General features: G+C 35.5%; 1 protein-coding gene across 1 annotated transcript; it reads left to right on the top strand.

The window, feature by feature from the left end:
- Positions 1-73,827: 73,827 nt before the first annotated feature.
- On the top strand, positions 73,828-115,871 carry golga7bb (golgin A7 family, member Bb). The gene is made up of 5 exons (XM_056471128.1): positions 73,828-74,007; positions 90,962-91,087; positions 95,533-95,685; positions 106,189-106,290; positions 115,235-115,871. Exons 1-5 carry the CDS (start codon positions 73,828-73,830, stop codon positions 115,316-115,318), a joined length of 645 nt encoding a protein of 214 aa, XP_056327103.1. The 3' UTR covers positions 115,319-115,871.
- Positions 115,872-144,179: the final 28,308 nt, after the last annotated feature.

Genomic DNA, 144,179 nt, shown 5'->3' with positions numbered 1-144,179 from the left:
ATATTTATTGTATTATTATTGTTATTATTATTTTCATTATTATTATTATTATTATTATCATCATCATCATTATTATAAACAATTAATTTACTGATACTTGAGACATGTTATTTTTTTGCCATTTTCTAAATAATAAATATATTATTATTATTATTATTGTTAATAATAATAATAATAATAATAATAATAATAATAATAATAATAATAATAATAATAATAAATCATATATTTATAATATAAACATATATTATATCTTATATGTATTTTATTATTAATATTTTGACAATTTTCTAATTAATAAATCATGACGATGATGATAATGATGTCTCATTAATATTATTATTATTATTATTATTATTATTATTATTATTATTATTATTATTATTATTATTATTTGCAATTCAATTATGTAAGGAAACAACTTACAATAATATTTCATTTGCTCACAATATTTGACTAACATGAGAAAACAATGCGAAGATTCTTCTAAAATATTCTTTAATCTTAGTTCATGCTAGTTTCAACAATTAGTTCATTTGTTTTCTCAATATTCAAATCAAAATACGTATAAACTATATTAATAATATTTAAAGCACCTGCTCTAACTGGTTTGACCTAAAAAAAATTACAACATAAAAACAACAGCTGAGTTAAACACAAGATGAATAAAGACATTTTAAAATATCAGCACATTTATTGCTAACTAAAGTGTTAGTTTTACCATTTGTCTGTTTATTTATGCAATTGCTTTCTTAAACGTTTTAAACCTTATGGGGTCGACACAACTTTTAGAAAAAGGCTAATAGAACTTATTGTTTCCAGTATGTACTCTAAAATACTATAATAAGTTTTCCTGTTAGATGGAAAAAGTGCTGTGTGAGCAGTTTCTCATTAGCCGGACATGCTTTCTATTGTAGTTCAGTGAAAGGCGAGCTCTTCATCAGCATGCAGGACTGTGTTAATTGGCTATTCAACTCTACACTTCAACTTTCTCCAGCTTTGTGATTGGCTCTGCGTTTAGAGATTAAGTTCAAGCCCTGCTGGAAGTGCACTTTGCAGCCAAGCGCTTAAAAAGAAAGCATTTGAAGTGCCTATTAAAAAGGGTTGGTTTCGGGGTGCTGGAGAAGTGGCCCGGTGCCCAGATATGCTCGCTAAACTCTTGATGAACGCTCTGGTCAAATGAGGGCACGGGATGTTTGTTTCTTCATAGCAAATGTTATTTTTAAAAGAAAATGTAAACGTTAACACAGCACACAATGGAAATATGGGTGCAAACGGGGCCACGTTTGATTAGGATGGGAACAATAATATCCGTTGAGATTGTTTGAGATGTATTGTGCTTCGGGGCAGTTTTTTATTTATTTATTTAATTGATATGTGCAAATCTTGGCAGGATGGGTGTTAATTTGTTAAAAACTCCATTCGTATTCAACTCACAACTATACGAGAGACTTTATAGTTTGCTTTTTGCCTGATGCAATAAAGTGAAATGTCACAGAAAAGACGCAATGTGTTTTGAGTATTCGGGGAACATTTTCAGACGCAGATAATAAGCATAAAATGTTTATACATCTGAAAACTATTGGAGTTTCTGGATTTGACGGATTTTAGGGTCCACGTTGGAAATTTGGGATTCAGGAACTAATTTGAAGCGTGGCGATAAACAGTTTTGTTCTGTGCTTTAGACAAATTTAAAACAAAAGGGCATTGTGTCATAAAATGAATTCGAAAAATGACTATCTGGGTCACTAATCTAATAAGGAGAGTTTGTGTTTATGTGAACTCCTTTGCACTGCAAGAAAAAGGGATTTTATTACTTGGTATTTTTGTCGTTTTATAAAAATATCACAACTCTTTTATATATAAAGATGTACTGCATAAGTTGATCATTAAATATTATTCAAGAATAATATCCATGTATTATTGCAGTATTGTTTTATAAGAGAATACTCAAATGTTTTATTAAATAATACTCTTTCAGGTTTCTTTTTTACAATTGCGGGTTTAATTCAGTGTGCTACTTGCTGATTCAGTGTTCTTACCTGTTTCTTAAATTTACTAGCATTTTGTGAAAATAATGTCTAAAAATTGCTTTTTTTCCTCGCATACGTCCACTTGAGAAGCCAAACTTTGTTTGAATTTTTTGCTTGCTTGCTTTCTAAAATAATCAGAATTGTTTTTATTTATTTTGATTGTCTGTTTACACTTAGAAAAATGTATCTGTCTGTAGGATAGGAAAAATATGATCTCTCCTCCAGAATTAAAGGTTATTTTTCTTATCACTGAATTTTGAGAATAAAAAAAAACAAGATGTACTATCAGAAGTAATTTTACGTTTTAAGTAAATTTATTTATTTATTTATTAAGTATTTTTAAATTTTTTTTAAGAATTTGAGTGGAGTGTGTACAACACCGCTTTCTCATCCACGAAAGATAGAAAGCGAAAGAGAAAGTAAAGAGGCCAAATAGAGGAGCTCATTCTTTATCCTCACGCTGCAGATGCTCGGTTTAACTGTTTTCTCGCTAGTGAAGCGTTCAGTTTTTCCACTTACAAAGTCTGCCCTGTAAATAGCAAATGCGCCATGGCATGACGCAACTGAAAGGGAATGTGAGATGAGACTCTGATTGGTTTATTTTCAAAACACACCCATAACTTATTAAGTGAATAAGTACAACCCTGTTAGATCAAGCGCCACTGCGCAAGCCATATTTTTTCATCCTTAAAATAGCAAAAGTGGATTCAAACACATCCTTAATGCTTTTGCGCCATGCGCTTTAGACTTTGCACCTAGATCATTAAAATAGAGCCCTTAATGTTTAGGAAATATTTTTGGTACATCAAAACGTGTGGTTATGAAGACCATCTGACAAGCAAATCCAGCTAAAAATAGTGTTTAAAATGTCACTAAAATGCAATATTTAAACATAATAATTAAATAGAAAATGAAGCGAATGACTCCAAAAAGTCCAAAAAACACCTCTCTCACCAGGCTGGCCTGTTATAAACTACATTTATTATTTACATCATAAAGTCAGAGCATGATATAAAATAGTAATGATGCCTTTGCTTTTCTATACAGCTTCTAATGATTTTCAGCATCCATTTGCATTCAGAGCATTGAATCAAGACATGCGTTTGCCGCAGTATCAATAGTGAAGATTGTTATAAAAATCACCAAGTCGCTGAAATGTGACGAAACACAGAGGTGCATTTCTCACCACAGATTGGACTCGGGATAGACCCCAAAATAAGTACTTTGACTGGCAAGCGACTTTCACGGAAACCGCTTGGACAAACCGCACTGTGAGACAATTTATTTGTTATTGCTGGAAATGCGAGATCACATTTTGACTGTATTGGCATGACTGAAGGGACGCCACACTTGTGAGTCCGCCGTGCTTGAGGGAAACGCACTTCAGCTTGGATTGTGCTTCCCCCAATCATCGGCGGCTCTTTAAGAGACCCTTGAAAAGATTGTGGTCATGGAGCAGAATTCAAAGGGACAGACGAGAGAATAAAGGGCCCTCAAAGCCAGGTTGTGCTGAGGAGCGAGGGGTCCTGGCGTCCTGGGGGTCCGTATGTGTATGCAGTCGATGATGTGAAACTTCCACCGACGTCCCACATGAGACTTTTGAAAAAGAGAGTAAAATGGAAAGTATGTGTGTTCAAGAAATTGATAATGATAAAATATTTATTAGGTAACACTCTATTAGAAGGTTGTATTAATTAATGCCAGGCAATGTGTTTACTAACATGAACAAACAATGATCAATACATTTGTTACAGTATTTGTTCATGTTAGTTAACGTTAGTTAGTGAAAATACAGTTGTTCATTCTAAGTTCATGTTAACTCACGGTTCATGCATGAATTTGGATCTTAATAATGCATTAATATATGCTGAACTATGATTATTACATGCTGTACAAGCATTGTTCATTATTAGTTGACGTTAATAAATAACTTACATTAACTAATGACACCTTATTGTAAAGTGTGACCATTTATTATAAGGTATAATGGTTTTCTGCTAAAACTTTCTGTAAAGGTTGTTTGGAAGCCTAGGTTGTTTGCCATAGAATTAGGAAATGTTCATTAAAAAATACAAATTATTTAACTTTTTTTTAATTTAAACAGCAAAAGTAAGTCCAAGGCACTTGAAAAAAATGTAGGAAAAATATTCAAAAGCCTTTATTGACATGGCTATTCCTTAAAACTGAGCCTACACGTTTCGGCAAATACTTGCCTTCATCAGGGTTTGAACAGTCATGGCAAAAAGGCTTTTTAATATTGGACTTACTTTTGATGTTTATTCTTATAAATCCCTTACCCAAAGAGCACCAACACATTAATTAAGCTACCCCTGAGCATTTTTGTTTTGGATTTTGGATTTTTATTTATTTATTTTTATTTTTTTGTTTATTGGAATTCAGAGTTTATATCACAGTTTTGACATTTTTTTCTAAGAATTATGTGTATTTGTTATTATTTCCTCAGTTTTACTCAGAATTGAAGAGTTTTTTTCACAATTTTGAGATCGTTTAGAATTTAGAGTTTATATCTCACAAGTTTGATCTTTTCTCCAAATTTCGAAATATTTTTTTCTCAGAATTTATATTGCAATTTTGTCTTTCCTATATCTCACAATTTTGACCTTTTATTCAAATGTTTAAGTTTTTTTCTTCAGAATTTACATATTGCAATTGTGTCTTTCCTCTTAAAATTCAGTTTATTAAAAATTGAGAAAATGTCAAATTTGTATTTATTTATTCATTTATTTACTTTTTTATTACTGTTAAACACTTTGTGCCGTCTTGTAGTGGTGGGCAAAGTGAGGCTTCATGAAACATTAAAAGCTTTCGAAGCTTCGACTTCATTTTTTTTTATTACCGTTAAACACTTTGTGCTATCTTGCAGTGGTGGGCAAAGTGAGGCTTCATGAAACATACAGTCGAAGCTTCGAAACGTTTTGAAACCAGTCTCTATATTGACACCTAGTGGTCATTTTTTTATTTATTGCTCTGGAACAGCTTCATCAAAGAAAAAGTTAAGCAAATTAAAGTGTAAAACCCCATGTTGTAGAGTTAAGGTTGCAAGTGATTTAGTGAAGTAGTGAGCATTTCAGATTAGCATGCCGAGATAATGGGTTCGAATCCAGGGAGATGCAGCTATCGATGTTAGTTTTTAAATGCTCTGTTCTTGTGGCGTGTTTTGTTTTAACATTCATCTGACATCTGAACAAACACTTTGTAAATAAAAATGTCTTGTTTTGATCATAAAAATAATTTACATTATTAAAATAGATCCAGTCATAACCCAGCAAACAAATTTATGTCAGACGTTTAATAGACATCTAAGCGTAGACAGCTTGGCTAAAACAAGGCTAAACTTGGGCTGTCGGTGAAAATCTAGTAGACATCTAAGAATAGGCCAAAACTAGACTAGTCATCAAATAGACAGATTAGACAGACTTTATAAGTGTAGTCATTCATTTCTGTTGATTTGATGACTTTAGTTTTGGCCTATTCTTAGATGTCTATTAGATTTTCACTGACAGCCCAAATGTAGCCTTGTTTTAGCTAAGATGATATGTTTTGACATCTATTAGACATCTTTAAAAAGAAAAAAAATGTTTCAGGGTATTTGTACAAGTCGGAATTCGAAACCGGGCTATTTGCAGCACAATTACTCTGTGCACGGTCCACCAGGCTACATGAGATAGAAGTATATTTCTGACCCTGTCAGTCAAACAGATTTTGCAGGTGCTGAAATGCTTCTGAAATGACCGATGCTTTGAATTGCTTTAGTCACATGACCTAGTGTTTCTAAACACTTTAGTCACATGACCTGGTGTTTCTAAACATTTTAGTCACGTGACCTGGGTGTTACGGATCATGCTTCGGTGCAGTTTCGAATCACTTGCGCTTCAGGATCTCGACACCGTGTTGAAATGTCAGTTTCATGTCACCCATCCCTACCTTCTTGTCTGACAAAAGTGCTATATAAATAAATGTTTCTCACAATTTTAACTTCTCAGAGGTTACATCTCATAATTATCATTAATCGTTTTTCCTTTAAGGTTCTGAGGTTTAAATTGTAGAAAAACAATTTTTCTTTGAATTTAGAGTGTACCTCTCTATATTTTATATAACATTTATTAAATATACAATATTCTGTATACTGCGGCAGAAACAAACTTCCATAGACTTGGCATGTGTCTTACTGTATCAGCACTTGTATAGTGTAAGAATTACAGTACTGTACTAAATCACAATTCTTCCATTTTCTGTGCACATTCCGCATTTATGCAATATTATCATAACAAACCAGGGTTTCCAAATGACATGCCTTTGTAATCTGAAGATATTCAGGAAATACACACAAAGTCCCAACGGATCAATCCTTCACTCTTTTATGCTATAGTTAGCATGTTGCCTCTGCTTATAATAGCAAACTAACGTAGCAAACAAATGACAGTTTATGTTGGCCAAAATCTCTGATACCTAATAGTCTAGCATGTGTCAAATGATTAATGCCAAACCATGAATAATTATGAACGTCTCAGCCTTCTCTTCACATGGCAAGTGTCAGAGTGTTGAAACAAAACGGGTATTCAGACAATTCCAGACTTTCCTCAACTGTCTCGCTGGCAAACCCTTTCTGGAGAATGAACACGCTGACTCGAATTTCCTCCAGAGGATTTTCTTAATCATCTTATATGCCCTACAACGATGCCTGTGGCTCAGCTGCCATAACAGTCTATTACTGCAAGGGGGTACGGAGAGGGCTTAAAAGGTGCTGTTAGAGATGTTAGCTATTCAGAAACTCCACCAAAAGACTTTAACACTAGTCTTAGTACTTCCTTCGCTTCCATTCATAGGCATACTGTGGGAGAGAAGAAAAGCAAACGTATGCCAAAAAGGTTTCGACTTGTGCTTGCATACCAATGTTTGGTGAACTCTGACTTGCAAACGCGCACAATGAAAAGACATAGGATGCGTATGTCACAGACTGACCTCTGAGCTCTATAGATGCCGCAGGAGTGAGTTTTTGTCAAACTTCTGAACTGAAAAGATCAGCTTGTTTAGCACTTACTTACATCATATTTACCATATTCATTCTTAATTATAATCGGAATCATATTCAAGAAGGATATATCGATACAAAACATGCCCAGCTAGCAAAATTCATGTGGCTCAGAAAACACCAGACACTTACATCTGGCCCACATACCGCATGGAATGATGGCACTTAGGTAGCCACAGCAATATCACATTTCAGCCAGAATTCTACCAAATGAATCAGAATTGACCCTACTCTGGGTCATAGTTTGCTTTTATTCTGGCCCAGATCTGGCCCACACCAGACACATCTGGACCACATACTGAATGGAATGATGGCTCTAGGGCGGTCTGCTCCTGTTTGTCAGATCTGGGCCATCCGGGCCTGTTGAGGTTCATACACTGATGATTGATGATTGATGACTTCTGTGAGCAGAAGTTGAACCATAGAATTTTTTTAGCTTATAAACCTTCATAATTCTGTGGCTTGTGCAAGCATGTTATCACGATACTTCTAAATGGATTAAACATTGGTTAACACCACAGGTTGTGCCTCATTTAATTTTAGTGTTTTTTTTTTTTTACTTAGCTCGTTTGCTGTAATGAATAAACTTTTCAAGCAAAGTTCTTAAAAGTTACAGCAGCCCAAAAGAAAATTTATTTTAAGAGGTTCAGGGCTAAGAGCCCAACTAAAGCAAACACTTTTCTCCATGATGGTGACTTTAGTCTATATGGTCCACATATGTTTTAAGATAGACTGGGCCACATTTGCCATATCTTCTCTGGGCCGCTTTAGGCTCACAGCCACATTAGCCAGAGCTTACTGTGTCGAATATTTGCCAAAAGTGGCCCACATATGTTTTAAGACAACTGGGCCACATTTTCCATATCTTCTCTGGGCCACTTTAGGCTAATGCAATAGACAGAGCTTACTGTGCCAAATATTTGCCAAAAGTGGCACACAAATCTATTATGATAACTGGGCCACATTCACACTAACACGTGTAAGCCACTTTAGGTTTAGACCCAGATTACCCTTAAATGACTATGCCACATTTTTTGCCAACTGTGACCCACATTTGTCTTCAATCATTTGGGCCAAATTTACCATTTTCCACATGGGTCACATTAGGCTTACATTCAGATTACATTTTGCCATAAGTGCCAAATCTTTGCCTTAAATGGCCCATATATGAATTTGAATCTTTGGCCTCCCTTCGCCATTGTACAGGTGGGCCACTCCAGGCTCACATTCATTTTTTCTGGGCTGAAGGAATACCACCAGTGCTGCATACCTGTCTAAAGTGGCCCACATTCGCATGCAATCTGGGTGGTGATAATGACACAATTAAAGAGCCTCTATTATGCATTAAAAAGGCCATATTTTGGTTTTGGGGGTCTCCAACAATAGTCTGATATGCATGCAAGTTCAAAAAACACATTTCGTTGTCTTATAATTTGCGTTTATTTTTACCTAATTATCCCAACGACTCCCATATGATTCGTTCAGTGATTCATTTGTTCCCAAACCCCTCCTTAGCACGAGGCTAATCTGCGCTGATTGGTCCAATGACCCAGTCAGTTGTGATTGGTCGACTGTGTTCAGAGTGAGACAGAGAGAAATGTCCACCACGGCTTATTAACAAGTAGTCAGAGTGCAGAGTGTATGTGTGAGCCCAATGCAGGAGTGAATTAAAGCAATGCAGTTAAACAGCAGCATATTACTCTATTGGTAACCATAAGTAAAAACAGTGACACACATTTAGTATGAATTCACACAGTGGCAAAAGGTGAACTATTTTGAAACTTGACCGGTGCACATGTGTAGGAACAGCTGACGGTGGCCATTGAAATAACAAACAGCAGTCGATCACGGGCTCACAAACGAATTTAAATCCGTAAAGAAAGCAGCACGCGCCGCGTTTTAAACGTGGCTTTAGACGCGATATGAGAATAGAAAGAGTTAACCAGATACAGTACAAGCCGGAGTGGTTACAAGTAAATAAACACAATTAAAAACATAATTTGCAAGCTAGAGAAAAAAGAGGCAACCATTTTAATCTCATTTAAGTTACTTACACTTGTGAAATGGAGGAAGGAACTGATCCATAGACTGTGTACTGTAAAGTTCCTGTAAAGCTCTAACAAAGTCCCATACATCAATAGTCTTTTCTGATCCTTCCTTTAACAATCGGCCAACGAATCCCCTGTTGTAAGTGTGTGGATTGCTGAAGCACTCGTCAGAAAAATGACGGGAACAAAGCTCAAGGCCGGGGCTATAATGCTTAGGTATCTTCTCAATAATAAACTTCAACCTCTGGCTCTTCACAGCCTCATCTTTGGGTTGGGAAAATAACACTATCTTTTCCTCACACTTCAGAGCACAGCGTATTCGCGACATGATTCAACCGAGATCTGCTACAGTGTTTGTCTTCCTTTTTTCTACAGTGTTTGTGGGCTGCTAATTTTAAAGGTGCAGTATGTAAGTTTGACATCCAGTGGTCGAACTAGGTATTGCACTCCTAGATAAAAACAAACGCAAGCGCATGTTTCCAGATTGAGGACAGGAGCGAGTGTTCTGAATAAAAGCAATATTTTCCACATTAAAAGGAGTTTTTGTCCTAACCAACACCTCAGATTAATATGTTAGGAATGGCTTTTATTTCTCACAGGTGAACAACAGAAAACTGACAATGATCACCTCATGTACACCTCATATGCTTTAGTCAGTGTTAAATGCTAATAGACAAAGCAGTGGCGCAGTAAATAGTGCTGTCGCCCCACAGCAAGAAGGTCGATGGTTCAAGCATTGGCTAGGTCAGTTGGTGTTTCTGTGTGGAGTTTGCATGTTCTCCCTGTGTTCACGTGGGTTTCCTCCGGGTGCTCTGGTTTCCCCCACAGTCCAAAGACATGCAGTACAGGTGAATTGGGAAGGCTAAATTGTCCGTAGTGTATGTATGTGTGCGAATAAGTGTGTATGGGTTTCCCAGTGATGGGTTGCAGCTGAAAGGGCATCCGCTGCGTAAAACATGTGCTGGATAAGTTGGCGGTTCATTCCGCTGTGGAGACCCCGGATTAATAAAGGGACTAAGCCGAAAAGAAAATGAATAAATGTATGAATGCTAATAATGTGAGTTTGAATGCCATTTTACTGCCATACTACTGAAAGCAGCAGCAGATAGTTCACCTCAGATCTTGAAAATAAAATAAACCGTTTGAAATTGAACTTTAGAACTGTGACTCAGTGCAAGCCAGTACATATCAGTGATTCAGCATCTACATTTAATAATGTTAAAGAGGTTTAATATGTATTAAATGTAAATATTATAAATCTTTCCACGAAAACCATTTCGTGAGTGAGTGCATATTCTGTGCTTCTGAATGGCTGTATTTAAATTTCTGTCGTGTTTCGTCTGATGCAAACAGCCAAATTGCTTATCACTGCGTATCTTATCATGAAGCGTGTTGTTAGGACAGGTGGTTACAACTTGCTCACCTACTGTTTACAGTCATAATATTTATATAATTTGCTAATTAATCACCTCATGTGGAACTCTGAATCTGTGTCTCATTTCAGAGGCTGCTACTGTCCACCAGAGGTCGCATTTTGGTGCTGAAATATAATTGGCTAAACTGGTCTTGGGCAGGATAAAATGACCAAAAACAAAAAGAGCGTTCCGGCACGGAAAACACACTTTCAAAGCAGAAAATCTGACTTTATCCTTGTTTTTCAGATGAACAGGTATGTTCACTTGGCATGTTTCTTAAATACCTGCAAACATATTTTGGTATTTTTATGCTTTAGAAGAGTCAAAAACTTACATACAGCACATTTAATGGCTATAAATCTTTAAATAGATATCACCAAATAAGATTTCATATTGATAATACAGGCGTTGGGCATGAAAGGCAGTGTATGAACTATATATAATAAAATATGGACTTAATTTCAACTTTGTAATGCCTGATTACTTTTTCATAATCCCTGTAGGCTACAGCATACAGTTGAAGTCAGAATTATTAGCCCCCCTGTTTATTTTTTCCCAATTTCTGTTTAATGGAGAGAAAAATTTTTTTCAACACATTTCTAAACATAATAGTTTTAATAACTCATTTCTAATAACTGATTTATTTTATCTTTGCCATGATGACAGTAAACAATATTTTACTAGATATTTTTCAAGACACTTCTAAACAGCTTAAAGTGACATTTAAAGGCTTAACTAGGTTAATTAGGTTAACTAGGCAGGTTAGGGTAATTAGGCAAGTGATTGTATTATGATGGTTTGTTCTGTAGACAGTCGAAAAAAGATATACCTTAAAGGGGCTAATAATATTTACCTTAATAATTAAAAACTGCTTTTATTCTGGTCGAAATAAAAGAAATAAGACATTCTCCAGAAGAAAAAATATTATCAGACATTCTGTGAAAATGTCCTTGCTCTGTTAAACATATTTTGGAAATATTAAAAAAAAAAGTTCAAAGGGGGGCTAATAATTCTGACTTTAACTGTATATAAATGAATGCAAGTATTCAATGTTTTTTTACAGACCTCTAAATTATTTATATTTGTGTCGAATATTTGTGTGCGTGTGTGTATTATTATTATTATTATTATTATTTTTACTCAAAAAAAAATACAGAACCTACAACTTTGAAGTGTTTTGTTTTTCATTTTTCAACAGCTGTATATGAAAATGAAAAGCAGACACAGGGAAAGAGAGTCAATTGCAATATTTGGATGTTGGTTGTAGTCTTGTTTTGGCATTTGGCTTCTCAGCTCTTGCTTCATTCATTTGTTTTTCTTCACTGTTCTTCTCCTCTTTCCTCATGCAGTCTCGGTCTGACCTTAAACAGCATTCAGTTTCTTCTGATGGGCAGATAGCTTCTGCTGTGTTTGCGTTTGCTCAGTATGTGGTGTTACCCATGTGGAGAAACGACTCCACGAGGTGTTAAGAAACTTGGCGACTCGTCTTCATGAATCTCTTCAAGATTCTTCTCATATGACTCATAGTTTTCCTAAGAGTATGCCAGCACACTAGAGTGCAAACCATGTGAATTATTGACTCTGTGTGTAACCCATGTGCCCCGTATCCATACTGATCCTCGCTCACCGCTTTCACACATTCCTCTCTTCTAGCAGGCAAAATGACATTTGGGAGGGGTGAACGTTTCCGACATGATTTTTATATATGAGAGAAATCGTTTTGTTTTTTTAAATAAACTGTTTTACCTTATAAATATAAAATTAAATTAGATTAGATTAGATTTAACTGTATTGTCATTACACATGTGCATGTACAAGGCAATGAAATGCAGTTTAGGTTTAACCAGGAGTGCAACAGAAGCAAGTGCAGGAAGCAAGTGTAAGCTATAAAGTGCAGTTGGTGCAAAACTATGGTGATATTTACAAATAGCTGTCCTATGAACATGATTTAAGTGACTTTGAATATGGCATGGTTGTTGCAGCCAGATGGGCTGGTCTGAGTATTTCAGAAACTGCTGATCTACTGGGATTTTCACGCACAACCATTTCTAGGGACATTTTACAAAGAATGGTCCGATAAAGAGAAAATATCCAGTGAGCGGCAGTTCTGTGGGTGCAAATGCCTTGTTGATGCCAGAAGTCAGAGGAGAATGGCCAGACTGGTTTGAGCTGATAAAAAAAATTGTACCCATGATTCACATCATGGGTGTGCAGCCAAAAAAATCTGCAGCAACTGCGGGATGCTATCATGACAATATGGACCAAAATCTCTGAGGAATATTTCCAGTACCTTGTTGAATATATGCCATGAATGATTAAGCCAGTTCTGAAGGAAAAAGAGGGTCCAACCCGGTACTAGTAGTAAGGTGTACCTAACAAAGTGGCCGGTTAGTGTATATCTCATGAGAATCACTGGGAACACTTCCTATAGGAATTCACTGTGATAATTATTTTTATTGATGCTACATCTTTACTTTATGATTAATCTCCTATATATCCTCCTGCACCCTGGCTCTCTGATGTTCTCCGTGAGCATCGCTCAAAACTTCGGGCTGCTGAGAGAAGCTGGCGAAAAACAAAAAATCCTGAACAGCTCATAACATACCAAACTCTTCTGTCTTCTTTCTCGACTGAGGTTACTTCTGCAAAGCAGACATACTTCCGTCAGAAAGTCAACAGTGCCACCAATCCTCGCTTGCTTTTTAAAACATTTTCCTCCCTCCTTCACCCTCCTCCTCCACCCGCATCCTCCACACTCACTACTGATGACTTTGCTACATTCTTTTGCACCAAAACTGCAAAAATCAGTGCTCAATTTGCTGCACCTACAACAAACACGCAAGATACACCACCAACACCACACACACTCACCTCTTTCTCCCAGCTCTCTGAGTCTGAGGTGTCCAATCTCATGCTATCAAGCCATGCAACCACCTGTCCGCTAGATCCCATTCCCTCTCATCTCCTGCAAGCCATTTCTCCTGCAGTCATACCAACACTGACTCACATAATTAACACATCTCTTGACTCTGGTCTATTCCCTACTTCATTTAAGCAGGCTAGGGTAACCCCTCTGCTAAAGAAACCCAACCTGGATCAAACGCTACTTGAAAACTACCGACCGGTATCCCTGCTTCCATTCATGGCCAAGATTTTGGAGAAAGTAGTGTTCAATCAAGTCCTAGACTTTCTTACTCAAAACAACCTCATGGACAACAAGCAATCTGGCTTTAAGAAAGGCCACTCAACTGAGACTGCCCTGCTCTCGGTCGTGGAGGACCTCAGACTGGCTAAAGCAGACTCTAAATCATCTGTCCTCATCTTGCTGGATTTATCAGCTGCTTTTGACACTGTAAACCACCAGATCCTGCTATCTACGCTTGAGTCACTGGGCGTCGCAGGCACTGTTATTCAATGGTTCAGTTCCTACCTCTCGGACAGGTCATTCAGGGTGTCGTGGAGGGGAGAGGTGTCCAACCTACAGCATCTATACACTGGGGTACCTCAGGGCTCTGTGCTTGGACCACTTCTCTTCTCTATCTACACGGCATCTTTAGGAACAGTCATCCAGAAACATGGTTTTTCCTACCACTGCTATGCTGATGATACCCAGCTATACCTCTCTTTTCACGCTGACGATCCCTCGGTTCCAGCTCGCATTTCAGCCTGCCTGTCAGACATTTCACTCTGGATGAAAGATCATCATCTCCAACTTAACCTCATGAAAACGGAAATGCTTGAAGTTTCTGCCAACCCGACTCTTCACCATAACTTTTCAATCCAGATGGATGGAGCAACCATCACTGCATCCAAAATGGTAAAAAGCCTTGGAGTTACGATTGATGACCAACTGAACTTCTCTGACCACATTTCTAGAACTGCCCGATCTTGCAGATTCGCACTCTACAACATCAGAAAGGTCCGACCCTTCCTATCTGAACATACAGCTCAACTCATTGTTCAAGCTCTTGTCCTCTCCAAACTGGACTATTGCAACTCTCTGCTAGCCGGGCTACCAGCTAGTTCTATCAAACCTCTTCAGCTGCTTCAGAACGCAGCAGCACGAGTGGTCTTTGATGAACCCAAAAGAGCACATGTCACCCCGCTACTCACCCGTTTGCACTGGCTTCCAGTTGCTGCCCGCATCAAATTCAAAGCTCTGATGTTTGCTTACAAAGTGACCTCTAGCTGTGCTCCTTCGTATCTGCTCTCACTTCTGCAGATATATGTGCCCTCCAGAAACTTGCGTTCTGTGAATGAACGTCGCCTCGTTGTTCCATCCCAAAGAGGGAAGAAATCACTTTCCCGAACTCTCACATTCAATCTGCCCAGTTGGTGGAATGAACTCCCTAACTACATCAGAACAGCCGAGTCACTTGCTGTCTTCAAGAAACGACTAAAAACTGTTTAGTCTCCACTTTTCCTCCTAATCTGCAATTGCCTCTCCGGCTATACCACTAACTGCGCCCTCTTTCTCTCTCTCTAAAAAAAAAACAAAAAAAAAAAAAAAAAAAATTTCTACTAATGTTTTGCTTCTTAGACTTTTACACGCCTGAAACTTGTCTATAGCGCTTGTTCACTGCTGCTCTTATAGTTGTGTAAATTGCTTCCTTGTCCTCATTTGTAAGTCGCTTTGGACAAAAGCGTCTGCTAAATGACTAAATGTAAATGTAAATGTAAATATATAGATTAATATAATATTATAAATATACAAATATTAATGCATTGCACTCAAACTACTATCAAACTAGTTTTTTTTATAGTCAATACACTATTCCTCTTTTTAAACAACAGTTTGATCTTACACTTGATTATTTTATCAAAGTAAGTTCATTAAATGTCATATAATTACATTATTGTTTATTTTGGACTGTTTTTACCTGTAATTATATATTTTTTTATAGGATTCATACTTTTAATGATCTCTTATGCAATATGTTTTTGTTCTGTCCTTGCATATCTTTATTTAAAAAACATATAAAGATGTGTGTAAAAATAAATAATTTTTGAAGATGCTCTTTGCATTTAGCATGCTTTTTAAAATCAGTTTTGTTCATTAGGATTAATGCAAAAACCAAAATAACAAGCCTTTGACCCATGTATGGGTTTTCCCTCTCTCTCTCTCTTCCTTTCTCTTGATTTATTTTTAGTTGTTTACATTTTAATACTTCGCCTGCAGAATCCATATGTCCTTCTTAAAAGGTGTTGAGCATTTAAAGCATTTGTTTGAGGCTGAAATCCTTATTCTACACTTGGTTGTCATATTCTGTTATGAGCTGTAATGCAATTAAACCTCCCTGTTTGTTGAACAATTACAGATGCCCAGAGGTCTGCCAGATCTCATCTGTTTTCTTTCAGCAGACACAGTCACCCTCATTCTATTGTATTACTAATGTCAATCTTTTTCTTTCTTTTCTTTTTTGTTTCTTGCAGTGGTTCAGGTTCCTGTATCTGCCAGGTGAAAGAAGACCACGAGGTCGTCTGTGGTGCAGAGCCAGAGAGCAACTGGCCAGTACAGTATACATTCAGATATAGGCAGATGCAATGTGATTGGCTGCAATTTCTGGCTACTGGGGTTTAGTCGGCTGGCAAAGCAGCGTTTACAAGGTACAAGTTTTATACAATGAGTGCTTCATGATAAGTTTGCCAAATTAGAGGCATACAATTTTGGGCTGATACTTTCTGTTTTATTTGAGGCGCTTAAAAGAAATTAGCTCATGTCCACAACAGAACTATAAATCTTTTTTAGCTTGTGAAAAAAATTGTGCTTTTCAAGAGACACAAAGTTAAACCAGATTTTTGCTCATTCATTCATTTATTAATGTATTCATTCATAAATCAATAAATCTATTCATTCATTAAAGGCAAGGCAGTTCATTCATCCATCCATCAATAAATCTATCCGTTCATTCAATCATTCATTCATCCAACCATTCATCCATCCATCAATAAATCTATTCATTCATTCATTCATTCATTGTCCATCCGTCAGTCCATCAATAAATATATTCATTTATTCAAGACAAGGCAAGGCAAGGCAAAGCAATTAATTCATCCCTCCATCCTTCCATCAATACATTTATTCATCCATTCATCCATTCATTCATTCATTCATTCATTCATTCATCAATAAATCTATTCATTTATTCGATCGTTCATTCATTCAGTCATTTATCCATCCATCAATACATCTATTCATTCATTTATTCATACATTCAATCATCCATTCATTCATCAGTATGTCAATAAATCTATTAATTTATTCATTTGTCTATCCGTCAATCCATCAATAAATCTATTCATTCATTCAAGGCAATTCATTCATCCATCCAGCAATCCATCAATAAATCTATTCATTCATTCAATCATTCACGTATTCATCCATCCATCAACAAATCTATTCATTCATCTATTCATTCATTCATTTATTCATTCATCAATCCATAAATAAATCTGTTCATTCATTCAATCATCCATTCAGTCATTCATCCATCCATCAATACATCTATTCATTCATTAATCTATCAATTCATTCATTCATTTATTCATTAAATCATTCATGTATTCATCCATCCATCAATCCATAAACAAATCTATTCATTCATTTATTCATTCATCGATTCAATCATTCATTCATTCTTCCATCCATAAATAAATCTGTTAATTCATTCAATAGTCCATTCAGTCATTCATCCATTCATTAATCCATCAACACATCTATTCATTCATTTATCCATCCATTCATTCATTCATTCATTCATCCATTCATCCATCCATCCATCCATCAATAAGTATATTCATCCATCCATTCAATCATTCATTGATTCATTTATCCATCCATCAATACATTTATTCATTTATTTACTCATTCATTCAAGGCAATTCATTCATCCATCCATCAATTCATCAATAAATATATTCATTCATTCATTCATTCATCTTTTGTCCAATCAGTTAGCAAATCAATTTCTGTGATAAACTTTAAATAAATAATTGATTTCTGCATTATTATTTTGTGTTGGTCAACTCATAATGAAATTTCCTTTATAAATACATAAACTAAGCTTTAGCAAAGCTTCATTTGGGTTGCAGTTCATGCCATAGCTGTCAAGAATGCCGTCTTATATCTTTGTCTCATGTCTGCTTTTTGTATGCTACTTTGCTTCAAATCAAATCAAATTAATGTTTATTATGATGGGATTCTCCTCGTAGCTGTTCGGATTGGTTGTCTTGCAAAGACTTTTAAATCCCTATGAGAAAAATATTTCTTCAGCCAGCACTCTTGGATAAAAACTGACAGCCACAAATCCACTCTATTGTGGTGTTAACCGTTTTTTGCTCATATAGACTTGGCTCAGCGTCGTGTCATAGCTGCAAAACAATGATTCCCCCTTCACTGCAAATGAATAACAGTAAAATTGTGGGGTTTTATCATTGAAAAGGACACCCCTGCCAAATTAACCATCCCTTCCTTGAAATCGCTACCTGACTGCCTAATCCAAGCCATTTCTCATCCAAATAGTAACCCTACCACAAAATAATCCACCTTAAAATCATTATACTAATGAATGTGTTGAAGCATAATCTGACAGATTTTTTAGGCAGTACAGCAACTAGCATGACTATCACCTAATTAAATCTGGAACATTACCAACTGTAAAACATAACCTGAAACTTAAACCTAACCTGTAACATAACATAACCTGTAAAATAAATTTATTGAACCCTTCCAGAAAATACAATTAAAACACATTGCAACATAATGTCTTTATTTTACATGTACTTTAAATTAAGGGAACAGGAAATCGCCAGCTCCACATTTTAGACAGCTGTCACCATTGCTTAATCTGCTGAATACTGTCGAATATTAGTATAATATAAGAATAATAGACTCACAAAAAAGACAAATGAATTCATGCATCTTCTCAATACAAAAAAACTGAAGAAAACAGGATATTTTCACAGTATGTGACGAGTGGGACAAAATATTGTGCTTTACTATGCAAAGCGGAGCGGGTGGTCATCCTACTGGCTTCCATATGTTCATTTGGCAGTATATAAAACTTAAGATTTGTATTTTAAAACATAGCAGAGGTGAAAAACGTTACACAGCAACTTTTCTATAATAAATCAAGCTAAAATATTGCCACAGCCATATCACCCTGCAGCCTAAGACTGGTTACACACTGAAGCTAAGCAGGGCTGAGCTTAGTCAGTATATGGATAGAAGACCACATGGGAAAACTAGGTTGCTGTTGGAAGTGGTGTCAGGAGGGGCTCAGCCTGCGGTCTGTGTGAGACCTAATGACCCAGTATAATGAAGGGGACGGTATACTGTCAGTGAGCACCGTTGTTCGGATAAGATTAATTGTCTTTTTTTTTTTTAATTGCAGATAAATTACCTAATAAGGTCCTGTTAGGGCTGTGTTTCCCAACCACGTTCCTGAAGAGCCACCAGCACTACATGTTTTGGATGTCTCCTTTGTCTGTTACACCTATTACAGGTCTTTCAGTCTCTGCTAACGAGCTGATGATCTGAATTAGATGTGTTTGGTTTAGGAGACAAGGTAATTGTGCAGAGCTGGTGGTCCTCCAGGAACGTGGTTGAGAAACACTGCTTTAGGGTAGATTCATTGTAATGAGTTGTTTTTCCCCATGGCTAAACGGTTGTGACATTTATGTGAGCGTTCCTGGTTATGCCGACCAGGTCTACACATAAGTCAAGCATAACTTGCATTTGACCACAAGTCAGTGATTAGAGTTTATAATTTCAACATTTTAAATAATTCTGTTACAAAAACACACCGATCCATTTCATAAGACGTGTTATAAGGCGGTTTATGGGTTAATTATACTGTATGATACTGTATAAATGCTCTTCAAAATAAATATCCAACACCATTACACAGCATAGATGGGTCAGAATAAAATATACACGTACTCCAACTGTGTTTGACAGAAAATATGCATTGAGGATGGCTTGAGGGTGAGTAGATTATAGGGTAATATTCATTTTAGGTGACCTGTTCCTTTAAATTGTACATAAATGTGGAGTCAATTTTGATTAGCTTTTTCACATATTGCTCATTCTTATGTAAGTAGACTTTTCTTGGCCAGAATTTGGCCAAAATGTTGCACCATAGTCACAAGTAGCTATTTGAGATTACCGAATACATGACCTGACCACAGGAGGGGGTCAGCAGGATGAATGGAAACGGGAGAGATATTGCAGACCTTTTTGTGACATTACTAAGGGACAGCTAGTACTTATGGCAAAGTTCATATGCTGGACATATCTTTGCATAAGCTGAGATTGACATTTTTCAGGCTCTAAAGCAGGTTACTGCACATGAAGTCATACACTTATATTAAATCTATTATGTGACTAAAGCCAGTTTGACATAATCCAGGGGTGCGCAATAGGATCTGTCCCCTTGAACATCAATATAGGAACTCTGACGTATAATTACTGAATATGCTTTCATACAGCATTTGATCAGTCACAGCTGCTGTGTAATCACGAGTTGGAGAGCCAGCGCTGGGTGTAGTTTTTCTTCACCACCAGCAGGAATCTGGACCCAAACCAAACCAGACAGTTCTGATGGCTGCTCGGAGCTCTATCCTGACAGCTTATATTCAGAAGACACAAGGACTTATTGATGAAAATCTGCACGTTCCTTTTAATTTTTCCCTTTGCTTTGCTAAACTGGCCACCATCGGGACGATGTTTTTGTCTTCAGGATGTGTGGCCTTGTGTTTCGTTGTGTTTCAGTGATCAATTTCCTTTTCAAAATGCAGCTCTTTCCAAAAGCAGCAAAGGCAGGAGTTGATGTATGGACTTTTAGAGAAGAATACTCTGAGCAATATTTTAAGCAAATGCGCAGGCAGGTTTTATGATCCGTAAAAATGTAAAATCAAGTGCTTTCAGTGGACTTTATCCAAAGAATGATGCTTTTAAGCTATTTCTTATTTTCAAGCATTCTACTTAAAATACCACAGCTAACTGCTCGACAAAGCAATGTGCTTCATTTTACATTGATTTTAGATTTCCTTTAAAAATTCCAGTTCATGTCTGGAATCTGAATTTTGGTACTATTTTAAAAGTGATGTGGAATGAAAAAAAAAACAGATTTAGAAGAGGTTTTTGGGGGTGTTTTCATGTATTGTTTTAAGGTTGTTATAACATTTATTCTCAAAAATGGTTTGCTCATTATTCATCCCAAACTATGTTTCCATCCAAAATTGTGAATTTACTTGCAAAATTAAAACAGTCCATACATCACTGGCCAATAAAGCAGTTACTCACTATGTTTACAAAGGGATAAAGCCAAACAATGACTTCCTGGATGATATACAGTTGAAGTCAGAATTATTAAACCCCCTTAATTATTAGCCCCTCTGTTTATTTTTTCCTCAATTTCTGTTTAACGGAGAGTATACGTTTTAAACACATTTCTAAACATAATAGTTTTAATAACTCATTTCTAATAACTGATTTATTTTATCTTTGTCATGTTGTCAGTAAATAATATTTTACTAGATATTTTTCAAGACACTTCTACACAGCTTAAAGTGACATTTAAAGGCTTAACTAGGTTAATTAGGTTAACTACGCAGGTTAGGGTAATTAGGCAAGTTATTGTATAATGATGGTTTGTTCTGTATACAGTCGAAAAATATATACAGCTTAAATGAGCTAATAATTTTGACTTAAAATGGTGGTTAAAAAATTAAAAACTGCTTTTATTCTAGCCGAAATAAAACAAATAAGACTTTCTTCAGAAGAAAAAATATTATCAGACATACTGTGGAAATTTCCTTGCTCTGTTAAACATCATTTTTGAAATATTTAAAATAAAAGGCAAAGGGGGTGAATAATTCTGACTTCAACCGTATAAATAATGAAAATCAAATCGAAAGCTGAGAAACCACTTTAGTTCTTTTTCCTTCATAGAAATTAAGTCCGATGACAAACAACATTTAGTAATAACCTCTGCCATGTTATCTTCCATTTAGAGGTGAATCACTTTTTTTGATGACCATTAAAGAATTTATTTGGTAAATGGATTTCTGTCATAGTTTAAGCACACATTATTTAAGGATTTAAACATGTTTGTACTCAATTGATTACATGTGTTTTTAGACACATTTTTAGATTTTAAGTGCATATGGATCTTTCAATTTAAGTATTTTTCTTAGCAATGTTTGTTTATTGCACATAAAAATAAGTTGGTAAAAAATATCTACTGGCAACCAAAGTTTGTTGATTTGGTGTTTACTATATCATTATCATCAAAACCCTCCTCATTCACTTGGACTCAAAAAATGACTTTTGCTGCTTGTTCAAACAACACAATTCTTAAGTTTGTTTTTTTTTGGACAAAATTGTTTTATGTTCAGTCCACTGACAGTTGTAAAAACAATTAAGTTAACCTAATCGATTTGTGTCGTGTAATAACATGAAGGAATTGCGTGTAATCCAGCGTTTGTTACTGTGTGGATTCTTGAAAATGACTAAAAAGTTTTATGCATGCCTGGCCAAATATAGGCAATGTCAGTTATGACCCTGGACCACTAAACCAGTCAAAAATTTTAAAATGAGCTGAAACAACACAAATATTGAGTTTTTTGAGGGGACAACTGATTTGTTTTATGTTTAACTAATTTAGATTTGTTGATTTATTAAATTAAATTTAATTAGTTAATTCAATTTAATCAATAAAATGTATTTAATTCAATTTATGTTGGGACAACATGAATAAATTGTGTGGAACCCTGTACTTGTTTACAGTGTGGGTGAAAATTATACATTTTTATTTTATGCCAAAAATCATGTTCTATTTAAGATGTTTTGTAAATTTCCTACTGTAACTATATTGAAACTTATTTTTTTTATAGTATGATTAATTGTGAAGCAATTCATTTGGACAAATTTAAAGATACATTTCTCAGTGTTTAGATTTTTTTAAATAACAGATTTCAAATATTTTATCTCAGTCAAATATTGAACTACCAAATGAATCAATGAAAAGCTGATTTATTCAGCTTCTAGATCATGTATACATATAAATTTACACATATCCACCCTCATGACGTGTTCTATATGCAAACACAGTCCATGTTATTGTTTTGGTCATCAAATTGTCAATCAAACCCATAGACTAAACATGTAAAGTAATTCACATATATAAGACATCCCTTTTACAAAAGTGCATTTTTTAAGTTTTCACAGAAACAATAATGGAATTATGTAATTCCAAAACATAATTTTTTAAACCTTTGTTTAGGCCTTTGGATTTTCAGGCCCTAAAAACACTTGTGTAAATGAACAGCCAAATGGCTAAACCGTTTTCAATTTACAGTGTTTCCTAAGATTTTTTCCAGCTGTGGTGGCAGGCCTTTTACACAGATCTTCCACAGATCTTGCGTTTTTTCAATGACAAATGTCATGTGCGTAGTATTACAAGTCGAGATCACATTCATGTAATACAAGCATGCATCTTTTTGCTTGTGCTCCGATTTCCTCTATTCATGTACACTTTTTGCATGCCCTCAAATATACACTGCTCAAGTGCAGATTTTCTTGTGCGCGCTCAAATAAACTCTGCTAAAGTACGATTTAGTGCACTTATGTACGTAGTGAGTCTCCAACATTTATTAGATTTGCTAGGAATATTTATAAAAGTCTCCAATAGACCTACAGAACAGCATTGATGTGTCCTAAGGTAAAGTGAAATGGCCATAAACTCCAACAAGATAAATAATATAAATAATTCTCATTATTCTCGTGTAGAAGACCCCTACTGGCCCATATCTGACAGTTGATAACCACTGATAACGCCCATTCAATAGAACGATAACATTCGAATCGGCTGCATGCATCGCGCAGCCCTGTCAGCCAGTCAGTCAGCATGTAACCTTAAAGGGTTAAACAAAAAACACACAGCCCTACTACAATTACAGAAACGTTTGCTCTGTAATAATTCACTTACATTTTAATATGTTTTGGCGCGATTATAACCTGCTATAATAAAAAAACAGCAACAACTGAAGTTTTTCAATGAGAAGCTGTAATGTAGCTGTGGCAGGAATGCATTTTGGTATGACACCCCATCATAGAAGAATGAATGTATTGCGGAAAAAAATATATATAAACCTCTTTAAATAATTAGCTAATTCCAAATATTTTTAATAAAAGCCTATATGAACAAATTATTAAAAACTGCAAACAACAGAACTACAAAGATTCAGAAAAAACAAAAAACACACATTATAACCTGGAAATGCAGTTAAACTAATAGAATCACCATCAGAAGCAATGCTACTTCCCTTCCCTGTTCCTATTTAAATTATGAATTCTGAATATAAGTATTTAGTTGACAGATTGTTAAATCAAATTGTGTATAGGTTGAAATTCTAGCCTAAACTAGTCTCCGCGCTGAGGCCTTGTACTGCTGTCACAATAACACGACTATTCCATACTGCACGGTCTGAGGTCTTTCTTATCTGATGAAATTTCGAAAATATTCCCTGCAGAAAGGAGCATTTCTGGGATCTGAGGCTGTAATGTAATCTCTTATTGTGGAGTGAGAGCATCAGTCAATGTCTCGTATCTCAGCAGGACCATGACTGAAACGCAGTCCTAATTTAGAGCTCTTCATGAAAAAAGTGATTTGAGCAATGCTATATAACCCAAACACACCTCCCCACATCAGAGCTGGATCTGTGCCCTACATTGTAATCATCTTGAAGTTCATGTTTGGGAAGTATCCTTATCTTATCATTGATCTGTCTTGGACCTATGGGAATGGACACATGCATAGTCTATAAAATGTCTTTCCTGTAGCCACCGAAGGCCATGAGACATATCCAGAGATGAAGAATTAACCCGTATCCTGCTTGACACTCACAAAAAAACGTTAATGAACATTTAAAGTCAAAATTATTAGAATGTTTTTTTTGTTTATATATTTTCCGAAGTATGTTTAACAGAGCAAAAAAAATTTCATAGTATGTCTGACAATATTTTTTCTTCTGGAGAAAGTCTTATTTCAGCTCATCCGGAGTTCTGCACCATAGACGGGGCTCACACCAAAGGACTTTTTGAGAGGACAGAAACTGAACTTACATTTATCTAAACAATTCACAATAAATGTTAAAACATTTACCTGCCTCCTCCTAAGTCTTCCTGGTGGAAATAAGGATATAATCATAGTTTAACTTTTTAGAGTACTAATTTTAATAAACTACATGGAAGGATAAGAGTAGTGGACAAAGAAGGCCTTGGGTTGGCATGCTTTGTGTTGCTCCATTCAAAACAACATTTTGAAGGCTGAGTTCTGAAATGAATCACTTGTTTGAATACAAAATGCCTTGAAGTAATCAGGTATAATACACAGAAAATGTCCAACGGCAATAATTTTCTTAAGCATTTCAATAATCTTTTTGGAAAGCAAAAACCACACTTTTTCACTCTAGAAGGCGAACGTTGATTAAATCTGATGGTGCTGCATTCTGTCAGTCTTCTAAAATGTCCCAAGGGGTATTATATAATCCTTCTGTTTGATAGAAAGACTCTCTCATTAAGTAGGAAATCTAGCATAAGAGTCTGTGTTCATGCAGTCTCTATCATAATATCCATGCTTTACCTCAGTTTATACCGTACCTCATGGCTGCCTCTGCACTTAATTTGCAATTCTGTTTAATAATTTTTCTAAAAAGCAGGATTTAAGGATGTCATCCAAAGACTGTCAGACAGTGAAACTTAATGACATGTTTTGTTGCCATGGCAAAATCTCTTCAAGATGAATTCCAGTGTGCTTTATGCATTTTGAAAAGGAAAAGTGTTCAAGTCTATTATAAAGAAAAGCGGATTTTGATGTCACCATGACATTATGCAGTCACAGGAGAAAGAAATGAGGGGAGCTGAGTGACACAGGACATTACAGGTGCTGTGTGCAAGTTTTTGACTCTTCTAAAGCATAAAAATATGCTTTATAAAAATAAAAATTATGACCGAAATATGACCTCTGGTGGACAGTAGCAGCCTCCGAAATGAGATGCAGATTTAGAGTTCCACATGAGATGGTAAGTAATTAGAAAATAAAATAAATATTATGAACGTAAACATTAGGTGAGCAGGGTACATTGTAACCCCCGTGTCCTAACAACAAGCTACGTGACGAGATTTGCAGTGATAAGCAATTTGGCTGTTTGTACCATAAAAACAGGATAGAAATGTAAATATAGCCATTCAGAAGCACATAATAGTGCACTTACTGCACTTCAACAAAATGGTAAGGTTTATAATCGAATTAATACATGTTAAACCTCTTTAAAATTATTAAATGTACATGCTGAATCACTGATATGTGTTGGCTTGCACTGAGTCACAGTTCTAAAGATCAATTTCAAATGGTCAAGTTCTGAGGTGAACTATCTGCTGCTGCTTTCAGTATATGGCAATAAATGTCATGTAAAATGGCATTCAAACTCACATTATTCACATTTCACACTGAATAAAGCACATGAGGTGTACCTGAGGTGATCATTGTCAGTTTATCCTGTTGTTCAGCTGCAAGAATTAAAAGCCGTTTTTAAAATATTTTTAGATTTTAGGTGTTGGTTAGGACAAAAACTCCTTTAAATATGGAAAATATTCCTCCAATCCCACGCCGTTGCTTTTATTTAGAACGCTACTTAAATCGGCTTTTAGACTCGTAAGTTAGGCACACTTCTGTTGATGTCGTCAATCTGGCAACCTGCGATGCATGTGTTTTAAACCAGGCATGGTTAAAATACCTTGTTCAACCACTGGGTGTCAAACTTACATACTGCACCTTTAAGTCATGCTGTAAACAAGACAGATTTTGTGTGTTTCACTAGAGCTTTGACTTTTGTGTTCATTTTATTTTTATTAGCACTTCTAACACATTGATCTGTCTCTAATGCAAGCTGAATAAAACTTTGTTTTGATGGCGTTATAGTAAGTAAGGGACAAAGCACAACCAGGAGGTTGTTATTGCAGATTAAAGCCTAACAGGCTTATTGCCAGACTGATGTGAAGTGGAGGAGTCAAAACTCAAAGCTGACAGAAACTAAATGAGTTTAATGGAGAATAGGCTAAAACAGTCAAAAACTGTGGCATTTCAGACAAGCCTACATATGAATGTGGATGTATGTACATGGATGTGAATGTATTCACTGATGGTAAAAAGTAATCGGATGAACCTGTGTTATTTAGCGGTTGTTTTCTTGGAAAAACAAACCTTGGAATGTCATGACTTGCCAATCAGAATTAGGTACAGCGTAATAAGTAAGGGATGAAGTAAATCCAGGTTTTTTTTTTTTTTTTTTTTTGCAGCCCGACATGCTTATTGTCTGTTGTAAAAACTGAAGGTCTTTTTTTCTGTCAAAAAACAACCACCGGGATGTACTTTGTCCCACTTATTACACACAAAACATTGTTCTGAGCCTTAGTTAATAATAGTTTATCTATTATTTAATTAAAGGCAAACAAAAATAGCTGAATACAGCAACAATGTTTATGACAGACAAGCATATACAGTATATGGATGTGAACATACTCACTGATTTTCAAGATGATTCAAAGTATCCGGATGAGCCGGTGTTATTAGTTTCAGTGGTTGTTTTGTGGCAATGACATACCTTGGAATGTAGCGACTAACCAATCTGATTCAAGAGTTCCAAACAGCCTTGTAAGAAATTTAATCCAATGAGCATTTACACACTGATGGAAGGAAACATACAATATATCTGTGAACAAATTGCTAAAAAAACATGTTCTGTATTCTCACTATTTTGGAGAGTTTTGGTTGTACAACTTTTTTATTAATTAGTGTTTTTATACATTTGAGTTTCCAGTGCTTTTACTGGCCATATACTTGAGGACTTTAGCCCCATTTTGGCCTTAATAGTCAGGGCATGATTTGAGACATTTTGTACAACTATGGAAAATGTAGTTTTGTTGTTCGTTTTTTGCTGTGAAACTAAACACATGCCCGAAGTTGAAAATGTTGCCTGTCCTCCATATTTGTTTTTCTTCTGTGAGATTTTCTGTATAAGGAACTCATTCCTTCGGCTAAGTCTCTATTTCAGAGGTCACCACAGCGTAATAGATGACATATGTTTTACGCAGTGCAGCTGCCAGCTTCCAGCTGCAACCCAGTACTGGGAGACACGCATGCACACTCATTCGCACACACAAACACTCATACACTACGGCCAATTTAGTTTATCAACTTCACTTATAACGCATGTCTTTGGACTGTGGGGGAAACCGGAGCACCCATCCATGCCGCCCTGTATAAGGAACTGCCAGTGTAAAATTGTTGCTAGAGGTTTGTGGTCTCTCATTTGGCTAAATCATGCAGTGTGCGCGTTTAAATAAATATTTAGTTAAAAACTGGTTGAATATTGTGGCAAAATTATTTGAGAAATCGATTCTGCATCAGTTCTGAGATTTTCAAAATGCTTCGCTATTCCCTCTCGAATCGATTCTGAACTGAGCATATGGTGCTCTAGGCTAGTTTTTAACCATACAATCAAATGCTCATGAGCAAGAGCAATTGTGTGATCAGCTGAGTCATGTAAGTTGGCTTTTATATCATCAGATTATTGTAAAAACAGCTGACTATATTTTTGTAATTTTTTGTTACAATTTTCCCAACTTTATTTGTGATTATTTCAGGTTTAAGTGGTATTTGTTAGGAAGTGGATGCAGGCAGAGTATGACTGTGTTGGAAAGCATGCAACACCATCTGCTGTTAAAAAATGAATCTCAGAACTGATTCAAGAGAACAGCAACACATTTTGAAAATCTCACACTCGATTTCTTGAATTGAGTTCTTATGGATTTAAAATAAAGGATCACTCCCATTGCTATATTTTTGGCACTAGGTGTCGCTGTGAAAATATTGATATAGAGAGTTTGTAGGAAGTGAAGAAGCGTATGGTGGTGACAGTTGCAAATGAATTAAAAAGACTTCACTTGAGTTACTATGTCTGCCTCGTGTTGATTTATTCAGTTAGCGGACAAAACAAATTGGCGACGAGGATGCTGAACGTCTGGACACAGTATTGATGAAGTATGGCTACAATTAATGCTCCAAACCCTTTCCTTCCTTGCTCGGGAGAGCCAGCCATATGGGAGAAAATGTTCCGCAACTATTTACTAGTGATTAAGGTGTCCGGTGATGAGTGCCTGGAGGCAAGAAAACAGCTCTTTTACTTCACTGCCCTGGAACTGAGGGGCAACGGATTTTCTACACTCTCCCTGACACAGGTGACACTCTGGACTCTGCGATTGTCGCATTACAGACTCATTTTAACCCTAAAATCAGTCAACAAGCGGAGAGACATCGCTCATGTGCGTACGCCAGTGTACCATCCAGCTGCCAACGAGGCAATTGAACACTTTAATAGAGTGCTGAAAGGTTGTGTACAGTCTGCAATACTCCAGTCACTATTATGGAAACTCACTGTAACGGAATTCCTCCATGTCTATAAAGCAATGCCACATTTGACCACGGGCATGTTGCCTTTTGAATTATTGCAAGGGAGGAAATAGTGGATAGTTTCTTGAATGTGTTGTCCTCTTTGACGTCGGAAGGATTTAAGGAGGTGGTGTGCGAGCGAGTGCCAGCCCAACAAGCAAAGATGAAATGCTGGTATGATGCAAAGCACAGAGCATGCACTACTGTTCTAAAACATGGGGACAGGGTGCGTGTTAAGCTTCCATGGCATGTACCAAAAGGACATCCAAGATTCTCAGAACCAAAAGAAATTAGGAAACAGTTTGGGAAGAATACATTTATTCTTTCAGATGGAAAGAAGTGGCATGCTTCACAACTGGCACTGTCTTCTGCAGAATCTAAAGAGTCTATTTGGCTGATTGGCTAATGCCGCTTCCTCATGAACAAATGATTGGAAGTTCTTCCAACATTCTTCACGTTATGTTACTGTATATACAAGGTGAATGAGGGTTACTTATTTATATTGCATTCTGTTAAACAAATAATGAAGGGAATTAAGGGAGAAGTGTTCTTAACCAGTTAAACTCTAGTGCTATTTTGGGATTTCCGTCTGGATTTTGCCTACCCAAATTTAAAAGCTTCCCAAATCCACATGCAGAGGTGTAAATGCAAAAAAGTGGTATAATTTTAAAGAAAACCCTTTGAATTTTCATAAAACACTATTGAAAGTGTTTAAAATAACTATATGTTGTCTGTGTTATAATAAACACCTAAAAAAAGAGGCACTTTTTGTATTTTTTTAATAAACTCATATTTGAAAGTGTACCTTTTAGGTTATGTGTGGTCTAGCTTGCTGTAATTAATTTTGGTGGTTCCTGCACATGTCTGTAATCATAGGAAAAAACGGTACCGGGTCCGCAGAGTTTACCTGGTTAACTACAAGGGGAATATGTTATAGTGTTGGCACTTGGAGTCACTGAGAAAATATTGATATACAAAGTTTGTTGGAAGTGAAGAGGCGTATGGTGGTGACAGTTGCACGTGGATTAAAAGACTTCCCTTGAGTTACTACGTCTGCCTCGTGTTGATTTATTCAGTTAGCGGACATAACACCCATGGTTTTAAATTGACTTTTGCTTCAATTATTTGTGTTTCATTGTGTCAGCTAGCCAGTGTTTTCATGTTCAAAGTGCTTGCAGTTTTATTTTTTAATGCAGAATTTTGACATTTCCGATTCCTTGCAGTGTTTCAGTCATTTTATGCATTTCTGTTTCAAGTGTTTCCCTGTTTTTAGGTCCACAGGTTTTATGTTTTTTTTTTCCAATATCCGTTCCATAAACATGCTCTCAGTTTTTCAGTGCTCAAATGCCACAGTAGTCCATCTTTCCATGTCCCACTTTTCCAGTATTTCCAGTGATTCTCACACCCGCTCCACACAGAAGCCTGTTGCTTCAATCCTGTGTAACTGGCCAGAGGTTTGCCTCTGTTACAGTAAATCACAAAATCAGTGAGCAAAAGAAACCCTTTATAAAGGTGCTCAGGTAGTCCTGCAGCTATGGAATCTTGGCAGTGATGTTTTAATACGAAACAGCCTGATAACATTTCTTTTTCACGTTTTATTATGCTTTCTCATCCAAAAATTTGGTTATTTCCTGCAAAAGGCTAATATGCTGTGCTGGAGCAGATGTTTAACAGATATTTAAAAAAATAAAAAGGATGTTCCCCTCATTTTACAATATGGAGAGTCTTAGTCCATTGACATTAGTGAGCACTCCTGATATTGATTTCTGTGTGGCCTTCAAATGGAAAGAGGTTGGCAAAGAGAATAGTCTTGTCAGAGAATACATTTGAGATGAATAACATCATACTTTTATCTATCTTTTTGGGTATTTTAGCTGGTCAGATTCACTTTGAGTCAAGTCATGACATCCAACTTCAGGGTTTCTTTGGTGTTATTTTCCTGCTTTGCACATTGCTGTGATTATCAGCCATTTAACCATAATGAGGCCCCACAGATTCTGGCCAGTTGTGTGCAGACCAGGGCCAGAGCAGGGTGGGATGTGCTTTAACAGTTTGGAAAACAGACATCAAAGCATCAAGAGGTTGGCAGATCCTTCATAAGATGGAGAGAGGGAGAAGGAAAGAGAATGTCTGACAAGTTAATCCAGAGCAGGGGGGAGTTATTATTATTTTGGCTGTTTCTGCTCCATTCCATCCTCCCCCATCATTCATATACTGTAGCATTGAAGCTCCTATTCGATTTTTTGAAAGTATAATACACTCAAAAAATTATGTTTGCTGTTTGTTCTTATTTAAATGAAGTGAAACAACACAATTCTTGATTTTTTTTTTTTTTTTTTTGTGGGGGGACAACTTAATTGTTTTATGTTCAATCCACTTAAATTTGTAAAAACTAATAAGTTACCACACATACACTTTATTAGGTACACCTGTCCAGCTGCTTGTTAAGCAAATTTCTAATCAGCCAATCACATGGAAGCAACTCAGTGCCTTTAGGCATGTAGACATGGTCAAGACGATCTACTGCTGAAGTTCAAACTGAGCATCAGAATGGGGAAGAAAGGTGATTTAAGTGACTTTGGGTTGGGGTTAAGCATGGTTGTTGGTGTCAGACTGGCTAGTCTGAGTATTTCAGAAACTGCTGATCTACTGGGATTTTCATGCAAAACCATCTCTAGGGTTTACAGAGAATGGACTGATAAAGAGAAAATATGCAGTGAGCGGCAGTTCTGTGGGCGCAAATGCTTTGTTAATGCCAGAGGTCAGAGGAGAATGGCCAGACTGGTTCGAGCTGATGGAAAAGCAACAGTAACTCAAATAACCACTCGTTACAACTGAAGTATGCAGAAGAGCATCTCTGAAAACACAACACGTTGAACCTACAGCAGCAGAAGAACACACCAGGTGTCACTCCTGTCAGCTAAGAACAGGAAACTGAGGCTTCAATTCGCACAGGCTTACCAACACTGGACAATAGAAGATTGGAAAACCGTTGCCTGGTCTGATGAGTCTCAATTTCTACTGCGACATTCGGATGGTAGGGTCACAATTTGGCATCAACAACATGAAAGCATGGATCCATCCTGCTTTGTATTAACTGTTCAGGCTGGTGCTGATGGTGTAATGGCCGGGGGATATTTTCCTGGCACACTTTGGGCCTATTAGTACCAACTGAGAATCGTGTTACTGTAAGTGGCCGGTGAGTGTAGTTCCTTCATGTTGTCCCAACATAAATCGATTTTGTGGAACCCAGCATATTTACAGTGTTAAAAATGCAGGGTTCCACACACTCAAAAAATATTATATTTACTGTTTGTTCAAACTACTTATTTAAAATGAGCTGAAACAACACAATTATTGAAGTTTTTTTGTGACAACTTAATTGTTTAAAATTCAATCCACTTAAATTTGTAAAAACTAATAAGTTAACTTAATTCTTTCATGTTGTCCCAATCCAAATCGATTGTGTGGAACCCATAATTTTTTTCTTACTCATATTGTCCCAACACAAATTAATTTATTTAACAATACATTTAATTGGATTGAACATAAAACAATTAAATTGTCCCAGAAAGATCTCAAGAATTGTGTTTTTTTAGCTCATTAAAAAAAATTGAGTGCAGTGAAAGGAGAAAGAATGGAGTTCAAAAGAAGTGTGCAAAACATATTTGGCATTTGATTAGGTTAAACAAAAGAGAAAAAAATGGTGCTTCCGAGAACAGGGAGGGGATTTGGCTCTTGTTTAACTCTCGCAAGGATCCTGTGTTTAGAATCCATGATGTGAAGTCCAGATTTGGGTTAATGAACCATGACTTACACCTTTTCGTATGAAATGGATATGACATCTGAATCAAGAGCAAAAGAACAAAGTTCTCTTGGTACCTCATTACCGAAAATTTCAACTCACAATTGTCTCATCTGGTTTGGAGCTAAAGCAGTGTCATTTTTTGTTTGATGTAAGTGCTCCAATGGCGTATTTGCCGTATGTTTTCAATAATAGTATTCAGGCCTGGTTGGATCTTTTTTGTTTGGATGCATCAGTCAGTGGAACAAATGTCATTTGGATATTTTAAAAGGGAAACAAAGCATCCCGCTCTTTTAATGCACATGACCTCAAAATTGTGCCTACAGTATGTTGTTATTTACTTTGAGAGGGTTGTATTCCAACTCTTACAATTCACTGAATTTGATTTGCATAATGACCAAAAAACCATATGGGACAATGCAACATACCAGCCTTTCTGCATTCCATTGGTACAGTAAAAATAACAGACACTGTTTAAACAGCATTAATACATGCTACTTATTAGGGCTGAACGATATTGGAAAAATCTGACATCGCGTGGTTTCGTATTTTTGCAGTTTCTGTGATGTCAGAATCAGTTTGAAGGATATGGTTGTCCCTCAGATGGGAAGTAGTGCCAGTGTTTGGAGTAGATCAGAAATAGACAGGGGCATCACCGCACAAGTTGCAACCAGACATATTCCTGTGCCATGAACAACAAGCCTCTGGATGCCAGTTCATCTGGTACAGTGGAATCCTGCTTGTAGACAGCTGGAAATTGAAATCCATGACTCAGTGAAGATATTACTTATTTTAAAAGTAGAATGAAAGCTTTATAATCACAAATCGCTGCTAGTTAAAATACATGGCTATGAACTAAATTTGTTATTTAACATACTAGAAAACTGCAGAGTCCTAATTAACGAATTACTAGCATTCATATATATTTTTTATTTATTAAAAAGGCCCTAATATGGGTTTTTGAAAATGACCTTCCATGCAGTGTGTAACACAGCTCTAAGTGAAGTGAAATATCCAGGTAAGGCTTAAATCTAAAAGTACACCGTGTTTAAAACTATTGATTCATCTATAAAAGAGTCGACTCATAGTGGTTCCAATGAATCGCCGATTGAATCAAGTCGCGTATACGCTGTGCTCTGAAGTGTGAGGGAAAGTTAGTGTTATTTCCCTATCCAAAGATGAGGCTGTGAAGAGTCAGTGGCTGAAGTTTATTTTGCAAAAATACCTCAGCATTTTTCTGACGAGTGCTTCAGCAATCCACACACTTACAACAGGGGGTTCATCAGCTGTTTGTTAAAGGAAGGATCAGAAAAGACTATTGATGTATGGCACTTTGTCAGAGCTTGACAGGAGCTTGCCAGCCCAGTCACCAGACATGAACATTATTGAGTATGTCTAGGGTAAGATGAAGGAGGAGGTATTGAAGATGAATCCAAAAAATCTTGATGAACTCTGGGAGTCCTGCGAGAATGCTTTCTTTTCCATTCTTTTCCAAAACCTATGTTATCTCTCGCTCTAATCACCATATATAGACCCCCAGGACCCTATGTCAATTTTCTAAAAGAGTTTTCTGATTTTATCTCTGACTTACTAGTTAAAACTGATAAAATACTAATTGTAGGAGACTTTAACATCCACATAGATGACGCTAACGACACATTAAGGCTCGCGTTTATGGACTTGCTGGTCTCACTAGGAATAAAGCAAAATGTTATTGGTCCAACCCATCGCCTAAAGCATACACTAGATCTAATTCTGTCTTATGGAATTGAGGTCATTGATGTAGACATTATACCACAAAGTGATGATATTACAGACCACTACCTCTTACTATATAAGCTGTGTTTACCTGAAATTAGCAGATCCACTCCGATATATCTCCCTAGTAGAACTATTGTTCCATCCACTAAAGATGAATTTATAAATAACTTACCTGATCTTTCTCTACTTCGAAATGCACCCGCAAACGCAAATGACCTTGATGTAGTAACCAGCAGTATGGATGCCATCTTTACTAGCACTTTTAATACTGTGGCACCCATCAAACTAAAAAAGGCTAGAGAGAATAAAACTACACCGTGGTATAATAGTCATACCCGCGCTCTCAAAACAGCAACCCGTGCCCTGGAACGTAAATGGAAAAAAACTAATTAAGAAGTTTTTAGAATTGCATACAAAGACAGTATGTTCAGCTATAGGAGGGCTTTAAAATCTGCCAGGGCTGAGCACCTCCGCAAACTGATAGAAAATAATCATACCAATCCTAGATTCTTATTTAACACCATTGCTAAATTAACAAATAATCGGTCATCTATGGAACAAAACGTTCCACCGCAAATTAGTAGTGATGACTTCATGAATTTTTTTCAGTGATAAAATAGAAGGCTTTAGACAGAAAATAGGAGATATTAAACTTTCTGCACCGCCTTATACTTCAGATCCAGTAAACACGCCTCTGAATCTAAATAACCTACAGTGCTTTAAAATCATAGAACAGGAAGAGCTAGACAAAATTATAAATAGCTCTAAATCAGCTACGTGTATATTGGACCCAATTCCAACAAAGTTACTGAAAGAGTTGCTACCTGTTATAGGAGAACCTCTTCTTAACATTATCAACTCTTCTTTATCTTTAGGCCATGTGCCAAATCCTTACAAGTTAACTGTTATTAAACCTATTATTAAGAAACCACAACTGGAACCCAGCAACTTAGCTAATTATAGGCCTATTTCAAATCTTCCATTTATGTCTAAAATACTAGAAAAAGTTGTTTCTGCTCAATTATGCTCCTTTCTGCAGACCAACAACGTTTTTGAAGTGTTTCAGTCAGGTTTCAGAGCTCATCACAGTACAGAAACTGCATTAGTGAAAATAACCAACGATTTACTCTTAGCTGCTGACCAAGGGTGCATCTCGCTATTAGTTCTACTCGATCTTAGTGCGGCATTTGACACCATTGACCATGGTATCCTTATTAATCGCTTAAAGTCTACAGGTGTCCAGGGACAGGCCCTACAATGGTTTAAGTCATACTTATCTGACCGTTACCAGTTTGTGAATATTAATGGACAGCCTTCACAAATCAGCCCAGTAAAATACGGGGTGCCTCAAGGATCAGTTTTAGGCCCTTTACTGTTTACAATATACATGCTACCCCTGGGAGACATTATTAGAAGACATGGGATCAGCTTTCACTGCTATGCAGATGATACTCAATTATATATTTCAACTAAACCTGACGAGACGTCTAATCTGTCCAAGCTAACTGAGTGTATTAAAGATGTTAAAGACTGGATGACCAACAATTATCTTCTCTTAAACTCAGACAAAACAGAATTATTACTCATTGGGCCTAAATCCTGTACACAGCAGATCTCACAACTCGACCTACAATTAGAGGGATTCAAAGTTAGCGTTAGCTCTACTATAAAAGATCTGGGTGTCATATTAGACAGCAATTTAACTTTTAAAAATCATATATCCCATGTCACAAAAACTGCTTTCTTTCATCTGAGAAATATCGCTAAGTTACGAAGTATTCTATCCATCTCAGATGCAGAAAAGCTAGTCCATGCTTTTATGACTTCTAGGCTGGACTACTGTAATGCTCTGTTTGCTGGCTGCCCAGCATCCTCTATTAACAAACTTCAATTAGTACAAAATGCAGCTGCCAGAGTTCTTACCAGGTCTAGAAAATTTGATCACATCACCCCAATTTTATCCTCCTTACACTGGCTGCCTGTTAAGTTTCGTATTGAATTTAAAATATTGCTTCTTACATATAAAGCTTTAAATAATCTAGCTCCTGTTTATCTAACCAATCTTCTGTCTCGCTACAATCCAACTCGCTCTTTAAGGTCTCAAAACTCAGGGCTTCTGGTAGTACCTAGAATAGCAAAGTCGAGTAAAGGAGGTCGAGCCTTCTCATTTATAGCTCCTAAACTCTGGAATAGCCTTCCTGATAACGTCCGAGGCTCAGACACACTCTCCCAATTCAAAACTAGATTAAAGACCTATCTGTTCAGTAAAGCATACACTTAGTGCACCACTTAGGGGGCTTCCACACAGGTTATGCATCTTGCTGATATACACTGTGAACATCAGCTACGCTAATTATTTTCTTTATTCTCCATTTCCACCTGGGGATACTCTTCCCGAGGCCCTCAGACTATGCAGCGTCACTGATTCGATCCAAGACCAACGACAAGATGATCCCAAGGTTTCCATATCCTGGACCTGGCCGAATCCTGAGCAGCTACTGCGATGGTCATGGAAGAGTGGAGAACATGAGACTGATTCCTGTGACGCTCCAGAGACAGACGAGTCTTCGCTGAGGCCAGCTTCCAGCCTCCGCCGCTGAGACTGCAGCTCTGCACAAGACGTTTGGCCAGCGGAGAAATTAAAATGGTCGTGCCCAACTGAGTCTGGTTTCTCTCAAGGTTTTTTTTTCTTCACTTCCGCCTTTAGTGAAGTTTTTTTTCCCTCTCCGCTGTCGCCACTGGCTTGCATGGTTCGGGATCTGTAGAGGTTGGCATCGTTGGATTTGCTCTTCAGTATTGGACTCTCTGTAGTGATTATTAAACCACACTGAACTGAGCTCAACTGAACTGAACTTAAACACTACAAACTGAACTACACTGTTCCTATTTACTGTGACCTTTTATGTGAAGCTGCTTTGACACAATCTACATTGTATAAGCGCTATACAAATAAAGGTGAATTCCAGATGACTTTGACAAAGTTATTTGAGTCATTGCAGAGATGTATGGATGCAGTCCTCCAAGCTCATGGGAGTCATACACAATATTCATTATTTTTTCCGCTGCACCATGACTTTATTTTCAATACTGTACATTATTTCAGTTAAGAGACAGGACTTTAGTCTAAGCAAAGTCAGACCTTACTGTCCTAATTAAATCATTAAAAATCAAGGCATGATCATATTTTATTTTGGTAAAATAATAATCTAGAGGCCTTTGCCTTTCATATAAGCCACTTCTGGAAGTCAAGTTATTATTTTCTGTTCATAAAACTTGGATAGGCGACAAGACTTTTGTCAGGTACTGTATGTTGATGTAACTTTACCCCATTGGTGTGGGTATATTAACGTGTTACTTTTAGATTATACTTGAACAGTATGTGCCTCCCCCGCCCAGCCGGAATGAGATTAATATAAGCCTGTCTGTTAGTCGCCCCCCGGGTAAGCAGGGCACTTTGGATGTTTTCCAGGGCAAAATATTGTGTTTACTGCTACATGAAGACATCAATTCATAGTCTGGCCACTCTAGACATTAGCACTGCTAAAGATTAGCATTTGTTACTTTGCAGCTTGTCTCAAACTGCCTTGAGTTTCTCTCAGAGGCAAGACCAGATTACCATCTAATAGTTTAAAGTGTACTGTTTTCATGTTATCAACAATATATCAGGTTATTTTCCCTCCCATTGAAATGATATCTTTATTCACTGTAATTAAAAGCAGACATGGTAATACTGTTCAGTGTTCACTGTTTTCATTTTATTTTGAGATTGTAAAATGCGATTATTTTATGAACTCTAAATTCATTGTAAGGGCAACGCCATGGCGCAGTGGGTAGCACATTCGCATCACAGCAAGAAGATCGCTGGTTTGAGCCTCGGCTGGGTCAGTTGGTGTTTCTGTGTTGGGTTTCCTCCAGGTGCTCCGGATTCCCCCACAAGTCCAAAGACAAGCACTATGGGTGAATTGGGTAAGCTAAATTGTCCATTGTGTATATGTGTGAATAAGTGTATGTGGATGTTTCCCAGTGATGGGTTGCAGCTGGAAGGGCATCCGCTGCATAAAACATGTGCTGGATAAGTTGGCAGTTCATTCCACTGTGGCGACCCCGGATTAATAAAGGGACTAAGCCGAAAAGAGAATGAATGAATTCATTGCATTGTCACTCATCCCATGTAGTCATATATTTAAATAATTACACTTTTCAGGAGTGTTCATGTATCTTGTGTTATCATACATCTTTTCATGTTTTTTTTTTTTTTTGTTTTGTTTAACATTGTGTGTAATTATTTAATTTAACATCTATTTACTGGAATTCTATCTGTCGCTCTGTCTTTCTGTCTGTTTGTCTCTATTTGTTTGTCTGACTTGATCTATCAAGTCTTTCTTTTTATGTACATTTATACATTTTTTTCCAACCACTTTATCCTCTCCAGTGCTGTATTTTATTTTATTTTATATTGTTTTTGTTTCATTTGACATATTTAATTGATTAATATGAAATGTACTCAGTTCTCTTTATTTTTTTATTTAAATTCTTGTGCTTGGTTGTTTGCAAAGTTGCATTTGTATTTTTGTAGACTTTGTTTCTTATTGTTTTATTTTATATCCATTTGTTTCTGAATCACTTTATCCTCTGTAGGGTTGGATTGTTGTATTTGTCTCTATCTGTCTGTCTGATTCATTCATTCGTTCATTTTCTTTTCGGCTTAGTCCCTTTATTAATCAGGGGTTGCCACAGCGGAATGATCCACCAACTTATCCAGCATATGTTTTACGCAGCGGATGCCCTTCCAGCTGCAAACCAACACTGGGAAACATCCAAAACAATTTAGCATTCACACACATACAATACGGTCAATTTAGCTTATTCAATTAACCTATATTGCATGTCTTTGGACTGTGGGGCAAACCGGAGCACCCGGAGGAGATGAGAGAACATGCAAACTCCACACAGAAATGCCAAATGACCCAGCGGGGCTCAAACCAGTGACCTTCTTGCTGTGAGGTGATCGTGCTACTCACTGCACCACCGTGATGCCCTACCTGTCTATTTGTCCGTCTTGATTAATAAGATTTACATATCTTTATATATATATATATAATTTTTTAAATTTATTATATTCATCTATTCCTCCACTTTATCTTTTGCAAAGTTGCATTTTTATTTTTGTAGATTTTGCTTCTTATTGTTTTATTATTACATGTATCTACTTTCTGACCCACTTTATCCTTTGTAGGGTCATTTAGACCAGTGTTTCCCATCCCTGTTCCTGGAGGCACACCAGCAGTACATATTTTGGATGTCTCCGTTATCTGACCCATTAACTTCAGGTTTTGGAGTCTCTTCTGATGTTATGATAAGATGATTCAGGTGTGTTTGATTAGGGAGAGGTTGAAAATGTGGACTGTTGGTGTGCCTTCAGGAACAGGGTTGGGAAACACTGATATAGACGATATACCAACCTACGTCACATGAGTTCCCGGCTGCAATAGCAAACATGTCGTGTTGTGAGGTACACTCTCAGAAATAAAGGTATGCAATCGGTCACTGGGGTGGTACCTTTTCGAAAGTTACAGATTTGTACCTAAAAGGTCAATATTAATTCCTCAAGGGTACACATTAGTACCTAAAAAGTACAAAAGTGTCCCTCTTAAAATCTTTAGGTACTAATATGTACCCTTAAGGTATTAAAATGAACATTTTAGGTACAAATCTGTACCTTTTGAAAAGGTGCCACCCCAGTGACAGATCGCGTACCTTTATTTCTGAGAGTGTAGGATGCCAAATTCGAAAAAAATAGAAAATCTAACTTTTCACATACGCCACACTGCTATTAATGCCAACCGCAGACATCTTTGGCTAAAAGGGAGCTGAATGAAGTAAGGACCTAATTAAAAATGCTTGACTCTGCAGTTCTCATATTACATCAGGTAAGTTCACACTATGCTGAATCATACACATTACTCATTTTTGATTGCAGCAATGATTTCAGCAAAAACAGTTACATAAGGTTAATTAGACTACGGACACTGAATGCTAAGAATGAAATGTGAAAGTGTAACTTCACATACCCTTCCATACAGGTGCAGTTCACTGTCAGAATGCAGTTGTTTTGCTTGTTGATGATTAATTACCCAGACCTTGTACCGTTCCGTCATCTTTCCTTGTCTTTGGCTAGGCAGAACCTTGGTTTTTAGCTCTACATAGTTTTGAATCTGGTAATTATGGAACATTATTTCTTGCACATGACCACACAGAACAACATTGTTGGCATCCACAGACTCGTGGGCCTTTAACTTCTCTGTTGTTAAATCACTTGGAGTTTCATGAAAGATGTATATTTGGGGCTGGATGCTTGGCCATTTCGTCTTATCCTATATCCATTGGGAGGGTGCTATCGCAAATGGATCTGTCAGACGAATGCCCCTCACTTTAATGTAAATTTCGCCGAATCACTGTGCTTATCACAGAGTGACAAGCTGTTATAATACGCTGAAAGCATTATGGAAATGATATATACAATATGTAATCAATATAACATTACTAAGACAACAACGAACTCTGTACTGCATTGGATGTCATACCCTCGCTGTAGATGCTAGCACTTTTTTTTCTTTTTTCTGCAACCTCCCTGCAAGTGCATCCTGAATGTTTACAAACATGGTAATTCATCTATTCTATTTTAGTATATCTTTTATTTACTACACATGAAATGTCCCACCTTTCTGACAGCTATAACTGAAGTACTAGTCATTCCAGCTTGTCATGCCAGCCCTCTGTAAATGGCAAAAAAAAACTGTTGTGTAGTCATGGATGCTATTCTTCCAGCTCAGCATTGTCCCTGCCTGTCAAGTCATTTTACAAATTCAGATTAGCTGTGATTTCTAAACAGGGCAGTCTTTGATCTTAGTGGTACAGAAGAAACATAACTTTGCTAAAATAATCATGGTCCACTTGAGGGCGCTGTTTTCACTACCTGATCTGCAGTTCTCCCTGTCCTATATTTAGTCACTGTGGATTCTGTCATACTGTCCTTATGTCACTGCTGGCGTAAATTCAGTGCCCTTCACTAATATTAGCTACCTTGGTAAATAGAAGGATGTGAAAAAATTCTTTGTTGTTTTTCCTTTTGAACTTTTACTCAAAATTTGAATTGCTCATATATTATATACAGTTATTGGCCCCTCTGTTGTTTTATATAAGCAAAATAATTAAGATATCCACCTTATTTTTAATGCAGAATAAAGCACTTTTCTGTGAATGCATTAAGATTTCAGATTCATTTGCTTGTAAAGAACAAGGAATAATAAATGGCAAACCGCGTGTGCTATAAACCAGTGTTTATGACAATGCATTACAATAATATAAGAAAAAAATAGACAGTTTAAACATTGAAAAGCATAATGAACGCTTCTGTATGGCTAAAAATCAATGGAAGTGAATGAGAGTGGAAGTCTTGACACATTTAAGTTAACAATAGCTATGTTTACATTTAAAGATGCGAACTCGACCTGTGTGAATATTAGGAATATCCAGCCTAAACTTACAAGGAATTTTACATTTCGTCAGTTTAGTGGCTAGTTCATACAAATTCATAGTTCAGTCGTACTATTATGTATGATTTAAAAAGGGAGGCGTGGCACCAAACCCCACCTCTAAACCCAACCGTCATTGCGGGATGAGCAAATCATACTAAATTGTACGAATGAGATTGTACAAATCCATACGAATTAGCCACTAAATCAAAAAGGTATGAATTGCTGTAATATTGTGTTGGAATATCGCATAAAAGGTTTGTGAATAAAGCACTGATTCCATCCAATCAGTCAAAAAAAAAAGTCACTTATAAATAAAGTGAAAATAAAGTGGATATTATGTATTATTTTTTACATTATTTAATGCACCTAGAAAGAGGAAACTGTATAACCGCTATACCTCCTTTTTCACAAGGCTCAGTCATTCATCACAATGGATAAAACTAAAAAACAGGTTTGATTGGCTGCAAAAGGTTGATGAGATTCAACAAATGTGGCTGTAGGAGAATAGAAAAACACTTTATATGCCCATTTCTGCATTAAGGACAACAACAACAGCTTGAGAATTGCAGAACGTAGTTAATTTGGCCAGAAAGTCTCCAGAACTACAATTCTACTTCACCACAAACTGATTAAAAACCTATCCAGTTGAAGTCAGAATTATTAGCCCCCCTGTTTATTTTTTCTCCCAATTTCTGTTTAACGGAGAGATTTTTTTCAACACATTTCTAAACATAATAGTTTTAATAACTCATTTCTAATAACTGATTTATTTTATCTTTGTCATGATGACAGTAAATAATATTTGACTAGATATTTTTCAAGACACTTCTACTTAAAGTGACATTTAAAGCTTAATTAGGTTAATCAGGCAGGTTAGAGTAATTAGGCAAGTTACTGTATAATGATGGATTGTTCTGTAGACTATCGAAAAAAAAATCTAGCTTAAGGGGGCTAATAATTTTGACCTTAAAATGGTGTTCAAAAAATTAAAAACTGATGTTATTCTAGTCAAAATAAAACAAATAAGACTTTCTCCAGAAGAAAAAATATTATCAGACATACTGTGAAAATTTCCTTGCTCTGTTAAACATCATTTGAGAAATATTTTAAAAAGAAAAAAAAAATCAAAGGGGGGCTAATAATTCTGACTTCAACTGTATATTTTTTTTTAAGAATTTAGGCTTTCATCCAAAAACAATCTCAAGCATCTTCAGTTTTTGTGTTAATATTTGAGCAAAAGTTCATAAGGTTAAACAACAGCTTCCTTTGTTAAAGGGCACCTAGGGTGAAAAATCAACCTTTTAAGTTGTTTGGACAGACATATGTGCATGTATGGCGTATCGACCATCATATTGGGGTGATAAAAGCACACCCAGTCCTTTTTTTTTTCAAATTTAACAACACAAAAACGGTGGACCAATTGAAGCGGTTTTCAGATCGAACGCAACTTGACGTAGGAGTGCGGTCCCCCTGCCCACCGAATTGATTGACAGCTGTTCTTAGTATAGTATTTCTCACAAACGTTACGTGAGATCTGCTTCCTGAGGCAGCAGAGGGCGGCGATTGAGGCATGTTGCTGACAGGCACTTGGGAACAGTGGGCGGGGAGGACTAGCCTTAAAGGCCTAGTGCAAAAAAACAGCAACAACCTTTTACCAGCTACAATACAGATACTTCAAACAGCTATAATGAATAATCTGATGGGTGTTTTGAGCTGAAACTTTACAGACACATTCTGGGGACACAAAAAACTTATATTAAATATGAAAAGGAAGGGGTAACCTATGTGCCCTTTAATATTGACCAAGGATGGAAGTGTTAATGCAGGGTACTCTACTGTACATGGAGTGGACAATCTGTAGCTCTGACACACTGCAATGTGGAGCAGGATTAGTGGCTCATGCTGGAGTGGTCATGCAGGATGGTGGAAAGCAGCCATTGTTGTGTCAGGATGAGCACAGTCTGCCTGAGGGCATGTCCATCTGCCCTGCCATATGATGACAGGAAATGAACGATGCTGTTGTTCATGCACTGTGTTCAGTTTCACATTTTGTGCAGGTTTTATTTTAGAAACATGCAACAGTAACTGTGAAATCCGTATTATTATTGGCTACCTGAGACCTGTGGACAATACTTTTGAAAGCATAAAAATATCAATAGTACTGTAAATAATGAGGTGTGCTGATGAAACACTATTTATTTATTTAGCAGCCAAAAAGGTAGAAAAAATATATTTGTCAAAATAATTTAATAGATAATTAAGCTGATTATTATAAGATATATAATAAGATTATAAGTTGATTACTTACTCCCAGGGCCATTTATATCAAAGTTGATATTTTGCCGCACCATGTTGGTGTTTCATAACATCTACTGTATTTTTTTATGAGGTGAGTTGTTAGCCCAATGCTCAACTCACAACCAGGAGGACCAGGGCATACACACACACACACACGCACACGCACACGCACACGCACACGCACACACACACACACACACACACACACACACACACACACACACAACAAACAATTTGGCTTACTTAATTCATCTACAGCACATGTCTTTTGACTGTGGGGGAAATGAAAACCCACACAAACACAGGGAGAACATGCAAACTCCACACAGAAATGCCAACTGACCCAGCCGGGGCTCGAACCAGCGTCTTTCTTGCTGTGAGTCAACATCGCTACCCACTGCCCCACATGTTCATAATGTTGCATGAATTGTTTCTGACAGTATCAAAAATTATATGGAAAATCGATATTTATCAAGGTATCGTATCGAAGTTGGAAATTACAGCATTGTGATAATACTACATTGAACACTAATTGATTAAATAGTAATTTTGAGATTATGATTTGGGTAATGAAGTGCAGATAAATAATCCAAATGATTATCATGAATTGTCAAATTATAATATATAATATCTTATTATATTTATCTATTCGTTGAGCTTAAACTTTAATGTCCGTTCTGCATGGCAAAGAAAGGAAATTTGTCTGCATACATACAACCATACAACAATCAACACTCATCAAGACAACAATTTAAGTTAAAAATCTAAAAACTAAATTAACCCCATATTACAGCAGATCATTCTTGACAACCACCCTATTCACATCAAACAGTGATCCAATTTAATACAACAACTGCAATTGCGATAAATGACTTTTTATAAGCATTTCTTCAGGCTTTAAGAATTTTAACCTGTTAGCCATCTCTCAACTTTGGGGATTTACACCTGTGTCCTGATGGTAACACTTCAAAAGCTGAGTTAAGAGGATGTGTATTATCTTTAAAAATCGCAATTGCTGTTTTTTCCATAAAGCAGTCAAATAGAATCTGCAGTGAATGTTGTTTGTGACCAGATATCTTATTTGTCTGATTGAAATTTTTTGATAATTTCTTCTTCTATTTAAGTGTTGTATTACCAAACCATGAAACAATATTAAATGTGAGAACACTCTTTATTTATGATCTATATGCCATGTTTAAAGTCTGTGAACTAGCATTAAATGTCTAAAGTCCAGCGATAGTTATGTGCCTAGGTCTAGATGCTTAATACACACAGGATGTACAGCAATATACAAATATCTTTATGTATGGAAAGAAATGAAGGATTAAAATGTTACAAAACTATTATTTACTATATAGATACAAAAAAAAAAACACTACCTCCATGCCTTCTTCATGTTGGGGGCTTTTTTCAGTTCATTCATGACTATTTGACTTTGTATAATGTGATTATTATTTGCAGTTTATTTATTATATGCATATTTATATTTGTTTCAATAAAAACAAGTTTAGATTTGTCCACCTGTCGGGTTTTGGAGACGTTTGCATCACCATATGGAGCATAAGAATAGGATGTGTGTTTGGATATAACTCTGTATATTTATTATTATTCATTTAGTCGTTTGCTGAAAATTAAAACTGAATTTATAAACAGTTTTGAAACAAATCTTTGCGCTTAACAAATGAAATGGAATATATAGGATGATGGATGTCTTCAGTAGAGTGCGTACAACACAGTTTCCTCCACGAAAGTAAAGGAGTAAATTAAAGAGTAAAAGTAAAGTAAAGAGAAAGCAAAGAGATCTAATGGAGTAGGCTCATTCTTTATCCTCACGCTGCAGATGACCTGTTTTACTTTTTTCTTATTTATTTATAGTTTTTTGTAAACAGGAAAAGACAAAAAAAAATAATCAGGCCTGACTCAGCATGAATGCTGTTTTTCAGCAGGTTCCTGCTCTGCAGAACATAAAAAACAGACAGACATCTCATCTATCAACACAGTGCAAACAATCACCAAACTTATAAAATAGAGAAAAGCAGGCTACTATCTCTGTGGCTACAGCAATTGTTGAACATCAGATGACGAGCGTGTTTTTTTTTTTTTAAGTTTCAGTGTTGGAATTGTTTTTAGATGTTGTGGGATCTCATTCCAGGCTTTTGTGAATACATAAAAGAAAGATCTCTGTCCATAATAGTTTTTAAAGGCCGGTAATGGCAAACATCCATCCGTCGCAGATCTGGTGGAACGATCAGTCCTTGTGTTACGTTTTGGTACCAAAGCACAAAGGGCTGCTGAGGTAGCGCTGTTTAAAATGTTATAGTACAATTTAATCCCTGTGTTCATAATGTAGTTTTGAAATGTTAAAGCATTATAGAGTGATAGAGCAAAACAGTGATGTGTCCATTCAGAAAGTCTGTTGTGGACCTTATAGGCCCTTTTGAACAGTCTGGCTATTGGATCCAACATATCATTTGTTGTGAGATACCAACAGACAAACAGTAAGACAAGGTAGACAAAATTATGGCATGAAGATAAGTTTCTGAAACATAAAAAGACAATTTTTTCCTAATTTTCTCATGAACAAATAGGTTTTATTTCAGCTTTTTATAAACATTTTGAACATGGTTACAATAAGTGAGCTGAGAGTCCAGACTGATTCCCAAGTATTGATATGTGGATACAATAGAAAGTTTTTGATTCGAGAAAGTGATGGGATAGGATATGGATAATTTTCACCTAGGTGAATAAAAGTACATACATTCCGTTTTCTTAACGTTAATAGTCTTCTAGTTCTTCTAGTCGTCTAGTTCTTGCTAGTGAAGTGTCAGTTTTTCCACTAACAAAGTCCACCACTTAAAAAGCAAATGCACCATGGAGCAACACAACTGTCTCTTAAAGGGAATGTGAGATGAGACTCTGATTGGTTTAATGCATGTTATGCTCAAAACACACCCATAACATATTAAGAGAATAAGCACAACCCTGTTAGACCATATGCTAGGGTGCAAAGTGCATTTTTCTGTCCCTAAAATAGCAAAAGGGGATTTGGTCATGCCCTTTATGCTTTTGCGCCATGTGCTTTAGACTTTGCGCCTAGATCATTAAAATAGAGCCCTTGCATTTAATTACCTTTTATATATTCAACCAAATATGTTTTGTACATTTAAGTTGATGGAGACCCCAAAATGGGTCATTTTTGACATATATTTAGCCTATAGTGTCTTGTCATTGTCATTGCATGGAAAAGTGCAGCATGAGCATCAAACACTTTTGATTTTTTTATTCATTTTAGTACCTATGATTCTGTTCCATTAAAAACCACATTGGCCAACATGAGCATCAAGCACATTTTGACATTTCATTCATATTAGTAGCTTTGATTCCGTTGCATTAAAACCCTCTCATTATCCAGCACAAACACACACAATTGTGCTGTTCATCATGTTGGCGGTGATGCTTCAGTGAAGATTCTCCAGCTCTGACTGATTTATGAATGTTCTACTCTAAGTTTTTTTTTTTCTCAATGGGGTTACATTGTGAACTGCATCTGGCACAGTGACCTCCTGATGAAATAATGATTTCTTCATCTAAAGGAGCCTGGCTTGCCCTGGCTTTAAGAAGATCACGGTGAGCCAATTTACAGATCATAATAATGAAAGTTTGGCCAGATTTCTGTACCAGAGGTGTCTGTCCGCCAAACTGAAGAATCAATGCATTAAAGGATAGTTATGATGATCGAGAGAGCTTAACATATTGCAACGTGTGCAAAACACATGCAAATAACTAGCACATTAAGAAAACATCTTCATCGATTTGACAGCACATGTGTTGCAAATCCTCACAATGCAAACACAAATAGAAAACTTGCTGCAAATCCTCAGAACACATGAACATTTTGATCTGAAAATCAAAAAACTTGTTGTTGTATTACAGTTATTTTGTCCTTTCCATCATCAGGAATTTTCTCAATTATCCTTATCTGTAATTAATTTTGACCTCATTTTAACAATTAATGAAGCATTGCGAATTTATTTTCATAATATTTAGTTGAATATAATACTTTGTCATGATCAAGTGCAGGAAAATTAGGGGTTTTAACTATAACATAAAAAGAAAAAAGAGAACAAAGCAACCCAGGCTCATTCTGATTACGTACCCCTATATACATTTCTGGTGAGCGCCAAATACATCCCAAGAGCTACGTTTATCTCAAATTTCTCTCGCGAATGCCATTCGCGCCTGCTGTTCTCACATAATCCACCAGAGGCCGCTGTCGACTGACTGAATGACTGACTGATCAATCGACTGACCCACCCTCCTCCTTCCCTAAACCCATCCGCAGAGTTTTAAAAAGCAATCCAGAAAAAGAAAAGACCTCACCTGATTTTATACTATGTTTTTAGATTTTAATACATTCTCACCCAGTTATTTACTAGTTTATTTTATTTTTTGGCTTTTGTTTTTGTCTTACCCGCTTTCTGGAACCGTTCTTCACCGGACTTGAACCCCATTGTCACGGTCAACTCCACTCTGCATCTCAAGTTTACCGATATACACATCGAGCTACTGAACAAACTGGTAACTGTGGAAAAGCCGTCCATATGGAGGTAAGCGGTCAGATGCTAAGTGAGAAAAGGAACGGCGCCATACCGCAGGGCTGGAAAATGCAAGACAAGATGATATACGATGACGAAATGGCTCCGGACACAGCAAGCAAGAGAGAGCAATAAAGAAGCACAAATTAACAAACAAACAGGTGAACAAGATGAACTAATAATGGGTTAACAAGGAGGGAGGGACTAGACAATAGACAGGAGAGCACATGGTGCAATGACACAACAAGCCATGTGCTCACGTAAAGCAGGACTAGAACATGCAGCCAACCAGAGAACCCATTAACCGCGTGTTCAAATAAAACACAACAGCACATTGCCATACAACGGCAACACAGACAGAATGCAAGACATGAATACAGGATAAATAAAACACTTCACACACATGACATGCATGTTCCGATCTCAGCACCAACCAAAAACAAATAGACTGGAGCAATGAGAACGAAACACAATGCTGCGAACAAAACAACAAACACAAGGACAAGAGACCATCTGCGAACCAAGCTACAAAAACAAGAACAACGTCAAGAGACACAAAAACTGACAAGACATGACCAGTGCCCGGCCTCTGCCACAGAAACGAGAATTAACAAGACTGAAGTTGCAGAATCCTGAAAAACTTATATAATAACATTTCACAGTTAATCGTCAGTTTATTTAGGCTATTAATATGCAAAGACAAAAGGAAGTATTTAATTAGGGTGTTAATTTAAACCAAAAAACTTCCCTTTCAGGTAACATATACCTTTATTGAACAATATCACTGCACAATAAACAAATCCTATCCAGCTCCGGCACTTTTTTCAGTTCATCCCCTTGAAATATTTCCATTGTGGTCCATGCTGTTTGCATGTGTTGTGAAGATTTGTAGTGTGTTTCTTAATGAATATGCGTTGAAGTGTGTTTTCTATTTGAGTTTGCATTGTGAGGATTTGCAACACGTGTTTTGTCAAACCGATCAAGATGTTTTCCTAACATGCTGGTGTTTGGTGTTTTGTTTGTTTGTGCATGTTGAGCTCTCATCGTACAGAGTTCACCCAAACACAAAATAAGATATTTTAAAGAAAGCTGAATACCATCCATTAATTTCCTTCGGCTTAGTCCCTTATTTATCAGGGGTTGCCTCAGCGGAATGAACCGCCAAATATTCCAGCATATGTTTTACGCAGCGGATGCCCTTCCGGGCGCAACCCAGTACTGGGAAACACCCATACACTCTCACATTCACACATGCCCTCATACACTACGGCCATTTAGTTTATCCAATTCACTTATAGCAAATATCTTCGGACTGTGGAGGAAACCAGAGCACCTGGAGGAATCCCACGCGAACACACGGAGAACATGCAAACTCTCACAGAAATGCCAATTGGCCAAGCTATGACTCGAACTAGTGACCTCATTGCTGTTAGGCGACAGTGCTAACCCCTGAGCCACCATGCCACCCCTACTATAGACAATCATAGTAGGAAAAACAAATACTATGGAAATCAATGGTTGCCAGCTTCTTTACACTCTCTTCTTTTGTTTCATAGAAGAGAACATCAACAAGGTTTGGAACAAGTAAAGGAAGAGTAAATGATGACAGAATTGTTTTTATTTTTGGGTGAAAGATCCCTTTAAGACACATGAAAGATAAACCGAGCACTGAATAGAGCTTTTCTTCTTTTAAAGTCTTATCATTTATCTTTCGTGTAGTGTGTAATGCAGATGTTTGTTAATGTAAAAGCTCTGCAATGTTTTAAAGATCAAAGTGCATGATAAATGAAATTATTGTCTTTTGAAGAAGGAATGAACTCTGAAGAGCCTGAAATGGGTCAGTTCAGTTATTCCAGATTTACTCTTGGCAAAAACTTGTTTGCTATAACTGAATAATGCTAACTTAGAGTCTCTGCTGGCTGCCCACATATAACGTCTTTCAATCAATGAAGAAAATTGTTCTTGTTTTGGGTAACACTTTATTTTGATGGTCCATTTGAGTATTAGTAGACTGTCTGCTTAACATCTGCTGATACTGCTCCTTCAACAGACATAACTGACTATAAGAAACTTTGCAAGTACATGTCAACTTACACTAACCCCAACCCTAAATCCAACCTAACAGTCTACTTATAATCTAATGAGAATTAGTTGGCATGTAGATGCGACGTAACTTGATTCAACAAACGGACCACTAAGACTTTGTTTTGTCCCAAAATTATAAACTCGGGCTCACTCTGATTGTTTTAGCGAATCTGCCAGAAGCCACTGTGTACGCTTTTTGAGGTCTCAAGTTTCTTTTGTGAATTTCCATTCGCGCCTCCTCTTCTCGCATAAATCCACGAGAGGCCACTGTCGACTGACTGACTTACCGACCGATCCACCCACCCACTTTTCTAAACCCAACCGACAGTGTTTGGAAAATCAATCCAGAACCAGGTAAGCCCTCGCAGCAGCCTGATTTTTACCACATTTTCAGATTTGACCATATTCTCACCCTGTTATTTACTTGTTTGTTTTATTTTTTGGGTTTTTTGTGCCACCACGTCATCCATATTCCTCACAAACTCTGTAAATGTCTACGTTTTCCGTCATCACTGTTGAGTATTTCATCAATGTTTAATCAGAAGGCAACACTCGTTTTTGACTAAAGCAAAGGCTGAAATGTGTACAGTCTTTATAAAAATAGAAAATGAACAAAAGTCATGAAACTTTCTTTGTTTTGTTTTTTTCTTTCTGCTTTTAAAATGGTTCCCGGGTCATTTTTGACCCATAGATCAACAGGAGAGTTAAAGAACTTGTCAAGGAACCAAAAAAGCTTTTTCTTCTGCATTGCTGCAAAAAAAACTTATTTTAGAACCTATTTTGAAGGGTGTAGAACTCAAAATCTAAAGTCAGGTCTAAATCTAAAGTCAACTTTAAAGGAAAAATCAGTATTAACTGACATAATAATGTCACTTTTTATAGAAAAACTATGCTTAATCACATATGCGATCATGCACTGTTAAAAATGGTTGCTGCCTTAATTTTATTATTTTGGTTGTTGACTTAAATTAACTTTTCTAGTCATTTCAGCTCAAATCAATCAAACCGACTAAACATATTTCAAGAGTTCACACTTAGCTGATGATTAATTATAATCTTGTTCGGCATGCTGTCCCGGGAGAGAGACCTGAGCTCATAAGATCCTCGAGCCCGGGACTCCCACCCGTTGCAAGGCGAGAGGGGAGTTTGAGCTCAGGTAGATCTCGAGAACTCCCCAGCTGTATTAACCAATAAACAACCAGTGATTGCTCTTGAGAGATAACCATTTACTAGGAGCATGTCTATAGTGCCGGTTTGGATTAGTCACTTAACTTATGTTGCTTGTTTTTGGATGGTGGGAGGAAACTGGGGAACCTGGGGGAAACCCACATGAGCACAGGGAGAAATGCAAACTCCACACAGAAACGTCTGCTGGTTTGGTAAAGCCTGGAACCAGAGACATTCTTGCAAAGCACTGGGCCACCGTGTCACCCATCTAGGAAGAAGGAGGAGTAGGGGTGGATGGGGGGGATTCTTCAAAACGAAGATAGCGGTGGTACATAACCCAGGGTATTTGTAGCAGCATAGGAGTCGTCTGATTTTGCATTGAGAATTGGATAATGCGGATCCAGCCACTAGCAATCATAAGCACGTGATCCTCTCGAAATTAGTTTATAAATAAACTTCACTAAGGTAATCTTTGTATAACTTTAAAAATCTAGTTGAGACCTGATTAACTTATTAAAATAAAATTAAAACCTGGTGGCGCGGTGGCGCAGTGGGTAGCGATGTCGCCTCACAGCAAGAAGGTTGCTGATTCAAGCCTTGACTGGGTCAGTTGGCAATTCTGTGTGGAGTTTGCATGTTCTTCCCGTGTTCGTGTGGGTTTCCTACGGCTGCTCAGGTTTCCCCCACAGTTCAAAGACATGCACTATAGCTGAGTAAGCCAAATTGACCGTAATATATGTGTGTGAATGAGAGTGCTTGGGTGTTTCTCAGTCATAGGTTGCAGCTGGAAGGGCATCTGCTGTGTAAAACATATGCTGGATAAGTTGGCGGTTCATTCCGCTGTGGCGACCCCTGATTAATAAAGGGACTAAGCCAAAAAGAAAATGAATGAATGAACATTAAAACCTTTGTTGTCATGACTTTTTGTCATATCAGTTTTTACAGTGTGTAGTCCACCACTCTTGTTTTAGTTGCCAAGTATTCACATCCTGCCTTTATTCTAAACACATCTCCGTACGTTATATAAGCCCATTTTTGCACTTTATTTCAAAACTTTTTCTTTCAAAACAATCTTCAAAAGTTTCAGCTTTCAGGCCCCCAAAATACTACTGTTGTGTAAATGAATGGCATTAATGCATTAAGGTTTTCCATTTTCATGCAAAAACAGTATTGTGTAAATGCTCCCCTAGACTGAGACGCTTTAGGCCACAAGTTGTTGCTTTCTGATGTAAAACTGAGCTTTGCCTTTTGCAGAAAAAACATCCTGACACTCAAACCGAATTGTTCTGTAGAATATCTGATATGAGGGGGAAAAAAAGTAGCCTGAATGTGCTTTTATCTAAATGAATAATGTTACTCCTGCAATGGATAAAAGATGGATTTTAATGCCTCATTATATAACACATCTCAACAAAACTGAGCTATTTTATAAACATCCATCTTAAGAAAGATTGTGGTCTGAGCATTGAAGTAATCGGTTTAGATTAATCAGAAACAGACAAGAAGCCGTTCGACCCGCCAAAACCCTCCGCAAACACAATAGCGTCCCAGCACAGCTAAACTCATCAAAACAGCACTTCTTTCACCACATTAGTGTTGTTCTTCCAGCTATTAGCATGATTTTAATCACTAAACAGCATGTGTGCTTACGGTTTGGCTTTTGTAGTGACAATTACATTAATTGTGTCCTCACAGTCCTACTTACGCATTTTTCATTATTATTTTTTAATACTGAACTCTTAGTAACAGTATATGCAGTTGAGGGCTAAATTATTAGCCCTCCTGTAAAATTTATGTTCTTTTTCAGATATTTCTCAAGCCATGCTTAATGGAGCAAGGACATTTTCACTGTATTTTAAGGTCAATATTATTAGCCCATGTTCTCCATTTGGCAACAGAGCAAGCCATTGTTATACAAAAAAATGTATTAACCTGACTTGCCTAGTTAATCTAGTTAAGTCTTTATATTAAACTGAATACTACTATCTTACAGTAGTAAAATATTATCTACTGTCACCATGGAAAAGACAAAAGAAATTAGTTGTTAGAAATTAGTTATTAAAGTTATTATGTTTAGAAATGTGTTGAAAAAATCTCTTCGTTAAGGCTGCACAGTTTTGGAAAAATCTGATTTTGCGATATACTATTTTTCTGCAATAAATATCGCGATATGAATACAGTTTCACAAGATGGGCTGAATAGCTTCATTTGACGGTTTTCTGTGCAGTTTAACAATATTCAGGTACAAAATTTAATGATATATAATAATGCATTTCCCAGTGATGGGTTGCAGCTGGAAGGGCACGCAAATGCTGAATAAGTTGGCGGTTCATTCCGCTGTGGTGACCCCAGATTAATAAAGGGACTGAGCCGAAAAGAAAATGAATGAATGAATGATAATGCAAAAAAATGCTTTTCTTTCTTTGCTTTGTCTCATTTCTAGTCCAAATATCCAAAAATTGCAGGCTCATTCTTAAAACGTAGCCCAATATACATTTCTGGAGATCATGAATTATGTAGCCAGAGCTACGTATGGCTGCATTTCATTTTTAAAATGAACGATACTGATGCTGTTCCTTTTTGAGGTACCAGCTGACCGTTTACCTCCGTATGGATGGCTTTCCCCCTGTTACCAGTTTGTCCAGTAGCTCGCAATGTACGTCGGTGCACTTGAGACACACAGAGGAGTTGAGCATGATGATGGGGTTCGAGTCCGGCGAAGAACAGTTCCATAAAGCAGGTAAGACAAAAACAAATGCCAAAAAATAAAATAAACAAGTAAATAACAGGGTGAGAACGTGGTAAAATCTGAAAACGTGGTAAAAATCAGGCAAGTGCTTTTCTTTTCTGGATTGCTTTTTAAAACTTTAGGGAAATAGGTAGGATCTCAAAAAACATACACAGCGGCCTTTGGTGGATTTGCAAAAATAAAAACTGCAAAAAAAGATAGCTCCTTGGACATATTTGGTGCTCTCCAGAAATGTATATAGGGGTACGTAATCAGAATGAGCCTGGGTTTAAAAATTCTTAGATAAAGTAAAAACATTGTTTTGTTTTCACAAGACATAAGTCAAAATAAATAGTTTTTTCCTTAAAAAAAACAAATTATCTGCCAATGAGGTAAGTAAAATAATCTTGTTTTAGCATGGACACTTAGATATTTGGATTAGAACCGAGACAAAAACTATAAGTAAAAACACATTTTTTTGCATAAATCGTATCAATTATGTATAACTAATATAAATACAATAAATCTTTGTTACAAACATCCTCCAAGCATCATCATTTTTTGTGTGCAAATGTTCTAAACTGTCTTGAAATGCTCAGTCACAGGCATTAAAAACACATAACCTTTAGTCTATTGTGGTTAAAGCCGTGACTTTACAAATCACATGTGTTCTGTAGCTCCTAGTCAACTATAATTCAGACTCTTGCGATGTGACTATTGCAGATGCACACATTGCGATATCGATACTGAAATGTTATATTGTGCAGCCCTACTCTCAGCACAATTAAAATTATAGTTCTATATTAATTCTTACTTCCAATACCTCAACTAAAAGACATTTCAGATGTGGTGTCTGCAACAGAATGGAGATCTAAACTGATCTAAACCTCAAGCTGGACAGATACGAAAAGCTGCATGCGAGTTCATTTAGCGTTTGAGTTCACTTTTAAAAGGGCCGCAGGGGCCTGTGAAAGACCCCTAGTTTTACGATACCACTCCTCTGTGCAGAAAGAATTCACAGTTCATTTTATTTTCAGTTACAGCAGATGTACTGATGAATTGTTTTTCCTGGTAAAGATGCTCGTCACTGTTAAACCCATATTTTGACAGGTTTACAGCTGCTGTTCAATATGCTTGACACGTCTGCCAAAATCCCTCATATCTTTACAGTTCTAATTGAATGCTTTCCATTTTACAGGGTACAACTCTACTACAGGGTTGTGGAGACAATGGTGTTAAGAATAAATTATGAAATATGTTTCATTTCTCCTTTATGGACAGTATTTACTCAGATATTACACATTATAAACACTTTCATTGTCAATATGTGCTTCTTGTTAAAGTTATAACTCAGATAAAGATGGTAAATTTGCACATGTTGCAGTATAAATAAATAAAAAAAATGTTTATACACTACCATTCAAATGTTTAGTCTGTAAAGTTGTATTATTTCTGCTCACCAAGGTTGTATTTATTTGATAAAAATAAAAATCATGAAAGTAACAAAAAACATAAAAGTTGGATAAAAATATGTTGCTCAAGGCTTAAATGCAGAGGAAATGAAGCCTTTTCAGTTGGAGTTAGTTTGCCTGTACAACTTAAAATGATCTCCTATTTATCAGATTTCAAATCTCTGCTTAAAGCCCACCTGAAATCAAAATTTACAACGCTTATTTATTTTTTATTATTATTATTATTTTTTTTTATTAGAATATTCCAGTAGTACACAAAATGGGATCACATACAAATAAAACTAAACAACAACAAAAACATGAAGACACAATGTGTGCCTGCGTGTTTGTGCATGTAAAGGTAACTAGGTGGATGGTAAGAGTACATACATATGGGAAAAAAATAAATAAATTAGCTTAAAGGGGCTAATAATTAAAAACTGCTTTTATTCCAGCCGAAATTAAACAAATAAAGCTTTCTCCATAAGAAAAGATATTATCAGACATACTGTGAAAATTTCATTGCTCTGTCAAACATCATTTAGGAAATATTTAAAAAAGAAAAAAAAAATTCAAAGGGGGGCTAATGATAATTCTGACTTCAACTGTGTGTGTGTATATATATATATATATATATATATATATATATATATATATATATATATATATATATATATATATATATATATATATATATATATATATATATATATATATATATATATATATACACAACAATGATAGCAATGTAATGATAGTAGCTAATAATGAAAAGAAAGGACAACAGTAATAACGACTGACAACAACAATAATAATAATTACAAGTACTACACCAACTACTACTACTACTACTACAGAAAATTACTAATATACTACTACAATGACTACTACTATTGATAGTACTACAACGTCTACTACAACTGATACTAATACAACAACATTTACCACTACTACTAGTAAAATAGTACAATGCTTATTTAGATAGCGCATACTGTTATTTTTTTTAGGTGAAAGAATTAATCTGTGCAAGTTATTTCACTGAAAACCTTATTTTGGTAATCTTCAATCAAAGTCTGATTATTTCTTTCGTGTTTGGAGTGGTGACCTGCCTCCGTTGACATGATTTTGATGGCTTCAGCCACAATATTCTTAACCACATCCCTCTAACCATTAGTTTGCTATGAAGAAATGATGTGCCCTACTCTATTGTAGCATTTTTCTGCTGTTTTTAGGTCCTTTTCACACTACACGGATTGCTTTGGTCTGAACAAGTTGAAAAGAACCAAAATGAAGCCATGTGACAAAACCCACATCACTCATTGACCAGATGTTATTAAACGTATGTAAAACTGCTTTTCGATTGATGCTAATGGAACTCCCGCAAGTAAACAAACCTGCCGACACAAAATGTCACTTTTTACTATGGAGGGACGACTGCGCTGGCTGTTTGTATCTCTGGTTATAGCATACTATATAGATTGTATACATCACTTTAGACAAACTATAAATTTTGAGAATGAAGAGCAGCTGCGGCTGGAAAACAATGTTTTAATGCATTGCAAACGGCGAAGGCGCATTGCAAGTCATTTCAGGAGGAGGCATGAATTAATTTAGCTAAACTGCGACATGGTCATCTTCCGGAAATATTACCAACGATCCATCAGGTAATGTTTTTCCCTCTCTCTCTCTGTTTAAAATAGTTGGTAAAGTGCTGTCAACAAATATCTTTCCTCCATATGCACAGCACATTAGACTACGGCAGCTGGATTAGTCCAAAAAGGTGCAGTACTTTTTGTGGTTGGGTCTGTTCTAGTTCGAATCATGTTCTTACCACAAATGAACCACTCCAGGGTTCATTTGAAAGCTCTTCAAGGAGGTCTTGGTATGCTTTTTTGGTCCGCTTTTGGTGGGATGTTTTCACATCTGTCCAAATGAACCGCACCAAGAAGGGGAAAACGAACTCTAGTGTGATTCAACCAAACTAAATAAGGCAGGCGTTAAAACAAGTAAAATAATTAACCACGATGAGTTTTTGGTCATGTGATCCCAACATTAAATAAAGCATGAAAAACATTCCTAAATTAATAGTTTACCTTACCCAAACATTTAATTTACTCATCCTCAAGTGATTCCAAACCCTTGGGAGATTCTTTTTCTTGTTAAATACAAAAGAAGATACTCTGAAGGATGTAAACTGACAGCCATAGACATCAATATTAAACCAAATTCTATGTCAAGGTCTACTAGTACAGAAAAAGAAAGTCTAGCAGGTTTGGAACAAGTGGAGGATAAGTACAAAGTTCAGATTTTTAGATGAACTATCCTTTTAACATAAAGTACTCATTTCACCATATACAGTATAACGTATTTTTATGGTACACCTTTAGTGTAATATTCCCTTTTGTTCGATTTTGGAATGAAGTAGAGAGATTAACGCAGAATGTGAAATCCACAAGCTGGAGTCTGTGATTATAGCAGCTGCATTGACACAATGACAGGTAATAAAAAAAGTCCAATATCTCATCTAATATCTTTCTACTGCTCCATTTATCTCTCTTGTTTTATCCTGCCAAACGTCCAAACGTCTCCTCTTCATCTTACGCTGATACTTCAGCAACAGTGTTTTCTGCCAGACTTGACTTTGAGTAATCAAATCACAATCCATCAAATGAAGACTTTAATCACATTCCACATTCCTTTCAAGAGTGTGTGTTGTTTTACTGTTCTGCAATGTTGTCATTGGAATTCAGAAGAAACATTTATTCATTTGATTCCTCTGAAGCCTACTAACAACCAGAGTAATGTGATATCGTATTTCATTGTCGAACGCTTTCATGAAGCAATACCACATGCCTTAAACGTTTACCGGGGTGAAACGGTGACAAAGTTAACTTGACCTCTGTGTCTTAAAGGCGTGGTCCACTACAATATCATAGTTTAAACTTTAGTTGAGGTGTAATGTAGCTGTGTGAACATAAACAACATCTCTGAATGTCATACGCTCAAAGTTCAATGCAAAGGGAGACATTGACTTTTACAGAGTTAGCTTAACAAAGCCTACAACAAACAAAGTTTGGGGACTACAAAAATATCCATCCAGGTTAGTGAGTTCACAAACGCTTCAAGTTATGCACATTCACATCACACAGCAAATGGGAGTGGCCAGAGCCGTTGTAATGATAAAGCATGGAAAGCGCTTAATCTAATATCTGCTAATTCCACAGAGCTTGTTCTGTTTCTCTGTTTGAGCTTCCAGAGGACACGACACAAAGAAAGAAGTGCTTACAGTTTAATTTTGATTGTGTTCCAGAGATTTAAACAAAATTTATAGCTAGCATTTGACAAAGGAGAGCTACCAGAATCTCTCTCAGTTCAGTGCTGGATTCGGCTAAAAACTCCTCAAAGAAGGAGCAGCTCCAATGATAATAGACGAAGCTGTGGATTGTGAGACACAGCCTGTGAGTGTTTTTATTTGTTAAAATCGATTTATTACATGCACAGTTTCTAGCGTTAATGGTATGTTGTAGCAGGGACTTAAACAAGGATGTAAACAATGGGAAATGCTGTTTGGCACCGCTAACTATTTAGCTATAAATTCAGATTAATCCATAAATGTGGTTGTCATCTACCGCCCACCGGGTACATTAGGTCACTTCTTAGATGAACTGGATGTTCTTCTCTCATCTTTTTCTGATTATGACACTCCCTTGTTGATGCTAGGTGACTTCAACATCCACATTGAAAGACCTAAAGCTGCTGACTTCCAGACTCTGCTTGCATCTTTTGACCTCCAGATCTATTTACTTCGCCATGCCAGATTTACGCCTGGTGTTTGAGCTGTACAGCATCTCAGAGTCTGTAATCCTGCTACCATTGGCCATATCAAGCCAGTCTTCCTCCAGTCATACTCGCAACAAAACAACCACTCGACATGACAGCATGGTGACACATTAAATACGACCCGACCAGACACTTAAAAGCATTAATTTAACACATTTGTGTCCAATAATGGGTTTTATTTCCGTATTAGTGATCCTGATTGCGAACAATTCATTCTTTTTAACCGGATCTTCTAAGTGAACTGGTTGAACCAGTTCACCAAATCGAACTGAATCATTTGAAACGATTTCTGTCTCCAGTAAGCACTTATCCACAAAGACTTACTTTTTAACATGCCTGACACCCCCCTCTGACTCAAACCAAGAAAAGTACACTGACATCAGCTTTGAGAACAGGTGAACTCATAATAATGCGCATGAGTGATTTAGTGAACCGAATACAAACAGTACATGACAGCCTGCTGTGACTGAACTAAACTTGAATAACTGCAGCGCGAGTAAACCGAGGGCTTAAATGAGAGGATCTGGCGAAACACATGAGTAGTATTTACATAGACTTTTTTATATTTTTACACAGAAAATCTCCAAATAAATTGAAATCAGAAAGCATCCTCTCCCTACTGAAAAATCCAGCTTAAACCAGCCTAGGCTGGTTGGCTGGTTTTAGCTGGTTGACCAGCCTGGTTTTAGAGGGGTTTTGGCCATTTCCAGGCTGGTTTCCAGCCATTTCCAGCCTGGTCTTAGCTGGTCAGGCTGGAAAATGACCAGCTAAAACCAGCTTGACCACCTAGCCAGGCTGGGAGCCCAGCCAAAACCAGCTATGTCCATCTTAAACCAGGCTGGTCAAGCTGGTTTTAGCTGGATTTAGCGGGTCATTTTCCAGCCTGACCAGCGAAGACCAGGCTGGAAAAGGCCAAAACCCCTCTAAAACCAGGCTGGTCAACCAGCTAAAACCAGCCAACCAGCCTAGGCTGGTTTAAGCTGGGTTTTTCAGCAGGGCTTGAAGCATGAGAAATCTGACAAGGCATTTGTTTTGAAAGTGCTAAGGCCATTTTGAGGTTTTGCTGAAGTCCAAACGGCTACATGTGCTGGACAGCTTCATCTGATTGGCCACACACTTTCATGTTGTCTACAGTTTTGTTTTTCCAGTCTGGAAAATAACAAAACTGCTGTTGTTACAAAATAACAGATGCTCATGGTTCACTTCAAATGAAAATAAAACTCAGTTACAATAGCAACTGGCATCAGCATCTGGTTCATTAGTGTCCTTCTTGTGTTTTTAAAATAATTTTAGTTGTCTTTTTTTAAGAACTGCGACATTCATGCCACATAATACTGAAACCAAGAAATTGTAATGAAATAGTTTCATTGTTTTAATAATAATAAAAAAATTATGCATGGTGAAGAATCTAACTAAGGATCCTTGTAGCAAACAATTTTAAAAACTTAAAAATTTAAAATTAAAAAACAAATAAACAGCAAACAAACGATATATGTACAACCACACTAATAATAGACAAGTCCCAGATCGCTTATGACACCACAGTAGCTCACTCGCTCGCCAGGTTAACTGACCCTTAATATCATATAACTTGCAGGGTTTCCACGGAGGACAGTTTTTGGAAAAGTTTTGAAAAACCTGAGGGATAAGTTTGTTAAAACAAAAAAAGAGGCCATGCAAAAGTGGAGACCTGGGTGGTTTTAATATTACAGAATATGTTTTTCCACCATTTAAAGGTTTTACACTGATGTATATGTTACAATTTTGAATTAAAAAATTTACAACTTACAAACTAAATTTAAGTAACAAATTATGTCTTTGATAACTGGAATCAGTATACTGATGCCCAATTTCTAGGCTTTATTGGTGATAATGGTTAGGAATGTTGGACCATTATTGCCTTTTGAGCTTATAAGTAGAGGACAGAAACTAGCCAGACAGTAATGTGTGAATTGTTGAGTGGACAAAATAAAATTAAAAAGTCAGTATTTTTAGTAAGTGTACTTTTTTTTTTTGCTTTTATTCTTGCCATAATAAAAAAAATATAATTGTAGAGCAATATTTAACTTTAATAGATAGAACTGTCTGAGATATGACCAAAAGCAAGTGATGCATCAAAGTTTGATTTAAAAAATCTTGAATGGTTCTAGGGCGACGCAGTGGCGCAGTAGGTAGTGCTGTTGCCTCACAGCAAGAAGGTCGCTGGTTCGAGCCTCGACAGGGTCAGTTGGCGTTTCTGTGTGGAGTTTGCATGTTCTCCCTGAGTTTGCGTGGGTTTCCTTCGGGTGCTCCGGTTTCCCCCACAGTCCAAAGACGTGGTAGAGGTGAATTGGGTAGGCTAAATTGTCCGTAGTGTATGAGTGTGAATAATTGTGTTAGGGCATCCGCTGCGTAAAACATGTGCTGGATAAGTTGGCGGTTCATTCTGCTGTGGCAACGTCATATTAATAAAGGGACTAAGCCGAAAAGAAAAATAATGAATGAATGGTTCTAAAAATTCTTTATAATCATTATAAAAATAATAAAAAACAATTAGTTTCAAAATTTTGAACGATATTAATGATATGACGTAGCTCCATAAACTTTTTACTTCTCTGTTTATCCGTCTGATTTTACTGTCTGTTTTTTTGACTGCCCCCTGTCATTTAAAAGAATATCTCAATGGCAAATGCGTCAAGTATAAAAGCCTCGTCCGTTTCGTGAGGTGCGCGATGCAGCGCCAGGTGAAAGTATAAATCAGCTTAAGATGTTTGTTTGTTTGATTGTTTGTTTGTTTGTTTGTTTTTTTCAGTAGTTCAATTGTGCATCTAACCTGTCTTTAGGACTGTTCAATTTGAATACATTTATTTTACCACAAATTTTATGATTTTTGCATTTTCTCTTTATGTGTATGCATATTTTTTATATTGAGATATCGGTTTTAAATTCAATTCCCAATGGTCTTAAAAAGGTCTTAAAAAGTCTTTTTAAGTCTTTAAAAAGTCTTATAAAGTCTTATACTAAAATAATAGTCTTATACTTATAGTCTGATATCTGCAGAAACCCTGAACTTAATTTATATTTCATATTTGAATGTTGATTTTAGTACACATTCTCAGAAAGCAGTCAAAGACATTTCTTGAACATTTTCTTTCAAAGCAATAATTGTGCTCCGTCATGATAATGTCCCACTGACTACAAGACAGTAACACTAGCCAAACATGTCAACACTGGTCTAATATTACCAAAAGAAATGCCAGATTTCATAAACAATATGCCAAGAGAATGGAAACAACCTTAGGAATGCTCTTCACACACCAAAATCAATAGTCCCACAGCCTGTGAAGTGTTGCAATATGTTTCTCTCACATGTTTCTCCATCTGAATGTGCCTGTGGATCCTACTGAGACTGCAGTGTGATCCAAAGATCATTCCAGGTGGTCAGATTAATATAAAAGAAGAAGAATCTGTTTTTGTTCTGTTTCCTTGGTAACGATGATGTTACTCGTCATCCTCAAGCACATCGTCCGAGGAAGTATACAGTGAGATCCAGAAGTCTGAGTTCACAGTGGAAATCTGGGATTCATATTAGATAGTTGGACAAACAGACATAGACAGACAGAGGGACAGACAGATGGATGGATGCACAGATGTATGAACATGTGGATGGATGGATGGATGGATGGATGGATGGATGGATGGATGGATGGATGGATGGATGGATGGATGGATGGAAGTAAGGATGGTTGGTTGGATGAACAGACAGAAGTAAATATAGACAGATTAATGGATAGATGGATAGCTGGATATATGAATAGATGGATGAACAAATGAAAGACTGAAGTATGGATGGATGGATGGAAGGATGGATGGATGGATGGATGGATGGATGGATGGATGGATGGATGGATGGATGGATGGACGGACGGACGGACGGACGGATGGATGGATGGACGGACGGACGGACGGACGGACGGACGGATGGATGGATGGATAAATGGATAAACATATGAGCAGAAAGAAGTAAAGATAGATAGATTGATGGATGGATGGATAAACAGATGAGCAGAAAGAAGTAAAGATGGATGGATGGCTGGATGGATGGATGGACAGACGTAAAGATAGATAGATTAATGGATGGATGGATGGATGGATGGATGGATGGATGGATGGATAGATGGAGGGATGGAAGTAAGGATGAATGGTTGGATGAACAGACAGAAGTAAATATAGACAGAGTAATGGATAGATAGATAGCTGTATATTTGAATAGATGGGTGAACAAATGAAAGACTGAATGGATGTATGGATGGATGCATAGAAGTATGGATGGATGGATGGATGGATGGATGGATGGATGGATGGATGGATGGATAAACAGATGAGCAGAAAGAAGTAAAGATAGATAGATTAATAGGTGGATGGATGGATGGATAAATGAATAAACATTTGAGCAGAAAGAAGTAAAGATAGATTAATGGGTGGATGGATGGATGGATGGATGGATGGATGGATGAACAGACAGAAGTAAAGATAGATAGATTAATAGATGGATGCATGGATAAATGGATGGATGAACAAAAAGAAGTAAAGATAGATAAATGGATGGATAGATGAATGAATGGATAAATGGATGCATGGATGGATGAACAGACAGGAGTAAAGGTGGATCGATTAATGGGTGGATGGGTGGATGGATGGATGGATGGATAGATGAATGAATGAATGAATGAATGAATGAATGAATGAATGAATGAATGAATGAATGAATGAATGGATTTATGGATGGATGGACGGACAGAAAAATAGACAGGATTAATGGATGGATTGATGAATGACAGGATATATAATAGATAGATGGAAGGATAGATTGATGGATGGATGGATGGATGGATGGACAGACAGAGTCATTTGTAATGTTATGTTCACCTAGTTTAATACTCATCCAATGCATTAAGACGTGATCTGGGCACATTTTATACTGCACATTACAGTTTGTCCGCTATAGAAATCTCTCATGGAAGGTGCCTGTGTGCATCTATTTAGGGAGTTCTATTTATAGCTCTCTTTCTGCAACGTTAGTAACAAGGCACAGTGAGATTACACACTTTATTTTTAACACCTCTATAAAAAGATCCCGTAAACAGTCGTTTTAATGTTTTATTTATAACTGGGATCAAACACTTTTTATTTTCTTCCTCTTCCTTCCTGTAAGACAGACGTTTCTGTGCCAAAAGATGGTGGCATCTGCACAAGACATTTTTTGGCCTAGATGAAAAACAAAGAGGGAGATTCCCCTTCATCGGCTTGCCTCTGGATTTTCATTCACACAGTCTCCGAGTGAATATCAAGAGTAAGCGGATGCTCTTATTTCACCATACTTTCACATTCTATTTTCATTCAGAAAAACTTTTCTGTGACATCTAAAGTGCATATATATGTGAAACGCTGTAAATAACTGATCTCCTTTGATATAAGAGATTTTTTCCTCGTAAATTAAATAAAGCAGCTTTGCTTCCCACGTTTCGTTCAAGGTTGACCTTATATTATCTGACATTCCCCAAGGCGTTTTGCTGTCTTATCAAATAAGCTGTGATTAGTGTACACTTCCTCTGTCTTTTCCCAGATGTGTCATCCCTGAATCTGTGAACGTGTGTGTGTGTCTGTATGCTGTAGGCAATACGCTTTTTTGATTATGTCAGCTCACGTGGGCCTGAAATGCAAATTGTTCTGCTGTTGGATGCAAGGGAAAGTTCTTTTTCTGTGGTGATAATGTGCAGTTACAGTCTTCAGTCAGAGAAAGGAGCAGATGGTATTGTCCTGTGTCCAATGTGATTCAGATTAGCTATGTATGAGTTCCAGCTAAGAAAAGTGACAAATCTTCCTGCTTGGAATGAGGTTTTTTTCAAGAACAGCATCTTTTCTGTTAGGTAAGGTGTTTCACACACCAGCATTTTATGCAGTATATTAAACTAGATTATTAAACACTCCCCTTTTTTGTTTTGTTTTGTTTTTGTGTCAATCTCTTTAAATGCAAATGCTCTTCTGTAAATGGGCTGGAGCCTTTATAATGTGTGCCTCAGATCCTCCAGTAACAGCATGCTAAATACACTTGCCGGCCACTTTATTGGATTTACACCTGTCCAACTGCTCATTAATGTGAGCGGCAGTTCTGTGGGCGCGAATGCCTTGTTGATGCCAGAGGTCAGAGGAGAATGACCAGACTGGTTCCAGCTGATAGAAAGGCAACAGTAACTCAAATAACCACTTCTTACAACAGAGGTATGCAGAAGAGCATCTCTGAATGCACAACGTGTCCAACCTTGAGGCGGATGGGCTACAGCAGCAGAAGACCCGACCCCGGGTGCCACTCCTGTCAGTTAAGAACAGGAAACTAAGGCTACAATTCGCACAGGCTCACCAAAATTGGACAATAGAAGATTGGAAAAACCTTTCCTGGTCTAATGAGTCTCGATTTCCACCGCAGCACTCTGATGGTAGAGTCAGAATTTGGAGTCCACAACATAAAAGCATAAATCCGTGCTGCCTTGTATCAATGGTTCAGGCTGGTGGTGATGGTGTAATGGTGTAGGGGATATTTTCTTGACACACCTTGGGCCCATTAGTACCAATTGAGCATCGTGTCAACGTCACAGCCTACCTGAGTATTGTTGCTGACCATGTCCATCCCTTTATGACCAAAGTGTACCCATCTTCTGATGGCTACTTCCAGAAGGATAACAGGCCATGTCATAAAACGTGAATCATCTCAGACTGGTTCACTGTACTCAAATGACCTCCACAGTCAACAGACCTCAATTCAATAGAGCACGTTTGGGATGTGGTGGAATGGGAGATTCACATCATGGATATGTAACCAACAAATCTGCAGCAATTGTGTGATGCTATCTAGTCAATATGGACCAAAATCTTTAAGGAATATTTCCAGTACCTTGTTGAATCTATGCCACGAAGGATTAAGGCAGTTCTGAAGGCAAAGGGGGTGGATAGATGGATGTTCTGAAGGATTAGAGCTGTTCTGAAGGCAAAATGGGGTCCAACCCTGTTCAAGTAGAGTGTACCTAAAAAGTGGCCAGTGAGTGTATCTACAGGTGTTTTGCAACCTTGTATACATTTTATCCAAATAAACAGACGCAAACCATGCATGCAGAAAGATGGCTCTAAAGCCCAAAAGTATACTTTGTTTCTTTTCCAACTGTGGAAAATTTAGCCTGTTTGAAAGTACAGTAACAATAGAGTGCAAACTGCACTTACATTGTACCTATATAACAAAAATCAGGAGGTTTGCATTCAATACATGCATACTGTACAAAATGAGTATCATCCAAACCATTGTGTGTATAAAATCAGAAGTATACTTTTGGCTTCAGACATTGCATGAGTAATAAACTAGTGTGTGCGTGTGTGTGTTTGTGTGTACGTGTTTTTGTGACATATCAGGACACAAATCTGTATAATGACAGGTATGACAGGTATTACAAGAAGGTGGTGAAATATGCAACATTCTGAAAACATGGCCCTATATCCATTTCTGGAGATTGCAAATTATGTAGCCAGAGCTATGTATGGCTGCATTTCATGTTTAAAATGAACGCTACAGAGTGGTATGATGCCATTTATTTTCTCGCTTACCAGCTGACCACTCACCTCTGTATAGATGGCTTTCCTGCTTTTACCAGTTTGTCTGGTAGCTCTACATATACATCGGCGGACTTGAGACACAGAGGGAAGATGACCACGACAACAGGATTCAAGTCCGGTGAAGAACGGTTCTAGAAAGGCGGTAAGACAAAAGCCAAAAAATAAAATAAACAAGTAAATAATTGGATTAAAATGTGGTAAAATCAGAAAACGTGGTAAAAATCAGGCTGTCGTAAGGGTTTTTCTTTTTCTGGATTGCTTTTCAAATCACTATTGATTGGGTTTAGGGAAGGGGGTGGGTGGGTCATTCGGTGCTTTTTAAAACACTATTAGTTGGGTTCAGCGAACACAAGAACAGCAGCGCGAATGGCACTCGCGAGAGCAATTAGATATCTGAAAAAGCCTACACAGCGACCTCTGGTGGATTTGCGAGAACATCAACTGCAAAAAAACGTAGCTCCTGGGACGTATTTTGCTCTCTCCAGAAATGTATACATGGGTACATAATCCGAATGAGTCTGGGTTGGAAATATTGCTGATGTCCTCATTTCTCAAAAGCTTATAAAGCACAGAATGAACTTTTTTCAGTAAGTAAAACTGTACACAGTTTTCTGTCATGGTTAGGTTTAGTGGTAGGGTGGGGTTAGGGCTATAGAAATGAGAGTTTGTACAGTATAAAAACAATGAAATCCTATTAAATGTATATACACACACACACACACACACACACACACACACACACACACACACACACACACACACACGCACATGCACACACACACACATATATACATATATAAAGTTAATGTATAGCTTGAGAAAGAAAAAACAATGCTAGTCAAGTCTGTGAATGTAAACATTTGGGAAAGAAATACAGTATCCCCTCTAACCCCCCACCCCACCGCCACCCCCAAATACATTCCTGAGTGTGTCCCACTTTCTTAATCACTCCATGTTTCTTGGAAACATTGTGCATTTCAAATTGTGCTTCACACAGTAGAGTGGGCTTGACAAACCTCCTGTAGGAACACTCTTCTCTCTTTATGTACCTGACACTTTACTTAATCTTCATTATTTACTATAAATGTACCACAATCATGTTGCGCTGCTTGCTTCAACCTTAAATACCTCTTTTGCAGAGTATTCAACCTTTAATACCTCACTTGCACAATATTCTGCACAACATTGTCCAGTCTCATGTAAAAGTACTTGTATATGTATAGATAAGTATCTCATAGTATATGTTAGTTATGCATAGTTTTTTTTTTTAAATAGCTCTTATGTCCCATGTTGTGTTTGTATGATTATGTAGCACTGTTGTCCTCTGAGACAAGACATTCCATTCATCTGTATGTCCACACATGTAGCAGATTGACAATAAAGCTCAGCTTGAACTTAAACTAAAGAAACTGTTTTGTTTCTACCTTTAAAATCCAAAAAAGGTCTGCTTATGAAATCTGGATCTGAAGTTTGTCTAATTAATAACAATAGCCCCTTACACACATACAGACCTTTCCGGAAAATTACTGGCAATTTTCAGGAAAGGGATCACGCGTGAACGGGCCCTTTTTGAAAATATCGGTAAATTCGTTGCGGCAATATTCTGGAAAGAGAAGTTGTAACATTACTGTGATTTGCTGGAATGCTGCTCTGTGTGAATGCAGAAGGAAAATTGCAGAAAAGAGCGCGTTCACGATTAGAACACGCTGACATGAGACGTCTACTCCAGCCAATCAGAACAATTAGACACATTCACATCCGCGCTGTTTGCAAAAATAAAAGCCTTAGAATATTTTCCTGACACATTTAGCTGCTTGATGTTAGTCAGATACCGTTTCTATGTTCCTTCTGAATGCCAATGGTGTAAAAAGTATTAATAAAATGCTTATGATAAACGGCTGTTGATTTACCTTCAAGCTCTCCTTCAGTTGCTTGACGTGTGTGCACATGAAGTGGTACTCTGGTGAGCGCCAGCACACACACATATTATGTACATATTGACATGTGAAAGTGTTCCTCCATATGTTTTCATATAAGATGTTCACAATACTTATTCATCCACAGGGTCTGGATGTGTCAAAACTGTGAACATTTAGCTGTGGTGCGCGATTCTGCCTTTGGAAGTATCTGGATCAAAGCAGCTGCATGAATGCTAAAGCTTTAAATTAAAGTGAAACCATCAACAAAAGCCTGACCACTTCTATGTTTACAAATACAAGTGCAGCCGTTTAGAAGTCATTTCTGGTTAAGGATGTCAGAATTTACCGGTATTTTGTAATGGATGTGTGAACGCTCCTTTTCGGAAGAATTCCGGAACACCCGTACCTGTGTGAACAGCACTTTTTTCAATTTACCAGTAAAGTATCAACTGGTAAACTGCTACCTCACGTCTAAAGTTAAAAACCTTGGGTTTCTACTAGACAGTAGTCTAAAACTTGACAAACAAATAAGTAAAATAGTAATTTCAAGTTTTTACCATTCACGAAGACTAGCCAAAGTGAATCCCTTCCAATGCAGGAAGGGCTTTGAAACGACAATTCATGCTTTTATTTCCATCCGATTAGATTATTGTAATTCTTTATAAATTGGTCTACCTTCATTTTCTGTTTCTAGACTTCAAATGGTCAAAAATGCGGCCGCTCGTTTGCTAACGAGTAGCCATAAATATGACCATATCACACCAATATTGCGATCACTAAATTGGTTGCCAGTTCATTTCTGAATAGACTATAAAATTTTACTCTTTGTTTATAAAACCTTGCATAACCTAGCGCCACCGTATCTTTCCAATATGATCACTACTAAGGCCCAAAACAGATCGCTTAGATCAAATTCCGACTGCCAGCTATTGCAAACACCTCAATCTCATCTCAAATGCAGGGTCGATAAAGCCTTTGCAGTTGTGGGTCTGAAACTATGGACTAAGTTCCCATAAAAAAATCAGAATAGCACCCACTCTATTGGTTTTTAAATTGATATTAGACTCATATTTTTTGAGTGCATTTAATATTCCCCTGATGAAGGTTCCAGGCTATATTAAATTGATTCTTTCTTGGTAAACTATTACTGTTGTTACTATTGTTTTATATTGTTGTTTTTATTGAAGTGTATTGCTGTTTTTTTTACCTGCTACTGCTGTTGTACAGCACCTTGGTCAACCAAAGGTTGTAATTAAGTGTGCTCTAGAAATAAACTTTGATTTGAGTTGATTTGATTTGATTTGATTTGAAAGTCGTTCCGGTAATTTTCCACATATCACTGTGTGAAAGGGGCTACTGACACCACAAAAAGAAAAAAGTTTAATGTCAATCTAATGTTTAGGACTGTGCAGTTTAAAAAGTCTGATTTTAAATTCACAGGATTGTTTTTAATCAGTGTAAAATTAAAGGAAACAATTCAGAATTTTTTTACCTTTGTGTGTGTGTGTGGGGGGGGGGGTCCAAGTTTTAAAGCCCTTTACTGTAAAATGCAAGCACTTTGTTTTTTATTAGGCATGCTCATGCTTAAAACATGACTTCTCAGTAGTTTATGCATAGGTCGAAGCGTCCAAACATCAGCATCACGATCAATAAATTTTTAAGAGTCTTTGCCTTTCCTGTGAATTATGCAGTCTGTTTCATGCATGTATGACTCAGGCTGGGCCACCGCAGTGATTGCCAGAGGAAGATATTTTTGCAACAAACAGACCCAGGAAAGAGCCAGCACAACATAAATCTGTCATAATTTATTTTCAGACGGAATATTAAATGTTATGTGTTTAATAGATTAAAAGTATAGGATTTACATCAGACACAGCAACATCCAATTGAACATGCACACATCCCTAAGCACCACCATACTGTGCTGTAGGAATGAACACTTCCACTGGCCTGCAAAAGTCTAGATATTCTGCCAGGGGGTAGCTGTTGAAACTCATCATGGAAGGCATGCATATTGAATCTTTCATGTTGTTTCAATGTATCAGTGTTAACGTACACTTTTACTGTAAGACAAGACTACAAAAAAAAAGGCTTAAGCAGAGGTTGATTTTGGGATTTCTGATTTTTATAACGATAGTGGAGATTAGAGGTAAGAAAAAAAGCCAAATATATAATTCTATTAATTTATATTTTACTGAACACTACATATTCAAGTTTTCAATTCCAATAGATATCTTTAGAGCACAGGTCTCAAACTCAATTGCTGGAGGGCTGCAGCTCTGCACAGTTTTGCTCCAACAGTAATCAAACACAGCTGATCTAGTAGTGTCCAGTAATCTTAGACACCTTGATTAGTTGGATCAACTGTGTTTGATTAGGGTTGGAGCAAAACTGTGCAGGGCTGCGGCCCTCCTGGAACTGAGTTTGAGACCTATGCTTTAGAGTCTTGTCAAATCTATTCATAATCTTGAGACATGCAAGTGTACATGCATTTAACGTTTATTAAAGAATCATGGCGATTGTTATTGTCAGTATTTTGACAGTATTTTTCTCTTTTATAGAATAATTTTTAATATATAAAATGCTAAATGAGCAGGAGTTTGAACCTGGTTTTATCCAATATCCATAAGTGAAGTTTTATAAACTAATTTTGAGAGAAGCATGTGATATGATTGATAACGGCTGGTCTTCCATCTGTATTCAGATATAAACCAATCCAAGGATTAATCCAATCCTACAATAAATAGCCCAAATTCACCTGATACAGTTTATTCATTCATTTTCTTTTTCGGCTGAGTCCCCATATTAATCTGGGGTCGCCAACTTATCCAGCATATGTTTTACACAGCGGATGCCCTTCCAGCTGCAACCCATCACTGGGAAACATCCATAAACACTCATTCACTATGGACACACATACACTATGGACAGTTTTAGCTCACCCAATTTACCTATAGCGCATATCTTTAGACTTGTGGGGGAAACCGGAGCACCCAGAGGAAACCCACGGGAACACGGGGAGAACATGCAAACTCCACACAGAAACGCCAACTGAGCTAGCTGAGGCTTAAACCAGCAACCTTCTTGCTGTGAGGCAACAGCGATACCCACTGCGCCACCGCGTCCCCAGCCTTATACAGTAAAAAATTAAAAAACATGCACATAAAAACACATACATAGACATATTTCCCAAAATGTTTCCCAAACAGAGCAAGCAATTTTTCACAGTATGTTCTATATTAGTTTTCTTCTGGAGAAAGTTTTATTTGTTTTATTTTGGCTAGAATAAAAGCAGTTTTAATTTTTTTTAAACATTTAAAGGTCAGCAATAATAGCCCTCATAAGCATTTTTTATTGTCTACAGAACAAACCATTGCGTTAGAGCTCAAATAAACTTTATAACGCAAAAACATTATGTAAGCATATTAATGCAGCTCTTCTGGGTCAGTCAAATCCGTTGACTGTTGGAACTCAAAATGTTTAAACCAGCTGGTTGAGTTATTAATAAATAACCCAATAAAAGTTAAAAAATAACCCAACGAAGCACCAATTTTTAACTCAACTATTGGGTTAAATAATAACTCAACGTGTTTTAGAGCATATACAATCACTTGCCTAATTACACTAACTTGCCTAGTAAACCTACTTAACCTAATGAAGCCATTAAATTGCACTTTACGCTAAACACTAGTTGCTTGAAAAATATACTTTGTACTGTCATCATGGCAAAAATAAAATTAATCAGTTATTATAAATGAGTTATTAAAACTATTATGTTTAGAATTGTGTTTAAAAATCTTTGAAAGTATGTATGGTTTTTGACGAGGCACTCATTTATATAGCTATTGACGAGATATTCATTGATAAGACACTTTTTAACCTTGTTGTTTAAGTGTTAATCAGGTGGTCCTTTTCCCCCCTTTCTCAGTAGATGCATGTACAGTCTTGAAGTGAAGCACATCTGTTGTAGTCACTCCTCCTCCGTCAGCGGGAGTCGGACGCTGCTCCACCCTCTCCAGCGCCTTCATCTCACCGTCCGTTCACTGTCCCGCGAGTGGAGAGGATTTCAGCACTGGGACAGATCCTCCACCGTCTCCGGCATCATGGCGACAGAGGTAAGATCCATCAACATTCATATGAGCTTCAAGCGAGATGAACAGCGGCTCCGTTTTATGCGCACGGCTTGTATGAAGTTATTTTGACACCTGCTGTGCGAAATCACGGTAATTCCTGTGGACGCGTTCAGGGAATCCAGTTCGCACGCGGTGTTTCAAGACAAGATTTCGTCGACGTGACACGGAGTTTTCCCATTGAAATCCGCCAAAAGTGAAGCATCAATATCTTGTGGTCAAAGCAAATGGATCTGCCGTAGAACGAGTGAGTGATACGGACTGGCTGATGTTTTATTCAGCACCATGGACAGAGACGCAAACATAACGACGCTGAAGTGAAAGTATTTGTTACGCGGCTTTCTATGATACTTGATTCTCATTGGTTAGTTGCGTAATTCATATATTAATAACAATGGGAACACTGTGTAACTGAATAGAGATCGGGGAAACCCGTGATTCTAACTGTGCTCATGCCTCTCTGAATTGGGTAATAAAAACATTTGAACTTAGCTAAATGAGTATATAATCATTTACTTCTTTGCTAAATGCAGTGTTTAAAGCAGAGCATGCAACAAAAACTCTGATGTGATAATGTTGAGTTTAGTTAGCCATACTTACCTTTTTAGTGTACAATACATTTTACACAAGTATTTAGTTATAAACCTGTATACAATCCCAGCTTGGCTAGGAAAGTTTTCCTAATGTTAATAAAACATTCCTTCTCATTAGGTTTCGTTGAACCCTCCCTGCAACTTTCTGGGAATGTTAGATTTTGGCTGCCATTAAAATAATAACTAATTAATTAGTAAATTAGTAAATAAATAAATAAATAAATACATACATACACACATACATACATACATACATACATACATACATACATACATACATACATACATACATACATACATAAATAAATAAATGGAAACCCTAACCCTATGGAAACATACTGGAATACTATAGGGGAACGTTCTGTTCTGTGGTGGAAATCCTTATCCAGTGTCTTAGTTTTTTATCCCCGAAGGTTGTGAGTGATTAAGCTGTCTTGCTTGAAGATGAAGTGCCTTTTAATGCAACTGGCTGTTGTTTTTGTTGTCTTCAGTAGTTTGTACTTTGTTTAATTTCATCATTTCTTTTTACAGGTGTGAATTAAAGCACTGGTTCATTGTTGAAAAAGTTGTGCCAAAACAGTGGCAATCACATGTGGGAGAATTGTGTACAGTTACAAAAATCATGTGTATTCTGTATTGATGATTATATTGCGCATTGTGTAATGTACACAGGTCCTTGCATATTTGTAAAACCTGAAGTATACTTTGAGCTTCAGTGTGTTGGATGAGGAGAATGGAAAGTGATAGGGGCCAAAAGTTTTTAAACAAAGCATGAAGCCAACATGACATATGATGCCAAAGTACATCCATTTATACCCCTTTAACATCTCTCTTGAATAAACATAAATAAAAAATGATCCAAATACATATGCAAATGTAGTCTCAAATATAGCAATTTGATTGGCTGCTGTGCATGTTGTTCTGGTCAAATTATGTGCCGATGTGATTAATTTTGTATTTCATGACTTAATCTGCTAAAACGCATATCCGCGTCTGCTGACCCCTGGGGTTTTATGTGCTTTAGTTAACATTGAGCAATTCTGATTGTGCTTCTTACAGGTGAGTGGGCTGTACAAATCATCTGTAGAAACATTCTTCTCTCTATATGCACCAGACACTTTCTAAACACTTCATGTTACAAGGACTTAATAAGAAAAACAAACGTTTACTTGTGAAACTTTAAATACCTGTTTTGGACAATATTGCACAGTCTGTCTTAGGTTGTGTATAGTCAACTATAATATTATGTATAGTTAGAGTACCGCTCCAGTCAGTTAGTTATGTATCAGTTTAAAAAATTGCTATTATGTCCAGTGTTGTGTTCATATTTCTGTAGCACCATGGTCGCGTGAGACAGGGCATTTCTTTTATGCCTACACAGTAGCAGAATGACAATAAAGCTCAACCTGCCTTGACGAAAGACTTTTGGATATATATATATATATATATATATATATATATATATATATATATATATATATATATACACACATACATACATACATTCAGTTGAAATCAGAATTATTAGCCCCCCATTGAATTTTTTTTTCTTTTTTAAATATTTCCCAAATTATGTTTAACAGAGCAAGGAAATGTTCACAGTATGTCTGATAATATTTTTTATTCTGAAGAAAGTTTTTTTTTTTTTTTCAGCTTGAATAAAAGCAGTTTTTAATTTTTTTAAAACCATTTTAAGGTTAAAAATTATTAGTCCCTTTAAGCAATTTTTTCGATAGTCTACAGAACAAACCATCGTTATACAATAACTTGCCTGATTGCCCTAACCTGCCTAGTTAACCAAATTAACCTAGTTAAGCCTTTAAATGTCACTTTAAGCTGTATAGAAGTGTCTTGAAAAATATCAAATCAAATATTATTTACTGTCATCATGGCAAAGATAAAATAAATCAGTTATTAGAAATGAGTTTCTATTATGAGTAATTATTATGAGTAATTATGAGTAACTATTATGTTTAGAAATGTGTTGAAAAAAATCTTCTCTCCATTAAACAGAAATTGGGAAAAAAATAAACGGGGGGGGGGGATGTAATAATTCAGGAGGTTTAATAATTCTGACTTTATATATATATATATATATCTTACTTTTTTTTTTATATATACAACAGTTATGTCTGGTTCTTGAATCTGATTGGTTGATAGCCATGCGATATTCTGCCAGTAACAGCACTCGTACTGCCTCTTCACAATTCACCCTTGTGTATTACACTGCCCACATACAGCGACAAGCAGAGGACACTTTACAGTTGGCCATTTATTTATTAGTCGAGAATGTAGTTGTTTAGATTGCAACTATGTAGTTTATTTATAAGGATAATGACTATTTTAAAATATTTATAATTTCTGAGACAGCGCGTCTGCAGCCATTAGCCTGTCATTGAGTAGACCATAGACAGTTGACACTGTCCATCAACAACATGGCAACAGAGACCGCATAATAAGCCCTTAGGCTTAGAAGATGAGAAAAAAACGTAATTTCTAAGCTGATCAAATTATTATTAAACTGGTAAGTGATATTCTAAGTTGATCTCTCTCTTTTGTATGTTGTAGTGCTGTATTTATACCATATAAATATAGTGTATTGAGTGTGAGATGGGACTCGTATATCAGGAATGTGTGTTGTGCTGGCAGAAAGAAAGAAGAAATGCCTGCATGTGTTTAGCATTTTTCCCTATCGCAAACACAACAACAATCTGGAAGTGATTGCGCTGCTTTTTCGGGGTTAATTATTGTGATATCCAGATTGCAGAGAAATACCGTAGACTGTAATAGACTACTGTAAGGAGATATCTCTGTAGACTGATGACATTTCAAAGCCGTTCAGCCTTATAATCCTAAAGTGTTAGCAAAATAACCTGTTTTGTCATCACTTTAGACATTACGGAAAGTGACGTTGGTGAATAGGTAATGCCTTCTGCTGTTCTGATGTCAGCTGCAGGTGTGAAAATGGTGGAAGAAAGTATTTCCTACTACAAAAGTTTTTTTAGACTCTCTGTGTTTGATTTTCTTTTTTTATACTCACGATTATGCCGTCGAACTTGTATAAACGCAATATCACACTCGTAACAGTGCGATGTGGCTGTATATCGTCACTGGTGGGACACTAAAGCACTCTACCTGTGGCCCCGTGCCAACACACACCTCCCACCAATGCCGACATACAGCTACATCGCACTGCTACGAATGTAATACTGCGTTTATACAACAGTTCGACGGCATAATCGTGCATATAAAAAAGATTACTTTTGTTTTAGCGAATCAAGAAAAGGTAACACGCTGATTTAGTTTTGACAAATCATGTGATAATCAAAAATGGAACAGAATTAATGGACAAAGACCATTGCACAACATCTGAACTCTCTTTAACTCACTGGATGAAAATCTGTGCTTCATTCGCAAATGTTTTACACAATATGCCATGTTTGCGTACAAGTCGCATCTTTGAACAGAAACATATGTGTTTGGTTTAAAAGGTGCCATCTACAGGTCGCAGGTCAGATTTTCCACCACATAATGCGTGCTTATTTATTCAGAATTTTTGCTAATTACTATATTATTTCAGATATTTTCAGCGACTGTTGATAGTTTCATTTACAGTAGCTTTAGTTTTTTATTTATTGTCAATTTAAAAATTTGTATTTCAGTATAATCAAAATGTTTTAGCGCTCATAGTCTTAGATTATCTGATGTGGTTATTTCTTAACAACAGTTCTAGCATCATGTTGTTTTGCACAGGTAAATGCCACTTATGTAAGACACATCTCTTGTCTTCTATTTTACTGGCATTCTTAATACCCAGATTTAATTTGCTCTGTTGAAGAATGATCTCGGAATAGCTGCCCTTTATCCGTAACGTATCATCTAGTCCTATCCAAACTGCATAATAAATGGTTTATATTTAGGCATCTCTATAGACTGCATGCACTTTCTGTTTACTCAGCCGTCTTGTTTACAGATTTATTCAAAAGGTAGGCAAGACAAATCCCTCTAGTGAGAATACACAATGAGATTCCACTGCACGTAATGTATTCAGGGAAACCATTCTTTCCCTCAGCGAGTTTAGTTTTGCTAGGAAATTGAACCTGATTGTTGGCTCTCACCTAGCCAAACATTCACTGAAGTTAAAAAAATAAAATAAAATAAAAAATGTTTCCGCTGTCACAAGAAGAGTTGTCATGCTCTTGCTCTGGGCATCAAGTGCTCTTGTTGTCCTACATCCGGTTCGTTTTCATTAAAAAATATCGTAATGAGTCACAGGAATGTTCCAGAAACGCTCCGAGTGCCTTTCTTTCGCTTCACTGGTCAGTTTAGCATTCAGTGCCATAAACTCTGAGGCTACTTCAGATGAATCCTAAGTTTCTTCTCTGACAAACACCTCAAATGAAGTGGAGTTGATCCTTAAAATAAGCACTGGAGCAAATAAATCAGGTTGTTTTATGGTTTGGGGGGCGACTGTGACGACTGATGTGTGATGTGTTTGTGTTTTTATGGCAGAGCTGCAGCGTTAGATGCTCTTTAGAGGATTGCTGGCTATTTATCTGTCTAGATGAGACTCTGAAGTCAACAGTGTTTTTAGCCTTGTGCAGGGGCCACAACGTGCCTATTAAAGACTCCCACATTGATCTGTTGTGTTTTAAAGGCCTGGTGGCTGCACACATATACACACTCAGGGAGAGAGACTCTTGTTTACGGTCTACAAACAGGAATACCAAGACCTTTAGCCGTTGTTATATAAAGCAAATTTGTAAACCGTATAGACTAACCCTAAATATACATTTTATTATTATTATTCATTCATTCATTCATTTTCGGCTTAGTCCCTTTATTAATCAGGGATCACCACAGCGGAATGAACCACCAACTTAACAAGCATATGTTTTACGCAGCGGATGCCCTTCCAGCTGCAACTATACACTCTCATTCACACACAATGGACAATTTAGCTTACCCAATTCACCTATACCACATGTCTTTAGACTTGTGGGGGAAACCGGAGCACCCGGAGGAAACCCAAGTGAACACGTGGAGAAAATGCAAACCAGTGACCTTCTTGCTGTGATGCGACATCGTTACCCACCGCAGAGCACCATTATTATTATTATTATTATTATTATTAAAAATAAATAAACTTGGAATTTCATCATATTTTTACAAGGGTGCATAATAATAATAATAATTTTGTTTTGTTTAAAAAAAATTTAATTACTTAAATGCAAAAAACAAGCTAAATGTTGTATTAAAAATAAAACCTTTGTTATGTTTGTTTTTACTATTACTATCATCTTTATTATGTTAAATTGGTCTATTTACAGTAACAATAACAACAACAACAACAACAACAATAATAATAATAATAATAATAATAATAATAATAATAATAATTTGGTTTTAACATTTTTGATTGACATAAATGCAAAAAACAAGCTTAATATTGCATTAAAACAATAGAAATTATTACCTTTGTTTTCTATAATTACTATCATCTTTATTATGTTAGATTGGTCTATATACAGTAATAATAATAATAATAATAATAACAATAATCATCATCATCATAATAATAATAATAATTTTGTGTTCTTTGCAAGAACTTTTTACATTCATTTATCATTCGTTTATTCTACCAATCACTTTGTATTTTTTTTATTATTAATAATAATAATACATTTTATTTTAATTTTATTTTTATTAAAATCAAATAAACTTGGTATGCCCCCATATCTAAGAACTACTTAGATGCAAAAAACAAGCTAAATATTGTATTAAAAATAAAACAAATTATGATCTTTGTTTTTCATTATTACTATAATTTTATTATTTATTAACAATAATGGTAGTAATAATAATAATACTTTTTTCTTTGCAAAAACTTTAACTTTTTACATTTATTTTTCTTTGAGTTTAATACTTTATTTTGTATTATTGTTTAATAATAATAATAATAATAATAATAATAATAATTATTATTATTATTATTATTATTATTATTATTATTATTATTATTATTATTATTATTAAATTATTCTAAATAAAAGGGCTAGATTTGTTTTTTACTTATAATTATTATTATAAGTAGTGGTGGTAGTAGTAGTACTAGTATTGCAAATAACAATGTTTTAGCTTTTTTAATTAAACTTATTATAAATGTCAGGATATATAGTTGTATCCCTTAAGCATAAATACAGTCATAAATAAAGTCCACACACAGTCATCTCTGGTTACATTCTGTTAAACCTGCCTAATACTAAACAACTTTAAGTGTTTTTGACTCATCTGACTAATCCTTTACTCTGATCTCTAGAATATCTCGAGTTCATCAGAAGTAAACAGAGAATACCAATATGCATTCATATTAGTCACTAAACTGAACTGAACTGACCTAATATAAAAACCTGAAACAGTCTTGCAGTTAAAAGACAAGCTGAGTGCTTAATATAAAAGACGTTTGCATCCAGAAAGAATGAAGTGAGCAATGAGCGAGATCACGACAGAGAGCAGTTGGACTGTGTAAAAGCCCTCTTAAAGTGTCACAGCTAAAGCAACCTGTAATTTGTTTCATGTGACCCTGAGGCCATGTGCACTTAGAGAAAAACACACTGTCCTTTCAGGAGCTGCTGCGTTTCTACATTCACGCACGGTTTACGCTCAAAGAATCCTGCAGATCTGCTGAATCAATCCCAACTTTTGCTTCTGTTCACTCAATCTATCTGTGATTAAGAGATTAGAAATGTATTGGCCAGAAGAGGCATAAGGTCTGTCTCAATCTATCTTTTGTTATTTAGTGTGTATATTGTGAAATTTGCTGTTTGTTATAATATTTTTGAACTACTTAAGTGTCATCATTTTGCAAGTGTATTGTAGTGGCACACCTTTCATGCACATCCTTATGTATAACCTTTTGCAGCTATTCCAACAACCAGTATTAAAAAAAAAAACACGAGTAGGACCGAATCTTCTTTTAAAAAAGGTTTACTGAAGAAATGCAAAGCAAAAATACAAAAGTACAATAGACTCGATATAGCTCGGTCAAAAAACTGTGTTGCTTCCATCATCCATAACTGCAATCTACCCTATATGTACATACTAATGACCTCATGACATATTACTGTCAGAAGCCAAAAAATACCAAAGTAAAAGTATTTAAATTGTATTATTTATTAAATTATGCATTTCAGATAATACAATCACTATGAATTCTTATTATATTTAATATGTTTTAACCCTTTTAACTAAATTATTATCACAAATGAATTATGCATAACTGGCTCTACATGTATATTTCAGAGTACATGCTTACAGGCATCATTAGCAGAGCTCATTAATATTCATGACCATTCCAAATAGGGTAAAACCCAAGCTTTTCATTATAAGGGAAAGTCCTACGGTTATAAATGAGCATATAAAAACATTTCTGGAGATTTTTTTACTTATCTAAGCCACATACTGTGTATACTATGTAGATCTCAAAAAACAAATTAGCATATTGAATCAATGCATTTATGGTACCTTCAAAGACATCATTCAAAACTGTACATAAATTCTAGGCTACAATGACCATTCTTACAGGTTTAAAGCAACACAATAAGTAGATTTTATATATTAATTAATTTAAATTTTATGTATGTATTATTTTTTTTATTCCTTTAAAATAAAAATGGGTAACACTATAAAATAAGGTTGTAATAGTTAATGTTGGTTGATGAACAAACAATAAACAATACATTTATTACAGTATTTATTCATGTTAGTTAAGGAAAATAAAGTTGTTCATTGTTAGTTCATGTTCACACATTAACTAGTGCATTAACTAATGTTAACAGGCTTGTAATTATAGTTAAACTATGATTAATAAATTCTGTACAAGTATTGTTAGTAATTGATTCATAATTAGTTTATGTTAGTAAATACATCAACTAATGAAACCTTGTTGTAAAGTGTGACCATAAAATGTTATTATTAAGTGTCTAATAAGTGAGGTACAGGGTTATTTATTCATTCCATTCACTCAAATGACTGATTCATTCAGCAACGAACAGATCTTTATTTGAAAAACATTTGAATCATTGTTCAAAACACAGGTTCATATGTTGATTGGAGACTTTTTTTGGCAGATTTTTTTGTTTGTTTGCAAAATTGAGCAATAGCAGACAATTTAATACGAAAATAAAGCACAAAATATGTACTAATTATTTTCTGAATTATTGTATAAAATCAGTATCACATTTGCATTTGTTTTGGGACAAATGTAGCACTCATGTTGACAGATTACACTCTGATGTTGCTTAACTAAACTAATTAATTAAAATAATAATGATAATGATAACATTTCATAACGATGTTTGGTGTGATAATTTGGATTCAGATATTTTGCTTATCATATTTATAAAAGGTTCTGCTTGCAACGTTTGTGCTGTCATTTTTATTTATTTATTTTTTTGTTTAGGTAGCTTGATTTTATAATCTGTTTGCATTTAGATTCTGATATTTTTGGTATCCAAATGCTATTCTGTATTAAATAGATTTAAATAAATTCAAAGCACTTCCTGAGGGGTTATTTTTTTGCCTGAGTTGTACTGAGGCGTTCGGCTGATTTTCTGTGAAAATCTATTTGGTATGACAATCATTCACTAATAAACAAGCTTCAAAAGGCAGTCGCGTTCTGCTTAAAAGCAAATGAGTCTCTTGAGGAACCCAGAGAGTCAGTTTATAATCTCCTGGTGTTTAATTATTATGGATAACAGAATGTGCTCAAGATGAGCACTGGTTGATTATAAAGACATCTGTGAACATAATGATTAACGCATGTTTATTGATCTGTTTGTCAATAGAGTAAAAATTACTTCAGTCTTCAGTGTCAAAAGGCTTTGTAGAAATAATAGTTTTATATCCTTATCTCTTGATAAACATTTATTAAAAAATATATATTTATAAGAAATATATATAGGCGTTGTTAACTTTTTAATGCATTCCAACTAAATAAAGTTTTTATTATTCTAATTAAAAATGTTATAAATGTACAGAAATATCATTATTATTATTGTTATTATTATTATCATCATCATCATCATCATCATCATCATCATCATCATCATTAATATTATTATTATTGTTATTATTATTATTATTATTATTATTATTATTATTATTATTATTATTATTGTTGTTGTTGTTGTTTAATTAAAATAAATAATGATCACAAACTTTTAAATAGTAAAACCATGTGTCATATGTTAGGATATTGTATTAGTATTATTATTATTTAAAATTATTATTATTATTATTATTAATATTATTATTATTGAAAAAAATTATAATTATTGTTGTTGTTATGAATATTATTATGATTACAAATATTATTATTATCATTATTATTATTATCATTATCATTATTATTATCATCATCATCATCATCATCATCATCATCATTATTATTATCATCATTATAATTATTATCATTATCATTATCATTCATTCATTTTTTTTCGGCTTAGTTCCTTTATTAATCTGGGGTCGCCACAGCAGAATGAGCAGCCAACTTATCCAGCACATGTTTTATGCAGCGGATGCCCTTCCAGCTGCAACCCATCACTGGGAAACATCCATACACTCCTTCACACTTATACACTACGGACAATTTAGCCTACCCAATTCACCTGTACCGCATGTCTTTGGACTGTGGGGGAAACTGGAGCACCCGGAGGAAACCCATGTGAACACAGGGAGAACATGCAAACTCCACACGGAAACGCCAACTGACCCAGCCGAGGCTCGAACCAGCGACCTTCTTGCTGTGAGGCTATTATCATCATTATTATTATTAAAAACAATAATAATAATAATTATAATTATTATTATTATTGTTGTTATTATAAAAAATATTGTTAATGTTGTTGTTGTTATAAATATTATTATGATTATAAATATTAATATTAATAATTTAATTCTCATGGTTATTATTGTTTAATTAAAATAAATAATGGTCACAAACTTTTAAATAGCAAAACATATTTTAGAATATTATTATTATTAATATTACTTATATTTTCTTACACCACATTATTCAGCCATTATTGTCGACAACTTAAACAAAACTAACATTTTATTTACATTGTAGTAAAACAAATGCAAAAATATGTTAAAGCTTAAAATATTTATTTGTTTTGGAGGTTAAACTGTCATAAACTACTTCTTCTTTAAGTCTTAAATGATGCACATTACTGCTTTCCTTTATTTATGTTGTATGTGGCTCTACATCATGAACCCAAAAGCTTCTTTCACTATTACAGTATATTCTCTATAAGAGTACAGTGACGTTGGGCATCTGGCCTGATCATCATTGAGTGTTAACAAGCATGATTGATATATTTCATATTGCATCTGAATGGTTTCACTGTCCTTTATATGCTGCTTAAAACTGAGCCTATAAGCTTGTCTTATTCTCCCTCTCTGTATCGAGTCCAGAAAATTGCTAAACACCCAGCGCTGCAGGGCAGAAAAGTAGAGTTTTTATGTCTCTCAGTCGATTGGAGAGCTTCACTTCTGACATGCACGCCTATAAACTGCTATTAAACCCAAGCAAGTCTATCTTTTGCTTCCTCTACGATGTCTCTCAAGCACATCAGCATTTCTCTTTTTCTGTGGTAGGAAACCCGAGCGCTGTAAATGTTCTGCCTCTGCCACATCTGTTTAAAATCATCTTCCCCATTCGCAAGGGAAGGAAGAGGAAATGCCCCTAGAGCCTATGAAGTCTATGAAGGTACACATCTTTCTTAGTAATATGCGTCCATGGATCTGCTTAGCTACTTGTGAAATACATCTCGGTATAGAATCCCGAAAGCACCTTTGGCCCCTTAGATGTTTCTGCCGGACAGTTCGTTTCATTAAAATTCATAGGCATTTCCTCAGCTGATGAATTTTAATTGGCCGTGACCATCGTTTTGCTGAGGGTTGTGATGACCGGTGATGCTAATGGTCTCACTTTGGGAAAGTCACTCTATAACCTCATTCACCCTTTAGACTTTAGCCGTGCTTACTTTGACAGTTCAGGATTTACAGAAACCGTTTGGAGACTACACTTTTGTGCAATCTGGGAATGTGTCCACTGATGGAGTCTACTTTTTTTATTATGTATTTATTTTAGATGACAAATCATCAGCTGGCACAAATCATGCTGTTTTTGGTAGCCATTGTTTGTTTATATTCTTGTTTCCTAGACATAGTCGCAAGTTCTCATTAGCTGGGTTTTCATCACCCTGTGTTAATGTGCATTTTAAAGTATCGTATAAGGAGTGAGTGATGGAAATGCCAAATTTGAAAAACACATCCTTTAAAGGGCACCTATTTTACCTTTTACAAGATGTGATAAGCCTTTGGTGTCTCAAGACAACGTGTCTGTAAAGTTTGTTTTATATACCCATCAGATAATTTATTATAGCCTCCAGAATCTGCCCATTTTGGTGTCTGAGTACATTGTAGGTGTTTTAGTAGCCTGTAGCTTTAAATGCAAATGAGCTGCTTCTCCCCACCCACCGCTCTCACATGTGTGTCTGCTTCTTATGTGTTACATCAGATAAACAGCACAGTGACAGACAGACAGACACGGATGAAGCTGAAATAAAATAAAGCTCACTAGTCTAAAATACCAAGTAAGTTCATGTTATAACCGGCTCAAAATTGTAACATATTATAGAGACAATGCAGATCAGGTAAATTCAAAATAGAATTTTTTTTTAACTAAAAAGCATAATAAACAAAAGTATTTAAAGCAATCAAAGTCAGTATAAAAGGAAGTCAATAGTAAAAAGTGTGTGCATAGTAGTGTACTGAGCTCATGATCCAAAACAAACTAAAATAATCAAAACGCCGGGCAGGGAAGTCCGGCTAATTGAGCTCCCCTCTCATGTCAAATGTTGGACTCTTATAGCCACCACATAATGGGTCTCAGGTGAGATGACCCACCCACAAATCAACAGTCATTGCAGTCACAATAACACAACCAAAATAACCAGATACTATACGGGACCTAACAGTTTATTTCATGTATTTGAGTTTATTCAAGCCATTCTGAAATGATGAGTCTCAAACAAATGCCATTGGCAACATACACGCGTTAACTAACACATTGGCTGTGGTGATTATAGGGGTTAAGAATTGCATAGCGATTTTACTGACTTTTTTTTACAAACACGCTCTGTTTTAAAAACGTTTTATCCATAAAAAAAAAAAATCACAGATTTGTAGCAATATTTTGATCCCAGATTATTTACAAAAAAAATGGTCTGTGGACGTGTGTATATGTGTTATTATAGAAATGTGGCGCCTGTCAATCAATTTGGTGGGCAGGGGGAAACCACACTCCTACGTTGCGGCGGGCCTCAAAATCACTGTGATTTGGGTCCTATTTTAACATCAGGAAATTAAAAAAAAGAAACTTGTTGGGTTTCTATCACTCTAATATGACAGTGGACACACTATACATACAGACAGTTCTGTCCAAACAACTTACAAAAGCTGATTTTCATCATAGGTGCACTTTAAAATGCAAAACTAAACAATTACACTTGCTTCAGGTGGTTTTAATGGGTGCTCTGATGTAGTGGATATTATACCCACATGACCAATCAGATGTCTCAGTTATGCTTGCCTTATTTACAGCTGGTTTATAGCGTACCAATATAACAGTTAGCCACTCTAACAACTTGATGGAAATGCAGCAAATTAGCATTTGTAATTTATTCTATTTTTGCAAACTCTGAAAAGATTTGCTTAACGTTAGGACAGAAGCGCAGCTATCATGACACATAGCACAGTGACTATCAAGTATGATCATATTAACCCCATTCTGTCAACATTGCAGCATTGTTCGCTGTCATCACTGTATACATTTTAAATTCCTGCTGATTATTTAAAAACCCTGAATGGTTTATCTGCACAGGTTTCAGGGTGAGATCTTGTCACATGACAGCCCTTCAAGTCTAGTATATTTAGTTAAGGTTTTAATAACTGATAAAGTTATGGTCACTAATAAGTTAAACTTTTCTGAATTTAATTGTAATGCAATGATGCGCATCTTTCATAAAGCTGCTTAAAACAATAATTATTGTGAAAAGTGCTATACAAATGAATTGAATTGAATAATTATTAAATAACTATCACAGGGTCTGATCAAGAAGGTCAGAAGATGACTAATGCAGGGATTAGTGAATAGGGCCGATTTCGAATACGTCATAAGTAAAACTTCTCTCCTTCAATTTGCAGATAACAGTTTAAATGACCTCCCGAAGTGTGATTAATTAATCATATCTTCTGGGAGAAATCTAACTGCGGACAGGCAGGTGGCCAGATAAGCCAGTTGCTGCTTATGGTTATGCTAACAGCTGCTGTGGGATTTGAGTTATTATGAGCATCCTCAACCTGAGTCTCTGTGAGCGACGCCTCTGTGGAGGAACGCAGGGATAATTAGGCTCGTCTCATTGGCGTGGACTTAGAGGCTTTGTGTGCTGTGGCAACAGTGAAGACTAATTATCATTCACGTCCGTCTTTATGAAGCTTTGCTTGCTAATTCTGGCTTTCTTTGTATTTGTTCCAGCACTAGACTGTGTGAAGTCGTAATGACAACATGTAGCTGGTTTTATCGCTATATATGAATGAAATACTGTTCAGAGGTCAGTCTTATATAATGTAAAAGACTTTCATCTGTTAAAAAGAAATTAACGCTTTTCAGAGAAAATTTTCCAGGACTTTTCTTTGTCTAATTCAAGTGAACAGGGCTCTAGATTTTTTATATATACACTGCCTGACAAAAGTCTTGTCGTCAATCCCAGTTGTAAGACCAACAAATAATAACTTGACTTCTAGTTGATCATTTGGAAAAGTGGCAGAAGGTAAGATTTTTCCGATGAATCATCTGTTGAACTGCATCCCAATCACCATAAATACTGCAGAAGATCTTTTGGAACCCATATTGACCCAAGTTTGTTGAAGGAAAAATCATGGTTTGGGATTACATTTAGTATAGGGGCATGTGAGAGATCTGCAGAGTGGATGGCAACCTCAACAGCTGGTGGTACAAGACATTTGTGCTGCCCATTACAGTACAAACCACAAAAGAAGGTAAATTCTTCAGCAGTATAGCACTCCTGCTTCCACCTCCACATCAAAGTACCAGGATTGGCCAGCCCAGTCTCCAGATATGAACATTATTGAGCATGTATGGGGTAAGATGAAGGAGGAGGCATTGAAGATGAATCTAAAGAATCTTGATGAACTCTGGGAGTCCTGCCAGAACGCTTTCTTTGCCATTCCAGATGACTTTATTAGTAAGTTATTTGAGTCATTGCAGAGATGTATGCAGTATGCAGTCCTCCAAGCTCATGGGAGTCATACACAATATTCATTCTTTGCACTGCAGCATGACTTTATATTCTATACTGTACATTATTTCTGTTCAGTGACAAGACTTTTGTCTAAGCAAAGTCAGACCTTACTATACTAATTAAATCATTAAAAATCAAGACATGATCATATTTTATTTTGGTTAAATAAGCGTAATCTTCTATATAATATATATAATATATATATAATATATATAATATTAGCCCCCCTGTTTATTTTTTTTTTCTAATTTGTTTAACGGAAAGAAGATTTTTTTTCAACACATTTCTAAACAATGGTTTTAATAACTAATTTCTAATAACTTATTTATTTTATCTTTGCCATGATGACTAATTAATATTTGACTAGATATTTTTCAAGACACTTCTGTACAGCTTAAAGTGTCATTTAAAGGCTTAACTAGGTTAATTAGTTTAACTAGGCAGGTTAGGGTAATTAGGCAAGTTATTGTTATTGTATTATAACGATGGTTTGTTCTGTAGATAGTCGAATAAAAATATAGCTTAAAGGGGCTAATAATTTTGTCCTTAAAATGGTGTTTAAATAATTAAAAACGGCTTTTAATCTTGCTGAAATAAAACTGAAAAAAAAGACTTTCTCCATAACAAAAAAATGTTATGAGACATACTGTGAAAGTTTCATTGCTCTGTTAAACATAACATGGGAAATATTTAAAAAAGAAATAAAAAAAAAAAAATCAAAGGGGGGCTAATAATTATATATACTTAGAGAGAGAGAGAGAGAGAGAGAGAGAGAGAGAGAGAGTTATATATATATAATCTTTGATAGATATATATATATATATATATATATATATATATATATATATATATATATATATATATATATATATATATATATATATATATATATATATATATATATCAAAGATTTTGTTTATTGGTTTGGTTTTTGATTATTCATTGGTTTATTGAATATTTCACACCTTCTTTCTATATATTTCATTCATGTCTTTCCTCTGTTAGCAGTAGAGAGAATTAACAATAGACTTATTTTTGGCATCAAAGCTTTCAGCAATTACACTAATGAGACTGCAACTGTGAGGCCAATTAATTTTTGTAGAAAATAAAGCTGTGAGCCTTGTCTTATATCTTGATCTGTTAAAACACAGATTTGTTTACAAGGGGGAAACAAGGTCTCAGAAGAAATAAACCGATGCATTGCTTTCAGTGCATTAGGAAAAACTCAATAATCTTACTCAATAATCAGTTGTTAATATAACTTAAAAAATAAACGTATGAAACTTATTATATTGCCTGACGCCATTGTAAACGGACAAAATCCTTGAATAGATCTGTCAGAATGTATACTGTCAATTAGAGAATTCAGGAGAAATAGGACACAGCAAATAGCCATTAGGTCTGGTTTCAAGTCTTAAATTCATCAGCTTTCATTCTCTCTCTTGGCTCTCTAGTTCTGCTTTTTCAAGAAGGTTTTTACACTTAAAGTCCTGAAACAACTCTTTGAGGGCTTCTTTTCCTTCTTTTGACTGATGCTCTGTCTTCTCTCTGGCCCAGATTTTATAAACACACATTCATATTCCTTCATATTCTAAAATATTATTACCTCAAAGGCCCCCTGTCTGTTTTTCATTCTGATATACTCTTGATGCGAGGCCAATCTCTATCATTTCATATTTTGTCAGATTTCTGTGTTTCTTGGAAGACGTGGAAAGCGTAAATCGTTAAATTAATTGACACAATGTCACACTGTCAGGACCCTCTCCATATTAAAAGTCAGATCACGAATTCTTATCCACATATGCACAATGATTTAACTGCAGGAGAAATGGTTTCAGTGAAAAATGTTTCAAATGATGCACCCGCAGGATCTAGTGGTATCAGTGAGCTGGCAACTACATCCTTTGTCATTTAACGTTTCAGAGGAGAGATGTATTTTATGTCTTTCTGCAGTTCCACAACCTTCAGGAGCTGCGTCACACTGCGTCTCTGGCCACCAAGGTCTTCATTCAGAGAGATTACAGCGATGGCACCATCTGCAAATTCCAGACCAAGTTCCCCACGGAGCTGGACAGCAGGGTGAGCTTCAGATGACTCTTACTATTACTGGCATTTATGTGGGCACTAATTCACATTAGCCAATTCTCAAAAAGGCTCAGTGTTTGTTGTTAATAGATTTTTACTGAAATATAGAAGTATACTACAGTATATACAGTCAGAATTATTAGACCCCTGTATATTTTTCCCCAATTTCTATTTAAGGAAGATAGTTTTTTTCAATACATTTCTAAACATAATAGTTTTAATAACTCATTTCTAACCACTGAATTATTTTTATCTTTACCATGATGACAGTACATAATATTTTACTACATATTTTTCAACACAGTAGTATTCAGCTTAAAGTGCAATTTAAAGGCTTAACTAGGTTAATTAGGCAAGTTAGGGTAATTAGGCAAGTCAACACCGTATAACAGTGGTTCATTGTGGAGACAGTTGAAAAAAAATATTGCTTAAGATATAATATTAATATTGATATAAGGTTGAGAATAATAATATTGACTTTAAAATAGTTTTTAAAATATGTACAAACTGATCTTCAGAAGAAAAAAATACTGTGAAAAATTCCTTGCTCTGTTAAACATTGTTTGGGAAATATTTAAAAATGAAATAAGATTCACAGGAGGGCTCATAATTGTGACTTCAACTGCATATACTATAAATTCTTGGAAAAATGAATGAAAAGAACTCAGTCTAGGAGACTCGAACAAGCAGAATTGATTTATTGAGATGTGTTGGTTAGTCGGCAGTCATACAGCGTCTTCAAAAAGTCCACAAGTCTGCAAGAGCCTACAGAAGTCTCATACAGGTCTGCAGTCTGCAAGTTTCATCACAAGTCTGTGGGAAGTCTGCCCTGTCTATTACGTATTTTAGGAGGAAGCAGTGTTTATAGGTGGAAACCATAGACTGTAAAAGATATGGACGTAGTATGCGTGACGTCACTCATAGGTTTCTGAAGAACGCAAAAGAAGCCACAAGTAGGCGTGGCCAACCGTCGCCATTTTGTTTGCGCGTCATCGCACCGAACAAGGGATACCAAAGGGCAAAGAAATGGAGCTACAGATGCCTGCTAGCATTTTGCTTAGACAGGCTTTTCTTTGAGAGAAACACTTAATACTATTTATGAAGTCCAGGCATAACACTGTATGACTTTTCAGATGACTGTTCTAGAGCCTACATCTAATCAATCTGTCAGATTATGGAGTATGATTAGTGAAGTTCTAAAGAAAAATATTAATGATAAATTATCTTAAAATAAACAAATACATTTATAGAGATGGTATATAAATATAATTTCACTCACCAGGGAAATGGAGGCCTTAGTGGAGACGGGCATGACTAGTTTTGGCTGAAGATCTTGTTTTAGGGACTTGAATAGATCCTGAGGTTTCACCTGCCCTGACCACCTTAAGAAAAAACCCAAAGACAAAGACACAGTCATTGGAACCCTGCCTGGTAGTCAGGAAGTACAATAGGAAGACAGGAAGACAATAGGATAAAATGTCTTCAACACTGCCTGTTATAGCTTTGAGTGTAATTATATTTAAAAACCAAAGAATAAAACTTTTCAGTAATATAATTATCACTGTTAATATAAAACTAGATTATATAAATTTATATTTCCACAATATATACAGTTGAAGTCAGAATTATTAGCCCCCCTTTAATTTTTTTTTCTTTTTTAAATATTTGCCAAATAATGTTTAACAGAGCAAGGAAATTTTCACAGTATGTCTGACAATATTTTTTCTTCTGGAGAAAGTCTTTTTTGTTTTATTTCGGCTAGAATAAAAGCAGTCTACAGAACAAACCATTGTTATACATTAACTTGCCTAATTACCCTAACCTGTCTAGTTAACCCAATTAACCTTGTTAAGACTTAACATTTTAAAAAAACATTTTAAGGTCAAAATTATTAGCCCCTTTAAGCTATTTTTATTTCTGATATTCTCCAGAACGAACCATCATTATACAATAACTTGCCTAATTTCTCTATCCTGCCTAATTAACCTAGTTAAGCCTTTAAATGACAAATTTGCACAGTGAACACAAGCAAAATCTTTGAGTAAATGTTCACACTCATTCAAAACACCAGATTGTGAACGAGACCACACTACACTATTAAAGTCGCTATGAAACAGAACAGGCCCTTCATATAAATAATAAATATAAATAAGTAATATAAATATTATAATGTTGATGCAGCCTTTCTAAGTATAAGAGTTCAACATTTTATCAACGTGCATTTCATTCTCTAAATTTTAATTTCTCAAAATTTTCACTCACTGCTGCTCTACACAAACATCTACACGTGATCCCCTTTCATCATACAAAATCATTAGGTTACATGCGGAAGAACATTGTGGGGAAAACTGGATAATTTTGAGGTTTTGTCAGCTAATTTCATTTTCTGGGTTTAAAATAATTTTTGGGGCAAGATCAAAATCGATGACGTAGCGCGCAACTGCTAGTAGAGTGATGACGCGTCAGTTTCTCATTATTATTCATAGCAGAGTTTTCTTATCCTATGAGAAGATCCTACTTCGTAATTATTCATGAGAGCACATTATTTCCGAAGACAAGGCAGACCTGCCAAGCTATGATACTCAGTAGCCGCATTTCCACTGTCGGGCCAGTGTGAGCCAGGGCTTTTATCGGGCCGGGCCAGGCCAATCACCCAGGAGGTTGAGCAGTGAGGTCAAAATCATGTCGCGTTTATAAGCTATATGACACTTAATAGGTGATTCCCCTTTATTTAAAGATGTTGCATATTATTCTGTAATCTTTAAGTAAAGGAAAGTGTTAAGTGTTTCAGCACATAAGAGCAATATAGCCTATATTTCGTTGCGTTCAGCAGCTTTTCACTAATAAAGCTCTTCGTGTAAATTTCATTTTTAAATTTTACCACATCATATAAATGCATAAACACTTGTTTGAGGACACAGAACACATTTGGTATTTGCAGTTTTCCCCGATGTGTTTGTAAAGAGGAGCTGCGTAGGACTGGATGACAGAAAAAAAGTAGCCTAGTTTCTGCATTCACTCACCCAAAAAATGCTCTGTTTGCATGATTTGATTAATATCATCGTATCCAAATACTTTATAAATAATATTTCATACCTCCTCTGGTGTTTATTGTTTTTAGAAAATATCTAAAATCTTTTTTTTCAGACAGGCCTTTGTAAAATTTAAGTTTAATATGGCTTTAAAATGGTTTATGTTTGTATATACCTAAATTGTTATAGCTAGCTATATTATTATGGCCGCTGGCTCCAAGAAAGCCCCGCTTTGGCCCGATTAGGCCCCGGAAGTGACAGTGGAACTGACTGACTGACTGACTCAATCACTGACTGGCCTTGGCTCGCTCGCTTTAGGCACGATAGTGGAAACGCGGCTAATGACTGGGTGAGACCACGTCCGCGTCGGCACACGGCACCGGTCGTATATGTTTGTTTCCATGGTCCACGGGGAAGCATGTTTTTCCCTGTACGAGAGCTGTACAAGAAAAGGAAAATGGCGGACTTTGTATTTTATCAGTTACCATTACCATTTATCATTACCATTCAGACTCATCGCTTATAAACGTGCTGCTGTGTTCGCCATGTTTAAAATTCTCCAGATTACCGGCAGGGTTGATGGTAGAAATAGACAGGGAAAGAGACCTGCAGTATTGCTAGCCACTGTGTCTGCATTCAGACGCGGGGATTGAGGAGTCCTCCTCATTTATAGTGTTTATATAAACATGATTATCTTTCTGATGATATAACAAATTGTGGTTATGTGTATATGAAATTACAAATAACAACTGTAGCAGGGTATTAAGTAACTTACTGTTTATTTCTTTGCAATTTAACTTTGTAAACTATAAAATCATGGGTCTCCCCATGGTTGGTGTCTCATTTTGTGAGCCAACTGACAACAGTTGTTCGCTCCTCTCTTTCTCCCCTGCTATGCTGGCCCGCCCACTCCTCCCTCTGCAGGTAGCGCTCCATGCCCATCATGAAGCATTTTTTGAAAAAATTCTGAGGTAGACTTGAACTGAAAGAGATGGTCTTTTAAAGAAAAGCCAGGACTTGAACTGGTTAAATTTTTTTTTTAATAATTCAGCAGCCTATCATCAATCATTCCTTACATATTCCCCTTTGTCTATGCGTGTGAGCGGGCACAGCCATTTGAATCTTTTTGCCTCGAGACTTCCGGTCTCATTCACTTCCATTCATTTTAAGACTTTAAAAACAGCTCGCTCTGCTACTTGATGTTGCAAATTGATGTTTTCTTATTATATTATTCTGCTTTGTCTGTATAATGATGCAAAACTTGTTTGTAGAGTAAGTATTTTGACAATTTTCTGCCGTTTATTACTCTTAGTCAATGCTCTCATAGGCAGCTGAATTGGAAATTCTAAAACAATCACAAAAACTTTAAAGAAAACATTATTGGCCTAAACTCAACACTGTGTGCAGATCGAGAGGAGCCTGTTTGAAGAAACGGTGAAGACGCTCAACTGCTATTACGCCGAGGCAGAAAAGATCAGCGGTCAGTCCTATCTGGAAAGCTGCCTGGCTTGTGCTACGGCCTACTTCATCTTCCTGTGCATGGAGACACGCTATGAAAAGGTATGGAGATAACGTTTCTCCTGTTTCATTCACAATACACAAAGCATTCAAGTATCCGACTCTTAGATGTAAGATTGAAATGTGCTCCAACTCACGAACGCCATTGAAGATCAAACAGCAGCATTCAGATCTGTTCAACCCAAAGATTCACACACACAATCAAAACAGTAGAAAGTCTGAGCATTTTGAAGCGCCGGCCCATTGGAATCTGACCACACATGATCACAGCGGCAGATGGCATCCCTTGCTTTCACTGGAAGTCAAAGGAAATTAAGATAAGGTTTGATAAATAATGTTGGGTTTCTTGCACAGAGTGATGGTTTTGCTTCATTAAAGAGCAGTTCGAGACCTGCAGTACATACTGTAAGTTAGAAAATGTACAATTCACATTTGCACAGTTAAATCTAAATAAATCAATAATACATTTTTAATAGTACATACGTTTATGCTGTGGGGCAGCTGAATGCTTGGTTGTGATTGGCTGATTCATTCTTGGTATCCAATAAATTTTAGAAAAGTAGTTTTAGTAGTTTTCTTGACCACATTACAGTTCCATATCACTATAGACTGAATGATTTTAGTTATCCCACAACTGTCATAAAACAAATCCAAACAAACCCCCATGCATTTGCGACAAATGCTTTATACCATTAATATTTTTGCTGTAATGGCTGGAAGCTGTCCTGGAAAATTAGTCAAAGTCTGCATGAACCGGAAACTGTGATTGGTGTTTATTTATTTTAATTTTTTTGTTGTGATGCAGTTCCTAGATAAACAGAATATAAATTAGAAAACAGTGGGCGTGGCCTATTTTTTTCTTATGCAAGCTGATTGGATTTAGTAAAGAAAGATTGGGAAAAAGGGTTTTGGGAGAGTTATTACAGCCCAATACAGAGTTTAGACTGCACTATTTTCAAAGAAGTCGTGTCACAGATGTTTACACACTAGATGACTATCTGTGGTAGCATTTTGTTAGTGCTGTGTTTACACACTGCATGACATTACAATAGGATATTGTAATACAACTACGTTTCACAACCAAACACACATGAGAAGTGACATGGAAAAAACGTAAGGTCACATACTATATCTTTTGTTATTAACTACATAATGAGAAAGAAGCCTTTAGTGGGGGAGATATGTTGCTCACCTGACTTTTGAAGAGAATTAGTAATTTTCTTTCAAACTTTTTTCCTTGTCGACCCGGTTGTGTTATTGACACGGTTGTGTCAATGGTTATACTTGTGAGATGACATGTCAAACAGGCACGGGAGCTCCTGCCAAATTTCCACTAGTTATTCCTTTATTTTTGAGTCCAAATAGATAGAAAAGAAGCCCTTTTAACTTCTCTCCCAACCTCCCACTGGCCTGCAGATACTCATAATAGATACTCTGATACTCATAATAGTCGATGCTGCTCTCTGATTGGCTGTAGATAACTGCCGATGTTATCATCAATCAGAACACATTTCACACGGCATGATTTGAATTGCCGACAGGTCCAGATATTTAGCATGCCAAACATCTAATGGGTGTCGGCGACTCATAGGCAATTCTGTCAAATTGCTTCTTTGATACTTCACACTCTGTGATTGTCACTGACGCAAAAGAGGACCGATTTGCCTGTGATTTCTGGCATTTGTCAACTATTTCTCAAACCTGTCGGCGAGTCAAAATTGGGGCTAAAATCATGCAGTCTGATGGTTGGCTGACAGTTGGAGGGGTGTGGCTAAGAATGTTAACTATGCCCAATACCTCAGACAGATGTAATCTAAGAATTCAACTTAAAACAAACAGGTTCATTTTCTGATTTAAATTTTAGATTACAAGGGCAAACATTTTTTTCTTAATGACATGCACAGATGTTGTTAGCAACGTGAGCTAACAAAATCAATATGGTTAGTTTTGATTTCATGCTGAACATGATTTTATTTTATTTTATTTCATTTGAACATGCTAGCCACAAATGCATGGAATTTACTTAAATCGTATCTTAAGGCTGGTTTATACTTCTGCATGGAGTGATCGGCCCACAGCGCCTGCCTTGTGTAGTCATGCATCTATACTACTGCGTGCTGTTTGTGTTACTCTGCAGTAACACTTCTGAAGCGCTAGCTGGCAGTAAGTAATGTTCCTCTGTGTTGAGTTTCTTCGCGGGTGTTTTGTTTTTTTCTGAACGCTACCTTAATGTACAGCTAAAATAATAGCTAAAACTCACTCATTGAGAGTCAGGAACCGGCAGATGTCCAGCAACTTTAATCATAAGGTAAACACAAAACCAGAGTTTCCATCTGGAGCTCCTTCACGGGACTCGACACTTGACTCACTCCATTGGGCTCCCGGCTCTTAGCACCGCCCACACTCATCACTGCTACCAAGCTGACCAATCACAGAGCTTACGCTACGCATAATTGCAACATGTAATTGCATTGTTTGAGAGGTGCATGTCAGCGTCAGCCACAGCAAGGGCTATGCGACTGCGCAAAGGCTCCACCGGACCATACACGTGCGCTTAGTATAAATCAGCCTTTACACACGTTATAAAATTCAACTTGGGCGTAAAATTAATATGAGGTGAAACCCTGTAAGTAAACTAGAGCAAGTGATGCGATGCATCACTTCGATGTTATCGAAGGTTGTTAACCCAACATAAGAAATTATTTCTACACACAGGAGCAGTTTGAGGACAAAAACCTGACAAATGTCTTGAAATACAACATCGGAACCGTGTCTTTATGGACACAAATAAATTAATAAATTATCAATAAATGACAAACAATTCATACAAATAATCAATGACTTTAGTCCACTGAATTATTAGAAAATAATGCACTCCCAAGGTGGAGATGCAGCCAGGATGTGAACTGGTTCAATATTTTTTCTAATAATGAAACAGACCATCATCAGTTATTCCTTACATATACACTACTGGTTAAATGTTTGACATTATTATTATTACATTACATTATTATTATTATTATTATTATTATTATTATTATTATTATTATTATTATTATTATTATCATCATTATTATTATTAATAATAATAATAATATTATTAATATTAATATTAATATTAATATTAATATTAATATTAATCTATTTTTATCTAATTTATATAGTAAATCTACAGCTATGTTAAGAAAACTGTTAAATATTATTGCATATAATTATTATTAAATGTAAATTATTTAAATAAATACTTTGTGTTTGAATATATTTGAATGTAATTTAAATTTGTGATGAATTAATATTTTATAAATTATATTTTGTGGCTGAATTAAACAACAAACATGTTGATTAGCAGTTATAATTATTGCTCAGAAATATTTATAAATGAACATCTTTTGCTGTTTCTTTTAAAAACATTCTGAAGTTTGAGCATTTTGAAGCACCTGCTCATTTAAATATGACAGCACTCTCACCGCGACAGATGACATCACTTTCATTCACTAGCATGAAAGGAAATTAAGATAAGCTTTGATAAATAATGTTGGATTTCTAGCACAATCAGATTGTTTTACTTCATAAAACCTCACCAAGAGATTTGGGTATTAGATTAGTTTTGCCTGTATGTGTCTGCTTTAAATTTTCAAATTGCCATTTTATGACTACCAAGGAATCAAACATTATAAAGTCTGAGCATTTTAAATTGCCGGCACATTTAAATCTGACCACACACAGTCACAGCAGCAGATGGCATCACTTTCTGTGACTACCATCAAAGCAAAGTGAGATAAGGTTTGATACGCACAGACAATCATTCCCTTGTGTTGGGCACCTGTCATCCCTGAGCAAATCATAACATGGCATTCAATGCAGCGTATTCAACCATAGGCCAGATCATTTCTCCACAGGTGTGTTTCACCTGTACAGAGATCCAGCGGACGCACTTTAAAGATGAAAGTCTATTATACGGCATCCATCTTCATGCTATAACATGTTTGAAAAGCAACATCGTTTGTGCCTGACAACATTGTGCAACATAAACTTCAAACTGTAAAAACGGCGAGCTCTGCTAAACTGCAGCCACCCATGAGGAGCACTTTTGTTGGTCGCTCCAGCTGACAGGAGGCCACACATGAACGGACACGGATGAGCTGCTCGTGCCCCGGGCCGCGGCGATAAACATCTTCTCCATCAAAGACGAGTGATTGCACACACAAGTCAGAACAGCAGAGATGAAGATTTAGAGCATGCATGGCAAGAGTGGAAATCACACAATGACCTTTCATGCTGTGGAGAAGCTGCAGTTCTTAACCTGACATTAAAATCTCATTACATACATTATTTCTTAAACATTATACATGTATAAAAAATGTATTCACTTAAATATTAAAGATTTTTTCAACACATATTTAAACATAATAGTTTTAATAACTAATTTGTAGTAACTACATTTTTTGTCTTTACCATAAATAAATATTATTTAAATAAGTAAATATTTTTCTTGTTATTTATTAGATAATAGTATTCAGCTTAAAGTAAAATCTAAAGGCTAACTCAATTAAATGTTTTAACTTGGCAAGTTGGGTCAATTAGGCAAGTCAAGGGGGCTAAAAATTTGACCTTAAAAACATTTAAAAGTAATTTTAAAATTGCTTTTATTCCAGGCACACTAAAAGAAATAAAACTTTCTCCAGGTGAAAATAATATTATAGGAAATAATGTGAAAATTTCCTTGGTCTGTTAATCATCACAGCAGGAATAAAAATTATCATATGCATAAATGATAAATGATAATTATCATATTCACCAAGAAGGACCGTACAGATTCCAAAGGCAGATACTGATAAGATCAGGGCCTGGTTAATAAGTGGACTTTGGGGGTTTTACGATGTGGTCACATATTGTTTTTCACCACTATGCTTAACTCTTCAGTCATTCGGCAGAACTACATTTTGAACCGCTGTAGTTAAAAACCCATTCTTTCATCACTTTCATTTTTAAAAGTTTTATTAATATAGTAAAAGTAATATTTACATATATGTATAATTTAATATGTATAATAATTAATCAAAATTATTATCCCTCCTGTGAAATATTTTGTATTTTTATATATATATTAACATTATTATTGCAATCAATATCTAAAATAATACCGCCAAAATATCTCAATATATGGCTGTCTTTTCAAAATTCAGTAGTAGTAAGAGCAGTGGTATTAGTATCAGTGTTAGGCAAACACTGAAAAGAGCAATTAGTTACAGTTGCTATTTACTTCTCACAAATAGTAATTAATTAGTTGGGAGAGTATCTACTGCCTTATTTAAAAAAAAAACTGTCAAATGACTATAAAATAAATATAAAACATTGTACTAAAGGTCTGCGAAGTGGTTTTATTATTGCGGAATAAAACCACTTCCACAAACCACACAATTTATCATTCTCCAGCCAGGTTTTATTCCGCATCCGACCACTCCCGCCATATATTCAGTCTTTGTTCACCTGCTGCCCGCTTAGAATAATTTTCTACCCGAACCGGATGTTCTCGCTAAATTCAGATCTGGTTTCCAAAATCTTGCAAAGTGGATACTACCGAAAGAGAGAGATAACAGATAAAACTGTTGTGCAAGGATTGTAGGCTAAATGTCAGTTTTGTTTGCCCCTTTGCGATGAGACATGAGTGCCGTCTTAAACCTGTGGTTCCAGTCTTGTAAAATTACCCTGTACCCTGCTAAAGGTTAAAACTTTGAGATATTATCACATCGTGCAAAGGGTCTTTTTTTCCATTTGTGTCTATGACGCATGAAAAAGACTCCCATATACATCAGACTTGCCTGATGTGGGTTTCCTAACAGTAAACAGACCGTTTTGTCCGTATAATGCAAGCTGAAGGACAGCACATCTTCACTTTGCTCTCCCATGTTGGTAAAGCCCACTCTAAGGACCTTTATGCAGATGATGCGTGCACAGACTGTGCAAAAAATTTAGTAACATCATATGTAACAGTTGTATGAGCACTGGCTATACCAGTGTACCGCAAATCTACACTATTTTAATGTTGAGTTGAGACAATGTGAGAGACAAGCATAAAATTCAACATATCATTATAAATATTAGAAAAAGAAAAGTAGTGCTTATAGTTCCAGTTTGCAATCGCTACCTTTGATCTTGTTGGATTTGCCATCGTTCTGACTCCTGGTCAATGGTGTGTGCACTGACTCTGCGTGTGCTTGTGTGAACACCTTCACTACTCTGCCTCTGACTGACAAATGATGGAAATGTTCTCTATCGAAGCCAATCATCACATTCTCAGTTACACCACATTCACAGACACACCAATCATCACGGGTGGGTTATGTGTTCCGCCCCAGCCCGAACACACACATACACACCCACCCCAGAGAAAGAGAGATCCTATGGCTGAGAGAGATGCTGCTCACATGAAAACCGCTTCAGTGTTCTCAATTATAGTAACGTGCATTTTATTGTCAGTATTGGTAACAGTGTTGTAACGGGGGAAACAGTAATTCATTTGATTACTCGTTATTGAAAAAAGTATCGCCATTAGTAACGCCGTCTATTTATAGTGTGATTATTTCCATCGCTGAGAAGTATTCACATCAATCATCTATATATTTAAACAAAGACAACCCAAATTCTATGTTGCCTTGCTTCTAGAAATAAATAAAAAAATTCAAAATTTTTGAAAATATTATGATTTTATATATATATATATATGATATTATGTCACTAACAGTGGTGTAAAGTAACTAATTACAAATACTCAAAATACTGTAAATGAGTACTTTTTCTCTGTAATTGTAGTTTTAAAAATGTGTTCTTTTACTTTCCCTTGAGTACATTTTTAGTGCTGTATCGCTACTTTTACTCCACTACTTTCCTTCAACCTGCAGTCAATACTTTTTTTTTTTTCTTGTCTATGGGGATTAGAAAAATCAGTCCTGCGAGTTCAATCAAATCACACCAAGAAGGTAAATCGCAGCATAAGGAACTACTTCAAGACATGGGTGATTTAAAATTTCAGCAAACTATTTGCAAGTGTCCAAGAAGATGTCCAAAATCTTTACACGCATTGACCCAGAGACTGTATAGCTGCATGTCACTAATGAGAAGATGGCAGATGTTTACTGTAAGATAACTGAAATAGCCTTAAACACCCAGCAGGCACAAGACATCAACATGACGTCAGATTGACGTTGTAACCCAACGTCATGGGGACGTTGCATTTTGTTTGGAAATTTAAAAAATCAAGTTGACGTCAGAACTCAACGTCAATGTCCAACGTCCAGGCTAAAACAAACCAAATATCAATGTCTAATGATGTGACAGCTAAACGTTGTGTGGACGTTACCACTATTGACATTTATCAGACCTTGGATTTTGGTTGTCATACCTGGCGAATAAATGTCAGTATTTGACATCAGTATGATGTTGATTTTAGATGTTGGGTCGACGTTGAATTTTGGTTTCGTTCTAACAACCTAAAATCGACCAAATATCAACATTATTTGACGTAATTATTGGACATCAAAATAACATTGTCCTTAGACGCTGGCTAGATGTTGAATTTTGGTCACCTGACGTCACAACCTAAATCTAACCTAATAATAACGTCTTATGACGCTGTGTGCCTGCTGAGCAATAACTAGATGCACTACAGAATGTTACGTTTACACACATCCACAAATAACATGGAAACGCATCAGTTTTTAACAGCGTAATACTCACTACTCTTGAGTACTTCTAAAAGAGCTACTTTTTACTCATACTTTGGGTAATATTTACAACAGATACTTTTTACTCCACTTGCACTGCATTTTTAGGCAAATAATGGCACTTTTACTTGAGTATGATTTTTCAGTACGCTTTCCACCAGTGTTTTTTTTAATTCTATGGAAATGCATGAACTGTTAAAATGTATATTGTGCCTGTAATAATCATCTCACCATGAGCTAAAGGGAGTCCGCTAAATGAATAAATGTAACTTGATGAGGCTTGAATGCTGCTGTCATTAAAGCTAAGGCTCGACAAACTACCAGACACCAAGGTATTCATGTTCATCTTTCCTCTCAGCTTATTATGCTGATGTACACGTTTTAATGAAAAAGCATTTCCACTGGTGGTCTCCAGCGTTTGGACCTCACTCCGTATTTAAATGGAATTTCTAACCATGATAAATGAACGCAACTTTCTGGATAAAAGTGCGCTTGTACACTTTGTTCTGGAAAAACATATTTCACCTCCTGTTGCGCCAAGTAGCATATTAGCAGCATGTGTTGGATTTTCTCCTGTGAGTCATTGCTCATCCTGAAGTTTGTTCATGGCCACTGAACCCAGAACAGATCCGTTTTCTTCCCTTATTACAAACATCTCTGCTCTTTTCATGGCCGGTTCTGTCGAGTGGAAAGCAAAGAGATGCACAGTTTCACTCCACTGGGGAAGAGAAACTCACACAGCCTTTGCAATGCTCACTTGCACAGGCAAGCAAATAAATCAGTCATCTAAATAAACTACTGCCTTTATGCCTTTGATGCTTTCAGGGATGGCCCTGGAAAAATACAATGTAATAATATGAGTATTATGTAGTTTTATAATCATTAGAGCACATGACAAAAGTGGTACATTAATAGTATTAAAGTGTGTTTTACAATGAAATATTTCAGATTCAATCTTTTGTGTGAAAGTATTTTTTAATTATTATTATTTGTTTTATTTCTAAAGCATTTTAGCTGTATTATTATCATTGTTGTTATTAATTTTATTTTAAATTATTTCTAATACATTAAATGTTCATTCATTCATTTTCTTTTTGGCTTAGTCCCTTTATTAATCTGGGGTCACCACAGCGGAATGAACCACCAACTAATCCAGCATATGTTTTATGCAGCAGATGCCCTTCCAGGTGCAAACCATCACTGGGAAACACCTATACACTCTCTCACGCACGCACGCACGCACGCACGCACGCACGCACGCACGCACGCACGCACGCACGCACGCACGCACACACAACGGTCAATTTAGCTTACCCAATTCACCTACAGCGCATGTCTTTGGACTGTGGGGCAAACCGGAGCACCTGGAGGAAACCCACTCCAACTCCACACAGAAATGCCAACTGGCCCAGCTGAGGCTCAAACCAGTGACCTTCTTGCTGTGAGGCAACAGCACTACCCACTGCGTCGCCGCATATATTTTATTTTATTTTAAATTATTATTAATTCATTCAGTGTTTTACAGGAAAATACTATTTCAGTGTTTCTATTTAAAAACTTCACATTTAATGTTACTTGTTATTTCTTTGTAACTGTTTTTGAAATGTGCATGCAATTTTCTTTCGATAGTGTCGATAGTGTAGTACAAAGCACTATTTGTAATTGAACCATTTTTCTGTATTTGGTGATTCATGTTTTTTGTTTGTTTGTTTGTTTATGGTTTTAAATTGCATTATAGGACCTTGATATTTTCTCCAACAACTTTTGGTGTTAAAAAATTGACTTTTATTGATATTTTTAATAGTTTGAAGTGATATATTGTCTGGGCTACTGTTGTAAGCTACGGTATATAAAAACATTGTTATAAACTGTCAGTACATTATCTTATGTTGAACTTAGGGTGTACTCACACTAGGCTATCCGAACCATCCCCGGGCGCATGTCCCGGTTCGTTTGACAAGTGTAAGTGCTCCAAATCACGCCTGAGCGTGGTTCAGTTGGTTAGCCATGGCCCGGTTGGAAGAAGTGTGCCAGAGCGTAGTTTGGTTGGGTTTTGGCACAGTATGCTTGTAGAGTGAGTGCAAATTGCACCTGAGCATGAAACTAAAGAATCAACGTTACTTTTAGGGACTGTATCATATGGATTTATTAATCATTCCTATTGTTCAATGAAAGCGAACTGGCATAGTTTATGTCAAAGATCCAAACCCCTCGTTGAATGTCAGCTGCCATATTCAGCAAACCTCCTAATATGTGCAGCACGATGACTTTCATGAACATTTAGAAGCATCAAAAGTGGTGGATCTGTTCAGCCAAAGATTTGATTGTGTGCCATTGCATCCAAAATGACTTTGTAAATAATACAAAACAATATATTTAAAGCAATCTCCAATGTACGGAACGAGAGCGCTTAAAAACTGAACAGTCACATCATCGATGACGTAAACGTGCTTGAGCTCGGATGGTAAAATACAGTTTATATTATACAATTCATTACACAGCTATTATAAACTCCTAAAATGTCAATATTATCAATTAAATGTCAAAAAAATGCCACGTTATGGAATTCAGAACTGTAAATAAATACCAGTGAATCACAAAAAACAGAAACTGTAAATTAACAACTATTTTTGCAGTACATGTTTTTAAGAATGTTTAAGTTGTTTTGTTGTTTAGATTATGTTTGTTGACTTTTATCATACTTTTGACCTTTATAGCTTTTTATTTTAAAAATCTAATCAAAACTGCATCAACAAAAAAATAAATAAATACAACATGCTCAAATAAGCAATAATAATTGTTTCTGCTTTGTTTAACACAGATCCTGAAAAAGATCAGCATGTACATCCAGGAGCAGAACGAGAAGATCTTTGCACCAAGAGGTTTGCTCTTAACAGACCCCATTGAGAGAGGCATGAGGGTGGTATCCTTTAAACGCTCTCTATGATGCCTTAAATGAATCACTATAAAATGTGATTATTTAAGTTACTTACAAAAATGCATAAACCCATTGTAATTTGTAACTGTTAATTTGATTTAACTTCATTTTATAATTATGCACATAGTTACAGTTTTTCTCAGTCACTTTGGTGCATTTCTCACAACACTATTCACATTTGCACAACAGTTGATGCATTTCTCAAAACAATCAGTCATTTGTGCACATCATAGTAGCAGTTTCTCATTCCTTCCAACAAATTGCAAATGCTTTTGGACATGCATCAACTGCTTTCATACAACTCTCTGCTGTTTTATAAAATTATCATTTGCTTATGTCATGTCAGTCAAAATAAACTAAACTTGTGAATGCTGAATAGTCGTTCCATATAAAACTAATAGTCCTCATTTCATACAGTCATTACATACAAAAATGTTGAACTAGTTGTCAAAATCTGTCAAGCTAATTTTATAAATTATTTTAATTTTTTTTATCTGAAAATGTCTTCTAAATTGACCAATGTCATGAATGATTTACAGACCTACAGTATGTATGTTGTAGGTTCAGTTCCAATATGTACTGCAATATTGTTTACAGTTGTGCACAGCTCTACCCAAAGGAAGTTTATGTTTGTTGTAAATAAGGGTGTATTTATTCTTTTGCACAATGCTGTGAATAAATTAGAATTGCAAAGAGCAAATGCAGTAAAAATGTGAAATATACATACTCAGTGTGTTGTACTCAGATACCTCACTAAATGCAGTGATGTCTAACTTTACTGTAGTCTTCAAATGGCTGTGCAAATAGTATATAGTGCTGTCTTGAGCATTTTCAGGAAGTGTCACCAAAATCTTTTTTGCATTGGAAAAAACATACAGAGTAAACTGTCATAATGAAAACATGAACAGTGGTGTCAGGACTTTTCATCTTGATGAAACTGACACTTTCATTGACATGAATACTTGCTTTTGAGGAATGAGCTATCCATTTTGAGCAAGTGACACATTTTTGCAGGTTATCAACTAGGTTTTGCAGTTTGTACTAATTGTTTTAAGAATTGCAATACTGTTGTGCAAATGTAAATAGTGTTGTGAAAAATGCACCAAAGCCACTGAGAAATTTACTTCAGAATTTTAAGGCAATGGATTTAATCACTTTAAGTAAATTTTTTTTTTTTAAATTTAAGAACACAGGCTCATTGTGAAAATTGTGAAAATCACCTTCCCTAAACCCAAGTGTCACTGTTTTTAAAAACAATCCAGAAAAATAAAATCCCTCACGGCTGCCTGATTTTTACCACGTTTTCAGATCTTACCACATTGGTGATTGCGTCAAACGGTGCTTTTGAAAACACTATTGGTTGGGTTAAGGGAAGGGAGTGGGTGGGGGGATCGGTCAGTCGGTCGGTCAGTCAGTCAGTCAGCCCACAATGGCCTTTGGTGGATTTACATGAAAACAGCAGGCATGCATGGCAATCGTGAGAGAAATTTGAGATATTAAAAAGCAAACAGCAGCCTCTGGTGAATTCGCAAAAACTGCAAAAAAAACTTAGCTCCTGGGATGTATTTTGTGCTGTCCAGAAATATATACAGGGGTACGTATCAATAATGACCCTGGGTTGTTTTTATAGTATGGGTCTCCTACAGAACAATGGGTCACCACTGATTTCCACCTCAAGCTTGCTCCCATTAACTCATAAAATAATTGTTCCTACCATGAAATTCAAATACCATCACTTTTCAAAATATGTTGTGTTCAGCAGACAGCAGAGAAAGAAACTCGCTAGTTTTGCTAGCTAAAAATACTGTTTTAGCTTCAGGCTGAGATTATTTCCATATTTTCTTTTGATATTCCACAAAAGAATACAAGATGGTTTATCATTGGATTGGCAGAGCACATTACCAGTCAACACTGTGATTGTGTGTCTTTCCCAACCCAAAATGGACAGACAGATTTTCAAAAGAGTCACATACTGTGCTGTACAAGGAATATAACTTCACCTTGAGCTGTTGAGCCGAAGTGACATGTTGATGTAAAGCAGGGGAAAATAAGGCTATTTTCTTTCTTTTCTTTTTTTTTTTTTTGGTAGGCATTTCTTTCCATTTTCCAGCACCATGGTTGTATCTAGGAGACTGTCTGAGACATGAAAGCATCTGAGGTCAGACCTGATTAAAGAATATGTGCTTCAGACAAAGTTGGTTTCAGACAACCAAACAGTTTGACAGCTAGAGTTTGAAGTCATTAATATTTCTAGATTATTTATTTATTAGAGATAACTATTGATTAATTCATTCATCTTCGGATTAGTCACTTATTTATCAAGGTTAGCCACAGCGGAATGAACAACCAACTATTTCAGCATGTTTTTCGCTGCATATGCCCTTGAAGCCACAACCTATAACTGGAAAACACCCATACACTTCCTTTCACACACACACACTCAACTCATACACTATGGCCAATTTAGTTCATCCAATTGACCTATAGCGCATGTCTTTAGACTGTAGGGGAAACCCACACGAACTCGGGGAGAACATACCAACTCCACATAAAAATGCCAACTGGCCCAGCCAGGACTCAAAATGGAGACCTTCTTGTTGTGAGGTGACAGTGCTAACTACAGAGCCGCCGGAGATAACATTTCCCTTCTACAGGCAACAGATAGCTAAAATAATAATATCCAATAAAAGGGGGACAATCATGCTCATACATACAGTGCATATGATCTAAATTATGTCATTAATTAATTTTGTCCTTGGAATTAATGGAGGCTTATAGTGAAAAAGCCATCAGAATAAGCATAAATGCCATGCAAAATCATAAGGCGATATATACATTTAATTCTAAACTCAAAATTGAGACAATTTCAATAAAATGAATTCGTTTAATATAAAAATATTTGACAAAACAAACATTTACATTACAAACATTTAAAGTGCTTTTACAATGCGTCAGTTAAAAATACAGCGTTACAAATAAACACATCTTTAAATAAATGCTTTGTGTAACTATTGTTAAACTTTACCTTAAAATGAAGGTTATATGTCTCTTCATTATAAATGAATGCTACTGATCATTTAAATCCAACAGGCATTTGAAATGTTGCTGTTTTTTGCGTCAGTGTGAACTAGATTAATTGTTTCTAAGCAACTCACCTAATGAGATGTTGCTGCTCTGCTGCTGCCAAGCCTTTTGATTTCTGCCTGAAAACTCGTCACTTTGCAGAGATCAGGCTTGACACAGTATGAAGCCCAATAACTTGCTAGTTGCCTTGGTAACATATTCCATTTTTGATCATTATTATGGTTTCAACTTTTTTTAGTTCCCATATTTTTCTCAGAATATGTGCACAGAAAATTATACAGAACTAGAAAGCAGCAGCCCACATTTTGGAAAAGCTTGCTGTTAGAGAAATTTAAGTGTCTCAATTCCTAATATAAAGTCAAGCCAAAATGTATACTGACACCTTCAACATTTCTCACAGGTTATTTGCTACACTCAAAAAATGACTTTTGCTGCTTGTTGAAAATATAAGCCCAAAATATGTTTAAGCTGCACCAAACTGACCAGCAATGTTCAACACTCTGGTTTGAGTGTTGAACATTCCAGATGTAGTCATTGCATTGAGTAAGTTGGCTTTCACACCAGACACGGAAAGTGCTGCTCTATGAAACCCATCCATTTCAATGTGCCAAGCAAAGGTAGGTTTACTGTTAGTGGCAAAAAAACACTTTTCCACTATCGAGCTGAATTGTTCTTTAAGCAGAACCGTTCTATTCCATGCCAAACCGGGCCAGAAAGCATGGATAGGGTTTAAATTTTCCACTGTCATGCTGCAACAAAGGTCTTTGAAACAATACACAAAACACATCAGCCTTTGTAACGCAATGTAAACGGATCCCTTTGTTCAATTAAATTTAAATAATACCCGAAACTAGTTTTTTCATGTTCAAAAAGCGAAAGCCACCATGTGACTAGCACTGTTATGCTGCTCTATCAAATAGGGGTGCTAAATATAGGTACGTGTCACAAGACCCTTATTTATTTAGAGGCTCTGAATAAGATAAATTTAGATATGTTGCGCGGCTCTGGCTAAATATTATTTGGAGGGAAAATTACCAAAATGTAACGTGATGATTGAAAATGATTTGAGGGGGAAAATGACATATTTCAAATCTCTGTACATAACAGAAAAATAAACAATGATAATGCAACAATAATAGTGATTTTGTATTATGGTGGCAGAAATATATTTTAAAAGTGAGAGGCCGCTTTCAAAAATATAGCACTTAAATTATTTCATTTTTAACAGTCAATTAAAATACACAGTTGATAATGATATAAAATATACTACATTTTGATGGTAAAATATAACCCTTTAAGTGATGGCTGTTATTTGGTTCAGTATTCAAATGTTAAATAACAAATGCAGCAAGTGAAATAAAAAAAACGAATATGAAACAATTCATATACAGGATATAAAGCATATAAAGGACTATTATGTTCAACAAAATGCTGCGTATTTTTATCGTTTTATTTTTGTTATTTAAAATATTTTTTGTCTTCATAATTAACTAACAAGCTGTAGGCAAATTCTTGCTTGACGTGTTAGAAAATATTTGCATAGCTACCTATATAAAGATCACCAAGAACAGAAAAACAAAGACACAGAAACATGTTACATGCCCTCATAAATGTCTAACTTATGTAAAACTGAATCATATAATGGCCTATAGCTGGAATTATGAAAATGGCTCATTTTATTTTTATAAAACATTTGTCAAAACCTAGTGCTATTTTTTTGAGTAAAAGCAGTACCGACATTTAAGAATCCATATTTATTTAATTTATTCATTTGTTTGACTTGTTTATTGGTGCATATATAGGCTATTATATAAATTTTACACTTAGCTTTCAAGCAAAGTCCAAAAAATATATAGAAAGAGTTGATTTTCTACTGTAGACTTTTGGACGGCCGACATTACAACAAGCCGTAATCATCTTTCAGGTGGTCTCGCTGGTATTAAATTAACAAGGCGTCTGGGCTTTGAATTAAAAAGTGCAGTTATTTCCTCGTTGCTAAAAGAGTCTGCAAGTTCATGTTCCATGGATATAGCGATGTTGTTGTGGAATTTGGTTTTTGATGCGCAGCAGGAAAAAAAGTCTTTCAGCAGTGCATGTAGTCGCTCGTAAAGTTCTCACTCGAATCAGAGCGAGTTTTGTGCTATCAAATCCAGCGCTGCATGCAATAAATTCACACTCAGTCAGGCGAATTAAAGGTCTCATTGCCTACGATGTCAATCAAATTAATCAAACTCTAGCCACGAATAAAACAATAGGCTATTTTATTATTTCTAGGATTTTAGATGACGGGTTAGTAATTACATTATACATGGTTAATTGTATTCGAGTCAATGAAATAATAACTTTAATAAATAAAATATCTTCGTAAGAATGTGATGAGTTATTCACTTCTCTGCCAGAGACTGCTCTATGGTTTTAAAACTCTTTGCAAACTGTATCATTTAGACCTGGATCATTTTTTATATTAAATGTAGTGTAGTTTACTTGTGGATGTCTGATGACTAGCCCGCTTCTGCTGAGCCAGCTGTGGTAGCTTGGCAACAGAGCCGCGATGTCAACACACAGAATCTGCTGGCACAATTCAGCACGGTTGTCTAACGTTGCCGAGAACTGTTTGTAATTGTGCCGCAACGTTCCAGGCTCAGTGGAGAAACAACCATAACCGTACCCAAGTGTTCTTAGAACGGTTCGCTATGATAGTGGAAAAGCGGCTAAACAAACAAACTTTCCACACATGCTCACTGGGAAAACAGAGCAAATAACGTGCTGACAATACATTTCTATTGTGTGTAGTAATCATTCCTGCTTGCAATGGCACTTCTGTGCTGTCATGGCAATGCTGGTAAAATGAAACCTCTCGACTCGTTCACTGTCAATAAAATCTGGTTATTGGCTTGTGTTCTTTTGAAGTCAGAATAATGTGCTAAATTCAATTTAAAAAGAATAAACAAAATTGTATCATTTAATTAAATAATAAATAATCATTACAATGCATTTTCAGTTTTGGCTTTTGGTCAAGTGCATCCAGAATTTTTGGTTTCAGCCCAGAATTTTCATTTCACTTGAGCCTAGTTCACTCAAAAAATAAAAATAAATGTTTGCACCTTATTCAAACTACTTATTTAAAATGAGTTGAATAACACAATTGTAAAGTTATTTGTTTGACAACTTAATTGTTTTATGTTGAATACACTTAAATTTGTAAAAAAAAATTAAGTTAACTTAATTGATTTGTGTTGGGAGAACATGAAGGAATTGTGTGGAATTCAGCGTTTTTTACAGTGTTAGAACGACAAAATATTAACTATCAATGATTTTTGGGTAAAACACATCACAGTTTACTTTATTTTGCTATCCTTAAATAAATGAACCTGCAACCACAAACAAATATTTATCAAATAACTTGTCGGCAGACTGAATAATTTTTGGTTTGGATGTGCAGTATTCACAGTGTTCAGGTATAACAATAAATGCGCCCTCAAACGATCCTCCAGGAACATATTATTCTTTGGATCCCATAATTTTGGGTGATTCTTTTTGGGAAATCTATCCAGTGGACCATCAAGCTATCTTGGCAGTCCCCTTCCTCCAATTCCCGCTGACTGCAGGCCCTGGCCGGCTTTGGCAGGCCCATCATCAGTTCTCAGTCCTGCTCAATCCAACCAGCTGTCACCTCAGGAGCAATGGACAAACAATAGCTGCCATTCACTTCCTACCACACTGACCACCAGGAACTCATCGCAGGGCTTGGGTTGAGCTCATAGGAAAGAGATATTCAAGTTAAATTAAATCAAACAACTGATGGGTTAAATTCCGTTATTGCTATGCTACCGCGTTTGCAAAATACTGCAAAATCTCAACGTCTGATTAGGTATAATTTTCTTGAGGGAATGGAACGATTTACCAGATGCTTACCTCTCATATTGGAGTCTTAAGAGTTTTGAAGCAATCCTTAGGTTATTTATACTTTATCCTTTTTTTTGTGGGGGGATCAGTAAGACGACGCCACACAGTATGTAAATGGTCACACTTCACAACATTTTTCACTTCCATTGGGATAAAATTTTCGAAAATTGGCGTAAAAGTGGCTAATTTGTCAGCTGTACTAGAAAGTGTTTTTTCAAAACTAGTCAGACCCCTAAACCAGAGATCCCCAAAGTAGGGCCCGCGGGCCGAAGTTGGTCTATGGTAACCATTGATTTGGCCCGCCATCCCATCTAAAAAGAGCTGCTCGACTAGTGTATTCAGCATTGAACTCCATTGTGTTATAAATGGGATTATATTTTTACAGTAACAAGTTCATTATAAAATGTTAAAAATTATACTGAATTAGTTAATATGATTTAAAGTAACATTTTTGATTTTTTATTTTTAATATTATTTAATAAATCGAAAAAGTGGTCAATTCTTCTAAATTTGTACAATGTCAGCTGTCCTAAAAGTTTTTTTTTTTTAATTTTTTTATAAGTGCCAAGCGTGTCCAAACTCGGTCCTGGAGGGCCAGTATCCTGCTGAGTTTAGCTCCAACTTGCTTCAACACACCTGCCAGGAAGTTTCTAGTATATCTAATAAGAGCTTGATTAGCTGGTTCACGTGTGTTTGATTAGGGTTAAATCTAAACTCTCCAGGACACTGGCCCTCCAGGACCAAGTTTGGACACCCCTGTCCTAAACCAACTGGGTACATCACAAAACTGTACCATAATGTAAAAAAGGAGATTGGTCTCATGGCAGTTTGTAATGATTTTACTTCAGTGGCTAACTTGTATGAATTTGTGTATAGTCTTTCTTCACATATTTGTGTAGGTAAACAACAGAAACATTGTGCTACAAAGATCAGGTTTGAAGGCTTTTCATTTAACTGTTTTACTTGTACATACTCTAGTTTTACTGTAATCACCTTAACAGGAACTATTGATAGATATAGATATAGATATATATATATATATATATAGATATATATATATATATATATATATATATATATATATATATATATATATATATATATATATATATATATATATATATATATATATATATATATATATATAAAATTCTGTTAATACATCATATTTTTATTTATACTAAATGTCTTTAGGTTTTTGTTTTTTCATAAGAATTTTTACAAAAAATATAAAGGCTATTTTTCTACTATTGGCGTGAATTGAAATATACAAATGTGCATAAGATTATGTTGTTACAAGTTTTATAAATGGTACTTTTTTTAATGAATCTCAATTCTATCTCCTGTTACTCTCAATTCTACTGTCAAACCTAGTCTATACTAGCCTCTGTCAAATGTGCATTTTCTAAGAGAGAAAATATGTTGTATTAATATTACATCAGCACCGTTACCAAATCTGGTGTTGGTGCCAACTCTGCAGCCCTGGTATGATTTTTTTTTTTTTAGATATAATGATATTTTTTTATTCTTTTTAATACTTTTTAACATGTAATTTATTCTTTTGATGCAAAGCTGAGTTTTCTGCACCCATTACTCCAGTCTCTGGTGTCACATCATCACGGATTATCCTAATCACCACAATTATCCTAATATACTGATTTGGTGCTTAACATTTCCGAGACAATACAATTTAAATATTATTCACATTATCTGTTGCAAACAGAAGGGTGCAATCAATAGTATGTTATCTTTTTTTTTTTTTTTTTTTTTTTTTTTTGAAGGGATGCACTGCTTGAAACAAAGTTCAAGTTATGACAAAACAAGAAAGAGGGTTTCTCAATATATTTGAAGGGATCTTTGATATAGCGTTTACAATTCGCATTCTAGCACTGTTATGTTTCAACATTGTAGCATTAAACCCTTGACTGTGGTCTTCCAGATTGAAATCTCCATCTTTGAGGACAGTAGCTCCAGCAGCTCAAGCTCCAGTGGCAGTTCTCCGTCCAGCAGCACAGCTCAATGACTGGAGGAACAGCACCAGGGGTACGGGTACAGAGCGGCAGGTACGCTCGCCAAAATCCGCATGTTGAAACATGAGAGCACCAGATTTTAAAGAATGAGAGAGAGGGAGTATATGTACTGCTCACTCGCTCACTTCTTCCAAACAACTAGTGCAAAGCCAGGAGCTTTAACTCACAAACACACCTCCTCCCCTTCCAAACCTTTTTTAATTGAGCCTCTGCATTTCCATAAGTAAAAAATACACCAGACGCCCTGCGTGTTTCCAATACTGAAGAGGGCGAGCAGACAGTTACAAATGAAGGAGTGCAGGTTTCTTACTGTCTTTGCTCTGGAAAATCCAAACTAAGATAGTTCTGAAACATATTCGCTGGTATCTAGCTAGTAATCGTGCTTATAATAAGATGGTTTACCTACTTTTCGTATTCTAAACAATAACTTCAACTGGTATGACAAGCTTGTAGCTTGTTTGTTGCTGGTCTTAATCCCAAAGTATAATTACTTAAATTTGAAAGCATGTGAAACATAAAAATTCTTCCTGTTCCAATGTTTGTGCTTTCTATTATCGAAAACTAATCAAAAATATCTTTAATTCCTTAGTAACAGTAGCAAATGATAATAGTTTTGTACTCTTCAATACATTTGTCTATTGTTTTTGCTGTCTTCTGTAGTTCGCTATTTGTTGTTCATGTAATTTTTTTTCAGACTATGAAGCAATGAACTGGTCTACTGTTCACAGATGTGACCAAAGGCCACAAAACCAGTCACAAAACTTCTTTTTTTAAATTAAGATGTAATGCTTTCCATTGATGTATACTTTAAGATTTGACAATATTTGGTCGAGATACAACTATTTGAATTTTGTATGAATATGTTAGTTTTTTTAAGTATTGTTGAAAAAGTTATAAATTTTTATAGATTTGTACAATGTCAGCTGATGGCAGTACACACAAAAAATATATATATATTTTTTTTTTGCTCGTATAAACTACTTATTTAAAATGAGCTGAAACAACACAATTCTTTAGACAATTCTAATTCATTAGGACATCTTAATTTTTTATGTTCAATTCACATAAATTTGTTAAAAGTTACTTTAATCAATTTGTATTGGGACAACATGAATTGTGTGGAAACCTGCATTTTTTACAGTGTATTTAATGCTTTCCATTGTTGATTACTTTAAGATTTGACAATATTTTACAAAATATTTAAATACTGAGAAAATTGCCATCAAGTTCTCAGCAATGCATATTACTAGCATACATTTCTTCATGGAACATTAACTTTACTTAATATTGTATTAATTTTTGGCATAAAAGAAAAATCATTTTGACCAATACAACTGTTGGCCATGCAAATATACCAGTGCAACTTTTGTGGTCCAGGGTCACATACCGTATAGTATTGTAGAAAGAAACTGCTTGAAAAACAGTTCAAAGAGCACATGTGATTACTCTGCATTTGTACTGTGCTGATGATGAAATATGAATCATTGTACAAAAACAGTGTACACATAAAAACAAAAGTACACTTTGAGCATAAGTTTATATTTACACTAATATGCATTTAAAAGACAAAAACAAAAGATTAGCCTTTGTGTCCGCAGCGAGACAGTGTTTTTTTATTGTGAAAAAGTCTCTTATTAAAGGCACTCTCACAAATGGATTAATTTGGACACTAAAAAAACATGTTATTTGACACATTTAATCATATGATGTCAAGCCGTAAAAATAAGTGTACTAGCTACCCATTCAGTTTTGCTAAAGATAAATGTCACTTTGAACAATCTTGAAATTGCATTCCTGCTCAGATTATGTTCACAGGAAGGCAACTGCATTTTTCATCCTTTATTTATTTTCAATCGCAACACAAGTAGATGACACTAAAACAGGTGTAAAAATGGACAATTTTGACCACATCAAGCGCTACAATAGCTAAAAATGCAAAATTGTAGGATGTTTTGAATGATCACAAAACACCACCTCTCTATCTGCTGACCTAATTTTTAAAAACTGCGAGACATGTGGTCGAAGCACACTAGCCAGGTGGAACTGAAACTAGTCTGAAATAGTGCGCATAAACACAAAAGATTTTAATTGTCACCAGTCCTTATTCTAACAAAAACTCTATGACAAACCCTTACATAGGCTTTCTCCTCAAAAACATGAAAGTAGTAAGAAGTAAACCAAAAAAAACAAAAAAATAAATAAATAAAAAACTTGTGATTCATTTAACAATAACTTAATCTTAAGAATAGGTGTAAACAGGGCTTCAGATCCATTTATAGAATTTTTTTTTTTTCAAATATAATGCAAAATATAATAATCATGAAATAATAATCATAATCATGAAAACGTTAATATATCTAAGCTTGATTTTATCTCATTTCACTTTTATTACATTTACAGTAGCGCTTTAAATGCTAACAAGTATACAAAGAGTGTTTCTGAAATGAAAACACCATTTTTAAATGCATTGTGAATGATGTAGATGTAGACCAGTATGGTTATAAAGCACAGCGACCAACTAAAGCTGTATTTTCCAGCAGAGCGTTGGTCCTTATTTAGTTTGGACAGTGACTGAGCTCTTTCTATTCATCCCATTGGGGCCAAATTCAGCAGTGCCTCAGTTCACTGGCAGACTTGACCCTTTGCAGAGCTCCAGGCTCATGTTCCTTCTGTTAGTTCCACCACATACCTGCAGAGCTTCAGTGTTCAGTGTCATAGACAATATGCCCAAACCAGCAAATACTTCTCCTCTACTCAATAACAGCAATTGGCAGCAACTCTAGCTGCATGTTTCATTATTCTATTTATTTTTTTACTTAATTATTTGTGTATGATAATACATACCTCTGGTTTGAGTGCAGACTGGAGGAGATCCAACATGTAAATGCGCCAGATATAGTTTATTTTGACTGATCTGCTTCAGAGAATATTGACTCACTAGCTCTCCACTGTGAGATATTTCATTGCTCTGTTGGGTTTGATGTTAAGCATATTTGCTAGACTCTCAGACATAACTCATGCAAGAATGCATACTCATTATTCTTATAAAAGAATTAACAAAAAAGTGCAGTAATTAATTGTGACAAGCAAAAGACTATGGTTTACATATGATTGGGCCATTATATGTGACCCTAAACATAGGCTTATGTTGCATGGGTATATTGTTGGCAAATGTCAAAAAATATTCAGTGTATGGTTCAAAATTATCGATTCTCTATCTATTCTTTTATCGATTGATTGCTGGCAGCTAGCTCTCTGCAACTCTCACATGGTCACACACTGAAGCTAAGCAGGGCTGTGCCCAGTCAGTACCTGAATGGGAGACCACACAGGAAAGCTAGGTTGCTGCTGGAAGCGGTGTTAGTGAGACCAGCAGGAGGTGCTCAACCTGCAGTCAGTGTGGGTCCTAATGCCCCAGTATAGTGAAAGGGACTCTATACTGCTCAGTGAGTCTTCCAGATGAGACTGTAAAAGCAAGGTCCTGACTCTCTGTGGTCGTTAAAAATCCCTGGATGTCCTTCGAAAAACAGTAGGGGTTTAACCCCGGCATCCTGACCAAATTTGCCCACTGTCCTCTGTCCATCATGGCCTCCTAACCCTCCCCACATCATAATTGGCTTCACTCTGTATCCACTCCACCAATCAGCTATTGCGGTCTGGCGCAACGTGGCTGCCGTTGCGTCATCCAGGTGGATGCTGCACACTGGTGTAAATGAGGAGATTCCCCCCAAAAATGTGTAAAGCGATTTGAGTGTCCAGAAAAGCACTGTATAAATGTTAGAAATTATTCTTATTATTATTTTAAGACAAAATTATTAGAATATCAAGTAAAGTTCATGTTCCATAATAGCATTTTATATATTTTCTACTTTAACTATAAAATGTAATTTTGGTTAGTAATATGCATAGCTGAGAACTTAATCTTGACAACTGTAAAGGTGATTGTCTTAGTATTTTGAATTTTTTGAACCCTCAGATTCCAGATGTTCAAATAGTTGTATCTTGGCCAAATATCGTCCAAGCTTAACCAACCATACATCAATGGAAAGCCTAACATTTCTGATATAATTCAATGGGCTGTTGCTGCTGTCTCTTTAAATTTGCATGTAAATCAGCAACAGCAATTTTCTGAAAGCTGCAGACTGACTGTCTTGTAAGTGTTTAACTGCTCAATCCTTCATTAACCGCCTATTCACAAACTGCATTAATCAATCAATACAAGAATGAACTGAAATTATTGTGGACCAGCTGAATAACTGCCATTTAGATGTGACCGGACTGCTGATTATCGAAACACTAATATTACTATTCTTTCAATGTAGGAAAAGTTATGTTTTCTGTTAAAAAATGTTCCATAACTATTTAATTTTTGCACATAAACTTTACTGAAATCTATTTTTGGACTGCAGGAATGTTTTGAGTTCTTTTCTCTCAAAACATGAAGGTAAATTTAACTCCACATGATGTGACCCCATTAGCTGTCTATTCATCCTTTAATGCAATTAATTTTCTCACCTTTGAGCTTCTTTAGTTTGTCCTCAGCTCAGTTCTGCTGTGTATATGGTAGTGCTCATAGATCTCCTGTGCCTGCTGCCTTCATGTTTCACTGCTCTGGAAACACCCACCCTGGCGCTGATCCATCAGGACCATGGACTTCTGTAAATTGTACATGAATTGCACTATTAATGCATGTCTACATGTAGACTTCAGTCATTGCTGAGGCGGTGTTTGTCCTATTATAAAGAAGCTGACTTGGGAAGACAATTACAGTATGAAGGAATTTGTTTTAGAGTGTGTTCACACTTGGTAGATCAGATAGTTTGATAAAAGCAAACTCTTTAATGTTACTCAATACAGTTTAATACAGTCCTACAATAGATATATACATTAGATATCGCATACGGACCCTGAGCATGCGTCAATACGCCGGCACATTTGTACAGTGCTCCCAGGACAAAAGTCATTCAACCGCACATAGTCAAGACTAAAGCTAATGTGAAGATGCTGTATTTTAGCGATGTGTACGGGTGTTGTAATGAGAAAACAAAGCATAAAAATATAACACTTCATAGTTAAGATTTACTTTTTTCCGTTTTTGTATGTTACAAACTTTTGTGCTAAACATGTATTGATGATAATAGTCTCTTACTGCAATAAACATAAGGCAAAGTAGCACCAACTTGAACTAAATTCTGGGCTTATGCTTGTTTTGTTGAGTAAAATCAGCAATAATGCAAATGAAATAAGACAACAAGATGCTTTGGTGCCAGAAACTTGTATTTTTGTCGGCTAAGTGAAGTAACGACTAGTTTTTGAAGTAGCTTATAAGACTGCCTAATAATATAACAGTGCCTGTGCCTCAATGTGCATACTGACCACCTTAAATTAATGAATATTATAAATGTTATATACTTTTTAGATTAGAAAGGTGGACATGCACATTGAGACGCAGGGATATCGATGGTTCACAAGAGTCGTTCATAACAAAGATTCATTCACAAACAAATAGCTCCCTCCGATTGAATGAGAAGTGACAGCAGGAGAGGGGGTGTGTTTCAGAACATGGATTAGATCAAATTTAACAGGGAGGGAGGGAGGATAATACATTTCTTTGCATCACTTATCCATCGATGTAGAAAAGTCATGTAAAATTATCATTTTCTTATTTAAAAAATTATTTGCATACCGACCAACGGGAAAACGCCCTATTGTAGATATATGTCTACTGTATATATCTATGACTTCAGATGGCCAGTCCTCCACTGTACCTTGGTCCCACATTCATATCAAAGGAGCGCTACCCTGTACTAAAATGGCGGCTCTATTGACGCATTCCTTCCAATAGACAACAATAGGTGACATCTAATGTAAATATCTATGCAGACGTACATCAGTGCAAACACAAGGACTAAATGTATCATTTTCTTTTATCCTCATTGGGACCAAATGAACCAATAAAACTAAACCATACTGTAAAAAGTTGTTAGTTACTTTAATTTAAAAAAGAAAAATATGTTGCTTAAAAAAATAAAAAAAATAAAAAAAAAGAGCAAGTTGACTTGTTAGTAAACCCATTGCAACTTATAAGTGTTGTGTTAGTTTAACTGTTTATAAACCATGCACATAGTTTATTTACTTAAAAATGTGAAGGCAAGCAAAGTCAACTAATAATTTTTACAATGTGCAAGTGTGAATACATCCTAACTCACTACAAACCAGGGGTCTCATTTGTAAAACTTTGTGTAGAAACCTTCCTAAATGTGAACGTACGGCAGAATAAATTGTAATTTTGTTTATGAATGATTATATCTCATATGATGACTTTTAAGTTAAATTATCAATTTAAAACTGTGCACATTCCCTTGTGAAGTTTATTTTTATAATATATATATATATATATATATATATATATATATATATATTTTTTTTTTTTTTTTTTTTTTTTTTTTTTTTTTTTTTTTTTTGCGTGGGAAGTGATGTACGCACTTTTCTAGCCCAGTTTTGTTTGTATACCACATTTATAAATGAGACCCCAGGTTATTGTATATCATTCAGAAATTATTACATTTTATGTAAATATTTTTATTTTTCTATTTGGATTTTTTTATTTTAGTTTTCATATTTTTGTATTTGTTTTGTTTATTTATTTTTATTTTGTGTTAATTATTTTTTTAAGAAAGGTGTAATAAAGTGTAAATTTTATTTCAACGTGTATTTTATTAGTAAAAGTAGGGTGCGAATTACAGGGGGATTTGGGGGGGAGGGGAGATTGACCTTCCTAATTAACACTTGATCCCCCCTGAAGGACATCAAAACAAGATGAATAGGGGGTCAGCACTTTAATAGTGAGAAACCGTTTTCTCTGATCTGTATCTTAAGTAATAATATTTGTAGTTTATATAATTTGTAACAAATTTGTAACAAAATTAATAATAAATATAAATTTTATTTATATTTGTATTTATATATCTTTCGCCAATTGGTGAAGTTTTTTCCTCGAATCTGTCATCACTAGCTTGCATGGTTCAGGATATATAGAACTGCACATCAATGGATTTGCTCTTCAGTGTTTGGACTCTCAGTAGTGATTATTAAACCACACTGAACTGAGATAAACTAAACTGAACTTAAACTTTAAAAACTGAACTACACTATTTCAATTTACTATGATCTTTTATGTGAAGCTGCTTTGACACAATCTACATTGTAAAAGCGCTATACAAATAAAGGTGAACTGAATTGAATTAATAAAATGCATGCAATACATTTGACCACCCCTATAATGGTTCATACCATTGTGAATACACCAATCAGTCTCAGAAGAAAAATATTCAACAGTTTGATAAGATCAGATCCAGAGGACTGATAGACATTACAAATGTTCACAAGACACTTCTCTTGTAAAACAGGTGTTTGTATCTTCATATAGCCTAAAAGTTTTGCTAAAGATAAATGTCACTTTGAACAATCTTGAAATTGCATTCCTGCACAGATTATGTTAACAGGAAGGCAACTGCATTTTTCATCCTTTATTTATTTTCAATCTCAACACAAGTAGATGACACTAAAACAGGTGCAATATTTATTATAATTGAAATAAATACATATATTTGATTCATTATTTGATTCAATAGCATTACACATACTAACAACCGAAAAAAAAATTGATCCCTGACCCCCACCCGGCCGATCGTCAATGTATAATTTGCACCCTGATTTAAAGTATCACTTTTGTTTTAGTTTTGATATAATAACCCTGAATCATTTTTTTCTGACATATTTTTTGAGAACTAGAGTGGGATTTGAGTCTTTCCTTGACAACTGGTTGGACTGTGAAAAAAAAAACTGCCTTTATATAATGAATCTGGTTTGCTTTCCAAACATATATTTTTAAGCAGTGATTAATTGTGCACAATAACATCAGGAACATGCATTAAGACAGTACATTTTGATTTTGATTTCATATTGACTGTTTGTTGGGCATGTTTTTGACAAATTGCTGAGAAAAGATTTCTGCAAGTAAATCTGCCAAACCTCATTCACCTTTTTTTTTTTTTTTTTTTTTTTTTAACAAAACTGACTGCAAATCTGAAATATGTCTTGGCTTGGTTTGACTTATTTAGACTCTAATGATGGATTATGAACTTTGATATTTATAACACAGTCTGAAAGACCCCAGGGCTGGTTCATACAAATCAGTAAAACATGAAATAGAAATGTAAGTTACATTAAAAAGACATAATACATTTGTTTACATGGACAAACCTGCCATTTCAGACCAGTTGTGTATATAATTCTTGTAAATTGACGAGCATCATGCCTATTATTTTACCACAGTACTCACTTTTCATTTCTATTAACACATGTTTGGTGTACATGTCAGCATAGTAATGAGGAAAGTACATGTCCCAAACTGAACATTATATGTGTGTAAATTGTACATTACTATGGCCAAATGTAAATACTAGTTTTGTATCATAGATTATATTGTTGTACAGAGAAAAAAAATGCTCACGTCTTCCTAATACAAAAGCATAACTTTTCATTCCTTCCTTATAAAGTCTGTGGCTCATTGCAGCCACAGACTAATGTGTTTTATGATCTGTACTAATATATCTTGACATGGAAAATATATAACAATGTAGCAGATATTTCCTCTGCTGTTTGTTTATAACTGTCGCTGCACTGAAACAATGTATCAAAAGACTTTTATACCGTTTATATAAAATATATATTTAAATGTCTGGATGTGAGCAGGATCCTGAGGTATTGTTTTCAGCTTTCATCCAGAACAGAAATAAAATGTTTTGTTGTTACTCTGGAAACAGTGTTTTTTGTTTTCCTCTCTCTCATACATAGACGGTAAAATAAAAGCAGACTGTTTTCTGGGCTCGTGTTTGAGTTTGGTTAACAAACATGGCAGGTTCATGTCTATTTCAAGGTCTAACTATCCCCCTAAAAAGTCCTTCTCTCCCAGAAGACATTAAGCAGTATTATTGGCCAGTGAAGAAGCCATATATTCTTCTATGAGGGGAAATGGCATTGCCCTTGATGTGACAGAAGAGGATTGTGCGCCAGAGACGGAAGATTAGAGTTATGAGTTTGGCAAAGCCGGCCTGCGTTGGGTTCTGCAGTTTTATAGGGCATTTGCATCAGGCCTGTTCTTCCTCCAGGATATTAGTGCAGAAGAACAGATTCACCTGCTGATATATGAAAGCCTTGTGATTCTGGCAACGACGAGGACAAAATTATTTGCTCCAGGAGGATTGTTTGGAAAAACCCTCCAACTGAAGTCATTCTGTAAGTGTTTTGTTTCTCTGAGAATAATTGTAATATTCATTGTAACGGCTTTCATGATGAAATGATTTTCCACATTCAAGACTTTTAAACCTGTAGTGACACAAATATATTGAATACAAATACAAAGTAATGCAGATGGAAATACGAAATGGAAGAATAGAGTTTTACTATAAATACTAAACACAGTTGAAGTCAGAATTATTATTTTTTCTTTTTTAAATATTTCCCAAATGATGTTTAACAGAGCAAGGAAAATTTCACAGTATGTCTGATAATATTTTTTCTTTCTTTCTTGTTTTATTTCAGCTAGAATAAAAGCAGTTTTTAATTTTTTTTTAAACATTTTAGAGGACAAAATTATTAGCCCCTTTAAGCTATTTTTCGATAGTCAACAGAACAAACCATCGTTATACAATAACTTGCCTACTTACCCTAACCTGCCTAGTTAACCTAATTAACCCAGTTAAGCCTTTAAATGTCACTTTAAGCTGTATAAAAGTGTCTTGAAAAATATCTAGTCAAATATTATCTACTGTCATCATGGCAAAGATAAAATAAATCAGTTATTAAAAATTAGTTATTAAAACTATTATGTTTAGAAATGTGTTGAAAAAAATCTTCTCTCCATTAAACAGAAATTGGGGAAAAAATAAACATGGGGCTAATAATTCAGGGGGACTAATAATTCTGACTTCAACTGTATATCCAGATTCGATTAGGTGATTGGAAATCGGGGCCGATCGTGCAGTTTCAGACTCGATTGGAATCGGATGTTACCTCCCAATCAGAACACATCTATAGTTATGCGGGGGCATAGAGTTAGACCGCTTTCTTAACTTCACAAAGAAACAACAATGTGTGCGGCATGACATCACTTTGTTGCAGAGACGCTATTGGTTAAATGCAGGCAAAGTAGAACACGGAAGCAGCTTGAAGCGGAAAGCGCGAGTTTGTCTGCAGTCTGGAGGTATTATAAGGTTGATGACGACAACATTGCCATAGCAAACTGTAAGATTAGTAAACTTGGGATTGCCTGCTGGGTATTTTAAGTTGAGGTGCTATTTGTTTTTTATATTAGATTTTTTTTATATTTACTGTTGCACTAAAGTCCAAAAGTGAAGAATTTATCTTATTTATTACTTGATTGTTCAAGCTACCTCACAGAAGTGCTCTGCTTGTTAACAGAGTTGTTGAACGTTAAAATAAAGAGAATTAAAAAATAATGAACAGCCTGGATCTGTTTCTTCACTCTTTTTTATTCCTTTGTTTATGTATTACAGAAATATTGGATCAGGCTTCAGTATTGGCAGACACTTAAAATCTCGGAGGCAAAAAAAACCCGATCGGGACATCCCTAATAAATACCACACCATATTGTAAAATAATAATAATAATAATAATAATAATAATAATAATGATCAACAGTAATTTTCTCCCAAATGTGTGTATATACATAATCATTAAAAAAAAATGTATATATGCACAACTGTTGGTTATTATTATAATTATTTACTATTTTTTTTAACGGGATGAAGATGTCCATATTAAAATATAAATAACATTATTAAAACAGATTGTAAAAAAAAAAGAAATTATATATATATATATATATATATATATATATATATATATATATATATATATATATATATATATATATATATATGCACTACTGTTGATTATTATTATAATTCATTTATTCATTTTCCTTCAGCTTAGTCTCTATTTCAGAGGCTGTCACAGCGGAATGAACCGCCAACTATTCCAGCATATGTTTTACTCAGCGGATGCCCTTCCAGCTGCAACCCAGTACTGGGAAACAGCCATGCCACACTTATTCACACACACACATGCACTACCGCCAATTTAGTTTATTTAATTCACCTATAGCGCATGTGTTTGGATTGTGGGAGCACACGGAGGAAACCCACGCCAACACGGGGAGAAAATGCAAACTTCGCACAGAAATGCCAACTGGGCCAGCTGGGACTCGAACCAGTGACCTTCTTGCTGTGAGGTGACTGCTTATTATTATTATAATTTTTTACCAAATTTTAAACAGGATGAAGATGTCCAAAATATTCTTAGTTTGTTGAAATATACTTTTTTCTTACTTTTTTTTTTTTTTTTTTATTAATTTAATACTGCCCTTCGCAAGAAACTGAATCTAACTGCCAAATTAAGTTTCCAAATTAACTTTACCTTGATCTTTAAATTCTAACAGTTTAACCAAAGTTATACTACATTAATTTTAAAGTTATATTAACCTTTTTGTTTTTATTACTATTTCATTTTATATAAAATACAGTCAGACTTTACAATAAGGTTCCATTAGTTAATTTTAGTTTACATATTTACTAACACAAACTAAAAATGAACGATACTTGTACAGCATTTATAAACACAGTTCAAACTTTAATAATGTTTTATTTCATCCAATATTGTTCTTCTTAACATTAATTAATGCACTGTGAGTTAACATGAACTAAAAATGAATGGCTTTATTTTCAGTAATTAGCTTCAAAAAGATGAATACTGTAACTGATGCATAGTTCATTGTTTGTTTATGTTAGTAAATACATTAACTAATACAACCTTATTTTAAAGTGTTATCTAAAATACTTTCATAATATTAAATTAAAAATTTTATCAAAACAATCTGAAAAAATGGACATCAATTAAAGTGTCCCAGAATACCATTGCTCAAAATCTCAATGAATAATTGTGTAAATTATATAGAATAACAAAGGCCTGAATAACAGTTTTACATTGTTTCAATTGTTGGTTGAAAATCTGTGTTATTCCAACAATTGTTTTATTTTTAACTCATCTTCTAATTAAAACTGGTATTGTGTTGTTCAAAATTGAAATATAAAAGTCAGAAAATTTGGCACATTTTGGTCATTTTATGCAAAATAACAACATCTCCAGAGAAAAACAAACAGCATGGTCAAGAAAGGCTAATCAAAACCCCAGAGTCACATTGATTTGTACATTATAAAAGACAACAAAATAAGCAGATCAAATGACCTCAAGCCTCAGTGCAATGAAAGGAAGAGTTTTTCCATGAGTGTATTTACTTCTGTTCCTCATTGCAGTAAACACACAGGATGACAGACTTATTGAAATGCAGTTGATTTCACATTTAAGAGCAAACGTCATCCTCGTCAACCGAGGGGAAAATGAAAATCAGTCCAGCGTCAGAACAGAGGCCAGCAAAACAAAAAGAGCAATGAAACTTCAGCAGGCAGAGGCTTAAAAGAGTGATTGTTTTCTGAGAACAGACGTCATCATATATGCTAAACACATCACATTTAGTTACAGATTCTTGAATGGTCACCCTAAATAAAGTGACAATCATTTTGAAATCACCAGGAAATGTTCCTTTAAAAAGATTCTAGTTTCTGACAGGAACACGGATGCTTTTTACAGCATGAAATTATGATCTAAAATCCAGTTTCCAAAATCCAAAGCCTCTCTGACTGAATTCATTCAAATCAAGCAAACACGCAAATCCTGTTATATCAAGACCAAGTTAAAGTTACTTTTGAAAACTTAACATCTTTATTTATACATTACCTAAAGTATAGTAACACCATTTGCATCATTGTAAGATGGGTATAGTTAAAGAGCCCCTATTATGGGTTTTTGAAAATGACCTTCCATGCAGTGTGTAACACAGCTCTAAGTGAATGGAAACATCCAGCTGAGGTTTAAATCTGAAAGTCCACCGTGTTTAAAACTATTGATTCTTTAAGAAAAGAGTCGACTCAGAGTCAAATGAATGATTTGTTACATGTTTGGATCTTTTGCCAGTACGCATTGAGGTCGATATGAGACATCGCCAAATATGAAGTGCCGGATCTGGTAAAATGTGAACACACCCTTCCCTTCAAACACTAGCGCAGGGGATCATGGGATTGATCATGACGTGAAGATTACTATCACTACGATGGCAAGATGTGAGGCTTTGGGGAATAAAGAGTTAAAATTAATTTTCACAACAATACCACACACTCTCAGAAATAAAGGTACGCAAGCTGTCACTGGGGTGGTACTAGGGTTGGGTACCAAAACCCGGTGCCATTATAGCACCGGTACCTTTTTAACCAGTATGTACCGGACCGAATCAGCATATGAATTTCAGTGCCTAATTTCGGTGGCACTGGTGCTGCGACAAGGACAAAGGCACACATAGGTACACATTGTCACACCATCTCTAAACATTTAATTCTAAACAACGTTGAGGAATATGGACAGGCGATGTCAGGCGTTTGTTCTTGTTGCTTAGGGAACGGCACAGACAATGCACGCAGTACAGCGCATTCGATGAGCAAGATCGACTCTTCAGATCAACACGGATGATTGCGTTCATCAAATTTGCTTAAACTAAGCGTTCTAAAGCGTCTTTTACAAGCAAGGCTTCTGACACAGAAACGTGAAGCAGATGCTTTACAAAAGTTGCATGTAAGATGGAAACACGTTAAACTGACACGCTTGAATGGCACAGGGAATCAACTTAAAGGCAGAGGAATGCACCATCTCTGAAAGCTTGCGACATCTGGCACTTTCAATGAGTATGTACATGGACACCAATGCTCCGATTTTAATATGATTAAGACAATACTCTGATTAAAAGTCTAGACTACCATGTAAACAACAACGCAGTGGTGCAGTAGGTAGTGCAGTCGCCTCACAGCAAGAAGGTCGCTGGTTCGAGCCTCAGCTGGGTCAGTTGGCGTTTCTGTGTGGAGTTTGCATGTTCTCCCTGCGCTCGCATGGGCTTCCTCCGGCCACTCCGGTTTCCCCACAGTCCAAAGACATGCGCTATAGGTGAATTGGGTAGGCTAAATTGTCTGTAGTGTATAAGTGTGTATAGATGTAGTGTATAAGTGTGTATAGATGTTTCCCAGAGATGGGGTGGAGCTGGAAGGGCATCCGCTGCGTAAAAACTTATGCTGGATAAGTTGGGGGTTCATTCGGCTGTGGCGACCCCAGATTAATAAAGAGACTAAGCCGAAAAGAAAATGAATGACTTAATGACTACCATGTGAACAGTGTTTATTTTTAACAGTGTATTATTTATAAATGTGTTATGGTGTTTAGATTATACATTTTCATATATTAAAAATTTTTATTATCTTCAGATTTTATTACAAATTTATATTTTATTGAACAGTTGCATTTAATTACAACAATTTATTAATAACATTATTTAGAATATAAAGAATATTTGATAAATATTCCCTGTTGCTGTTTTTTTATATATTTATATAGATTAAATAGTATGGTATTGAATATTTTAGCTAACAGAGAAACATTTTATAAATATTATATATAGAGGTGAAATCAGAATTATTAAACCCTATTTATTTTTTTCCCCCAATTTCTGTTTAATAAACTAAAATAAACTTGATAAACTAAATCAGTTATTAGAGAGGAGTTATTAAAACTATTATGTTTAGAAATGTGTTGAAAAAATCTTCTCTCCGTTAAACAGAAATTGGGGAAAAAATGAAACAGGGGACTAATAATTCCAACTTCAATTGTATATTATATATATATATATATATATATATATATATATATATATATATATATATATATATATATATATATATATATATATATATATATATATATATATATATACATACACACACACACACACACACACACACACACACACACACATACATATTTACAAACATTAAACCTCTATAAAACTGGAAAGATCAAAATTTGTATAACCTGCTTTTGCCTTTTACTGTGTGCCGACAGTGATTTGACCACATCTCCAAGTGCACCAGATTCAGAACAGAGTGTGAATGAGGAAAACCTCCAGTCCTTCACGCTTTCGATCGCTACATGGCAGTTTAATTGTGAACATGATCCTCTCAATCTTCATGCCACATTTCATGTATTATTTAAACACTGCAGAGCTTTCGAAAGACAAGAGGAACGCAATGACGTTTCTCTTTAATTTCTGGCTGGATATAGTGTCTGCAAATATTATGGTTTGCATTTGGATCGCTACTTTCGAAAGCCGGACATGTTGGCTTTGGCTAATGTTGATTAACCTCAAAGACCTCAAAGTGTTGTGTCTGAATCATCTAGTCTACACTGACGCTAAACTCAGGCTTTTGCAATAAACTCTTGTCTGATACACTTAACAATGTTATGAAAGCAGGAGTCTAATTCAGGGCTACGGCTTTGTTTGGTGGAAGATGTTGACCTGTTTACTGATTTAGTTTTTTTAATAATAATCTTTCGGCCACACATTGAGACAGTAAGACAACATTGTGCAAACATCTGAGTTACTGCTTAAAACATTCTCAACCCGTCTAGTAATGTTCATTTTACGCTAGGGATACAGTACATCCAGGAGGTTGTTATCAATGGAAATTGCTCTTCAGTGTTTGGACTTTCAGAAGTAAAATTTAAACTACACTGAACTGAACTAAACTAAACCTCAACTCTGAAAAATGACGCAGTTTACTAGAACATCTATGTACAGCTGCTTTAACACAATCTACATTGTAAAAACGCTATAGAAATAAAGATGAATTGAACTGAAAAAAAATTATTGCATAACATGGGCGTTGCTAGGCCAATTTGCAGGGGTGGGGGGGTGTTTTACAAAAACCATCCTGGATGTACTTTATCCCACTTATTACACAACTATTTGTCACAAAACATAAAAATTAAACAAAACATGGTGTGTGCCATAATAGTTTTATAGCTATTTAATTAAATGCATGCTGACAGAAACAGCCGATACAGTATGCAGTACACTGACCAGCGTTTTATTCTGTCACAAGATGGCGCCAAACTGTCAAAAACACCAAACTGACAGAAACTAATTAGATGAATAAATCAGACTCGCCAACATATTATTCATCAAAAAACAGTCCCAAAAAGTCAAAAACAGTCAAAAAACAAGGAGTAACAGACAAGCAGACACATATCAATGTAGATGGATGTGATTCAAAGTTTCCGAATGAGCCTGTGTTATTAATTTCAGCGGTCATCTCGGGATAACAGACCTTGGAATGTTGCGACTGATTTAATTGAATTGAATTAAGATCGAGGATCAGATGGATACTATTTACTATTTAATCAACGTGGCGGAAAATGAGAAAATTAAGGTTGAGCTGGTCTGAAAATAGCAACACGTCGGGACAAACACGTCTCGCGCCTTATTGCGCCTGGTGTATGATACGGAGCCAGCACTTCAGTCTTTGATTCATTCAGGTGTAAATATTTCCAGCGAACCATTCCTTAACATCTTTAAAGCAGGTAAAAAAAAAAAAGAAACTGTAAAACCGAGACTTCTGCCATTTGTATGTGCATATAAAGCTCAGTTTGGGTAATCAAACTGTTAACAGCAACCACCGACTTCCATAGTAGGGATAAAAAAAGCCAACTGCTGGTTTATCAGCATTCTTCTAAACATCTACTCCTCTGTTCAAATCACACAGATTTGAAACCACTTGAGGGTGTGTAAATGATGACAGTATTTTCATTTATGGGTAAACTATTCCTTTAATCCCCCCCAAAAAAAACATCAAGCAATTACCTGAAAGCTGACCAAAACTATCAATGTTCCGAACTATTTTAACCATCTCAATGTTTTTCACAAATGCCCGAACAAATCAACGGAGATCAAAGAGTATAAGCAAAAGTCCAGAAGACTTAATTCTTTAATCCATCATAGCCAAGTGTCCTCAAGTGGTTCATTTATGAGAAGCAGCCATTTTCGGTTTGGCTTATTTGCTATGTGAGGAATGCCAATGGCAGCAAACAATGGCAGTCAGTGATGTCCAGACCTCCCAAACTGAGTTCTGTTCCTACATCTAGAATGTGGGCTATCAGCACCAATTTTTAATCCTATTCTCTTCAGCATCTAAGTGTTTCGTTCTTTCTCAAGCCCATCAATAGTTTATCAGCACGGCACAGAATTGAAGCAAAAAAACAGCAAGACGGAACTGGCCAGGAGATGAATAATAGATTTGATTCATGCCTCCATCAGACACAGCAAATACAGTATAATGCAAAAAACAGACCCCAAAAGCACATTCATATGCTCTTTAAACATTTAATATAATAACATGTGCATTAATTTAGGGAGGTGGTATTCCCTAACAGATTGTTTTCAATGGAATTAAATGGATTTGAAGATATTGTTCACATACGTCTGAATTTTTTTTCACTAAAGTTGGCTCACTGAGGGAAAAAACATGCATTACATAAAAAACATTATTTTTCCTTAAGTCCTTAAGCATAATAGGGATTAAAGCATCTGCTAAATGAATAAAATGTAAAATGCACACCAGCTACACACAGTAGGCTACACTAAAATGGTTCATTGCAAATTGTTGCAAACAATTTATTTAAGCAGAATTTAATCAAACAAATCAAGTTGAACATTACTAACGTAGACTAACCATATTCAGGACACTTTTCGCTATTCAGTGCACTCAAACGGCCACTCCTCCGTCATTAAAAGCCAGAAGTATGTTTGTGTGATCATTCTCTGAGTGAATACCTATTGTACAATCCAAATTTTGACTGATGTTTTTTAGACCAGTAGTTTTTGAGAAAAGACAGGAAAAGTACCGCCTACGCATGTGTACAGAACATGATACAGGTATTAACGATGTTCTGTACAGGACTTAAAATAGTGTTCCGCACAGGGCACATAACTTCAAATTCAAGTCTTATTAAAAATCAATGTCAGAATATACTATTACTGTGTTTAACTTGAACTTAAATGTTTGTTTTTTTTTATGAAAGTTTGAAATGATATACCTTTACAATCATTTAATTTGTATATCATGTTTATTTTATTACAGCATGACAATTTAAAATATGAAAACATTAAAGTCATGCAAGTTAACGCTAACTTGACTGACCTTTTATGCATATAAACATTATCACTGCACAAAAAATATCCAAACAGCGTTTGCAGCCTGCAGGTGGAGAGTTGCGCCATGCAGTCATCACCCACAACTGACGTTCGTTTAAATATCCCCATTTCAAAGCATTTATTCAACAAGAGATAATTTATTTAACAATTTGTAATAACATGATATTCATTTCATAATGACTGTAATACTTTGATGCATAAATTAAATCCAAATGCATACTGTGGTTGCTCTAAATGTCTTCCTTCTCAAGCAACACTGGCCACTTTAGCTTGCCCACTCTCTATTTTCAAGCGCATTAGGTGGACGAAGAAAACTTACTGAATTTTCTCAGAAACATATGGTAGGAAGGTCTCTGTTGTGCTTGGGGGTGAAAGAGTGAGAACTAAAGATTACACAAATATATAGCTTGTCTACAACTCATAAATATTTATTCAGAGATTGGCGTTAAAAGGTAATCTGTACGGAACATTGTTGTGTACGGAATATGGTTAGTCTACGTTAAATTTTTATTTGTTTGTTTAAGTTTAGCCCATAAACATTGTTTACAACCACTTACCTTAAAGGTACCATATACTGCATTGGGTTATTTTTGTTCTCTGATATCTACATAGTATGTTTATGGCTTTGGTAATTTAAAACAAATCTCCATAAACAGTTTTATTAGATCATTTAATGCTCCATAAAATACCCATAGAATCAGAAGGTCCATGATTGACCATATATGGTTCATGTCGTGAATGTTACTGAGATATTACTGAAATGTTACTAAAACACAGCCCCACACACACAGACACACAGACACACACACACACAAACACACACACACACACACACACACACACACGCACACACGCACACACGCACACACGCACACACACACACACACACACACACACACACACACACACACAGCATGATGTACACTGAACACAAACAAATATAAAGCCAGTCGGAGTAACGTTAACCTGTCTTGCTCACCAGATCTGTCGTGGATAAAGGCTAAATCATAATTAGAGCTTTTTCATGGTATCAAAGCTTGAGGACATGGCTGCTCACCAGGTCCGGATGAACAACCCAAATTAGGCATACATGCAAATGTGAAGGGCATTGCCCACGAGTCTAGTCACAATTTGTTTTGTCTTCTCAATGGCCTGTTGTTTACTAAGTTTTACACTAGTGGAATTTCCATGAGAACAAGGAAACTGGTGTCTGAGGCTCACAGTATTCACAGGAGGCCCTCCAACCAGCCTGCAACATTTCATATAATGAATAATATGACACTAACAAAATTCTATGAGATATAAACCTTGGTATTTCAAACGTGGATGGTAGATATCATTTAAAATCTGTGATTCCAACAAGCAAAAAACAATATGTTTCACTACTGGCAAAATTAGCATATACTAAGTACATTAATATATAGAAAACACTTTATTTATTTTGAAAGTACACTATATATTGTTTAACTGCAGGTTATGTATATCTATGTACAGTTGAAGTCAATATTATTACTCTTTTTCAAATATTTTCGAAATTATGTTTTAAAGAGCAAAGAATTTTTCACAGTATTTCCTATATATTTTTTTTGTCTGAAGAAAGTCTATATTATTAAATATAAAATAATATAAAATATCATTAGCCCCCTTAAGTATTTTTTTTAATTGTAAACATAAACAATCATTATACAATGATTTGCCTAATTACCCTAACTTAAATAACCTAGTTAAGCCTTTAAATTGCACTTTAAGCTGAATACTAGTATCTTGAAAAATATGTGGTAAAGTATTATGTATTGTCAAAATGGCAAAGATAAAAATTAATGTTATTAGAAATGAGGTATCAAAACCATTAGTTTAGAAATGTGTTGAAAAAAAAATCTTTCCAATAAACAGAAATTGGGGTAAAAATAATTCTAGGGGGCTAATAATTCTGACTTCAACTATACAGTGCTTGATGCTGAAATGTCCACTGTATACTCTAATTTTGATTGTTATTAAATGTGCACATTTTTTAAAGCACCTTTGGGATGATAATAATTGTGAAAAGAGCTATACACCCACATAATTACTGGAAAAGACATAAACATCACCCCTGACTTGAGGGAGATGTCTTTCAATGTAGGGTCTGGTTCCTCATCTACCATGCTGGCTGTTCACCCAGTAATGTCCAGAGGAAGACACCTGGGTAAACAGGTATGTCAGTGGTCTCGACGCTATGTTCTTCTAGCGCTAAACCATGAGACCCATGGCCCAGTGCCGCACAACATACCCTTCACCCTTTTAACCCAAGACCCAGCTTTTGGAATCTAATGTTGCATTCAAAGATAACAAACACACTGCGACCGCACATCTCAACATACTAGGACTGTTTGCTTTCCTCTCCCAGATTAGATCTCGATTCAGTTTTCTCCTTTCATTCCCTATTTTATCTATTTATCTCTTGGGCTGAATGTCTAAAATATGTCCTGAAAACCCGATTGAGCAGTAATGGCCTCAGGTAACCCGTGTGCCCAATGCTGTCTGCTCTTTATACATCTGATGTTTGTGTTTGCTTTGGAGATGCTGAGGCATTGAATAAACATTCAAACTACTCGGTGCATGAATGCATACATTTGTCTTATTTCAAATTGATGCTTTAGTTAGAATAATCACAAATAAATATGTTCCCATATCTTTTCCAGCTGATGTTCCTGAGCCCGGTTTTTCAAAAGTAATCCACTAGGATTTTGGATAACGGATTGGATCAAATCTTAAAAATGGGTTTTTCAAAAGAAAAAAATGGATTACATAATTGGATTAGATCACGTAATCCAATCTTGGTTTTGATCTAGATCAAATCTTTAATTTGGGTTTTTCAGACCTTTTTTGTAGGATTTAGATCAATTTGATCCAAAAAATCTGGATTAAACTGATCCCATCAGAAGGGTGGATTTAGCGTGGATTTCATGCCCAAAATGTAATAAAAACTTTTAAAAAATTATCAAATAATACTATATTTAAATCATATAGTATCTTACGAGATATCCTATTTATTCATAAGGTTTTAATTGTAATTGTTCATCCATCAGGCTACAGTGATTAGGTGGGCTTTAGCGTATTCAGCCTTTCAGTATAGGCCTACAGCAAAATAGAAAGAGTCTGGCCTCATAAAATAATTCCCCAAACAGCTGTCAAAATTGACTAAACACAATAAAAATTGACAAAATTGACTAAACACAATAAATTTTATTGTCACTAATTGATATATATATATATATATATATATATATATATATATATATATATATATTCATCACAAAAGGAATTTTTTTTTTTAAGAATATTTATTAGTGATGCATGCAATGATTACAAAATAACAAAAAAAAATGCAAAGAATGGCAATCACAGATTTTTAAAATCACTTTCAACAATTGCAAAAAGAGACTGAAAGGGCAGAAGCAAATCTTGGTCTGGCAGAGGAACAACGGACTCTGACCAAACTGCGGCTAGACTTGAGATCCGCCTCCTAAAGGCTGCGTTCAGTCAAGCTGGTCTCTCCACATCAGATGAGGAATTCTGAAATTATTGTGGAGTTTTTGACATCAAGTCTTTTTTTTTTTATTATTCAATACATCTATATTTGAAACTTTTTATAAATATCCTCAATGTACAGTGTTTGTGTTGTAGGTCTCAGATGAGCTGACTGCTGGAAGAGGATGGGGTGGGGTTTTCTTGTTTTTAGTTTTTTAAATGTGTGTTTTCATTTCAAATAAAAATAAAGTTATATTGACCCCACACTGGCCATCCTAGTTGTTGCTCTTTACATATCTATAGTTCTATATTGTGATTTCCTATCCTGTTTGAGCACTGGTTATGCAGATTTAGTGATCCTGAAAAGTTACTATCTGGATCAGTTTGATCCAATCCGATGTTGCTTTGAAAAACTGGCTCAAAAAGTAAGCTGGATTATGTGATCACGGATCACAAAAAAAAAAAAAAAAAGATTACTAAATCCGGATCAATTTTATTTTTTTTTATTTTTGACTATACCTTTTGAAAAACCAGGCCCTGAAGGTACTTCATGACCTGTTCTTATGATTCATGCCATTCAAACCATTGGGGTTGGTAAGATTTTATACACTGTAAAAACCGAATAGTGACTTTATATTCCCTACCTGACAAAAGTCTAATTTTTATAAATAACAAGTAATAACTTGACTTCAAGTTGATCTTTTGGAATCAGAAGTTGCTTATGTGAAAGGCAAAGGTAAAAAAAAAATGGAGCAATGGAACAAACAGAAAAGCAAGGACAAGCAGCTTACAATGATGAGAAAAAGCGCTTTTCTGCAACAAGTTTTGCAGCAATCCATGTTTAAGGTGTATTATTATAGGGGAAGCCCTAACGCATGTCCAGAGCGAGGTACGTGTCAGATGCTCTGAGGAGTGACATGTGAGAGAGAGAAAAGGTACATTCGTGCATAAAAATAAGAGTTAAACAACGTTTCTTTGGCTTAATCCCCACCGTTTTAGATCTTATTTTGACAAGACACCAAAATAAAGAAGCTTGATTTTATGATTTCTATGAAAAAATAGGGGGTCTGATTAATACTCTAAATGTAGTTATAAAGTTTAAAAGTTTTTTGCTTTATATACTGGCATTTTTCTGCTCTATCCACAATGTTCTATGATAGTACATCACAACATGACATTATCATTTCATTTATACTTTGAGGTGGGAAAAAACAAGGCATAAACCAATACAGAAAAAGGTCTTCACTTTATTTTACACATGAAACCAAAATTAGTGAAATCTGCAAATTAGGAGCAACTTTTCATTCAAAAACTTAAAAGAGTGAATCAAACCTTTTTTTAAATTTCCATATTTTCAACACTTCTGTGCTTTTTTCTGCATAAACCATCATCCTCATCAACATTGGGTGCAGCTCATCATTTAATCTCATCAGTTTTGCCATTCCTGTTGAAAACATCAGTGGTATTTTGTGTTCTGCATGCTGATTTGCCCACCATGCTTGTTACCACTACCAGCATTTTTCTAGAAAATCATGCTTAAACAGCTCTACCCAGTCTGGAAAGTCTCACGTTGGTGTTTTCAATAGAAATTGCTATGGCATAAAACATAAAGACAGATCATAGTTTCACATCTCGCTTTCACATGACATGCATTTATGGAGTATCTACACTTTGTCTTTTCCTGTAACCATGACACTGAGGCACTTTAAGCCTGATTTCATGTGCTCTTTAACTACACGTGCCGTTAAAAATAATTATAGGTGGCATCTGTCAGCTCTTGTGAGATCTGACATTTTTCCCGAAGCAGTCGGCACATTTTTTCTTCACGTTTCGCCTGAGTCACGACATGGAAAATTAGCAGAGTGTAATAAAATAAAAAGAATCTACTCTCCCCAGGAGACTGAAGGGTCTTTAGCCAATGCACACATCATGGGTCCGTTCAGAAGTTATTTAACACCTCCTTCACAGACCACAGAGGATTCATATCGAATATTACTCGAGCAACTGTTCGGTCCAGTTACGACAACACCTGAGTTTTTAAACAAAAATGAAATAAATGTGGACTTCGAACTGAGCACAAATTCACAGAAATTAAAATGAGACTGCTTATACAGTGGTGTCAGTCAAGAGCGTTCTGTAACAAATATCAATATTTATATCCAAAGCTATTGACTAGCAGACTGAGCTAGTGATGAATTTTAACTTGACTTTTTTCATTGAACCACACAAGGTTCATTAAAACTTTGGGGAATATTCTGCATAGCAATCGGTAATATTTTCTAATGCTCTTAATGTTATGAATAATTTCCGGATACGCTGTATATGTAAATTACAAATGAGTACAAAAAAACAAACAAAAAAAAAAATCATTCAAAGCAACACAAGAACATTTTAACGATTTAAATTGAATCCTTTAAAAGCCATTACTATAATTTTGTTCAATGCAAAGCATCAGTACTGGAGAAAGAAAGAAAGAAAGAAAGAAAGAAAGAAAGAAAGAAAGAAAGAAAGAAAGAAAGAAAGAAAGAAAGAAAGAAGAAAGAAAGAAAGAAAGAAAGAAAGAAAGAAAGAAAGAAAGAAAGAAAGAAAGAAAGAAAGAAAGAAAGAAAGAAAGAAAGAAAGAACAGATGAATGAATGAATTAATTAATTAATTAATTAATTATTGAAGAAAGAAAGAAAGAAAGAAAGAAAGAAAGAAAGAAAGAAAGAAAGAAAGAAAGAAAGAAAGAAAGAAAGAAAGAATTAATTAATTAATTATTGAAGAAAGAAAGAAAGAAAGAAACAAATAAAGAAAGAAAGAAAGAAAGAAAGAAAGAAAGAAGAAAGAAAGAAAGAAAGAAAGAAAGAAAGAAAGAAAGAAAGAAAGAAAGAAAGAAAGAAAGAAAGAAACAAATAAAGAAAGAAACAAATAAAGAAAGAAAGAAAGAAACAAATAAAGAAAGAAAGAAAGAAAGAAACAAATAAAGAAAGAAAGAAAGAAACAACGAAACAAAGAAACAAAGAAAGAAACAAAGAAACAAAGAAAGAAAGAAAGAAAGAAAGAAAGAAAGAAAGAAAGAAAGAGAGAATAAACACTTAAAAAAGTCATGGATGGATGATGAAAGAAACTAAGAAAAAGGAAGAAAGAAAAAAAGAAAGAATGAATGAAAGACTGAGTACTGAGTTGTAGCTGGAAGGGCATCCATTGTGTGAAACATACGCTGAATAAGTTGGCGGTTCATGCGGCTGTGGCGATTCCTGATGAATAAAGGGACTAAGCCAAAGGAAAACTAATGAATGAAACATGATCACAAAACAAAAATAATAAAAAAATATATATATATGTAATTAAATATGTAACACACAGAACAATATTTCCACTGAATGAATTACCTAAAAAAAAGTTAGGGTTTTTTTTTTTTTTTTTTTTACATCAAATATATTAAGAACATTTTATGAAACTACACTTTTAATTGATTAAAAATATGGTGGTTGTTGGAAGTTTTTTTTTTTTTTTTTACTTTTTGGGTTACAGACACGCAGCTTAAAAAAAAAAAAACATGATGGTAAATTATACATTTATAAATTTGATTATATGAACTATTACTTTCAATAGCCTCTTATTTCCTCCACTGAAGTTTTTATTTGGCTTGTAATATTGCACAAAATTTGTAGGTGTTTTTTCCTTCTTTTTTACAATGTCAATGAACTGTTTTGTACTTTAGCAGAAAATATCACTTTACAGAAAAATTCTGTATAGAAGTTTTAAATATTATCAGCCAGATAAAAGCACAGATGGCAGTAGAAAGTTCAGGAACTGATCAATTGCCAATGCGCAAAATTAAAGAACATACATGCAGCAGCTTATTTTGATAACGACCAATGAAGTATACCAGAAGCAGGGCTATTTAGCTCACAAACCATCAAAAGCAGTGCAATCTAATAACAACACATCTGAAGAAAAAAAACGAGGCATAAATAACCCTTTAACTACCCCTCCAAGAAAAAAAATGTTTGGATTGCATTTCTTAACTCCTAATACACACTCAATAGTTAACACACTCAATGCATTTTTTCTTCAACACACCCTTTAATTTCTAAAATATTAGCCTCTACCAAATGGTTGATATGTCGGTTTATGGTAAAAGAACCGGGCTTAATACATATACTATGAAAAATTAGAAAATATGAAGTCTAAGACCAATTTATTTAAAAAATATATTAAAAATAAAACATCTTTGAATACCAAATCATCTTTACTTTTTGAAGTATGCCATAAAATATTTCAGATTCTAATTTAACATGCTTTCTTGTTTGTTTGTTTTTTTACAATAAAACCAAAATCAAGTGTAGTAGTGCAATAGGATTATGTTTGTAAACCAACAATGCTGTGTGTAAGTCATTATTTAAAACAGACATTTAAACAACTTTAACAGTCAATATTTAAAACAGTAAAAACCTGGCCAACCGTTTGGTGGAGGGGCAGTCAAAGGGATAAGTAGCCAGTCAACTGACTACTATAAACCAAACTAAACAGTGTTGCATGATTCACAGATTCAAGGTTAGCCATAAAATAAATGTTGTGAGCTGGTAGTAAATTTGGGCCTGCAACTTTAAAGTGTAAAGTATTTTTTGTTTTTTTGCTCAGGGAAATAATTAAATAATACATAAACTACTAAATCAACACTCATAATGCAAGTGAAACCTTGACATATTTCTATTGTACACTCCTAAAATTATAGATTATTGATTGGCACATTCTGTGTGGTTCTATTAAGAACCTTCAATTGAACCTCAATTGAACCTGTTCATTCCAAAAGTTCTTTGGATTATTTTCAATATAAATATCAACATATAATATGCTCAACATAAATAAGTACACCCCTCACAAATCTCTTATTTAAATTAATATTTTTTTAATAGGAAGCTTTACAATATTATATTTGTGCATATACATTATATTAGTCAGTACAGTCTCAGAAATAAAGGTACGCAAGCCGTCACTGGGGTGGTACCTTTTCAAAAGGGACACATTTGTGCTTGAAGGGTCCATACTGGTACCTCAAAAGTATATATTAGTACCTAAAAATTTTAAGTGGAACACTTTTGTACTTTATACTAATATATACTTTTGAGGTATTAATATGGACCTTTTACAGTAGGTACAAGTTGGTACCTTTTCAAAAGGTATCACCCCAGTGACAGCTCATGTACCTTTATTTCTGTGAGCGTACTGAAATCAAATCTGGAGCTAATCTAACAAAATAACTTGGTGTAAAATTGGTTGAATTGGGTGTAAAATACACAGAAATATATATGTAAGGGAAAAATATTAAAAAACATTTTTTTTTAAGAGAGCAAAATTCAAGTGAAACAAAAAATAAATAAATTATATATATATATATATATATATATATATATATATATATATATATATATATATATATATATATATATATATATATATATATATATATATATAATTATGTAGTTTGTATTTTTTTTTTCCAATATTTCACATGAATTTAAATGTTTTATCTTTCTATTTCTATTGATGTTCAGTGACTATAGTATTATTTTAATAAAAATATCAATTCAACAAATTTGTTTTGTTCTAATGCACCAAAATATATGATATATATTCACTGAGAAATTGATAAAAAAAATATTCATTTTCAAAATGGGGTGTACTCATTTATGTTGAGCACTGTATATACACATTTTAGGCCTTCACAGACAGTGCTCTGAATCTGAATCAGGACATAGATGAATTAGGACATTTAAGTATTTTTTATATATATGTGCCTTAGAACAAAAAGGGGGGAAAGACAAAAATGAGGGGGGAAAAGACATTGACTACGTTTACATGGACATCAGTAATCGAATTATTTGCCTTAATCTGAATAAGACAGTAATATGATTAAGGTGTTTACATGAGTTGCTTTTTCAGTGTTCCTTTTATGATCCCATTTTATTCATGTTATAGCACACAGATTGATTAACGTCATTGCGTCATCGCGCTATCCACATTTCCTTCGGAGTTTCATGTAATTACGGGTGTTTTATTTTTAATTTGTCGACTTTCACTTTCATTCAGGAACCTTTCATGCATGCCCCCGTAACAAATAAGATATTGGATGCGCATATAAAAAAAGACTGTTGGAAGTGTTGTTTTAACAGAATTTGATTTCTTTACTACACGCAGAAAGAAAAAAAAACTCCACGTTTCGCAATGCAGATATCTGTGGTCCCTTACTGACTTGGTAGGTGCAGAACAGCCGTGAGTGTATGGAATATCCTGTCACAAAATGTGGCGAAAATCCTACACGACGGTTATAGCTTGATTAAGTTGTTTTCATGTCTTTTTTTACACTTCAATAATGCGACTAAAATCGGCACACTCTGCATGTCTTAAATCCGATTTCTGTTTAGTTCAATTAAGACTTCAATTGGATTAAGATAATCAAAAATGGCTGTTTACATGATAGACTCTTAATTAGAGTATTGTCTTAATCATATTAAATCAGATTATTGGTGTCCATGTAAACGTTCTCATTGAGTTTTTAACATCAGTCTGTTCAGGCTTACCTTAGTCTGGGACTATTCTTAAGCCTTGTCTGTGAAACTGGGGGTGAGTGTACTTATGTAAAGCTGAGGTGGTCTATAACAGCATGATTAAGTCAAAATTAGAGTCTTCCCTAATCACAAGATCCGGTTCTATGTGTTATGCCACTCAACTGCTGTGAAGTCCCAAGTGTGTAAATCCGAATAACATTGGTCTAAATGAAACTGTACTTTGCAACACTCATCCATGCCAAAAAGCATGCACCAATTCCAAAGAGCAGTCATGAGTACTGGCAAGGGTCAAACGTGTATAGTACAAATCTCTAGTGAATGTATTATTCACAGCACAAGGAATGTAACCTTGCATGAAACAGATGGCTGGGCATATGCTCTCCTTTAAAAACCTGCTAACATTCTGCTGCTGATATGAGACTGAATGCATAAGAACTCTGCTTATGAGCCTGCGACACGCTGGGACATGGCCTTTTACAAAGATCATAGCAATTACAATCTTATACCACATCATAGTCAACGAATATGAAGGTCATTGAGTTTTCCTCAGTCTAAATGG

Source organism: Danio aesculapii, chromosome 13 (assembly GCF_903798145.1).
Source record: "Danio aesculapii chromosome 13, fDanAes4.1, whole genome shotgun sequence".
NCBI lineage: Eukaryota > Metazoa > Chordata > Actinopteri > Cypriniformes > Danionidae > Danio > Danio aesculapii.
The sequence above is the reverse complement of the archived record's forward strand: the minus strand, read 5'-3'. Positions and strand labels throughout refer to the sequence as shown.

What these genes read in the sequence shown, in the direction of transcription:
- golga7bb (XM_056471128.1), top strand. Translation starts at nt 73,828, where the DNA reads ATGTACAGTCTTGAAGTGAAGCACATCTGTTGTAGTCACTCCTCCTCC. An exon ending in CCACGGAGCTGGACAGCAGG is followed by an intron (nt 91,088 to 95,532) that starts GTGAGCTTCAGA and finishes CACTGTGTGCAG; the next exon opens with ATCGAGAGGAGCCTGTTTGA. An exon ending in TTGAGAGAGGCATGAGGGTG is followed by an intron (nt 106,291 to 115,234) that starts GTATCCTTTAAA and finishes GTGGTCTTCCAG; the next exon opens with ATTGAAATCTCCATCTTTGA.